Source organism: Sphaerodactylus townsendi, linkage group LG01, assembly GCF_021028975.2.
Source record: "Sphaerodactylus townsendi isolate TG3544 linkage group LG01, MPM_Stown_v2.3, whole genome shotgun sequence".
In the NCBI taxonomy this organism is placed as follows: Eukaryota; Metazoa; Chordata; class Lepidosauria; order Squamata; family Sphaerodactylidae; genus Sphaerodactylus; species Sphaerodactylus townsendi.
This window is the reverse complement of record NC_059425.1, coordinates 7410227-7538904: the sequence shown is the minus strand read 5'-3', so window position 1 is coordinate 7538904 and position 128678 is coordinate 7410227. Positions and strand designations below refer to the sequence as shown.

At 54.5% G+C, this 128678-nt stretch overlaps 2 protein-coding genes across 2 annotated transcripts in view; both read left to right on the top strand.

Annotated features, from left to right (window-relative positions):
* The first annotated feature begins 9688 nt into the window (after nucleotides 1-9688).
* On the top strand, nucleotides 9689-68157 carry CRTC2 (CREB regulated transcription coactivator 2). Its single transcript, XM_048503392.1, is given in 14 exon segments — nucleotides 9689-10342; nucleotides 38520-38627; nucleotides 41856-41933; nucleotides 43133-43252; nucleotides 45470-45499; nucleotides 48111-48193; nucleotides 50449-50498; nucleotides 50649-50761; nucleotides 50764-50884; nucleotides 52638-52643; nucleotides 55885-56317; nucleotides 60702-60968; nucleotides 64412-64625; nucleotides 67005-68157. Coding segments are annotated over 14 exon segments (2076 nt in total). The 5' UTR covers nucleotides 9689-10092; the 3' UTR covers nucleotides 67208-68157.
* Nucleotides 68158-79139: 10982 nt separating this feature from the next.
* DENND4B (DENN domain containing 4B) overlaps nucleotides 79140-128678 on the top strand; it is a 70088-nt gene continuing 20549 nt past the window's right edge. The window contains exons 1-14 of the mRNA XM_048503379.1: nucleotides 79140-79249; nucleotides 96373-96689; nucleotides 99973-100225; nucleotides 100344-100413; nucleotides 103439-103608; nucleotides 107660-107901; nucleotides 109429-109495; nucleotides 110265-110323; nucleotides 110627-110771; nucleotides 112132-112307; nucleotides 115516-115616; nucleotides 116840-117055; nucleotides 120910-121055; nucleotides 123666-123805. Coding sequence (XP_048359336.1) covers nucleotides 96394-96689; nucleotides 99973-100225; nucleotides 100344-100413; nucleotides 103439-103608; nucleotides 107660-107901; nucleotides 109429-109495; nucleotides 110265-110323; nucleotides 110627-110771; nucleotides 112132-112307; nucleotides 115516-115616; nucleotides 116840-117055; nucleotides 120910-121055; nucleotides 123666-123805 — 2081 coding nt within the window. The 5' untranslated portion in view covers nucleotides 79140-79249; nucleotides 96373-96393. The remainder of the gene's footprint in view (nucleotides 79250-96372; nucleotides 96690-99972; nucleotides 100226-100343; nucleotides 100414-103438; nucleotides 103609-107659; nucleotides 107902-109428; nucleotides 109496-110264; nucleotides 110324-110626; nucleotides 110772-112131; nucleotides 112308-115515; nucleotides 115617-116839; nucleotides 117056-120909; nucleotides 121056-123665; nucleotides 123806-128678) is intronic.

Sequence of the window (128678 nt, the reverse complement as noted above, 5' to 3'; positions counted from 1 at the left end):
GAAGAGATGGAACTTTAGAATGGCTCCTCTTACGTTTTCATGGGAGATTGGTAGTGTTGGTTGAAGGGTCACGGTGGGGAAGCTGATCTTCTTTCATGTCTAACCTGCCTTTCTCCTTGATGGGAACCCAAACCAACTTAAAATATAAAAAATGGAGGTCAAAAACCATTCATGCCTGCCTCCCGGCTTCCCGATACCACCCTCTGGGAACGCCATTTGCAAACTGGTGTATATGGCCCAATATGATAACAAGGTTGACCTTTGGTGTGGCTCAATACACACCAGTGAGATGGAGATTCAGGGCTATACCCTTTTCCACCCAAAGATCTAAGTGCGGTCAGTTGTGGTGCTGCAGAAGTGAAAATGGCGCGTTTCTGCAGGCGAAAATAGTCCCAAACGTCCATGAGCTTTAAAAGAATTATTTTCTTCAAAACCATCATTCGGTGCGCTATTAAACGTGGGAGTTTGATAAAAGAGCATTTATATTCCCTTGAACCGTTGTTGGTGAAACTTGCCTTTTTCAAATGGAAACACAACAAGGTAGGCGCTAGGACCCTCGCAGAACATTCTACTACAAGGAAGATCCAGGAAGCGGCGGCGGATGAATTCATAATTCTACTTAAATCTTTTGGTGGACAAGCGTATAGTTGGTAGGATTATTTGACATCCTGCAATTGTTGGGCTGGATTATTTGACATACTGCAATTGTTGGTCGCTGGACTGGATCTGCCATTTGCAGCTCGGATCGGTTTCTTTGCAGTGATTTTTATTTTAAGAGGTCATGATTTGAGGAGGGGGACTTGGGAAGTTATGGCTGGCGGAACTTGCTTCGTGTGAAGTGAGGGAGTTTTCGGTCCCCAGCTGAAAAAACACACAGATGTGTTGGTAGTGTGCCAAACCTGTTAACGAGATGAACTAAATAAAAAAGGCGTGTGTTCCGGCATAGATCTGGCGTGGGTTTTTTTGGTGGCTTTCCGTATCCTTCCCCCTCTTTTAACTCAAGTCACTGAATTCATGTGTGATCTCACTGTCTCATAATGGACAATGGGAAAGATCCTGCAGGGACAAAAATGACACCTTTTCAGGTACGGACAAATTGATAGGACTTTTGTTTCTTCCTCTCTCACAGTTTTTATGTCCCATTAAACTGTGGGTTCAGGCAGGGGCGTATCTGCCTAGAGCAGTGGTGGCAAATCTTTGGCACTCCAGATGTTATGGACTACAATTCCCATCAGCCCCTTCCAGCATGGCCAATTGGCCATGCTGGAAGGGGCTGATGGGAATTGTAGTCCATAACATCTGGAGTGCCAAAGGTTCGCCACCACGGGCCTAGAGACATGCGGTAACCCATGTCCCCGGGCGCAACTAATCTGGTCATGTGGGGGGCGCAAAATCTGCCCCCCACACGACCAGATATCTTCTGCTGCAAAGATGACGAGGCAGCAGTGGGCGGGGCCGAAGTAGGTCAAAGACGACGAGTCTTCGGCCTCCCTTGGCTCCACCCACATCGTAGTCAGGGCTCCACGGAGGGTGGGGCTCCGCCGTGAGCAAGGCTCCATGACCTGTAGGGGGCGCTCGTAAGAGGTTTTGTCCCCAGGCGCCATTTCCCCCCCATACGCCTCTATCAGGACTGATAGAAAGAACTGTTGCTGCATAGAAGGCACAATTAATTTGAATCTGACGAAGGGAACTTTGACTCTCCAAAGCTTATACTCCCAAAACCTTGTTGATCTCCAGCTCAATTAACTTGTGGAATTCATTGCCACACAATGAGTAATGTACACAACCTCGTTTGTGTGCAAAGTGCCGCCAAGTCACTGCTGATTTATGGCAAATCGGTAGGATTCTCAAGACAAGAAACTAATAGAGATGGTTTGTCATTGCCTTCCTTTGCATAGTTGCCCTGCCCTTCCTTGGTGGTCTCCCATCCAACTATTAACCAGGGCCGACCCTGCTTAGCTTTTTAAATTTGATGGGATCAGGCTAGTCTGGGTCATCAAGGGTGGACACCACTGTAGATGGTTTAAAATTGGGATGAGGAAATTCAGGAAGGAGGGGAAAGGCTACCATTCACTAGAATGGCTAAATGGAACCTCCCTGTCCAGAGACAGTATACCTGAGAAGACAGGTTTCTAGTAGACATCACTGCCTGCTTGGAGCGTTTTGTTGGCGGGTGAGGGAGGCATTTGAACCCATTATGTGCACAGATGTAATCTTGAAAATCCTTGTTCTGGAGCAAAGTAGGTCAGAGCAGATGCTATTTTCTATGATTCCTTTTCACCAAGTCTTCCCCCAACATGGAAACAGTTCTTCTCCAATGCAGGAAGGCTTTGAATCTCAGAAAACAGTCATTCTCCATTGGAGGATTTCTTTCTCCCTTGAAGGCATAGCAGAAGACGATCATAGGATCCAACTGAATGGGACTTCGATGCATCCCAGAGAGAATATCTCTCTGTATATGCCATATCTTAAGGGCTCGCCTTACGGAGTTTGTGTAGACAAGACACAGCTTGTGAATACTCAGTGTATGCAGTCTCTGGGATAGAACGGGGCATCATCAGCAACCCTCTCTTTAAAAGAAGAAGAAGAAGAGTTTGGATTTATACCCCACCTTTCTCTCCTGTAAGGAGACTCAAGGTGGCTTACAAGCTCCTTGCCCTTCCTTGCCCCACAACAGACACCTTGTGAAGCTAGGTGGGCTGAGAGAGTTCTCCTGAGAGAATCTGTGACTTGGCTCCAAGGTCACTCAGAAGTGAAATGCAGCAGGGAGTGCAGAAACACATCTAGTTCACCAGATAAGCCTCTGCTACTCAGGTGGAGAAGTGGGGAATCAAACCCGGTTCTCCAGATTAGAGTCCACCTGCTCTTAACCACTATACCATGCTGGCTCTAACTGCTATGATTGACAATACTCTCACAAAAAAGATGTTAGTAGACTGTATATTCCTCCGCCACAGAACTCAACATGCCAGACCTTGATTGTAGATCGCCCCACCAGGGTTATGCTGCCTACCTAGCTCTGCTCCCTTCAATCCATTTGAAAGTCTGATGGTAGTAGTTCAATAAACTATAAATGCTCTTGTCTCAAAGCACCACATTCAATAATGCCACAAAATATTGGGTTTGACAAAGCCGGCGTGTAAAAATGAATAGTAATTCTCATATTCGTTCGGGACTATGTTCTAATGCGGAAGCGTACAGTTTTCTCAACCGTTGCACCTCAAACTGACTGCGCCAACTTCTTCACCTGAGAAGAGACATAGTTATGAAATAAATCTTCAGCTCTCACCATTGGTCCTCATCCTGACCCCGAGAGTTAGTACACGGGTCCCTATATGAGCCTGTGATGTCGTTCTGGCCTTTTGGTAGCTTTGCATGCCAGATAACAAGGGGCCTGCCAACTTCTCCAGCAGGCATTCTTCCAGGCTTCCAAAGAAATAAATCTCCTCTGTAGGAGTTTCCTCCCCCAGACAAAATAAAACAAGACAAGAAAGTTCCCGGCTACAAGGTGTTACGAAAGTCCAATAGCCTTTTTTTATTCAGGAACCAAGGAAGTCTCCCTCAGGTAACTCAAGAGAGACTGGATCATAGTTTCAAGTAGCTTTTCAGACCCCTCCTCGGAGTATAGTTTTCAGCTTCGTGTTGTCCTGACTCAGTTATCTGCTCTCCCTAGCCTCCACAGCTGGTGCTTGTTATTAGCCATTGCCATTAATCACCCTCAGGTGCTTGCATATCCTAGGACAGTGATGGCTAACTCCATGGGGTAACGGGTGCCAGAGGTGGTGGGCACCCCTCCAGAGCTCCTCTGTGGGCACGCCTGCGAAACAGAGCCCCCCCCCCCCCCCCCAACATCTAGGGCTAAACCTGGGTCACTGGGCTTGGATTATTAGCATTAAACTTAAGATCTAGTTCTTGGGGAAGCAGTGTAGGTAACCTTGTTAAGCACTGTTAAACCTCCACTGATTTTCATGCGTAAGAATCCGTAAAGCTGATCCTTTACCTGGGAGTAAGCTCGGTTGCTGGTAATGGGGCTTTGGTTTCTGAGTAAACCCTCCTAGGGTCGGATTCACCCGTTCGAAGAGTTGCACGGCTGCTTCCAAAGCAAAGCTTCACCAACTACCACCAAGCTTTACTCCTGAGTAATGGCATGCCTCTGGAGCTACAACCGTTTTTTCTGTAAACTAAAACCTCAGGATTCAGGTTAAAATTGCCATGTTGGCACTTCTCGCAACAAATAAGTGGGTCTTGCTGCCATTTGGGGTACCTCCGGGTTCTCGAAAAGGTTCGGCCATCACTGTACTAGGAGATAACCTCCTTTTCTACAGGCAACGCCCCAACTGGTAGTGCTAGGGGCTGCCATGCAACTCCTACATACAATCCCCAATTTTTTAAAGTCGTGGGCACCTTTGGAGTTCTGACACATATCAGTGGGTGCAATCACAAAATGGCTGCCACAGGAGGCAGAACCAACTACAGAGTAAGGTTTAAATCCTTCTGATAGTGGCTCTTCAACATTTCAGGGAGAAGTTCTGTTTATCGGGTTGTCTGTTGCACCACAGCTACATGTAGTCCTGCCCACTTCCTAGTGGTCCACCCAAAGCCACCACATTGGGGACCACTGGTTTAGTGGAACAGATGGGTGCAAAATAAATCCTGGACCCTTCGTGTCACTTGGATGGGCATGAGTTTCCTGGGTGCTCCCTCCCACAGCACCATCTGTGGGTCCAAGCTGGTATGGCTTGGCTTTGCAGCAGCTCCTCCCTCCCCGTGTTTTATCCCAACGACCTTGTGCAGCGGGTTAGCTTCAGAGAACGTCCAACGTCAAATCTTTCTCTGAGCAGAGATCCGAACTCAGATCTCAGCACTCCAACTTCACTGTTCTCTGCACCTCTTTGGCAGAGGTGGGATCCAGCAGGTTCTCACAGGTTCCCGAGAGTAGGTTACTAATTATTTGTGTGGGCCGAGAGGGGGGTTACTAATTGGTGATTTTAAGCCAATGAAGCTTTGGCCTCCCTTTGCTATGAGTTTGGCCTCCCTCTCAGCAGTAGCGCGCAGAACTCTTGGAAGCAGTCTAGCAGGAGGTGCACTGATGCGGCGTGGCAGCCTGGCGCTCGCGTGCATTCCTGCTTCCCCTGCTCAAGGACTCTTTAGCCGCTGCTGCATTCCTTTGTCACAGCCCCGGTACCCCAGGAATGCCTCGGGCCCACGCTCGCTAGTGCCCCGCCCCCCCAATTGGCTTACGCCATTGAAGTTTGAATCCCACGACCATGGGAACCTGTTACTAAAAATTTTGGATCCCACCACTGCTCTTTGGCTCTTCTGCCCTCATGCACCCTGGATACGCGCTGTTGCAGTCAGCGGCGTGCAATTTCTCATAATTCCTCGCTCGTGCGTTCTTGGCACGTCCTGGCCCTGCGGCAGATGTCGTTCTCTCGCTGTTCCTAGCTCGGGGGCACTTCCTTGTGCAGATGTGTTATCCTCTTCACATCTGCAATCCTCCGTTTTCCAGCTTCCCTTGCATTCATCTAATCCCTTAATCCCATTTGCAAAACCTCATCTTTTAAGCCGTTTCTCATTTTTCTTTTGAAGTTCCGCCCAGGCAGCGCAAACAACCGAGGAGGTTTGGCAAGGAAGTCCTTGCTTCCTTAGGTCTGACACGAGCAGGATATCGATCTTTTCCAGGAAAAAAAAATCTGTGAAATCCACTCGCTCCACTTGTGGGTGTCTCGCCTTTGTCAATTTGGCAGACGAGTGCGCCTCTACCAAATCGAGGGCCGTAGCGCTGCACAGAAAACGGCAGATATAGTTCAACATAGAGGCGTGACTCCTCTACAAATGGCCTGTTCAACGGGTGTGCAGCAGCATAGCCATATTATATTTCTGCTGCAGAAGAGGATTTCAGGCACATCTGTTAATCCGGATTTACACCTCCAGGCCATTTACAAAGTGCACAACTTCAGGCGCTGTTTCCCAATCAGCCGGGCCGGTTTATGCAGCCGTTCCAGAGCACGGCAGCAATGGGATGCGGAATCCAGCATCTTGGAAGGAAAAAACCTCTGCTTTTATTTAAAATTAAGAGCAAGTTTCTAACCCTCAGGGCGACAGAAATATCCTGGCACGCTCTCTATTCACTATCCAGAGAGAGTGAGGGAGGGAATCCAGTGGCAACATTACTTGAATTGGTTTCCTTTAAGGGAGTTAAAGCAAGAACATTAGAACTGGATGAGGTGTCTTTAGTGGTTGCTTGGTGCACAGATCAGCAGAGTTGGATGCCCAGAGAGCAGAGTTGGAAGTCAAGAAGGCAGCGGCTCCCAGAAAGGGAGAAAGAACCCATTTCCCAGAGTGGGTCACTTGCGGTTGGCTCACATTTCTCTGTCCCCCCTCTCTCTTCCAGTGCAATTTCTCTCTTCCACTGCCTCTTGGAAGTTGGAGGTGGTGATCTTTCTTTGGTAGCACCTTCCATTACAAAGTAAGCCGGAACCTGCTTCTTGCAGTCATTTTGGAATGCCAAGGTTTGCTTAAAAGGCTCCGATCTGATCGCCGTATGGGCCAAAGACCCTATTACTGTAGCCCAGGGGTAGGGAACCTGCGGCTCTCCAGATGTTCAGGAACTACAATTCCCATCAGCCTCTGTCAGCATGGCCAATTGGCCATGCTGGTAGGGGCTGATGGGAATTGTAGTTCCTGAACATCTGGAGAGCCGCAGGTTCCCTACCCCTGCTGTAGCCGGATGGCAAATGCCCTGCCGGATCTTCAAGGAACTTAGAGGGGACTCAAGAGACATCTAGTCCGACCCCCTCCACAATGCAGGAAATTTGCAACTACCTCCCTACCCTTCTAGTGACCCCTGCTATATACCCAAAAGAAGGCAAAAGATCCTCCAGGATCTCTGGGCCTATAGGAAAAGTGCTTCCCGGCCCCAAAGTGGTGATCTGTATTTTCCTGGGCACGTAAGTAAGGGCCGTGCGAGCTGAGCGCTAACTCGTCTCTTCCTACTCACCCTCTCATGATCTGCTGAACTTTGCAGGATTTAAGTTCACAGAGGAGTAAGTTCACAGTTCACTGTGTGAAGCGGGGGGGTGGGGGTGTAGCAGGGAGGAATAATAGAGGGTATTCGCAGCCTTGTTCTCCCAACGCCTGGCAAATCCAGGAAGGTGCATTAAAGATTAAGGTGCAAATCCAGAAAGGTGCATTAAAGATTAAGCTACGTGTTTAGAAAGATTTAATACTCGTACAGGTGTTTAATGTATTGTCGAAGGCTTTCACGGCCGGAATCACTGGGGCGTTGTGGGGTTTCTGGGCTGTATGCCCGTGGTCTAGTAGCATTTTCTCCTGACGTTTCGCCTACATCTGTGGCTGGCATCTTCAAAGGATCTGATGGTTCTGTGGCTGGCATCTTCATGCCAACCACAGAGGCACTACCATCAGATCCTTTGAAGATGCCAGCCACAGATGCAGGCGAAACGTCAGGAGAAAATACAGCCCGGAAACCACCCCAATCTAATACTCATTGCAACATTCAGCTGACCAGGTACAAAATTTCAATTCCTTCCCCCCGCATTTGCCCACATCCTGGAACATCGCAGAACTCCTGCAGGGGTGGGTTTTAAATCCTTGGTCCACGTTGCAGAGTTAGGGGAGGAAGCAACCACTCAATTACACTTTCATCTCACCTTTCCGCCAAGTTGCTTAGCGATAAGAAAGGCTCTCCTTCATTTTGTCCTCCCGCCAACCCTGTGACCGGTTAGGCTAAGAGGGAATGATCGGACCAAAGTCGCCTAGTGAGTTTTATGGGTTTGAATGGGGATTTGTACCCAAGTCTCCCTGACATTCTAAGCCAGGGGTCCCCAGTACGCCACTCACAGGTACCACAGTGCCTAATGACATCTTTTGTGGTACCCAAATATTTTTTAGCAAGCAGGTGAGGCTTTTTGCCTGGCAGGGCTCCTGGTTGGCCAGTACAAGTCTGGCTGGCTATACAAATGTTGTCACAACCCAGGACAAGGATCTTCATTTGGGACAGAAGGTAAGCTGTGTGTAATCAAGAAAATATTTTCACAAGTAATATAATTCCTTTTAAAAGGAGCAGCAGTGGCGTAGGAGGTTAAGAGCTGGTGTATCTAATCTGGAGGAACCGGGTTTGATTCCCAGCTCTGCCGCCTGAGCTGTGGAGGCTTATCTGGGGAATTCAGATTAGCCTGTGCACTCCCACACATGCCAGCTGGGTGACCTTGGGCTAGTCACAGCTTCTCGGAGCTCTCTCAGCCCCACCTACCTCACAGGGTGTTTGTTGTGAGGGGGGAAGGGCAAGGAGATTGTAAGCCACTTTGAGTCTCCTGCAGGAGAGAAAGGGGGGATATAAATCCAAACTCCTCCTCCTCCTCCTCTTCTTCTTTTCTTCTTCTTCTTCAAGGCATCTTGTTGAGCAGAACCTATTAAGAGTTATGCATGGCCTTGCTCCCGGGCATTTTGTAGTCGACTCTGCCTCCTGCAGCAGCCAATTTGGAGCTGCCAATGCGTTCGGATCCCAAAGCTTCCCACAGGCTCTACTGCACACCGGCCGGGGGATTCTCAATGCGATGGATTTGTGCTGAAGAACACACTTCTCTGACATCAGTGACGTTCCATCAGCGTAGCCGTTCTTGTGCATGACAATCACACAATTCTGCCACCTCCAAAATGTTATACCCAAAACAAGCAGGAGTGTTTTTTGGCACCGTAAAGGCTAATAAAACGCTAGCCTTTTTCTTTTTCTTTTTGCTGCAAGAGAGTGACCCAGCTACCCCTTTACAATTACCATAACATCCAAAATAGATTTTCTTATGGACAGACACTGAAGATGTAGCTTTTTTTTTAGTAAGTGGCTGTTTTGAGGCGTGGCTCTCTACACATGGACAGAGGCACCCTCTCTGCCAGCATCCTTTTCCCTTCACACTTCATAATTTAAAACCAACAGTCCCCCACAAGGCCTTCTGTGTGATGAATGCAGCTTCCCAAATCTTGTGACCATCGGCCATGCTGTCCTCTATGCCTGTTTCCCTGCATTCTTCTTGATCGTGGCAACACTATGCATTATTTTTTTTAAATCGCTACCAAAAATATTTCTAAGAGGAGATCACTCTTGAGTATGTGCAGACACAGTCTCGCATTTTTTGGCTATTCAGTCATAGTGACTCTGGTAGAGTTTCAGGGCAGGAGGAATTCAGAGATGTTATCGCCTGTCTCCCTGTCGCAACCCTGGTGTTCCTTCCAAATACTTGCCGCAGTTGACCCAGAGATCAGGCCAGCCTTGCCCTACAAAAGTGTTATTACTTGTTCAACCATTATTAATCGGCTGGACATTAATAACAACTTAGCTACGCATCGTATTTTTTTCATTGGGTCCAGATTTATTATTAACAATTTCCCACTACCGTCCAATGGAAAATTACTAACAGGAGCCGCCTATGGGAAAGGCGCTCTGCACATGGTCAGAGATAAGCTTGCCCGACAAACCTCATGCAAGCATTATTAACAATACAAAATAATAGTTTTAAGCACTGTTACGTCTAATGGTAATATGTATTGGAAGGTACTTTGAGGCCGCTTTTTAATTATTAATCATGTATATTATTAATTAATAATATCGCACACAGTCCCGGGCCTAGTTCTGCTCTTTGTTGCTAAGGCTCCGGGCGGCAGGCTGCGCTTTCCATGCCCTCGGGCGCTCCCCTCCAAATTAAAGCATGCGCCACTTTCCAGCAGGGAAACTCCCAACTAGGACCTGGGGTAAGACTCAGGCGGGGCCCGGTTGCGGTGTATGGCGGGAGCGGTAGTCCTCCGACCGCCTCAGAAAACGCTCGTGTACTCTGAACGGACTACATTTCCCGGCGTCCCCTTTTCCGCCACCTCCTCTGGGGCGCGAAGCTCGCCGGGAGCGGTAGTCTCCGCTTGTTTGTTTTCGCCGCCGGGGGCCCGCGCGGCCTGGAGGTAAACAAACTCGCTTTCCCGTGGTGCTTTGCGTCCGCGCCGCGGCGAGCGAGCCGAAGGCTGCGACCCTGTCGGGGGCGGGGGACGGAACAGGGCGGGTCGAGGCGGAGGCGGCGGACCAAGATGGCGGCATCTGGCTCGGGGGCCGCGGCGGGAGCCGGGCCGAGCTCGTCTTCATCGTCCGCCGGCGGCGGTTGCGCTGCCGGGGGGCCCTCTTCCGCCGCCGCGGCCGCCGCCGCGGCCGCCTCGAACCCGCGCAAGTTCAGCGAGAAGATCGCCCTGCAGAAGCAACGGCAGGCCGAGGAGACGGCGGCTTTCGAGGAGGTGATGATGGAGCTGGGCACGACGCGGGTAAGACGGACCGGCGGACGGCGCGGGGGGAACCTTTGAGGGGAGCGCCCGTTTGGGGGGGCACATCCGGTGAAAGGACGGGTGAGGGGGCAACAACATCCGGCCGAGAGGTGGGGAGGCCGATGGAACGGAGCGGGGGTGGAGGAGCCAATGGGAGGCAGCCTTAATCGGGGGGCGCGCTGGTGATTGGCCAGGCTGCTCGAGCCCCTTGCAGGCGGGGAAGTCATGCCAGTTGGGGAGACAGGAGAGGGACACTCTGGGGAGGGGATCCTTATTGGGGTGGGGGGATACAGGTAGTTAACCCAATAGGGGACGGGGTGCAGGAGAGACCCGTCGAGGTTGCTTGTTTTGGGAAGTTGGGGGGGGGGGTCTTTTAAGGGAGAAAGGCCAGTGTGAGAATATTGGGGGGAGGGAGTTGAACACAAGACGAAATAGAGGAGTCTTGGGAAAATGGGGATCAGAAGGGGGGCAACCATAGGTTGGATGTGGTTCTTGCACTGGTATTTGGGATCGAGCTGCCAGATTCCCTCCATCCACCACCCACCCACCCCGAGCCATCAGGAGGGTTTGCGGGGTAGGGTTGCCAAATCCAGGCTGGGAAACTCCTGGAGCCTGGGGAGGACAGAAACTTAAGTGAGGTAGTGCCATATAGCGTCCTCCCTCCAAAGAAGCCATATTCTCCAGAGAAACTAGGGTTGCATGGTCTACCCTGGCTACTGACAGGGGTAGAGTTTCCAGACCCAGGTTGGGAAACTGCTAAAGATTTGAAGCTTGCGGAGGTCAGGGACCCCAGTGGGGCGCAGTGGCATATAGAGGCCATTCTCTAAAGCATACATTTTCTCTTGGTGGTGTAGTGATTAAGAGTGGGTGGATTCTAATCTGGAGAACTGGTTTGAGTCCCCACTCCTCCACTTGAGTGGCAGAGGCTTATCTGGTGAACCAGACATGTTCCCACACTCCGTCGTTCCTGCTGGGTGACCTTGGGCTGGTCACAGTTCTTCAGAACTCTCAGCCCCACCTACCTTACAAGGTGTCTGTTGTGGGGAGAGGAAGGGAAAGGAGCTTAGAATGTTAGAGTCACAGAGTTGGAAGAGACCCCAAGGGCCATCAAGTCAAACCCTCTGCAGTGAAACACATAATCAAAGCACTCCTGACAGAACCACCTTGAGTCTCCTTACAGGAGAGAAAGGTGGGATATAAACCCAAACTGTTCTTCTTCTCCCAGGAGCCTGCTCTCTGTAATTCTAGGGATCCGCTGTGATTCCAGGGAATCCCTGGGTTCTACCTGGAGGCTGGCATCCCTGATTTGGGGAATGGGTAGATGCTGCTTCATTCGGGAAAGAGATCCAAGAGAAGCCTTCTGGGATGAGCCCCTTTTGATTTCTTTATGTCCCTTTGAAAGGTGTTTGTGCTTTCTGCAACAATTGGGGGAGGTGTTCGTTTGGGAGAAGGGCTGCGGTGTGGGAAAACGTGTGCGAAAGACCTTGGGGTGAATGGCGGAGGGTCTCTCTTGAGAGGGAAGGGATCAGGGTTTGAGGAATTTGGCCTTGGGGAGCTTAGGCTTGATACGGGAGGCTCTTGGGTCTGGGACTTGGGTAATCAGCAGGCAGTTGTTTCCAGAAGAGGAGTGTTGTTGTGGGAGGTGTAAATAGATACGGTCTGATGGAAACCGAACGTTGTCTTCCGTTGCTGTCTAGCATGCCCTAGACCAGGGGTGTCAAACTCACGGCCCTCCAGATGTTCATGAACTACTATTCCCATCAGTCCCTTGGGCAGATTTCTCTCTTTCTCACAATACTAGAACCAGGGGGCATTCAGTGAAAATGCGGGGGGGGGGGGGATTAGGACTACTAAAAGGAAACACTTCTTCACACAACGTGTGATTGGTGTTTGGAATATGCTGCCACAGGAGGTGGTGATGGCCACTAACCTGGACAGCTTTAAAAGGGGCCTGGACAGATTTAAGGAGGAGAAGTCGATCTGTGGCTACCAATCTTGATCCTCCTTGATCTCAGATTGCAAATGCCTTAGCAGACCAGGTGCTCAGGAGCAGCAGCGGCAGCGGCAGGCCATTGCTTTCACATCCTGCATGTGAGCTCCCAAAGGCACCTGGTGGGCCACTGCGAGTAGCAGAGAGCTGGACTAGATGGACTCTGGTCTGATCCAGCAGGCTAGTTCTTATGAACATCTGGAGGGCCGCGAGTTTGACACCTGTGCCCTCATCTGTCTAGCCAGCGTGTGCCCTGGCTGGCAACGACTCTGCAAGGTTTCAGGTAGAGGTCTTGCAGATCACGTTCCGTTTCTTAACTGAAGATGCTGAGGACTGAATCTGGAATCTCCTGCACGCAAGGCAGGACTTTTTTTTTCAAATCTCTGAGCCACTTCTAATCTGATAATGGGCTGGTTTCTACCAAGGTGAGGTGGATGATGTAGGAGTTTTCTCTGAACACAGAGAAGGACCCAGAGGGCCTAGCAGTCTGATGAACTGGTGGCTGTGGGTGGGATGCATTAGGTGGGGGCAGATTCAGTGGGGGTTGAATCTGGCAGGGTAATTAGATTCAGGCTGGGTGTGTTAGTCGTAGAGAATTTATTTAGGTTTAGCAAGGAAAGGCTTTGTGTGGGACTTGGGCCTGATGATACATTCAGAGTATAATTATAGAGAACCAGTGTGATGCGGCGGTTAGAGTATCCTGATAGGATCTGGGAGGACCGGGTTCAAATCCCTGCTCTACCCATGGAAGCTCATCAGGTAATCACGGGCCAGCCGCCCCCTCTCAGCCTCAACTATCTCATAGGATTGTTTTAAGGGAGCCAGGAGAATGAACTGAGCCATTTTTAATCTCCGTCAGGAAGAAAAGCAGGGTATAAATGAAGTGAGTAATAACGCTGTTTGAGATGGGGATGTTCTAAGAGGACTAGATTTTTTGTGCGTGGGGGGCCGTCCAGTCACCTAATTGCCGGTACTACTTAGAACAGAGATTCATTTGAAGGAGGTGTTGGGAGAATATAAAGAGGAGGAGGAGGAGGAGGAGAAGAAGAAGAAGAGGAGGAGGAGGAGGAGGAGTTTGGATTTATACCCCACCTTTCTCTCCTGTTAAGGAGATTCAAGGTGGCTTACAAGTTCCTTTCTCTTCCTCTCCGCACAACAGACACCTTGGGAGGTAGGTAGGGCTGAGAGAATCCGGAGAGAAGTGTTATTAGCCCACAGTCACCCAGCAGGAACATAGGAGTGCAGAAACACATCTGATTCACCAGATAAGCCTCTGCCACTCAGGTGGAGGAGTGGAGAATCAAACCCAGTTCTCCAGATTAGAGTGTACCTGTTCTTAACCACTATACCACTTTGGCTCTCAAGGAGGAGTATGGAGGGGGCCGGCTTGTTTAGAGGCTGAGTGGGGCCCCTGGGAATGGCAGACAGTGGCAAGTCACCCTGTGGGAGCCTGTGCATGGATGCATCAGCCGGGCACCAGCACAGAATTGAACCTGTGACATTCTCGGAGGCCAAAGCAGAGTCGAGACCAGTCGTTCTGTGGTACTTGCTTTTGTTATGTGGTACTTGCTTTTGTTATGCCGGGCTGGTCTGGGTTACTGGAGGTCTGGTTTGACCGGGAAGCGGTGCCGCTGGTTCCACTGTTCTGCTGCTTTTTCCTTCCTTTTTCCTCAGAGCCTTCCTTGTACCTTCCTTTCTTATGTTCTTATGCCACAGGAGGTGGTGATGGCCACTAACCTAGATAGCTTTAAAAAGGGCTTGGACAGATTTATGGAGGAGAAGTCCATCTATGGCTACCAATCTTGATCCTCCTTGATCTGAGATTGCAAATGCCTTAGCAGACCAGGTGCTCAGGAGCAGGAGCAGAAGGCCATTGCTTTCACATCCTGCACATGAGCTCCCAAAGGCACCTGGTAGGCCACTGTGAGTAGCAGAGTGCTGGACTAGATGGACTCTGGTCTGATTCAGCTGGCGTGTTCTTACCTGAGCATAGGCAGGGGTTGCTCCTCTTCTTTGCCAGGGTAACTAACCTGTCTTCAAGGACCCGGCGTGGTGTAGTGGTTAAGAGCAGGTCGGCGTGGTGTAGTGGTTAAGAGCAGGTGGACTCTAATCTGGAGAACTGGTTTTGACTCCCCACTCCTCCCCCTGAGTGGCAGAGGCTTATCTGGTGAACTAGATGTGTCTCCACAACTCGTACATTCCTGCTGGGTGACCTTGGGCAAATCACAGTTCTCTCAGTACTCTCTCAGCTCACCTACCTCACAAGGTGCCTGTTGTGGGTAGAGGAAGGGAAAGGAGCTTGTCAGCCACCTTGAGTCTCCTTAACAGGAGAGAGAGGTGGGGTATAAATCCAGACTCTTCTTCTTTGATGCTCCCAATCTTCTGTTGGAGGTAATGGCCACATTCCCGGACTCTGAAAAGCGGCAGGTCAATTTGAAGGAATAATGGGGTAGGAAATATTGTTGGCATCCCCCCCTCGCCCCCTGGTTTGTTTGGAAGGTTCGGTGGGCACACCGATTAAAAGCTCTTCTTGGGTCGTAAAATGTAGGGTAAACCTCCCGCCTCGCTGGCAGATCTGGACGTGGCTGGAGCAGTCTCCCTTGGGAAGCAAGGAAAAGCCGGTTCCTCGGAGATGGGTTAAAATTAGACTGGACAGAGAGTATGGGAAAATGTCTGCCAGAAGCCTTTTCTAGTCAAGAGAGGGGTTCTGTTATTCTAGGGCAGTGGTGGCGAACCTTTGGCACTCCAGATGTTATGGACTACAATTCCCATCAGCCCCTGCCAGCATGGCCATGCTGACAGGGGGCTGATGGGAATGGTAGTCCATAACATCTGGAGTGCCAAAGGTTCACCACCACGGTTCTAGGGGATGGATTAGGTTTTGCCTCATGGGGCTGGTTAAGGCGAAGGAACGTGTAGAAGTTTCGGAAACCCGATCCAGAATGTGTGCTATATGGACCTGTGGGTCGCTGAAATGAAGCAGAGCGCCAAAACCTGCTAAAGGTACAGATCGGTTGACCAGGTGAGGCCCCAGCCCTGTCAGGCGCATCCAATCCACAGGTTTCTTATTGTCTGCCAATGAAAAGCGCTGATGATACACGTGCCTTCATTCCTGTGTCCTCGGAGAGGGCTTTGGGTCCTGCGGACGAGAGTCGTCTTGGGTTCATCACGAAGGCAGTGACAAAACACAGTTCTCACATTTTGCCAATCCTGGGTCAGTTTGGGGGTGGGGGAAAGAAGCTAAAATAAAATCTTAAGGACTGGCATCATAGAATCATAGAGTTGGAAGATGCCCCCAAAGGCCATCCAGTCCAACCCCCTGCAATGCAGGATCACACGATCAAAGCACTCCTGACAGATGGCCATCCAGCCTCTCTTTAAAAACCTCCAAAGAAGGAGACTCCACCACCGAGGCAGTGCATTCTGCTGTCGAGCCGCCCTGACTGTCAGGAAGTTTTTCCTGATGTTTAGTTGGAATCTCTCTTTCTTCCCCTTGAACCCATGACTCCTGGTCCTAGTCTCTGGAGCCGCAGAAAACAAGCTTGCTCCCTCACCAGCATGACATCCCTTCAGATATCTAAACATGGCTATCATGTCACCTCTTCACCTTCTCTTCACCAAAGAAAACATCCCCAGCTCCCTAAGTCTCATGTCTTTAAATACTCAGGTGGCAGCTGGCTTTTCCCCTCCCCAATCTTCCTGGGCAGCCACGGACGATTCTTCTGTAACATCCCACATACCTGCAGTTCTGGCTCTATGTTGCAGACCTGCTTTGGTGGTACAGGTGGGACATGTAGTGTGTTGGAATCTAAACAGGAAGGGGAAGTGGTAGACCAGTGATGGCAAACCTTTTTGAGACCGAGTGCCCAAATTGCAACCCAAACCCCACTTATTTATTGCAAAGTGCCAATCCGGCAGTTTAACCTGAATTCTAAAGTTTTTAGAATTCCTTCGCCCCACTCGCTCGAGCAGGGGCCAGCCTGCTCTAGCCTCCAGCAAGTCCCACACACACCGCTCTGTGCCTCTCTAGCATCTCTGCCTCCTCTGTACCCCCCCCCCTCGGGCAGCAGCCACCTGGAGCACAGGCACCAGGCCCGCCAGCCAAGTCCTCCCTGCTCACCACGGTGCGCGCACATCATGCTCAGTGACCCAGGCCAGCCTAGATGTGTGTGGGGTGTGTGTGTGATTTTCCGCACCCCACATGATGAACTCTGTGTGCGCGTGCCCATAGAGAGGGCTCCAAGTGCCATCACTGTGGTAGACTGTTAGAGCGGGGCAGAAGGGAACCTCCAATCCAGGCTCAGGTAGAGAGCTGCCCCTACTCTTCGTTCCAGAGACAGCGGAACATCATTTGTCATCCGGTGAGGGAATCCGTCCGTGGTTCAGTGACATCAGCAAACCACCCTCCTCTCAGCCCTATCTGCCTGGCTAGCGACCCATAGACTTCACGCTCAGGCGAGGGAGGTCAAAAGTTGTCATGCTATCCCAGGGGTCTGCAACCTGCGGCTCTCCAGAGGTTCATGGACTACAAATCCCATCAGCCCCTGCCAATTCGCCGTGCTGGCAGGGACTGATGGGAATTGTAGTCCACGGACCTCTGGAGAGCCGCAGGTTGCAGACCCCTGTGCTATCCAGACCTAGAAGCAAAGGCTGAAGAACGCGAGTTCGCCACTAAGCTAATGATGAAAATGCTTCATGTATTTTCTGCCAGAAAAGGCGGTTGGGCTCCCCACGTGGTGCAGCTGTCCTGAGCTGCAGGAGGAGCGGAGGCAGGATGTTAGGTTCGTCGAAAGCGTCTTGGATGGCTCAGGGTTTTTGGGCTGCCTTCTGAGAAACCACAGATAGTTAGAAGGAATACCAGATCAGTAAAGGGGTGCTGACTCCAGCTTCGTAAATGAGATTTGTAGAAAAGTCCACCAGATGCAGAGGTGGGATCTAGCAGGTTCTCACCAGTTCCCGAGAGGGGGTTACTAATTATTTGTGTGTGCCGAGAGGGGGTTACTAATTGGGTCCGCTTTTCCGTCGCCACGCCCTCGCCTCCCCGAGAGGCATACTGCCTTTGAACGTGAAGGTTCCATACAGCAATTGCGACTAATAATGTCACTCCCTGAACTGGGTTAATCCCTTTCAGGTACTGCAATTCATTGATTCTCAGCCTTTCATACCTTTTATCTCACCAGTCTCTATCAAAGAACCGGTGTGTTTCACCATTGCTGTGTTCAGATTTGTGAGTTGGGGCATTTTCTATAATGCGATGATGATTTAGAAATGACCTGGTGCAAAACATTTTTTGGGGGTCGTGGTGGGGTGGCTGCCCATGGGGGGGCATCCAACTCAGGTTTTGCCCAGGGCTCAGGTTTGCCTAGGTACGCCTCTGCCCCCTTTGCTGAGGGGGGGCTGGCGAGGGAACCTGTTACTAAAATTTTTGGACTGACCAGAGGTGCTATCCTGCAATGACTCAAACTCGCCACCCTGTCTGTTTTCAGATTGCTCGGCTTCTGCAAGCCATCAGCCCACGGCTGCAGGTTACCCCGCTCACTGGCCCTTCTGGGGGATGTTACTAGCCAGTGCTCAGAAAAATCAGTCCCGGCGCCTAGATGTTCTGCAACAAGAATGGAGGATGTAGTGGTTAAGAGCAGGTGCACTCTAATACGGAGAACCGGGTAGAGAGCTGCCCCATCTCTTGAGCTATGGAGGCTTATCTGGTGAACCAGATTAGCCTGTGCACTCCCAACACACGCCAGCTGAGTGACCTTGGGGTAGTCACAGTTCTTCGGAGCTCTCTCAGCCTCCTCTACCTCACAGAGTGTTTGTTGTGGAGGGAGGGAGGAAGGGAAAGGCGATTGTAAGTCCCTTTTGAGTTTCCTTACAGGAGAGAAGGGGGGTGTAAATCCAAACTCCTCTTTTTCTTCTTTCTCCCCAAAAGGGTCTTGGTGACCGGGACCCGTGTGGCGTACCAGTTAGAATGTCCAAGCTCGGATCTGGGCTCTGCTGCTGAAGGCTGCGGGTCTGAAATCCCTTTCTGGGCCAGCTCTTGTATCTCTCCTCGGTCTTGTGCAATTGCAAGATAGAGTTGCTTCACTTTTAAACAATACTCAAGGTTTCCTTTTGGCACTCGATCCTCTGCTTGCCTCCAGGGGGTTGGAAGACAGAACGTTACTCGTATTTGCCTCTCCTCTGTGCTGTGATTTTTTTTAAAAAAATATTTTTTGGGAACAGGTCTGAAGCAACTTGCCCGGGTCTCCCTATTTACCCAGCGAACAGCTGGTTAATTTTCAGCCCGCGGACGGGCTCCTGGTGTCCGGGGCTCTTGCTTTTCCAATTCCACGCCCTGAGGGGACAGGGCCCGCTCTTTGCCCCAACCAGTCCTTCCAGAAAAGTTTGTGGCTGCGCTAGATTCCCCGGGGAGATAAACAGCAGGCAGAGCTCAATCCTCCGGGCCGTAAAAGCGCTGGCTGTTCTCAGAGCGGCTGGAGGAAACTGGGCCCTGTGCAAGGAGGAGAATTAACTAGCGCTAGTAACTCTTGCAGAGTGTCTTTTTAAGGCTACGAGTGTTCAGCAGAGAAAGCTCCGGTTCAGATTACTCCGCTGCGCCAGCCTCCGTGGCAACGTGGATCGTTTTATGTTTTGTAACCTGCCTCGGGGCTCTGAGCAAAAGGCGGGCTGCGGAAACATCAGCTTGGTCAAAGGTTGGTCACCCTGTGCCAACTCCTTTGGAAAGGCAGGCGGGCGATTCTCCTTGTGCAATATATTCCTAGAAGAGAGTAGCGCTTGGGTAATTGCAACTTCCTTCCCCGGGAGTGGGGGGGTGTTAGCAGCAAATGGCATTATCCTACCGTAATGAGCGACAGTATTTATTTTATTTATTGTATTTCATTAGACTTAACCAGCCGCCCTTCCCCTTCCTGGCTCAGGGGGGGCTCGCAACATTCATTTCAAAGCGCAGCCAACTAATATTAAAACATTCTAATAATTTACTAATTACCAGTTTTCCAAGGTGGCAGGAAAAAAAATACTTGTTCCATGCTAGTCCGTAATTCTGTGGTTCAGGCTAGGGGCTGATGGGAATTGTAGTCCATGAACATCTGGAGAGCCACAGGTTGCAGACCCCTGGGCTAGCCTGACCCTAGCAGATCTTAGAAGCTAAGGAGGGTCGGGTCTGGCATGGGAAATCACCGAGAAAGTTCAGGGTTGCTCTGCTGTGGCAGGCTACGGCAAACTATCTCTGTTCCTCTCACCTGAAGAAGAAGAAGAGTTTGGATTTATGCCCCACCTTTCTCCTGTAAGGAGACTCAAGGTGGCTTACAAGCTCCTTTCCCTTCCCCTCCCCACAACAGACACCTTGTGAGGCAGGTAGGGCTGAGAGAGTCCTGAGAGAACTGTAGCTAGCCCTAGGTCACCCAGCTGGAATGTAGGTGTGCGGAAACACATTTGGTTCACCAGATAAGCCTCTGCCACTCATGTGGAGGAGTGGGAAATCAAACCCGGTTCCCCAGATTAGAATCCAACGGCTGTCAACCACTTCGCCACGCTGGCTTTAAAACCCTCCCAGGTTGCCCTAAATCGGCTGACACTTCCCCACTGTGCTTTCCACAATCAATACATCATACGAAGCAACAGTTTCTCCTTCTAGGACTGAAGTCTGGTTGGGTTCTTATAGACCAGTGATGACGAACCTTTTCGAGACCGAGTGCCCAAACTGCAACCCCAAACCCGCTTATTTATCGCAAAGTGCCAACATGGCAATTTAACCCGAATACTGAGGTGTTAGTATAGAAAAAACAGTTGGCTCCAAGGCACGCATTACTCGGGAGTAAGCTGGTAATAGTCAGTGGCTTTGCTTTGAAGCAACCGTGCAACGCTTTGAACAGGTGAATCACAGCCCTAGGAGGGTTTACTCAGAAGCAAACCCCAGCAACCAAGCTTACTTCCAGGTAAAGGATAACGCTTTCGTTCTTCCCATGAAAATCAGCAGGGTTTAACAGCGCTTTACAGGCTTACCTACACTGCTTCCTCAAAACTAGGTCTTAGGTTTAATGCTAATAATCTCCCTGAAATAATTACACTATTAGTTAACATGATCTAATCCCTCTGTGCACGCAGCTCCACAGAGAGGGCTCTGAGTGCCACCTCTGGCACCCGTGCCATAGGTTCGCCACCACTGTTATAGACCAAGAAGATTTTGGGAGGGTCTGTGTTTTCAAGAGTCAAAGCTCCTCCAGCAGATACCTTTTCAGCTCTGACACTCAAAAGCGCACACCCTGCCTAAAATCTTGTCTCTGAGGTACTACTGGGCTTGCATGTAGCTGTTCTGCTTTAGACCAACGTGGCTGCCTTCTGAAACTGGCCACAGCCAGCTGTAAATTTGCAGAGCGGTTTCTGGCTAGAATGGTGGAGGAGGAGGAGGAGGAGGAGTTTGGATTTATATCCCCCCTTTCTCTCCTGTAGGAGACTCAAAGGGGCTTACAATCTCCTAGCCCTTCCCCCCTCACAACAAACACCCTGTGAGGTGGGTGGGGCTGAGAGAGCTCCGAGAAGCTGTGACTAGCCCAAGGTCACCCAGCTGGCGTGTGTGGGAGTGTACAGGCTAATCTGAATTCCTCAGATAAGCCTCCACAACTCAGCCCCCGGGGATGGACACCGCCCAGAGCCCCCCGGGGATGGGGCGGTATAAAAAATTAAATAATAAATAAATAAATGAATGAATGAATAAAGCGGCAGAGCTGGGAATCAAACCCGGTTCCTCCAGATCAGAGTGCACCTGCTCTTAGCCACTGCTCTTAGCCACTACGCCACTGCTGCTCCAGAGTTTTGGATTTATACCCCACCTTTCTCTCCTGTAAGGAGACTCAAGGTGGCTTACGAGCTCCTTTTCCTTCCTCTCCCCTACAACAGACACCTTGTGAGGTAGGGGGGCCAAGAGAGTTTAGAGCAGGGGTGTCCAACTCTGGCGCTTCATATGTTCATGGAGTACAATTCCCATCAGCCCCCGCTGGCGTGGCCAGTATCAAATAGTGGTTTGTTCGTGCACTGAGTTGTAACGATGTCGTTCACCACCCTGCACCCGGTTCGCCCGGGTAGGGCAGGGTATAAATCTGTAATAAAATAAAAAGGTAAATAAAATACATTTGCATGTGGTTCCCGGCTTTGTACAGTTTCTTCCGCTGCTGGAGGGCTTGGGATTCTCCTGAACCACATTGTGGTGGCGAAATGCGGGAAGTCAAAGGTTGTAAGCTGGGATGGTGGTCAGATAGCCGGCTAGATAGCCGACGTGATAAGGACAAGGCGGATCAAAGGCGCGGGAGAATTTCAGAGCAGTCGAGAGCTTTTTATCGGGTACCAAGGCTGTATCGCAACCTCTCTCGCAATCCCCCTTGTCTCTCCGGCCGGTCGGGTTTCGCAAAGCCGTGCGTGTCACGGGCTGGCCGAGGTGGCGATTTTTTCTTCCTAATGGCCCTTGTTTGAATGTGACCTCTGCCTAGGACAGTGGTGGCGAACCTTTGGCACTCCAGATGTTATTATATTGTATTGTATTATTTGATTTGTATACCGCCCTCCCCCGAAGGGCTCAGGGCGGTGAACAAACATTAATAATCGTAACATCAAGCAACAAAACATCAATAAACGAAGGATCAATAAACACAACATTATAAACATAGCATTATAAACAACAAGAACATCAATAATCATAACATCATAAGCTATAAGCAACAATAATCACAGCAGCATATATAATCAACAGAGATAGACATAACAAGCATAGATGGTGACTTTCCCATTCTGTAGCCTAATGTATACCTCATCTTTCTATGCTCCAGATTCCTAGAGGAAGGATTATTCTCATCAGTTTCTTCCAGCATGGGCCACAATTGGCCATGCTGAAGGGGCTGATGGGCCCCCCCACCCCCCCCCCCCCCCCCCCCCCCCCCCCCCCCCCCCCCCCCCCCCCCCCCCCCCCCCCCCCCCCCCCCCCCCCCCCCCCACCACCCCCCCCCCCCCCACCCCCCCCCCCCCCACCCCCCCCCCCCCCCCCCCCCCCCCCCCCACCCCCCCCCCCCCCCACCCCCCACCCCCACCACCCCCCCCCCCCCCCACCCCCCCCCCCCCCCACCCCCCCCCCCCCCCACCCCCCCCCCCCCCCACCCCCCCCCCCCCCCACCCCCCCCCCCCCCCACCCCCCCCCCCCCCCACCCCCCCCCCCCCCCACCCCCCCCCCCCCCCACCCCCCCCCCCCCCCACCCCCCCCCCCCCCCACCCCCCCCCCCCCCCACCCCCCCCCCCCCCCACCCCCCCCCCCCCCCACCCCCCCCCCCCCCCACCCCCCCCCCCCCCCACCCCCCCCCCCCCCCACCCCCCCCCCCCCCCACCCCCCCCCCCCCCCACCCCCCCCCCCCCCCACCCCCCCCCCCCCCCACCCCCCCCCCCCCCCACCCCCCCCCCCCCCCACCCCCCCCCCCCCCCACCCCCCCCCCCCCCCACCCCCCCCCCCCCCCACCCCCCCCCCCCCCCACCCCCCCCCCCCCCCACCCCCCCCCCCCCCCACCCCCCCCCCCCCCCACCCCCCCCCCCCCCCACCCCCCCCCCCCCCCACCCCCCCCCCCCCCCACCCCCCCCCCCCCCCACCCCCCCCCCCCCCCACCCCCCCCCCCCCCCACCCCCCCCCCCCCCCACCCCCCCCCCCCCCCACCCCCCCCCCCCCCCACCCCCCCCCCCCCCCACCCCCCCCCCCCCCCACCCCCCCCCCCCCCCACCCCCCCCCCCCCCCACCCCCCCCCCCCCCCACCCCCCCCCCCCCCCACCCCCCCCCCCCCCCACCCCCCCCCCCCCCCACCCCCCCCCCCCCCCACCCCCCCCCCCCCCCACCCCCCCCCCCCCCCACCCCCCCCCCCCCCCACCCCCCCCCCCCCCCACCCCCCCCCCCCCCCACCCCCCCCCCCCCCCACCCCCCCCCCCCCCCACCCCCCCCCCCCCCCACCCCCCCCCCCCCCCACCCCCCCCCCCCCCCACCCCCCCCCCCCCCCACCCCCCCCCCCCCCCACCCCCCCCCCCCCCCACCCCCCCCCCCCCCCACCCCCCCCCCCCCCCACCCCCCCCCCCCCCCACCCCCCCCCCCCCCCACCCCCCCCCCCCCCCACCCCCCCCCCCCCCCACCCCCCCCCCCCCCCACCCCCCCCCCCCCCCACCCCCCCCCCCCCCCACCCCCCCCCCCCCCCACCCCCCCCCCCCCCCACCCCCCCCCCCCCCCACCCCCCCCCCCCCCCACCCCCCCCCCCCCCCACCCCCCCCCCCCCCCACCCCCCCCCCCCCCCACCCCCCCCCCCCCCCACCCCCCCCCCCCCCCACCCCCCCCCCCCCCCACCCCCCCCCCCCCCCACCCCCCCCCCCCCCCACCCCCCCCCCCCCCCACCCCCCCCCCCCCCCACCCCCCCCCCCCCCCACCCCCCCCCCCCCCCACCCCCCCCCCCCCCCACCCCCCCCCCCCCCCACCCCCCCCCCCCCCCACCCCCCCCCCCCCCCACCCCCCCCCCCCCCCACCCCCCCCCCCCCCCACCCCCCCCCCCCCCCACCCCCCCCCCCCCCCACCCCCCCCCCCCCCCACCCCCCCCCCCCCCCACCCCCCCCCCCCCCCACCCCCCCCCCCCCCCACCCCCCCCCCCCCCCACCCCCCCCCCCCCCCACCCCCCCCCCCCCCCACCCCCCCCCCCCCCCACCCCCCCCCCCCCCCACCCCCCCCCCCCCCCACCCCCCCCCCCCCCCACCCCCCCCCCCCCCCACCCCCCCCCCCCCCCACCCCCCCCCCCCCCCACCCCCCCCCCCCCCCACCCCCCCCCCCCCCCACCCCCCCCCCCCCCCACCCCCCCCCCCCCCCACCCCCCCCCCCCCCCACCCCCCCCCCCCCCCACCCCCCCCCCCCCCCACCCCCCCCCCCCCCCACCCCCCCCCCCCCCCACCCCCCCCCCCCCCCACCCCCCCCCCCCCCCACCCCCCCCCCCCCCCACCCCCCCCCCCCCCCACCCCCCCCCCCCCCCACCCCCCCCCCCCCCCACCCCCCCCCCCCCCCACCCCCCCCCCCCCCCACCCCCCCCCCCCCCCACCCCCCCCCCCCCCCACCCCCCCCCCCCCCCACCCCCCCCCCCCCCCACCCCCCCCCCCCCCCACCCCCCCCCCCCCCCACCCCCCCCCCCCCCCACCCCCCCCCCCCCCCACCCCCCCCCCCCCCCACCCCCCCCCCCCCCCACCCCCCCCCCCCCCCACCCCCCCCCCCCCCCACCCCCCCCCCCCCCCACCCCCCCCCCCCCCCACCCCCCCCCCCCCCCACCCCCCCCCCCCCCCACCCCCCCCCCCCCCCACCCCCCCCCCCCCCCACCCCCCCCCCCCCCCACCCCCCCCCCCCCCCACCCCCCCCCCCCCCCACCCCCCCCCCCCCCCACCCCCCCCCCCCCCCACCCCCCCCCCCCCCCACCCCCCCCCCCCCCCACCCCCCCCCCCCCCCACCCCCCCCCCCCCCCACCCCCCCCCCCCCCCACCCCCCCCCCCCCCCACCCCCCCCCCCCCCCACCCCCCCCCCCCCCCACCCCCCCCCCCCCCCACCCCCCCCCCCCCCCACCCCCCCCCCCCCCCACCCCCCCCCCCCCCCACCCCCCCCCCCCCCCACCCCCCCCCCCCCCCACCCCCCCCCCCCCCCACCCCCCCCCCCCCCCACCCCCCCCCCCCCCCACCCCCCCCCCCCCCCACCCCCCCCCCCCCCCACCCCCCCCCCCCCCCACCCCCCCCCCCCCCCACCCCCCCCCCCCCCCACCCCCCCCCCCCCCCACCCCCCCCCCCCCCCACCCCCCCCCCCCCCCACCCCCCCCCCCCCCCACCCCCCCCCCCCCCCACCCCCCCCCCCCCCCACCCCCCCCCCCCCCCACCCCCCCCCCCCCCCACCCCCCCCCCCCCCCACCCCCCCCCCCCCCCACCCCCCCCCCCCCCCACCCCCCCCCCCCCCCACCCCCCCCCCCCCCCACCCCCCCCCCCCCCCACCCCCCCCCCCCCCCACCCCCCCCCCCCCCCACCCCCCCCCCCCCCCACCCCCCCCCCCCCCCACCCCCCCCCCCCCCCACCCCCCCCCCCCCCCACCCCCCCCCCCCCCCACCCCCCCCCCCCCCCACCCCCCCCCCCCCCCACCCCCCCCCCCCCCCACCCCCCCCCCCCCCCACCCCCCCCCCCCCCCACCCCCCCCCCCCCCCACCCCCCCCCCCCCCCACCCCCCCCCCCCCCCACCCCCCCCCCCCCCCACCCCCCCCCCCCCCCACCCCCCCCCCCCCCCACCCCCCCCCCCCCCCACCCCCCCCCCCCCCCACCCCCCCCCCCCCCCACCCCCCCCCCCCCCCACCCCCCCCCCCCCCCACCCCCCCCCCCCCCCACCCCCCCCCCCCCCCACCCCCCCCCCCCCCCACCCCCCCCCCCCCCCACCCCCCCCCCCCCCCACCCCCCCCCCCCCCCACCCCCCCCCCCCCCCACCCCCCCCCCCCCCCACCCCCCCCCCCCCCCACCCCCCCCCCCCCCCACCCCCCCCCCCCCCCACCCCCCCCCCCCCCCACCCCCCCCCCCCCCCACCCCCCCCCCCCCCCACCCCCCCCCCCCCCCACCCCCCCCCCCCCCCACCCCCCCCCCCCCCCACCCCCCCCCCCCCCCACCCCCCCCCCCCCCCACCCCCCCCCCCCCCCACCCCCCCCCCCCCCCACCCCCCCCCCCCCCCACCCCCCCCCCCCCCCACCCCCCCCCCCCCCCACCCCCCCCCCCCCCCACCCCCCCCCCCCCCCACCCCCCCCCCCCCCCACCCCCCCCCCCCCCCACCCCCCCCCCCCCCCACCCCCCCCCCCCCCCACCCCCCCCCCCCCCCACCCCCCCCCCCCCCCACCCCCCCCCCCCCCCACCCCCCCCCCCCCCCACCCCCCCCCCCCCCCACCCCCCCCCCCCCCCACCCCCCCCCCCCCCCACCCCCCCCCCCCCCCACCCCCCCCCCCCCCCACCCCCCCCCCCCCCCACCCCCCCCCCCCCCCACCCCCCCCCCCCCCCACCCCCCCCCCCCCCCACCCCCCCCCCCCCCCACCCCCCCCCCCCCCCACCCCCCCCCCCCCCCACCCCCCCCCCCCCCCACCCCCCCCCCCCCCCACCCCCCCCCCCCCCCACCCCCCCCCCCCCCCACCCCCCCCCCCCCCCACCCCCCCCCCCCCCCACCCCCCCCCCCCCCCACCCCCCCCCCCCCCCACCCCCCCCCCCCCCCACCCCCCCCCCCCCCCACCCCCCCCCCCCCCCACCCCCCCCCCCCCCCACCCCCCCCCCCCCCCACCCCCCCCCCCCCCCACCCCCCCCCCCCCCCACCCCCCCCCCCCCCCACCCCCCCCCCCCCCCACCCCCCCCCCCCCCCACCCCCCCCCCCCCCCACCCCCCCCCCCCCCCACCCCCCCCCCCCCCCACCCCCCCCCCCCCCCACCCCCCCCCCCCCCCACCCCCCCCCCCCCCCACCCCCCCCCCCCCCCACCCCCCCCCCCCCCCACCCCCCCCCCCCCCCACCCCCCCCCCCCCCCACCCCCCCCCCCCCCCACCCCCCCCCCCCCCCACCCCCCCCCCCCCCCACCCCCCCCCCCCCCCACCCCCCCCCCCCCCCACCCCCCCCCCCCCCCACCCCCCCCCCCCCCCACCCCCCCCCCCCCCCACCCCCCCCCCCCCCCACCCCCCCCCCCCCCCACCCCCCCCCCCCCCCACCCCCCCCCCCCCCCACCCCCCCCCCCCCCCACCCCCCCCCCCCCCCACCCCCCCCCCCCCCCACCCCCCCCCCCCCCCACCCCCCCCCCCCCCCACCCCCCCCCCCCCCCACCCCCCCCCCCCCCCACCCCCCCCCCCCCCCACCCCCCCCCCCCCCCACCCCCCCCCCCCCCCACCCCCCCCCCCCCCCACCCCCCCCCCCCCCCACCCCCCCCCCCCCCCACCCCCCCCCCCCCCCACCCCCCCCCCCCCCCACCCCCCCCCCCCCCCACCCCCCCCCCCCCCCACCCCCCCCCCCCCCCACCCCCCCCCCCCCCCACCCCCCCCCCCCCCCACCCCCCCCCCCCCCCACCCCCCCCCCCCCCCACCCCCCCCCCCCCCCACCCCCCCCCCCCCCCACCCCCCCCCCCCCCCACCCCCCCCCCCCCCCACCCCCCCCCCCCCCCACCCCCCCCCCCCCCCACCCCCCCCCCCCCCCACCCCCCCCCCCCCCCACCCCCCCCCCCCCCCACCCCCCCCCCCCCCCACCCCCCCCCCCCCCCACCCCCCCCCCCCCCCACCCCCCCCCCCCCCCACCCCCCCCCCCCCCCACCCCCCCCCCCCCCCACCCCCCCCCCCCCCCACCCCCCCCCCCCCCCACCCCCCCCCCCCCCCACCCCCCCCCCCCCCCACCCCCCCCCCCCCCCACCCCCCCCCCCCCCCACCCCCCCCCCCCCCCACCCCCCCCCCCCCCCACCCCCCCCCCCCCCCACCCCCCCCCCCCCCCACCCCCCCCCCCCCCCACCCCCCCCCCCCCCCACCCCCCCCCCCCCCCACCCCCCCCCCCCCCCACCCCCCCCCCCCCCCACCCCCCCCCCCCCCCACCCCCCCCCCCCCCCACCCCCCCCCCCCCCCACCCCCCCCCCCCCCCACCCCCCCCCCCCCCCACCCCCCCCCCCCCCCACCCCCCCCCCCCCCCACCCCCCCCCCCCCCCACCCCCCCCCCCCCCCACCCCCCCCCCCCCCCACCCCCCCCCCCCCCCACCCCCCCCCCCCCCCACCCCCCCCCCCCCCCACCCCCCCCCCCCCCCACCCCCCCCCCCCCCCACCCCCCCCCCCCCCCACCCCCCCCCCCCCCCACCCCCCCCCCCCCCCACCCCCCCCCCCCCCCACCCCCCCCCCCCCCCACCCCCCCCCCCCCCCACCCCCCCCCCCCCCCACCCCCCCCCCCCCCCACCCCCCCCCCCCCCCACCCCCCCCCCCCCCCACCCCCCCCCCCCCCCACCCCCCCCCCCCCCCACCCCCCCCCCCCCCCACCCCCCCCCCCCCCCACCCCCCCCCCCCCCCACCCCCCCCCCCCCCCACCCCCCCCCCCCCCCACCCCCCCCCCCCCCCACCCCCCCCCCCCCCCACCCCCCCCCCCCCCCACCCCCCCCCCCCCCCACCCCCCCCCCCCCCCACCCCCCCCCCCCCCCACCCCCCCCCCCCCCCACCCCCCCCCCCCCCCACCCCCCCCCCCCCCCACCCCCCCCCCCCCCCACCCCCCCCCCCCCCCACCCCCCCCCCCCCCCACCCCCCCCCCCCCCCACCCCCCCCCCCCCCCACCCCCCCCCCCCCCCACCCCCCCCCCCCCCCACCCCCCCCCCCCCCCACCCCCCCCCCCCCCCACCCCCCCCCCCCCCCACCCCCCCCCCCCCCCACCCCCCCCCCCCCCCACCCCCCCCCCCCCCCACCCCCCCCCCCCCCCACCCCCCCCCCCCCCCACCCCCCCCCCCCCCCACCCCCCCCCCCCCCCACCCCCCCCCCCCCCCACCCCCCCCCCCCCCCACCCCCCCCCCCCCCCACCCCCCCCCCCCCCCACCCCCCCCCCCCCCCACCCCCCCCCCCCCCCACCCCCCCCCCCCCCCACCCCCCCCCCCCCCCACCCCCCCCCCCCCCCACCCCCCCCCCCCCCCACCCCCCCCCCCCCCCACCCCCCCCCCCCCCCACCCCCCCCCCCCCCCACCCCCCCCCCCCCCCACCCCCCCCCCCCCCCACCCCCCCCCCCCCCCACCCCCCCCCCCCCCCACCCCCCCCCCCCCCCACCCCCCCCCCCCCCCACCCCCCCCCCCCCCCACCCCCCCCCCCCCCCACCCCCCCCCCCCCCCACCCCCCCCCCCCCCCACCCCCCCCCCCCCCCACCCCCCCCCCCCCCCACCCCCCCCCCCCCCCACCCCCCCCCCCCCCCACCCCCCCCCCCCCCCACCCCCCCCCCCCCCCACCCCCCCCCCCCCCCACCCCCCCCCCCCCCCACCCCCCCCCCCCCCCACCCCCCCCCCCCCCCACCCCCCCCCCCCCCCACCCCCCCCCCCCCCCACCCCCCCCCCCCCCCACCCCCCCCCCCCCCCACCCCCCCCCCCCCCCACCCCCCCCCCCCCCCACCCCCCCCCCCCCCCACCCCCCCCCCCCCCCACCCCCCCCCCCCCCCACCCCCCCCCCCCCCCACCCCCCCCCCCCCCCACCCCCCCCCCCCCCCACCCCCCCCCCCCCCCACCCCCCCCCCCCCCCACCCCCCCCCCCCCCCACCCCCCCCCCCCCCCACCCCCCCCCCCCCCCACCCCCCCCCCCCCCCACCCCCCCCCCCCCCCACCCCCCCCCCCCCCCACCCCCCCCCCCCCCCACCCCCCCCCCCCCCCACCCCCCCCCCCCCCCACCCCCCCCCCCCCCCACCCCCCCCCCCCCCCACCCCCCCCCCCCCCCACCCCCCCCCCCCCCCACCCCCCCCCCCCCCCACCCCCCCCCCCCCCCACCCCCCCCCCCCCCCACCCCCCCCCCCCCCCACCCCCCCCCCCCCCCACCCCCCCCCCCCCCCACCCCCCCCCCCCCCCACCCCCCCCCCCCCCCACCCCCCCCCCCCCCCACCCCCCCCCCCCCCCACCCCCCCCCCCCCCCACCCCCCCCCCCCCCCACCCCCCCCCCCCCCCACCCCCCCCCCCCCCCACCCCCCCCCCCCCCCACCCCCCCCCCCCCCCACCCCCCCCCCCCCCCACCCCCCCCCCCCCCCACCCCCCCCCCCCCCCACCCCCCCCCCCCCCCACCCCCCCCCCCCCCCACCCCCCCCCCCCCCCACCCCCCCCCCCCCCCACCCCCCCCCCCCCCCACCCCCCCCCCCCCCCACCCCCCCCCCCCCCCACCCCCCCCCCCCCCCACCCCCCCCCCCCCCCACCCCCCCCCCCCCCCACCCCCCCCCCCCCCCACCCCCCCCCCCCCCCACCCCCCCCCCCCCCCACCCCCCCCCCCCCCCACCCCCCCCCCCCCCCACCCCCCCCCCCCCCCACCCCCCCCCCCCCCCACCCCCCCCCCCCCCCACCCCCCCCCCCCCCCACCCCCCCCCCCCCCCACCCCCCCCCCCCCCCACCCCCCCCCCCCCCCACCCCCCCCCCCCCCCACCCCCCCCCCCCCCCACCCCCCCCCCCCCCCACCCCCCCCCCCCCCCACCCCCCCCCCCCCCCACCCCCCCCCCCCCCCACCCCCCCCCCCCCCCACCCCCCCCCCCCCCCACCCCCCCCCCCCCCCACCCCCCCCCCCCCCCACCCCCCCCCCCCCCCACCCCCCCCCCCCCCCACCCCCCCCCCCCCCCACCCCCCCCCCCCCCCACCCCCCCCCCCCCCCACCCCCCCCCCCCCCCACCCCCCCCCCCCCCCACCCCCCCCCCCCCCCACCCCCCCCCCCCCCCACCCCCCCCCCCCCCCACCCCCCCCCCCCCCCACCCCCCCCCCCCCCCACCCCCCCCCCCCCCCACCCCCCCCCCCCCCCACCCCCCCCCCCCCCCACCCCCCCCCCCCCCCACCCCCCCCCCCCCCCACCCCCCCCCCCCCCCACCCCCCCCCCCCCCCACCCCCCCCCCCCCCCACCCCCCCCCCCCCCCACCCCCCCCCCCCCCCACCCCCCCCCCCCCCCACCCCCCCCCCCCCCCACCCCCCCCCCCCCCCACCCCCCCCCCCCCCCACCCCCCCCCCCCCCCACCCCCCCCCCCCCCCACCCCCCCCCCCCCCCACCCCCCCCCCCCCCCACCCCCCCCCCCCCCCACCCCCCCCCCCCCCCACCCCCCCCCCCCCCCACCCCCCCCCCCCCCCACCCCCCCCCCCCCCCACCCCCCCCCCCCCCCACCCCCCCCCCCCCCCACCCCCCCCCCCCCCCACCCCCCCCCCCCCCCACCCCCCCCCCCCCCCACCCCCCCCCCCCCCCACCCCCCCCCCCCCCCACCCCCCCCCCCCCCCACCCCCCCCCCCCCCCACCCCCCCCCCCCCCCACCCCCCCCCCCCCCCACCCCCCCCCCCCCCCACCCCCCCCCCCCCCCACCCCCCCCCCCCCCCACCCCCCCCCCCCCCCACCCCCCCCCCCCCCCACCCCCCCCCCCCCCCACCCCCCCCCCCCCCCACCCCCCCCCCCCCCCACCCCCCCCCCCCCCCACCCCCCCCCCCCCCCACCCCCCCCCCCCCCCACCCCCCCCCCCCCCCACCCCCCCCCCCCCCCACCCCCCCCCCCCCCCACCCCCCCCCCCCCCCACCCCCCCCCCCCCCCACCCCCCCCCCCCCCCACCCCCCCCCCCCCCCACCCCCCCCCCCCCCCACCCCCCCCCCCCCCCACCCCCCCCCCCCCCCACCCCCCCCCCCCCCCACCCCCCCCCCCCCCCACCCCCCCCCCCCCCCACCCCCCCCCCCCCCCACCCCCCCCCCCCCCCACCCCCCCCCCCCCCCACCCCCCCCCCCCCCCACCCCCCCCCCCCCCCACCCCCCCCCCCCCCCACCCCCCCCCCCCCCCACCCCCCCCCCCCCCCACCCCCCCCCCCCCCCACCCCCCCCCCCCCCCACCCCCCCCCCCCCCCACCCCCCCCCCCCCCCACCCCCCCCCCCCCCCACCCCCCCCCCCCCCCACCCCCCCCCCCCCCCACCCCCCCCCCCCCCCACCCCCCCCCCCCCCCACCCCCCCCCCCCCCCACCCCCCCCCCCCCCCACCCCCCCCCCCCCCCACCCCCCCCCCCCCCCACCCCCCCCCCCCCCCACCCCCCCCCCCCCCCACCCCCCCCCCCCCCCACCCCCCCCCCCCCCCACCCCCCCCCCCCCCCACCCCCCCCCCCCCCCACCCCCCCCCCCCCCCACCCCCCCCCCCCCCCACCCCCCCCCCCCCCCACCCCCCCCCCCCCCCACCCCCCCCCCCCCCCACCCCCCCCCCCCCCCACCCCCCCCCCCCCCCACCCCCCCCCCCCCCCACCCCCCCCCCCCCCCACCCCCCCCCCCCCCCACCCCCCCCCCCCCCCACCCCCCCCCCCCCCCACCCCCCCCCCCCCCCACCCCCCCCCCCCCCCACCCCCCCCCCCCCCCACCCCCCCCCCCCCCCACCCCCCCCCCCCCCCACCCCCCCCCCCCCCCACCCCCCCCCCCCCCCACCCCCCCCCCCCCCCACCCCCCCCCCCCCCCACCCCCCCCCCCCCCCACCCCCCCCCCCCCCCACCCCCCCCCCCCCCCACCCCCCCCCCCCCCCACCCCCCCCCCCCCCCACCCCCCCCCCCCCCCACCCCCCCCCCCCCCCACCCCCCCCCCCCCCCACCCCCCCCCCCCCCCACCCCCCCCCCCCCCCACCCCCCCCCCCCCCCACCCCCCCCCCCCCCCACCCCCCCCCCCCCCCACCCCCCCCCCCCCCCACCCCCCCCCCCCCCCACCCCCCCCCCCCCCCACCCCCCCCCCCCCCCACCCCCCCCCCCCCCCACCCCCCCCCCCCCCCACCCCCCCCCCCCCCCACCCCCCCCCCCCCCCACCCCCCCCCCCCCCCACCCCCCCCCCCCCCCACCCCCCCCCCCCCCCACCCCCCCCCCCCCCCACCCCCCCCCCCCCCCACCCCCCCCCCCCCCCACCCCCCCCCCCCCCCACCCCCCCCCCCCCCCACCCCCCCCCCCCCCCACCCCCCCCCCCCCCCACCCCCCCCCCCCCCCACCCCCCCCCCCCCCCACCCCCCCCCCCCCCCACCCCCCCCCCCCCCCACCCCCCCCCCCCCCCACCCCCCCCCCCCCCCACCCCCCCCCCCCCCCACCCCCCCCCCCCCCCACCCCCCCCCCCCCCCACCCCCCCCCCCCCCCACCCCCCCCCCCCCCCACCCCCCCCCCCCCCCACCCCCCCCCCCCCCCACCCCCCCCCCCCCCCACCCCCCCCCCCCCCCACCCCCCCCCCCCCCCACCCCCCCCCCCCCCCACCCCCCCCCCCCCCCACCCCCCCCCCCCCCCACCCCCCCCCCCCCCCACCCCCCCCCCCCCCCACCCCCCCCCCCCCCCACCCCCCCCCCCCCCCACCCCCCCCCCCCCCCACCCCCCCCCCCCCCCACCCCCCCCCCCCCCCACCCCCCCCCCCCCCCACCCCCCCCCCCCCCCACCCCCCCCCCCCCCCACCCCCCCCCCCCCCCACCCCCCCCCCCCCCCACCCCCCCCCCCCCCCACCCCCCCCCCCCCCCACCCCCCCCCCCCCCCACCCCCCCCCCCCCCCACCCCCCCCCCCCCCCACCCCCCCCCCCCCCCACCCCCCCCCCCCCCCACCCCCCCCCCCCCCCACCCCCCCCCCCCCCCACCCCCCCCCCCCCCCACCCCCCCCCCCCCCCACCCCCCCCCCCCCCCACCCCCCCCCCCCCCCACCCCCCCCCCCCCCCACCCCCCCCCCCCCCCACCCCCCCCCCCCCCCACCCCCCCCCCCCCCCACCCCCCCCCCCCCCCACCCCCCCCCCCCCCCACCCCCCCCCCCCCCCACCCCCCCCCCCCCCCACCCCCCCCCCCCCCCACCCCCCCCCCCCCCCACCCCCCCCCCCCCCCACCCCCCCCCCCCCCCACCCCCCCCCCCCCCCACCCCCCCCCCCCCCCACCCCCCCCCCCCCCCACCCCCCCCCCCCCCCACCCCCCCCCCCCCCCACCCCCCCCCCCCCCCACCCCCCCCCCCCCCCACCCCCCCCCCCCCCCACCCCCCCCCCCCCCCACCCCCCCCCCCCCCCACCCCCCCCCCCCCCCACCCCCCCCCCCCCCCACCCCCCCCCCCCCCCACCCCCCCCCCCCCCCACCCCCCCCCCCCCCCACCCCCCCCCCCCCCCACCCCCCCCCCCCCCCACCCCCCCCCCCCCCCACCCCCCCCCCCCCCCACCCCCCCCCCCCCCCACCCCCCCCCCCCCCCACCCCCCCCCCCCCCCACCCCCCCCCCCCCCCACCCCCCCCCCCCCCCACCCCCCCCCCCCCCCACCCCCCCCCCCCCCCACCCCCCCCCCCCCCCACCCCCCCCCCCCCCCACCCCCCCCCCCCCCCACCCCCCCCCCCCCCCACCCCCCCCCCCCCCCACCCCCCCCCCCCCCCACCCCCCCCCCCCCCCACCCCCCCCCCCCCCCACCCCCCCCCCCCCCCACCCCCCCCCCCCCCCACCCCCCCCCCCCCCCACCCCCCCCCCCCCCCACCCCCCCCCCCCCCCACCCCCCCCCCCCCCCACCCCCCCCCCCCCCCACCCCCCCCCCCCCCCACCCCCCCCCCCCCCCACCCCCCCCCCCCCCCACCCCCCCCCCCCCCCACCCCCCCCCCCCCCCACCCCCCCCCCCCCCCACCCCCCCCCCCCCCCACCCCCCCCCCCCCCCACCCCCCCCCCCCCCCACCCCCCCCCCCCCCCACCCCCCCCCCCCCCCACCCCCCCCCCCCCCCACCCCCCCCCCCCCCCACCCCCCCCCCCCCCCACCCCCCCCCCCCCCCACCCCCCCCCCCCCCCACCCCCCCCCCCCCCCACCCCCCCCCCCCCCCACCCCCCCCCCCCCCCACCCCCCCCCCCCCCCACCCCCCCCCCCCCCCACCCCCCCCCCCCCCCACCCCCCCCCCCCCCCACCCCCCCCCCCCCCCACCCCCCCCCCCCCCCACCCCCCCCCCCCCCCACCCCCCCCCCCCCCCACCCCCCCCCCCCCCCACCCCCCCCCCCCCCCACCCCCCCCCCCCCCCACCCCCCCCCCCCCCCACCCCCCCCCCCCCCCACCCCCCCCCCCCCCCACCCCCCCCCCCCCCCACCCCCCCCCCCCCCCACCCCCCCCCCCCCCCACCCCCCCCCCCCCCCACCCCCCCCCCCCCCCACCCCCCCCCCCCCCCACCCCCCCCCCCCCCCACCCCCCCCCCCCCCCACCCCCCCCCCCCCCCACCCCCCCCCCCCCCCACCCCCCCCCCCCCCCACCCCCCCCCCCCCCCACCCCCCCCCCCCCCCACCCCCCCCCCCCCCCACCCCCCCCCCCCCCCACCCCCCCCCCCCCCCACCCCCCCCCCCCCCCACCCCCCCCCCCCCCCACCCCCCCCCCCCCCCACCCCCCCCCCCCCCCACCCCCCCCCCCCCCCACCCCCCCCCCCCCCCACCCCCCCCCCCCCCCACCCCCCCCCCCCCCCACCCCCCCCCCCCCCCACCCCCCCCCCCCCCCACCCCCCCCCCCCCCCACCCCCCCCCCCCCCCACCCCCCCCCCCCCCCACCCCCCCCCCCCCCCACCCCCCCCCCCCCCCACCCCCCCCCCCCCCCACCCCCCCCCCCCCCCACCCCCCCCCCCCCCCACCCCCCCCCCCCCCCACCCCCCCCCCCCCCCACCCCCCCCCCCCCCCACCCCCCCCCCCCCCCACCCCCCCCCCCCCCCACCCCCCCCCCCCCCCACCCCCCCCCCCCCCCACCCCCCCCCCCCCCCACCCCCCCCCCCCCCCACCCCCCCCCCCCCCCACCCCCCCCCCCCCCCACCCCCCCCCCCCCCCACCCCCCCCCCCCCCCACCCCCCCCCCCCCCCACCCCCCCCCCCCCCCACCCCCCCCCCCCCCCACCCCCCCCCCCCCCCACCCCCCCCCCCCCCCACCCCCCCCCCCCCCCACCCCCCCCCCCCCCCACCCCCCCCCCCCCCCACCCCCCCCCCCCCCCACCCCCCCCCCCCCCCACCCCCCCCCCCCCCCACCCCCCCCCCCCCCCACCCCCCCCCCCCCCCACCCCCCCCCCCCCCCACCCCCCCCCCCCCCCACCCCCCCCCCCCCCCACCCCCCCCCCCCCCCACCCCCCCCCCCCCCCACCCCCCCCCCCCCCCACCCCCCCCCCCCCCCACCCCCCCCCCCCCCCACCCCCCCCCCCCCCCACCCCCCCCCCCCCCCACCCCCCCCCCCCCCCACCCCCCCCCCCCCCCACCCCCCCCCCCCCCCACCCCCCCCCCCCCCCACCCCCCCCCCCCCCCACCCCCCCCCCCCCCCACCCCCCCCCCCCCCCACCCCCCCCCCCCCCCACCCCCCCCCCCCCCCACCCCCCCCCCCCCCCACCCCCCCCCCCCCCCACCCCCCCCCCCCCCCACCCCCCCCCCCCCCCACCCCCCCCCCCCCCCACCCCCCCCCCCCCCCACCCCCCCCCCCCCCCACCCCCCCCCCCCCCCACCCCCCCCCCCCCCCACCCCCCCCCCCCCCCACCCCCCCCCCCCCCCACCCCCCCCCCCCCCCACCCCCCCCCCCCCCCACCCCCCCCCCCCCCCACCCCCCCCCCCCCCCACCCCCCCCCCCCCCCACCCCCCCCCCCCCCCACCCCCCCCCCCCCCCACCCCCCCCCCCCCCCACCCCCCCCCCCCCCCACCCCCCCCCCCCCCCACCCCCCCCCCCCCCCACCCCCCCCCCCCCCCACCCCCCCCCCCCCCCACCCCCCCCCCCCCCCACCCCCCCCCCCCCCCACCCCCCCCCCCCCCCACCCCCCCCCCCCCCCACCCCCCCCCCCCCCCACCCCCCCCCCCCCCCACCCCCCCCCCCCCCCCCCCCCCCCCCCCCCCACCCCCCCCCCCCCCCTCCCCCCCCCCCCCCCACCCCCCACCCCCCCCACCCCCCCCCCCCCCCACCCCCCGCCCCCCCCACCCCCGCCCCCCCAAAACCCCCCCCCCCCCCCCCCCCCCCCCCCCCCAACCCCCCCCCCCCCCCCCCCCCCCCCCCCACCCCCCCCCCCCCTCCCCCACCCCCCCCCCACCCCTTCCCCCCCCCCCCCACCCCCCCCCCCCCCCACCCCCCCCCCCCCCCCCCCCCCCCCCCCTCCATCCCCCCCCCCCCCCCCCCCTTCCCCTTCCCCCCTCCCCCTTCCCGGCCCACCCCCCCTCCCCCCCCCCCTCCCCCCCCCCCACCCCCCCCCCCCCCCAACATCAGCCCCTTCCAACATGGCCAATTGGCCATGCTGGAAGGGGCTGATGGGAATTGTAGTCCATAACATCTGGAGTGCCAAAGGTTCGTCACCACTGAGATAGATTGTCCTTTTATTGCTAGTTCTTCCACTGAGCCTTTCCCTTAGGAAGGGAAGTAGCCTTATATCAATTCAGACCGTGGGTCTGTCAAGGTCAGACCTGTCAGTCATTCTCCATAGTCTTTCACGGCACCTCCTACCTGCTCCTTGTGGGGATGGAACCCAGGACCTCCTGTATGCCAAGCGCAAGCTCTGCTACTGAGCTATAGCTCCTTGTCTCCGGGCGAATGTTCAGGCATTCTTGCCCAATTGCATGCAGACCTGTTGGGACCGCTCAGGGGCAGAGCGTCTTCTTCCCAGCGTTGTGTAGTGGTTAAGAGCAGGTGCACTCTAACCTGGAGAACCAGGTTTGAGTCCCTGCTCTGCCACTTGAGCTGTGAAGGCTTATCTGGTGAACCAGATTAGCTTGTGCACTCCAGCACATGCCAGCTGGGTGACCTTGGGCTAGTCCCAGTTCTTCAGAGCTCTCTCAGCCCCACCTACCTCACAAGGTGTCTGTTGTGGGGAGAGGAAGGGAAAGGAGCTTGTAAGCCACCTTGAGTCTCTTTGCAGGAGAGAAAGGTGGGGTATAAATCCTCCTCTTCTTCTTCCTTCTGAACGTCCCCTCCCCTCCTGTGTCTTTTGTTAATGCCTCTCTGATCACTGGTATTGAGAAAGACCCAAGGCGTTGGTGAGCTACTGCAGTCCAGGGACTGTGATAGTGTGTTACGTGGGGTCAAGCTTAAAGTTCCAGGAGGGGTTGTAGGTCAATGGGAAGAAGAAGGAGGAGGAAGAGGAGGAGGAGGAGTGGATGGATGGATTTATTACACCCCCCTTTCTCTGCTTTAAGGAGACTTAAGGATGCTTACAAACTCCTTCACCAGATAAGCCTCCACAGCTCAAGTGGCAAAGCAGGGAATCAAACCCGGTTCTCCTGGTTAGAGTACACCTGCTCTTAACCACTATGCCACTGCTGCTCCTAGGTCCCCAGTTCAGTCCGTGGCGTCTCCTGTAAAAGGTGGTCAGATGGCTGGTTGTGGGGGAAGGAGGTCCTTTTGCGCGAGTCCCCGAGAGGCTCTGCCCGACTCAGCCCACAGCATTCAACCGGAGGGAGCGGCGGTCTGAGCGTGGCAACGCGGCCTGTATTTTAAACCCAAATCAAAATCCTGCCCCAAATCCTGCTGAGTTCTTTGGTCTGTGTAAATTCCCCGAAATTCTTGCTTTTGGACAGTCACGGGGAAGCACACGGGGCAGGGCGAGCGTGTTAAACCACCGTGCCCTCCGCCCTCAATCGCCCACAACCTCTGGTTTCTGATACTTCCTCAGGGGTTCCTGGGCGGTTTCGAGCTTGATCTTGCAGTCCTGAGGACTAGAAACTTGATTTAAAACAAAAACAAAAACCCTCCAAACTTGTATTCTGTGACCAACATGACGCTAGCAGTTTAGAAGAACTGTGGGTGAGGGCCAACTTTCCCCCTGGTCCACAATCCCATATCTCAGCAGGGTCACCGGGGCTCACAAAGGCAGCGTGAGCCTGGTTTCCTGGTAACTATCCCTTCCCATCGTCCACCAGATCCACCTTCCCATTAGTGGCCTGGCCTCGGCTTCCAGGAATCTCAGCCACAGGAATCAAAGGCAGCCTTCCCCAGCACACGGTGTCCTGAGGTAGACTGTCTCTGGACATGCAGGCTCCATTCAGCTGTCCCCGATAGATCTGTCTCTGCTTCCTGGAATCTCAGCCACAGGAATCAAAGGCAGCCTTCCCCAGCACACGGTGTCCTGAGGTAGACTGTCTCTGGACATGCAGGCTCCATTCAGCTGTCCCCGATAGATCTGTTCTGCTCCACGCACGTATCGGAACCCTTTTTTGAAGCTGTCTCAGGCGTTTTGTGCGTGTGTGTGTGTGTCTGCGCATTTCCAGGAATCAAAGCGCAGACACGCATCTGGCTTATCCCCCTGCTCCCAAGGGAAAGAGGAAAGCGGTTCTCTCCCTCCTCCCGATCCACACTTGTTCCAGCTGCAGCTGGGAGCGCAGGAAGGCCTGGGCATCGCAATCCATTCCCCCCCCCCCCTCGGATTTTGAGACAGGCCGTTGTCGAAGCACAGAGTCCTCTGCCTGGGCGCCCGCTTTCCCCTTGGCACAGCTTTTCTCTCCCGCCCTCCCGTTTGCACGCAAGACCCTGTTTCTGGACAGCCAGCCAGCCAGCCGTTGCCCCCTCCCCCCCCCCCCCAATCTACGCTTGCTTCAACTGGCCAGGGGAATGAAAGCTCGGCTCTTTAGTGTGTCGTGGGCGAATGTGGCACGCAACTCCGCCGGGATCCTTCAACAATGTCCCCCTTGTTGCTCCCTGGGGAATGCGGGCGGGCCGATCTCCCCCGCCTTTCATCCTTCCACCCGGGTCCCCAGAGGCTTTGTTGAACTGTTGGGGGGGGGGGGGGCTTGAGGGGGGGGAAGAGGCTGGCAAGGCCGGGTGTTAGACGCAAGCATTTGTGCTGTCCACACCCAGCCGGCCGAACAGGCTCTCCCTTATCCCGTCTCTGGGTGTTTTGTTAATTTGGCACGGCTTCCTGTCTTTAGCATCCTCCTTCGTCTCCCCGATTGGGAATTTGGAAGGCTCGGAGCCTGGAGTGGGGACGAGATGGGGCGGAAGGAGATTGCGACAGGCCGGGCTGTACCCACCCGCTAAGAATAGGTCTCTTTCAGAGGTGGATTCTCTCCCTACATCCCTGCAGGGTTAGGGCGGGATATAAATCCAATAAAATAAAATAAATAAAACAAATATAGCAGCAGAAGGAGAATGGGCTGAGTGTGTTGTTAGAAGAAGAAGAGGAGGAGTTTGGATTTATATCCTGCCTTTCTCTCCTGTGAGGAAACACAAAGACAGCTTGCAAAGTGGCGTAGGAGGTTAAGAGCTCACGTATCTAATCTGGAGGAACCGGGTTTGATTCCCAGCTCTGCCGCCTGAGCTGTGGAGGCTCATCTGGGGAATTCAGATTAGCCTGTGCACTCTCACACACGCCAGCTGGGTGACCTTGGGCGAGTCACAGCTTCTCGGAGCTCTCTCGGCCCCACCCACCTCACAGGGTGTTTGTTGTGAGGGGGGAAGGGCAAGGAGATTGTCAGCCCCTTTGAGTTTCCTGCAGGAGAGAAAGGGGGGATATAAATCCAAACTCCTCTTGTTCTTCCTCTTCTTCTTCTTCTTCTTCTTCTTCTTCAAACTCTTTTCCCTCCCTCTCCCCACCACAGACACCTTGTGAGGTAGGCGAGGCTGGAAGAGCTCCAAAGAACTGTGACTAGCCCAAGGTCACCCAGCAGGAATGTAGGAGCAGGGAAGCAAATCCAGTTCACCAGAGAAGAGCCTGCCGCTCACGTAAAGCAGTGGGGAATCAAACCCGGTTCTCCAGATTAGAGTCCACGGCTCTTAACCGCAACACTGCTCTTAAACACAACACTACATGCTGGCGTCCTCTCCTTGTGATGACAATCAGCTAAGCTCCAAGGATGCAAGAGAGGAACGCGGGATCCTCAAATGGGCATGGGGACCACCCGTTCATCCATTGGGCAGGCAAATGCTGTTTTGAATGAGAGCCCGGATGGTGTGGTGGTTAAAAGCAAGTGGGCTCTAATCTGGAGAACTGGGTTTGTGTCCCCACTCCTCCACAGGAGTGGCAGTCTCTTATCTGGTAAGCTGGGTTTTGTTTCCCAGCTCCTCCGCGAGAAGCCTGCTGGGGTGACCTTGGGCCTGTCGCAGTTCTCTCAGAACTCTCTCACCCCCACCTGCCTCACAAAGTGTCTGTTGCGGGGAGAGGAAGGGAAAGGGATTGTAAACTGTTTTGAGCCTTCTTAAAGGGTACACAACAAAACCAGCTCTTCTTCTTCTCCTCCTCCTATGTAATACATTCTTGGCAAAGGAGCAGCAGTGGCGTAGGAGGTTAAGAGCTCGTGTATCTAATCTGGAGGAACCGGGTTTGATTCCCCGCTCTGCCGCCTGAGCTGTGGAGGCTTCTCTGGGGAATTCAGATTAGCCTGTGCACTCCCACACACACCAGCTGGGTGACCTTGGGCTAGTCACAGCTTCTCGGAGCTCTCTCAGCCCCACCTACCTCACAGGGTGTTTGCTGTGAGGGGGGAAGGGCAAGGAGATTGTAAGCCCCTTTGAGTCTCCTACAGGAGAGAAAGGGGGGATATAAATCCAAACTCTTCTTCTTCTTCAAATAAAATGAAAGGAGGAAATCACCCTACCAGGGGCATAGAGGGAGGCTCCAGGCTGTCTTAGCTGTTTCCTTGCAGGGTACTTTTTTAAAAAAAATAACAAAATTACTTATGTGGGGAGGTTTTAAACATGCAATTCCTCACGGGACCTCTCGTTCACACGCTTTAGGAGAATTGGGGGGTGGGTAGGCCAGTGTGGTGATAGAAATCGGCACGGCCATTCCAGACTGCAGGCAAAGATCGCATTTCAGGGTTGCTGTCCTGAAAATGAAACCCCTGCAAACAGAAAGTTAGCACAGCGGGAAGGCGCTCGGGGAACCTTCCTGCCTTGCGGGCTTGTGTTTCTATTTGCAGGGAGGGGGTTTTTTGCGCAAGAGAGTTCAGAACTAAAACCCGCCACCTGCTGGCTGTTCTGCCTCCGTTTGCACGCTGGTCAGTCTCTTTTTTCACGCCGTTTGTGAACCAGCCGTTGCATGCCTGTAGGAGAGGAAAGACTTTGCTGTGGGGAGGCCACGGGGAGTAAGGACCCTTTACTGCTGAAGTGGAGCTGCAGGTTGAGTTAACAGTTTTGAGGGAAACCCTTCACTCCTCCAAGTCTGTGCTGTTATGAAGAGTTTGGCCCCAAATCCTTAGAAAGGGTGCCGGGAAGGCACTACAAACATATGTGGGTTTGTTTCTATGAATGTTAAGGGTAGGGCAGTGGGGAAGCGTGTAAACATTCCCACGCTTACGCCAAACTATAGTTCCCCCGGCTTACTGGTCTGCCTTGCAAATTTGGGTTGGGTTCTTAGAAATTCCAGAATGCACAGCAAATGTATAAGGCAGGGGTGTCCATCTCTGGCGCAAAATGCCTCGTGGACCACTGGGAAGTACCTCCTTCAGCCTCTGAAGGCACATGCCCACCTGTTCATGACAATTCCCTTCAGCCCCTGCTGGCATGGCCAGATGTTCATGGACCACAATTCCCTTCAGCCCCTGCTGGCATGGCCAGATGTTCATGGACTACAATTCCCATCAGCCCCCGCTGGCATGGCCAGATGTTCATGGACTACAATTCCCATCAGCCCCTGCTGGCATGGCCAGATGTTCATGGACTACAATTCCCATCAGCCCCCGCTGGCATGGCCCATTTGCCATGCCAGCAGGGGCTGATGAGAATTGCAGTCCATGAACATCTGAAGCGCCAGAGTTGGACGCCCCTGGTGTAAGGCTTAGCGAACCTAGGAGGGGCATCCTATTTCATTTGGGGTGGGCGAAAAACCTAGAAGCGTGCCGGTTTTCCCTTGACCCTTACCAAAGCCCACAGACCAACTGGGCCGGGATGGCTGAGAGACAGAAGGTAGCAGAAACAGAACTGGGCACGAGAGCGTGAAAGATGGACAAGCCCCGCCCATTTTGGAAACCGGTGCTTTGGTCTGCGTCGAGACCGAGTTAAGGGGGGAGGGAGGTGCGGAACTCGCAAGCGCATCTGCATTTGCTGGGCGGGAGGTTTCCGGTGTCGCACCCTCGTGTCGGGAATTCCGCAGCCATTTTTCTTGTCGCTGCGGCTACCTGGCAGCTCGTAGCTCGTGCCAGACCGGTGGGTTTTGCTCGACTATTGGCTTAAAAACCATAACGATAATAACGGTGGGTTTCCTTTGCCACCAGAACAAATTCCGACTCTGCCCTGCACACGAGCGTGATGAACCCCAACCCACAAGATGGGTACCTGGGCCCCTCCCAGGGCATCCCCCCTCCGAACCGCAAGACTGGTGAGCTGCCTCCCTTTTGACTTCTTTATCATGTGTTCCCTGGGGAAGGAGGAGAGGACTTGAAGTAAATGGGGCGGGCAGTGGCGTATCAACCAGAGGGACATGGGGGGGGATTGATTGACCCCTGGTGCCACCCATTAGATCACATGGGGGCTGCCCCTTGGCTCAGCCCCGCCAGGCTGCTCCTTCAGCCGGCGGAGGAGGGCTGCGGCAGTCCCGGACACCCTGGTGTGGCTGGAGCCACCAGAATGCCTAAGGCTGCTGCTGCCCCCGTCACCCTCCTCCGCCAGCTGAGATAAGTGGGGTGGCGGGGGCGCACTGAGCAGGTGTTGCCCCGGGCGCCTTTCCCCCCCCCCGTACGCCTCTGGGGGAGGGGCTTAGTGGAGGGAGGTTAGCAGAGTTTGGCGCAAGGTTAGGATTAGGGATTCCAAAATGGGTGTCCAGATCTCGCCGTTCCTTCCTTGCATTGGACGGGTCTTCTAGGTCCCAAGACTTTGAGTGTTGAGAAACGACTCCCATCAAAGTCAACTTACGTTTTTCTTCCTGTCGGTTTTCCAGGTCCTTCCTGGCCACTGGCAGGAGATGGGGGGTGAGGAGCGTAGGGATGCCAGATCCGGGTTGGGATATTCCTGGAGATTTAGGGATGGATCCTGGAGAGGACAGGGGGATCAGTGGGGTACTAAAAGGCCATAGAGTCCACCCTCCAAAGCAGCCATTTTCTCAAGGGGAACTCGGCTTTGCAGCTTGGAGATGAATTGTAATTCTGGTCCCACCTTGAGGCTCGCACGCCTACTACCTTGGTGCGTTCTGAGGTATTTGTAGCTTCCTGAGAGAAGGGGCCAGAATTTCTGTGTCCAATATTTTCATGGCTCATTGAACATATCTTCCCTACTGATTTAGACTGCTGTACTGGTTCACTCTCCCTGGGAAACTTTAGTTGTCCTGATGGGTGGGGGTGTGACGATTGGAGGAGGGGGCTGTGATTGGAGGACCCTTTCCCCTCCTACCCCTTCCCCCTCCCTCCCCTCCTCCCCAGCTGGCCACAACCAGATGACAGCCCCCTCCCTACCCCTCTCTCCCCCTCCTTCCTCCAGGGTGGGTGGGCATTAGTCAGATAACGGTCCTCTTCCCTCCCTGTCCCCCCAGGGAGGGCCTGACCAGATGCTGGGGCCCCTCCCCCTGTTCTCTGGGGTGAGTGGGCCACAACCACCTTCCTCCACCCTAACCCCTCCCCCCAGGTGGGTGGTCCATGACCAGAACGTAAGAACATAAGAACATAAGAACAAGCCAGCTGGATCAGACCAGAGTTCATCTAGTCCAGCTCTCTGCTAGTGGCCCACCAGGTGCCTTTGGGAGCTCACATGCAGGATGTGAAAGCAATGGCCTTCTGCTGCTGCTGCTCCCGATCACCTTGTCTTTTAAGGCACTTGCAATCTCAGATCAAAGGGGATCAAGATTGGTAGCCATAAATCAACTTCTCCTCCATAAATCTGTCCAAGCCCCTTTTAAAGCTATCCAGGTGAGTGGTTATTACTACCTCCTGTGGCAGCATATTCCAAACACCAATCACACGTTGCGTGAAGAAGTGTTTCCTTTTATTAGTCCTAATTCTACCCCCCAGCATTTTCAATGGATGCCCCCTGGTTCTAGTATTGTGAGAAAGAGAGAGAAAATTTCTCTCTGTCCACATTTTCTACCCCATGCATAATTGTATAGACTTCAATCATATCCCCCCTCAGACGCCTCCTCTCCAAACTAAAGAGTCCCAAACGCTGCAGCCTCTCCTCATAAGGAAGGTGCTCCAGTCCCTCAATCATCCTTGTTGCCCTTCTCTGCACTTTTTCTATCTCTTCAATACCCTGACAGGCCCCCTGCCCCTCCCCCTCCTCCCCATGGTGGGTGATCCATGACCACATGATGGGCCCCCTCGTCCCCAGGGTGGATGGTCCATGACTAGATGACGAGATGATGCCCCACCCCCACCCCCTCAGATGTGAGTCCACCCTCCAAAGACCTCGCTCCAGTTTTTCACATCTTAAATCTACCTCACAGGGTTGTTGCGAGAACGAGACGGTGGAGAAGAACCGAAAAGCCCCCCCGCCCTGAATTTCTTAGGGCAAAAAAAATGATAAAGCTTGTGTGAAGGGAGGAGAAGACATTTAAGTGACAGCATTTTAGTCTTTACCCCTCACAATGTTCCTTCCTCCCTGTTTTCAGGTTACCTGGACGGGGACGTTGATAGCAAAGGTAAGCCTTTCCTCCTTCACCCTCTTCTGGCTTTTGGGTGCCACCCTTTGCCTTCCCTGTCGGAGCTGCCTTGCCTTGGTTTGAAACATTCACAGTGCTGAAGGCAGGCTTCATCTAAGGGACGAGGCAGGACGGAGGAAGCTCTGGATGCAAATCTCGCTAGCTGCCCGCTGTCAGTCTTGGACCCCACCGACTGCAATTTGGAAGTGGTTGGGGGAGGCAACTAAGATAATAATTGAGTGGAAAAAGGGAAGGGGCTCGAGTCTGAATCTTTTGCAAACATAAACTATTTATTGTTCGGATTTAAATTATTTACGTTGCTCATTGTACTGTTTGTAGGCTGTATTATTTATAGATTGTGTTGATTATTGTATTATGTGTTGATTGTATATGTTATATGTTGACTAATTGTAAGCCTCCCTGACTAATATGTTAACAATATGTTAATTGTAAGCCTTTGGCTGGGGTAGAGCGGAATATTAAAGTGTTTTATGTATTATTTTAGGCTTAATGCTACTGTCAATCACCCTAACCCTGAGCCCTTTGGGGGTAGGGCGGGGTATAAATATAAAAATAAATAAAATAAATGAAAACAATATGCAGGAGAGCTTCCAGAAGCGCTTCACGGAAAGTGCTAAACATCTGTTGTTACCCAAAACAGCAGCTTGAGCCATTAGCAAGACTGGGGCGGGCCCAGAGGTGGGATCCAGCAGGTTCTCACCAGTTCCCGAGAGTGGGTTACTAATTATCTGTGTGTGCCGAGAGGGGGTTACTAATTGGGTCTGCTTTTCCGTTAGAAATTCCATTAGGTCCAAAAATCATAAAGTCCTGCTGTTTCCTATGTGGCTGGTTAGCGAAGGTAGAAAACGGGATAATTCTCCCTGTTGGCCTGTTTTAAAAACATGTTTTAGAAATATGGTAAAGTTCCTTGTTTAAGGAAAGTATCCTTCATTTGATTTCTAGAAACAAAATTAAGTATTTGAAAGTATGAAGTATTTGACAGGCAGTCAATTAGAGGAGAAGTAGTTGTTTCTGTTGACAGTAGACGATAGGACTTGCTACATTGAGTTTAAATTATGGGCAGAAAGATACCAGCTGGAAATTAGGAACTTTTTTTTTACAGTAAGAGTTTTTGACAGTAACAGAGAAATGATTAATGCCCCGCCCCCGGAATGCCCGGCCACGCCCCCGTCGTGCCCCGCCGAGCCCCATTGGTGCTACGCCACTGTTTGAATCCCACCATCATGGGAACCTGTTACTAAAATTTTTGGATCCCACCACTGGGCGGGCCCCAGATACATTTCCCACGTTCTTCCCAGGAGTGGTACGCTCTCTTCCAAAGCTCTAAAAAACCATCTAGAAGAGCCGGTTCTCCCCTTGCCGCCAAGCCGCAAACACTGCGAGAGACCGAGCTCACATTCCCCCGCTTGAGGTCTGGCAAGCCTCGGGGACGGAGTCCTTGAAATTAAAATATCTTCATTCTTCCTTGCTCTGGCTAACTCTGCCTTATCTTAGCAGAAGAATCTGGTTGGGACTATAGCCCCCACCAGGCCCTTTTGTCCCTCTGTTTTGCTTCTGTAGCATTTGAGGAGGCTAGAGCATGCTGGGATATGTAGTTTCCACAATGCGACAAACCGTTCAACGTATGTGTTTGACTAGAAAAAAATCAGCGTGTTGCACGTCAGACCGCATTAATACAATTTAATGAATATCATACAAATAAGCAATATTAACTCTCAGTTTGCATGACACAGTAATATATATATATATCAATGGGTATCAACTCAACCAATAATAAACTGCAGAGTCTCACAGTTCTGTCGGGTTGTCACTCTGCTCTGGCACTAATGGAAAGTACAGTCCCAAACCTCATAAGAGTCCTGTAAGTAACACCATAATTGTGGCGTAGGAGGTTAAGAGCTCGTGTATCTAATCTGGAGGAACCGGGTTTGATTCCCAGCTCTGCCACCTGGGGAATTCAGATTAGCCTGTACACTCCCACACACACCAGCTGGGTGACCTTGGGCTAGTCACAGCTTCTCAGAGCTCTCTCAGCCCCACCTACCTCACAGGGTGTTTGTTGTGAGGGGGGGAAGGGCAAGGAGATTGAAAGCCCCTTTGAGTCTCCTACAGGAGAGAAAGGGGGAATATAAATCCAAACTCTTCTTCTTATTATTCTTCTTATTCTTCCTTTTGCCTTGCAGACTCCCGCCGCCAAAGATCAAAAACACAGCAACAGAACGGGCTCGCATAACCTCCGTTTTCACAACTTCATCAGTGTGACGTCCTCTTTACCAGTGTAATTTCCTTTTTGCTGTGTAATGGATTGTATTGATACAATAGTCACAACATATCCATCCCCAAACTCAATATTCCAATCATGGACGTATCATGAAAACGGAGGTTCTGCGAGCCCGTTCTGTTGCTGTGTTTTTGATCTTTGACGGCGGGAATCTGCAAGGCAAACACAATTATGGTGTTACTTACAGGACTCTTATGAGGTTCGGGACTGTACTTTCCACATGTAGTTTCCACCCGGCACGCGGCCTCCTTTGGGTTGTCTCCCTCGCCTCTGCTGCTGACGGGTTGTCTTGTCTCCCCCGCTTCCCAGTGTTTCTTTTCCAAGTGCCTTCCATTAAAGAGAGCCTCCCAGATGACGGCAAGCAGCTGTTGAAACCCTGGGATACCAAAAAGGTGAGTAGAAGGCGGGGCTGGCGTTATTGAAGGGGGGCTCCTTAGATCAGGAAAACTGACTCCACCATTCAAAATGGTGCACAATAGTTACAGCAAAGATAGGGGAACTGGGTTATGACAGTGACTCCTTCAATATGCTAACCTTTGCTGAAACTTTTGACCTCATTAAAGAGAGGCTGTTAGCAATGGACTATCAACAACTACAGAGCTTGGCAAATAAATCCTGTTCGCCAACAAATATGTCAGTTCCTTTCACGCAGGGATACCCAGCCTATTATATTACAGCGCTCACAAATCCCATACACAGGAGAGCCTATATGCTGGCTAGATTTAACATCATGCCATCTCTGCTACATAGAGGAAGACTTGAAGGTCTTCCAAGCGATAAGAGGTTCTGTCCCTGTAGCATAGGACAGCTGGATTCCATCCCACACATTCTCCTGAACTGCTTATTATACCAAGAACTCCAATCCAGCCTGTTATCCCAAGCTATAGACCCTATGATTGATCATACTGAATCAGATAAAGTAGTTATGCTTTCAAATTGTCAGGATTTTCATTGTTGCCTTATAGTGGCAAAGTTTTTGTCAGAAGTTTGTAAACTGAATGTATGACAAACGCGAAAGTTTTTTACTATTCACTTTTTAACTGGAACTGTAATTTTATACTATCGTGTATATGCCAATAAAGGCTTATTGAAATTGAAATTGAGATCAGGAAAACTGTATTGCTGGAGGCAGCGGCATCCCTCTCTGGACGGAGTTATTCCCACAGGGTGTGTTTTCCCCTGCCTGCAGTGAGGAAACGAGAAACGGGGGTGGCTTATTTAATTTTGATGTCCTTCTTTCACAAAACAAAAAAATGGAACAAGATGAGGGGAAAACCTCAAAACCCAGTAACTAACGAGAACGGGGAAACGGATATGTAAAGTGGAAACAAAAACATAACGATGCTGATGTCGTATATGTAAAATAGAAATGTATCTGTGAAGTGAAAACAAAAATATAAAAAGATATCGTATCGTGTGTTTAATTTATATACTGCCCTCCCCCGAGAGGCTCAGGGTGGTGTACAACAAGAATAACAGTATCAGCAGTCGCAGCATAAACATCAGTTAGGCGTAGTCAATCAACAACACATGAAATAAGCACAACATTATGAATAGCAAGACATCAGGGAAAAAATGTCAATAATATAATCAGCAATTAGCAATAATCATAACATTACATTACGTGTTATAAAAACATAAGCATACTATCATGAAATGGAAAACATCAATAAAACATAGCACATTAGCGTATAATGTAACAATGTGAACAACAAGGCAGCAACAATCACAACAATACACACAGCAAAGCAGGAGCAGCAGTGGCGTAGGAGGTTAAGAGCTTGCGTATCTAATCTGGAGGAACCGGGTTTGATTCCCAGCTCTGCCGCTTGAGCTGTGGAGGCTTATCTGGGGAATTCAGATTAGCCTGTGCACTCCCACACACGCCAGCTGGGTGACCTTGGGCTAGTCACAGCTTCTCGGAGCTCTCTCAGCCCCACCTACCTCACAGGGTGTTTGTTGTGAGGGGGGAAGGGCAAGGAGATTGTAAGGCGGTTTGAGTCTCCTACAGGAGAGAAAGGTGTGATAAAAATCTAAACTCCTCTTCTTCTTCTTCTTCTTCTTCTTCTTCTTCTTCTTCTTCTTCTTCTTCTTCTTCTTCTTCTTCTTCTTCTTCTTCTTCTTCTTCTTCTTCTTCTTCTTCTTCTTCTTCTTCTTCTTCTTCTTCTTCTTCTTCTTCTTCTTCAAAGAATATCAGTAGATGATGCATACCTGCATAATAATACCATCATTTAACAAAGAGATCAATCCTAACCTAACAAAACGGCCTAGTGGGAACTACACGTCCCAGGAGACCTTACGAGCCCTAGGGAAGTGTACTTCCCACCAGACCGTTTTTAGCCTGAAGGGAACAGGCTGCTTTTTCAAGTTGAACTAAGGTAAGGGGGGGAGATGGAGGGGGCAGGGCGCAGTGGAGGAGGGACACACAGAGTGCGCACCAGGCGCAATCTGGCCCAGCTCTGAGCCCATCTGTACCAGGAAATGTAGGGTGACTTATTCTTGGGTGTGTCTCGTAGCCTCCAGCAACCCTCGGACCAGTGCTGGCTGTGCTTCCTAGCCTCGCCAGCTACGGCGAGCTGTGACCTGGGCTTCGTACCCCTCCTGCTTGGCACTTGTTTTTAACAAATCTATTTTCTCTCTTCCGCAGCTCTCCTCATCGTCCGCCCGTCCAAGATCCTGCGAGGTTCCTGGGATCCAGTAAGTTGAGGTCGAAGGCACCAGCCTGGTGTAGTGGTTAAGAGCAGGTGGACTCTAATCCAGCAAACAGGGCTTGATTCCCCACTCCTCCATGTGAGCAGCGCACTGTTAATCGGTGAACCTTCTCTGAGTCGCCTCTCTATCTTGCAGTATCTTCCCGTCCCCGGACCAGCCTGCCAATCTGCCTCTGATCCCCACGGCCCTTAACACAGGGGGCTCCCTCCCGGACCTCACCAACCTGCACTTTCCGTCCCCGCCCACTTCTGGACGGGATCAGCGACTCTCAACCTGAGCGGCGGGAGCAGCACCGGCAACCTGGCCAGCACCATGACGCACCTGGGCATCAGCAGCAGTATGGGGCTCGGACATGGCTACCTTACTCTTCCGCCGGGTGAGCCTCGCCTGGGGCTGGCTGAAGCCCAGCCTGGGGAAGGCACAGGCCAACGTGGGGCTGAAGGACACAGCTGCATAGAACAGTAAAAGAGCAAGGCCCGCCCTCTAGGTGCCAGAGGCCCTGTCTGATTGGTGCTGGGATTCGCCATTGGGGAGGGAGGTGTTACGGATTGACCATTTGCCGCTGAGCTTTGTGGGTAGTAAGTTGGACACCTGATCCCAGTGCCTCCTCTGTGATCTTAAGGGTATTCTTGGGTTCCCGTGCAGTCAGTCCTTATCAGGAATAGGACAAGGTTTAAGACTTCTGTTTTGAGAGGGAGGAGCTACCTGGGTCCAAACTTCCCTTTCTACGTAAATTGAGTTCTTGTCACGCCTGCATTCCAGAAACCATGAGAAAAGAGCGACCCAACAATGACAAAAAAGCGACAACAGGTTATGAGCCCCTTGGGGATGGGGTGGTATACAACAGGTTATGAGCCCCTTAGGGATGGGGTGGCATACAAATCTTAAACAATAAATAAATAAATAAAATCTGCTCATCTATCAGGCAAACACATGCCATGAATGCCGGAGAGGGTTTGGTTTTTTTTTAAGGGGGTGGGGGTCATACACAAATGGTGATAGAGGCCAAAGGCCACACCAGAAGATAGCGGAGCAAAGAGCTGTCAAGTCACAGCCAACTTGTGGTGACTCCCACAGAATTTTCAAGGCCAGAGAGGCACAGAGGTGCTTCCAGCAATCCTGGACTTCTTCGGCGGTCTCCCATCCAAGGGCTAATCAGGACTGACCCTGCTTAGATCTGATGAGACTGGGCTAACCTGGGTCATCAGGGTCTAGGCACCCCAGAGGATGCTCCCAAAGTCTCCCAAATGAGAGAAAACACAGTCTAGACCCCCAGCGGTGGCCCCACTGTTGTTCTATTTTGTCCTGTCTGAAAAACTCTCTCTCATCCCATTGATCACCTGCTGGGCATCTCCTGCTAGTTGATGTGCTGCTTAGATTATTATTTTAAAGAACCGATCAACTGTAGTAGTAGTATAGTTTGTTGTAAGCCACAGGCCCTCACAGAGAGCCAGCGTAGCATAGTGGTTAAGAGCAGGTGGATTCTAATCTGGAGAACCGGGTTTGATTCCCCACTCCTCCACCTGAGTGGCGGAGGCTTATCTGGTGAACCAGATCTGTTTCCCCACGCCTGCATTCCTGCTGGGGGACCTTGGGCTAGTCACAGTTCTTCTGAACTCTCTCAGCCCCACCTGCCTCACAAGGTGTCTGTTGTGGGGAGAGGAAGGGAAAGGAGCTTGTAAGCCACCTTCGGGTCTCTTTACAGGAGGTGGAATATAAATTTAAAAAACAGTAACACAAAATACCGCAAAGCCATGCAATCCCCTACATACCCTGGCACAATAGCTCTATCAGCATACCACTGTAAAATAGTAACATTCAAACATCACAGGTTACATTTACAATTTAACTTTAAAATTTTGGCCCACAACTAGTTTCCTCAGAGTGGTTGCTAAGAAAATAAAAGCATCCTCAAAAGGGGCCTTGGGAAAAACGTCAGCCAATAAAAATCACAACTTCTACATTCAGATAAAATTTGGTTCAGATGTTTATCTCCAATAACATCATATAGGGGGCACCGTAAGACATAGTGGGCGCTAAATCTTCTGGCTGGCCAAGACCACAGGGGCAAAGATGCCGACCTCCTAGAACAGGGTGTCCAACCCCAAACTGCCATGCCAGCAGGGGCTGATGTGAATTGTAGTCCATGAACATCTGAAGCGCCAGAGTTGGACACCCCTGCCCTAGAAGCTTCTGGTATCTACCATGGAGCTATTCAGTGAGAAAGAATTGAAAGCGAAGGCTGAGTTGATCAGCTGAAAACACGGCCCTAATTGGGAATCGGTCTTTGAATTGAAACAATAATAATTTTGAAAACCACAGGGAGAAAGCGTTTGGAGAGGGGTTTTGCCCTTCCTGTGACACCGAAAGGAATTTCTCTTCCAAAGGAGGAAGCCGCGGCCCTTCTGGGCACACAATGATACAGGGGCCCTGCTGAGTTGTTTTGCTTGGCGTTGGGGGCCAATTCTCCACCTGGGGGGCTGTGGTGAGCCCCCTACGAGCTTAACAACACCATGGGAACTCAGCTTTTTACCAGCACATCTGGCTGAGGACGATCTTCAATCTCCTCCTGGCTTTTTGTTTGCCTCACAGGCAAATATGGCAGGTTTTGTTGAGCTGTTCCGCCACTAAGGTGTCCTATCCCTGGCCTAAAACCATTCTAGGCGAAATAATACCCTCCACTACACCTCTTTTCTCTCCCTTGTAGGGAATGTCTTCTACAGCAGTGGCGTAGGAGGTTAAGAGGAGGGAGCAGCAGTGGCATAGGAGGTTAAGAGCAGGTGCACTCTGATCTGGAGGAACCAGGTTTGATTCCCAGCTCTGCCGCTTGAGCTGTGGAGGCGCTTATCGGGAATTAGATTAGCCTGGCACTCCCACACACGCTGGGTGAGGGACCTTGGGCTAGTCACAGCTTCTCGGATGCCTATCAGCGCCACCTACCTCACAAGGAGTTTGCTGTGAAGGGGGAAGGGCAAGGAGATTGTAAGCCCCTTTGAGTCTCCTACAGGAGAGAAAGGGGGGATATAAATCCAAACTCTTCTTCTTCTTCTACAGTACAGGGCCTGCCGGTCCTGTATCCTTTAAAATTGTCGACAACTTTAAAATGGGAGTTGTGTTTCCAGGTTATGGTTGGGGATGCTCCTGATGCCAGATTGTGGCTGGCATCTTCAGAGGATCAGATCCTCTGAAGATGTTACAGATGCAGAGAATGCTGCTAGAACACGGCCATACAGCCCGGAAACCACACAGCACCCCAGTGATTCCGGCTGTGAAAGCCTTCAACAATACAACTCCAAAACCAATTTTTTTGTGGGGAGTTTGATCTGATGATATCTCCCGTGCTAGCGAAACAGATACGAATCTCAGCTTTTTTTTTTCCGTTTCCCAAAAACGTATCTCTTTTTTTAAAGAAGACAAAATTGTGAAGGTTTTGTAAGAACAAGGGTTTTTTTGTGTTGAAATAGCCGTGACTGAATTCGTTTTTATCCCACAGCGCACTTGAGGGGGCATCCCATTGGTCTGAGACAAGGTAAAAAGATGAAACGCGGTACGGTCAGTGATTCACAGAGCAAAACGCAGCCCGAGCAGGGCAAGATTGCAGTGCTGCTAGGCAAGGATTAAATAAAATCGAACAGCTCTACGCTTGGCAGAAGAATACGGCTCGGGTGCCAAGGGAATATTTGGGGAGAGGCTGTTCCACTGGTGGGGCACCGCTACTGAGAAAGCCGTGGGTTAGTTCCCATGGATCTGTTCTCTGTGTCCGCCCAATGTCTCTCCTTTTCCTCTTAGTGCAGTGGTTCCAACTTATTTGGCTCAATCACTCTTCCAGAAAAAAAAAATATTACTTAGCCCCCCCTGGAAATTAAGTTTTTTTAAAATTTTAATAGCAATTAAACAGAAAGATATATGTATTAATGTTTCTACCCAAATGCACCTTGTGTCCATCACTCACCCCTGGATCGCTGCAGCACCCACCAGGGGGCGGTGGCGCCCACTTTGGGAACCACTGGTTTAGTGCAACCTCCGTCTTCAGGTGTGTGACGCACCTCTTTGGTTCTACTGGGAAAGCCCTGCCGTGGGTGGGTCCCAATCCAACCGTCTGGCCCACAGGTTGCTGCCCGCCAATCTGTGTGGGGCATCTGCCGAAGACCCCTTACTATAAAACGAGCTGTAGAACAGTTGATAAACACAAAATCTGTCTGGCTGTACAATATGCCTAACTTTTAATAATTAAAAAAAAAAATCTATATCAAAAAACCAAATTCCAACAATAAAGAAAATTACACCACATGGTTAATGTAATACAAACAAGGGGATCCCAAAATGCGCACTCGGAACTTAAGTCTCGGTATATCGTTCTAATCTGGAGGGACTGGGTTTAATTCCCCCGCTCGTCCACTTGAGCTGTGGAGGCTTATCTGGGGAGTTCAGATTGGCCTGTGCGCTCCCACACCCGCCAGCTGGGTGACCTTGGGCTAGTCACAGTTCCTTTGAGCTCTCTCAGCCCCACCTACCTCACAAGGTGTTTATTGTGAAGTGGGAAGAGGAAGGAGACTATAAGCCTCTTGGAGTCTCCTACAGCAGAGAAAGGGGGGATATAAATCCAAACTCTTCTTCCTCTCTTCTATAAGGTGAAGCAAGCCTTTATTGGCATAGACAGCAGTACAACAATAATAAAAACAGATTAAAAAGCATATACAATACAGGATATACATGTTAGATCTAAGGGAATCTACTGGCGCTTAGTAATTTCCAGAGAAAGTTCACTATCAAACAGAGAGAAGGATCAGGGTTGTCCAACAAGTAGTGTAAATCTAATTAAATCGGGAGATCGGTAAATGTGGAAGGAGTGAGATTCACTTGGATCTGATTTCCTTGAATCTGAGACAGTGAAGTAATTGGTGGGCCAGAGATTCAACTGAGCCATCGTTACATGGCTCTTCTATAAGTGATATCCCTTGAGGGAAAATCAAAAAATAGCAGTAGGAAGGAGTCCCATTTTCAGATGTAATGCCTCTTCAGGCGATAAGCCACAATCAAACATCAGTTAATCCAAAAGCAGCTAGTGGTCGTTCACTGAAGTCATTGGGGATCCCAGCCTTTCGCGGTTTCTCGATTTTTTCAGGAGGACGCTTCACTCGGGAGAGCCTCCTTACCTGCTCGCCATGTGGGCCCACAAAGGTGGATCTTTCCATTCCATGTTTTACGCCCCACTTCCATTGTTTCCCCCCAGGCCGAGCCCCTCCGGCCGCTCTGGCGGGAAAGGCGACACCCGGGGGAAGGAGCATCCTGTGTCCAGGGGCGATGGCAGCCCGTGCGAGCGCGCCCACACGTGTGTTGTTTTTCACCTTTTCTTTTTGTCCCCACAGGCTGCTCACCAATGCAGAGCTCCCTCAGCAACTCCTGCATCCAGTCTGCCAGCAACCCCTTCTTGCCTGCAGGGGTTCAGTAACCCCTCGCCAAGCCCTCTCCCCAGCAGCTCTTCCTCCTCCATCCTCCTCCATGAGCAACCAATCCTCCCTCCTCCCTCAGCACCTCCCTCGCCTCCTCCCTCCTCAGCAACCCTCCCTCCCACCTCCCCTGAGCAGCCACACGCCTCTCGCAACCCCGGGCCAGTCCAGGCAGCCCGCTCGGCAGCCCTCCTCCTCCCGGGCTTCCTCCCCACTCTCGGGCTCCTACACTCCCCCCTAACTTCCGGCAGGGTCCGGGCCTTCAGCCCTCACCTCCCAATGGGTGGAGACTCGAGAAGGCAGCACCCAAAACAGTTTTCGCCAACTATGCCACCCACATTGTCCTCCATCACACTGCACGCATAAGTCAAGCAGATCGGGGTCTGCTCTCGGCTCCCCTTCTGCCGCCGTCTCTTTCGTAGGCTTCTTTCTTTCTTTCCTCGCTGTGTCTTGCTACCATGTCATCATCTCCCACTTGAGAGGGGAATCCCCACCCCCCCTTGCCACCTGGTTGTGTTTCTTTGGAGTGAGGCTGAGCTGCAACAGTTTCCTTTTCCAATGAGCTGTTGTGGCTGCAGTTTTGGGATTTTACCATCGCATAGGCTGATATCGTGTATCACAGAGAGAAGCGCTGTTCACTTTCACTGGACAGTGTGTAACAGACTTCCTCTGCATACACCTCGAAGATGCCAGCCACAGATGCAGGCAAAACGTTAGGAACCCGATCCTCCAGACCACGGCCACACACCCTGGAAAACCCACAACAACCAGTTGAGTTCGACCGTGAAAGCCTTCGACAATACATTAGCCTTTCCAAATGTTCCCCTTTCTTTCTTTCTTTCTTTCTTTCTTTCTTTCTTTCTTTCTTTCTTTCTTTCTTTCTTTCTTTCTTTTCTTTCTTTCTTTTCTATCTATCTATCTATCTATCTATATCTATCTATCTATCTATCTATCTATCTATCTATCTATCTATCTATCTATCTATCTATCTATCTATCTATCTATCTATCTATCTATCTATCTATCTATCTATCTATCTATCTATCTATCTATCTATCTATCTAATCAGATTTCTTAATCGCCCCTCCCAAATTGGCTCGGGCCGATTCGCAGTGGGAATAAATGCAACAAAAACTGAGTCGAAGGTGACAACCCATTATTGAAAATCGATGAACAGTGACTTAAGTCCACTTACTAAAATTTAAATAATTCAGTTAAATTGAAATCTAGTCAAAATTCCTGAATGCGGGAGAACAGCTTTGTTTTGTTTCAGGCCGCTGCTGAAGCCTCTTCCGTCTTGCGGCAGAGCGAAGGGCCGTCCGGTGGACAGTGGGAGGGTGACGGTCGTTCATTTCAGCGCACTCTAGAGCTCCTCACTGGCCTCTAATGCTATACTCTGTCTCAGAAAAAGGTGTCAGTATGGTCATTTGGAGATGCGTCGGTCGAGAAAATCGTACGCTTCCACCGTCCCAAACGAATATGAGAATTATGATTCGCTTGCCTTTGTCAAAGCCGTTATTTTGTGCATTATTGTCGTAGAAAGCTGTGTCATTAAACAGAATGCCAAAATGTATTTTAACTTTCAAAACAGGGCTAGGTAAGCACTAGGATCCAGGTGGCGCATACTAAGAACATAAGAACAAGCCAGCTGGATCAGACCAGAGTCCACCTAGTCCAGCTCTCTGCTACTCGCAGTGGCCCACCAGGTGCCTTTGGGAGCTCACATGCAGGATGTGAAAGCAATGGCCTTCTGCTGCTGCTGCTCCTGAGCACCTGGTCTGCTAAGGCATTTGCAATCTCAGATCTAAGAGGATCAAGGTTGGTAGCCGTAAATCGACTTCTCCATAAATCTGTCCAAGCCCCTTTTAAAGCTATCCAGGTGAGTGGCCATCACCACCTCCTGTGGCAGCATATTCCAAACACCAATCACACGTTGTGTGAAGAAGTGTTTCCTTTTATTAGTCCTAATTCTTCCCCCCAGCGTTTTCAATGAATGCCCCCTGGTTCTAGTATTGTGAGATACTAGAACAAAGAAGGTCCCGCCTATTGAGTTCTGTGGTGGAGGAATATACAACCCTACCAGCGTCTTTTTCTGAGACAGACTGTAGTTAAATAACCGCTGAATGGTTCGTTAACAGTGTTCCGGGGTGGGGTGGGGTGAGGTGGGGTGGAGGACAGCCGCATATAGCAGTGGAACAAGAGCCTTCAGGAACTGGCAGGGTTATTGGAGTGGATCCATTCTGCTGACGGCAAATCGTTCCCCTGGCGCAAGGCACCTTCGCATCACGCCAGAAGCTCAAAATCAAGGGAAACGTCTTTGCATAGGGACAGCTGCCACCATTAGCAAAATGGTTCCGTGGAATCCAACCCCGTTATGCCCCACCTCAGCCCCCAATTTGGGCCCCTTCCACTCATGCAGAATAATGCACTTTCAACGCGCTTCGCAGCTGCGCGGAATAGCAAAATCCACTTTCAAACAACTGTGAAAGTGGATTGAAAGTGCATTATTCTGCACGTGCGGGAGGGGCCCTACTTTACGAATCAGTTCCTGTTGTTCCTGTAGCTGCTTGCTGCCAGAGCGAATTAGGAACCGTTTCATTAAATGCGGAGTGGGTTCGAGAGACGAACGCTGTCCACTTCCTGAAGCTTTTCCTGGCCTTCTCATTTCCGCAGGATTCTGAATAAGCAACAGGAGACCCCCCCATTGATATACCCCAGTGGGAAGAACTCCCCAGCCCCAGTCTGAGGACTTCCGATCTCCAAAACTTGGTTCGGGAACATATTTCAGGCTTGGCCCCATTTCTCTCCTTTGCCCACCTTTCTTGTTGGTTTCCTCCCCCACTTCCTGGTTTTTGGATGGTGGTGGTTGCCGGGTGTGAATTTTGCCAGTCTGTGGTCATCTCTCAAATCGTGGAGTCCTTTCTGGTCCTAATTTCACATCTAGGTTTATACGCAAAGTGAAACCAGGGAGGCCGAGGTGGGGAGACGATAACACACCTTCAGGCTGTGCTTTTTAGGATGGACACGGTTGTGCCGGATCTGGACCAAATGCCATCCTTGGTCACTTAATAATGGAGTTATTTCTTTTATTGCAAGCAAAGGACATCAAAGAGCCAGCCTGGTGCCGTGGTTAAGAGCAGGAGCACTCTAATCTAGAGAACCGGGTTTGATTCCCCCCTGTGCCACTTGAGCTGTGGAGGCTTATCTGGAGAACCAGATTAGCTTGTGCACTCCCAACACATGCCAGCTGGGTGACCTTGGGCTAGTCACAGTTCTTCGTAGCTCTCTCAGCCCCACCCACCTCACAGGGTGTTTGTGGAAGGAGGGGAAGGGCAAGGAGATTGTAAGCCCCTTTGAGTCTCCTTACTGGAGAGAAAGCAGGGATATAAATCCAAACTCTTTTTCATTTTCTTGAGAGAGGCCTCAGGGTATAAACCTAAAAAACCTAAAAATATGAGGGACCAGAAAGCTCTGGATGGTCCCAGCTCACCATGTCAATTCTCACCTTCTCTGCACAGTAGCACACTTCATTTTTTGACCCTGGTGTAGTAGGTTAACCCCCAGCAGATTTGGATTCCCGTTGGGCGTCTGCGGGATTCACACCCCCTTGCCTCCCCCACTAAGCCGCTTTCTCGGGGATGATAAACGAGTCAAGGATGAAATATTTTTTGTCCCAGCAGTGTCCACTAGGTGGGGCTTTGGGCCTCTCTATCACAGGCCCTGCTTAGTGCTATACCCTGTCTCAGGTAAAGATGTTAGTACGGTCAGTTGAGGTGCAGCGGCTGAGAAAATTGCACGCTTCCGCATTAGTCCCAAGCCAATATGAGACTTATTCTTCATTTGTGTGCGCTGCCTTTGCTAAAAGAGCATTTAAGCCAAAATGTATTTTTACTTTCAGCCTGTCAAACGGACAGGGGTGAGCAGCCACCAGGATTCATTTTGCCCGCTGCCTTGGTCAAAACCATTATTGTGTGCATTGTTGTACATGGCACTTTGATACAAGAGCATTGATACAAGATGGTACTTCGATACAGGAGCACTGAACGACTATCATAAAACTTTCAAACAGATTGGAGCAGGGGTAGGGAACCTTTAACACTCAAAGAGCCATTTGGACCCGTTTTCCACGGGAAAAGAAAACACTTGGAGCCGCAAATAATTTTTGACATTTAAAATAAAGCTAACACTATATATATAGGGGGTTTTTTAACCTTTTACTCCGCTCATTCTGAGAAGCACATGGATGCGCCCGCCCTGCTGCCTGCAGGGCGGGCAAGGATGAAGCCGGCGGCTCGGCCTTGCCAGCCGCCGAGAAAGCACCCGCCCCGCTCCAACGGGGCGGGCGAGAGGGGAAGCCCGCGGCGCGGCGCGGCCGACCGTGGGCAGTTGGTGCGCCCGCCCTGCTGCCTGCAGGGCAGGCAAGGATGGGGCCGGTGGCTCGGCTCGTGGAGCCACAGTGCAAGGGCAGAAGAGCCGCATGCGGCTCTCGAGCCACAGGTTCCCTACCCCTGGATTGGAGGGAGCAGGGCTAGGTAGGTAGGCACTAGGACCCAGGCAGAGCATTTTCCAACAAAGAAAGTCTGGCACGTTGAGTTCTGTGGCGGAGGGATATACAATCCACTAACATCTTTTTGTGAGACAGAGTATAGCTGGAGTTTGGAGGTGGGGGGAGGGAAGCGTGCGAAGGTCTCCTCCTGGCCCAGTCCTCAGCCTTTCTAACCTGCCGCGCTTTCTCTCTCAGGGGGTGCCGTTGGACACCAGCAAGCTGCCCGCCGACCAGCGGCTCCCGCCGTACCCTTACAGCCAGCCCGGCATGGTTCTCCAGCAGAGCCAGAAGGCCCTCCAGCCCCAGCAAGCACAGAGCACGGCGGTTTCGCAAGCGGGGCGGCAGCTGCCGTCCTCCCTGCCCCTGCAGTCGCAGTGCTCGTACCCCTCGCATTACCAGTCCGGTTCGGTGCTGCAGCACCAGCTCAACCAGCCGCTGGGTGACTTCGGCCTGGGCAGCGTAAGTCTCGCTTTTGGGGAGAGGACGAGGAGACAAATGATGTGAAATTTATTTATTCATTCATTCATTCTTTAGACTTTTACACAACATGTAAACATAGTACGATCATTGCTTCCATTGGCTTCCAGTGGAGTTCCGGATCGTCTTCAAGGTGTTGGTGTTAACCTTTAAGGCCTTACGCGGCCTGGGACCATCATATCTTCGAGACCGCATCACCCCATATGTCCCTGCACGGCCTCTCCGCTCAACGGAGGCCAACTTACTGGTGGTCCCCGGCCCCTCGATGATACGGCTGGCCTCCACACGGGCCAGGACCTTCACGGCCCTGGCCCCAGCCTGGTGGAATGCTCTTCCAACAGCTGTCCGGGCCCTGCGGGATCTTACTGAATTCCACAGGGCCTGTAGGACAGAATTGTTCCACCGGGCCTTTGGAGGAACCAGCCGTTGATGGTGCCCCCCCTGGCCTCTTACATCTGTGCCTTCTGCCATCTTGGGGTTTATCATTCCTCCCTCCTGAAAGAGGATTTAAGAATGGAGCTTCCGGACGCCACTTCTGCTTATGGTAACTTTTTATTACGTTTAGTTTTATCTGTATCGCTGCTTTTAATGGTTTTAGTTGTTTTATTCTATATATACTGGTCTGTTGTACACCACCCAGAGCCCTTCGGGGATGGGGCGGTATAGAAATCAAAAGAATCAATCAATCAATCAATCAATCATAAGATGGCTAAAACCTTTAAAAGCAGCGATAGAAGCAATAAGAGCTGAGTATAATAGATATAATAAATACAAGTATAAATATAAGTGGCGTCCGCCAGCTCCATTTTCAAAGTCCTCTCCCCAAGAGGGAGGGACGGCGAGTCCCATTAGGTGACAAACGGCCCAGATGTAAGGGGCCAAAAAGGGGGGGGCACCATCAGCGGCCGGTTCCTCCGAAGGCCCGGCGGAACAGCTCCGTCTTACAGGCCCTGCGGAACTCACCAAGGTCCCGCAGGGCCCGGACAGCTGGAGGGAGAGTGTTCCACCAGGCCGGGGCCAGAGCCGTAAAGGCCCTGGCCCCGTGTGGAGGCCAGCCGCATCATTGAGGGGCCGGGAACCACCAGTAGATTGGCCTCAACTGATCGAAGAGGCCGTACAGGGACATACGGGGTGATGCGGTCTCGAAGATACGATGGTCCCAGGCCGCGTAAGGCCTTAAAGGTCAACACCAGCACCTTGAAGATGATCCGGAACTCTACTGGGAGCCAGTAGAAAGGCCTCCACCTGAGACCGAGGAGTTTCCCTGCCAGTCTGGACAGGCAGTTCTGACTTGGATGCACTGGTGATCTCGCCCAGTATAAGGCAGGGCGCGTTAAGTGGCAAAAAGTGTGGTTTCCGTGCCCTACGAGGAGCGGCTTGGGGAGCTGGGTATGTTTAGTCCGGAGAGGAGAAGATTAAGGGGTGACACGACAGCCATGAAATGCACAGATACAGGATGGATGACACCTGGCTCGACAACAGTACGCGCGAAAGGGATCTGGGAGTCTTAGTAGACCACAAACTGAACGTGAGTCAGCAGTGTGATGCGGCGGCCAAGAAAGCCAAGGCAGTTCTGGGTTGCATCAGTAACAAATACAGTGTCCGGATTGAGGGAAGTAGTTGTACCACTCTATTCTGCATTGGTCAGACACCTGGAATCCTGCAGCCAGATCTGGGCACCATAATTCAAGAAGGATATTGACAAGCTGGAATGAGTCCTGAGGAGGGCGACCAAAATGGTCAGAGGTCTAGATTCCATGCCCTAGGACAGTGATAGCGAACCTTTTTGAGACCGAGTGCCCAAATTGCAACCCAAAACCCACTTATTTATCACAAAGTGCCAACACGGCAATTTAACCTGAATACTGAGGTTTTAGTTTAGGGAAAACGGTTGGCTCCGAGGCGTGCATTACTCAGGAGTAAGCTTGGTGGTAGACGGTGGCTTTGCTTTGAAGCAACCGTTCAACTCTTCCAACGGGTGAATCATGATTCTAGGAGAGTTTACTCCATTGCCAGCAACCGAGCTTACTCCCAGGTAAAGGATTGTGCTTTAGTTCTTCGCATGAAAATCAGTGGGATTTAACAGCACTTAACAGGGTTACCTATTCTGCTTCCCCAAACTAAGTCTTAGTTTTAATGCTAATAATCGAGCCCAGTGGCCCAGGCCAGCCAAGATGTGTGTGTGGAGGGTGGGGGGCGACTCTGTTTTTGCGTGCCCACAGAGAGGGCTCCGAGTGCCACCTCTGGCACCCGTGCCATAGGTTCGCCACCACCGCCCTAGGAGGAGCGACTCAGGGAATTGGACATGTTTAGTTTGGAGAAGAGAAGGTCAAGGGGTGACCTGACAGCCAAGTTTCAATGTGCGAAGGGATGTCATGTTGAAGAAGGAGCAAGCTTGTTTTCTGCCATTCCAGAGACTAGGACACTTGAATGGCTTTGCTTATTTTATTTCTTGTTAAAAGCAAAAAATAAAAAACAGCAAGCCACTAAATCTCCCCTTTATTTAATACAGGGGTGTCCGACTCTGGCTCATGAGAATTGTAGTCCGTTAGCGATTGATTCAAGGTGCAGGGAAAGAGATTCTACCTGAACATTACACGGGAGGTTGGGGGAGCTTTGAATTGCAGGGCTGGATTGTCTTTTGTAGTTGTGGGTATTTATTTATTAATTTATTATTAAATTTACACCCCACCCAATCTCCAGCCAAATTCAGGCTCTGGGCAGCTTACAGTCAGAGGTTAAAACCAATGCAGCATCGACTACAATCTCAGTTAAACTGCTACCGTGTAAATAGCACTCTAAAACAGTTCTGCGTTGATTCTTAAGTACTAATTCAAACGTAGGTGGTTTCCAGTTAATAAATCCCGAGCCTAAAAGGAGCGAGTAGTGATGAAGGATCAGGCAAAGGAGCTTTTCTTACTGTCATTCTGGATCATTCGGGCTTACTCCTTTCGCTGGAAAAGCTCCTTAGGGGAATTCCTGTCTTAACTGAGACATACGGACCCCCCCTCTCCGCTGGCAAGATTTTCCTTACGCTCCTGGCACCTGAATGCCAAAGGACCTTGGGGTGCAAACAGTATGGGTCTCTCTGTGTGTGTGTCTTTCCTACCCATCCCCCTTCTTCCCGCCCCTCCCACTGGTGGAGTGGGGGGAGGGCTGGGAAGAAGAAAGAAATTTGGGAGGTTTTTAATGAGGGTTATTGCGGACATTGTTTTACTGATCGCTGCGTTTTAAACTGTTTTAATGTATTTAAGGGTTATTGCATATGCGATTTATGTTGTTCACTGCCCAGAGCCCTTTGGAGGTAGGGCGGTATAAAAAACCCAATAATAAATAAATAAATAAATAAATAAATTAAATAAATAGTTGTGATCGTCAGTGCCAAAAGCACCCAGCCACTCAATCTTTCTGTCCTTCCCCCACAGTTCGATCAATACGGCATGGTGGAGAACATGCCGGGGGGCTACGGATTCAACAACAGCGCCTTCCCGGAAGACCTGGGTGCCTTAAACTACCCTATGGGGGACAACATGGGGCTGTCAGGGGGCGGCGGCGGCGCACACGACCCCCATCTGCTCAACCGCCAGAACCTGAGCCACTGCAGCCGCCACGGCCCCATTCCCAACATTATCTTCACAGGTACTTGGGGCTGGGGGTCAAAGGAAGGGAGGGCTGGGCTTCTGCTGGGTGTCGATTTTGGGGCAGGAGGTCAAGTGTTGAATGGTTTTGCTTATTTTATTTCTTGTTAAAAGCAAAAAATAAAAACAGCAAGCCACTAAATCTCCCCTTTATTTAATACAGGGGTGTCCGACTCTGGCTCATGAGAATTGTAGTCCATTAGCCTCTGGAGGTTGATGGGAATTATAGTCCATGACCCCTCAGGCTGATGGGAATTGTAGTCCATGGACCTCTGGAGGCTGATGGGAATCGTAGTCCATGGACCCAGGGGCTGATGGGAATTGTAGTCCATGGACCTCTGGAGGCTGATGGGAATTGTAGTCCATGAACCTCTGGAGGCTGATGAGAATTGTAATCCATTAGCCTCTGGAGGCTGATGGGAATTATAGTCCATGACCCCTGAGGCTGATGGGAATTGTAGTCCATGAACCTCTGGAGGCTGATGAGAATTGTAATCCATTAGCCTCTGGAGGCTGATGGGAATTATAGTCCATGACCCCTCAGGCTGATGGGAATTGTAGTCCATGAACCTCTGAAGGCTGATGGGAATCGTAGTCCATGAACCCAGGAGCTGGTGGGAATTGTAGTCCATGAACCTCTGGAAGACCAGAGTTGGACACCCCTGCCTTAAAAGATGCCTGCCAATTCATCCCCCTTCAAAAACGCAGGCGAACTGTCAGGCCTTACCTCATCTCCTGACATCTTGCCCTCCCCCCACCTCTTCAGGGAGCCCCTTTCACAGTGCCAGAGCCATGGCAGAAAAGCATTTGTGACCCGTGCCGGGTAGCCGACTCCACCTGAATTTTAAAAACTGGGCTTTAAAGAACCTCAGCCAGCTAGTGTCCCATTTATTTCAGCATCCTGTTTCGCAGAGCGGCCAACCAGTTGCCCTGGAGAGGCAGGGAACAAGAGAAAAATAAGGCCAAGGTGGATGGTGCGAGAAAAGGGAAAACGTGTATTTTATCACTCAGCTAAAAACTCCCTGCACGATTGGATTCTTTAGGGAAATCTGTTACCGAAAGACGAACACATTCCCCCAAATAAGCCCGCTGGTGAAACGCATAGGGGAATTTTTAGCTGTTTAATAAAATAGACATTTTTCCTTTGCCGTCAGCATTATTTTTTTTCCCCTTGGTGACTAGTGGGCCTCTTTTGTTTTCTCTGAAGCCAACCAACAGGGCATACCGGCCACGATCTTTCCTGAACGTTGTCAACTGGCGCTGGTACCGTGTTTCCCCGAATATAAGACAGTGTCTTACATTAATTTTTGCTCCCAAAGATGTGCTATGTCTTATTTTCAAGGGATGTCTTATTTTTCTGTGTTCTGTTCGTCAGGCATGTTTCCAAACAAAAACTTTGCTACGTCTTACTTTTGGGGGATGCCTTCTATTTCGCACTCATCACAACCTCTACTACGTCTTATTTTCTGGGGATGTCTTATATTCGGGGAAACAGGGTATTGAGCCATTTGTGAGAGCTGGATGCAGAGAGTCCCTTTCTCGTCCGCAACTCTGTCATTTCCCCTTCCGAGCCATTTGTGCTCGTGTCCATTGCTGTGTCCACCGGGCAGAGCTCTGCAGTTTTCGTTACTGTGGAACTCATTGCCACTTCATAAAGGAGGTACTGTGTTCTTGGAGTACTGTGTTCAGTTCTGGTCGCCACATCTCAAAAAGGATGTCGAAGAGATAGAAAAAGTGCAGAGAAGGGCAACGAGGATAATTGAGGGACTGGAGCACCTTCCTTATGAGGAGAGGCTGCAGCGTTTGAAACTCTTCAGTTTGGAGAGGAGACATCTGAGGGGGGATAGGATTGAAGTCTATAAAATTATGCATGGGGTAGAAAATGTTGACCGAGATAAATTTTTCTCTCTTTCTCACAATACTAGAACCAGGGGGCATTCATGGAAAATGCTGGGGGGAAGAATTAGGACTAATAAAAGGAAACACTTCTTCACGCAACGTGTGATTGGTGTTTGGAATATGCTGCCACAGGAGGTGGTGATGGCCACTCACCTGGATAGCTTTAAAAGGAGCTTGGACAGATTTATGGAGGAGTAGTCGATCTATGGCTCCCAATCTTGATCCTCCTTGATCTGAGATTGCAAATGCCTTAGCAGACCAGGTGCTCGGGAGCAGCAGCAGCAGAAGGCCATTGCTTTCACATCCTGCATGTGAGCTCCCAAAGGCACCTGGTGGGCCACTGTGAGTAGCAGAATGCTGGACTAGATGGACTCTGGTCTGATCCAGCAGGCTAGTTCTTATGTTCTTAATGCAAGCAAGATCGACTGCTGCCCTTTTAGCACGCCAGGTTGACCGCTATCCTTTTCTCTGTCTCATCCAGAGGAATCCCCACCAGGCATCTCCAAGGAGATAGCCAACGTTCTGGCCGGCATGCCTGGTTTTGAAGTGGACTCCTCCCTGGGCTTGGACGAGGACCTGAAGATCGAGCCGCTGACATTGGACGGACTGAACATGCTGAACGACCCGTACACCCTTCTGACCGACCCGGCGGTTGAGGACTCCTTCCGCACTGACCGGCTTTAGTGGGGGGGAGGGGAGGAGGACACTTCCGAGAACGCCCGGCAAGGGCAGGCCGTCACAAGCCACAGAGAAACAAAAGGCCGGTCCCCGCTGCCGATGCTCCGGGCGTCGGTCGGGCAGGACATTTGGGGGAGCGGGCAGAGACTGTGCGCGCCTCCTCCCGTCACGGCGCCCTTTCTTAGAGATTATCTGTGGCTTCTAGCTCACGACGACTTGCTCCGGAATCAGGTTCCGCAAAGATCTCTTCTGCAGCACTGGATAGCAGAGGACCCGAGTGGCTGGGGAGATCGGTCCTGGAGCCCAAGAGGCTGCTGGGAAGGTTGCAAACGATGGCCTCGCAGTCCTGAGCAAGGGAGAAATTCTGGCAGTTAAAACCCTCCAAATTGTGCATTTTGGGTTGGGGGGACGGACAGACTGAGTCGAAGAGTAGCATTCTTGCCCCCCCCCCCCCCCCTGCACCAAGGGATATTTGTGTGTGTGTGTGAACCCGAGGCCAGTGTCTGCCCCCAGTCCTCACCAGTTCCAGCCATTTCTTTGCCCCCGGGTGTGCGCGTTACGTACACCTACACAACTAACTAACAACCTTTCGTCCTGAGTCGAGGGGAGGGGCGGCAGTCTTTGGGGAGGGGGGGGGGATTTCTTTTGCAAATTACGTTTTTTAAAATTCTGTACATAACTCTTCTATTCTGTCTCGCCTCTAATCCCCCCCCCTCCAGCTGCCATGTACAGGGGAGGGAAGTAGAGGGGGGGGCGTGTCTTGTAAAGCACTTGCAACTTTGCGTTCTTATTGTCCGGTGTCTGTACTTGAGTTGAGGGGGGGCCAGGGGAGGGCGGGGGCTGTGGGACGTGGCAGTTACCCCCCACACCCTCCTCCTCTCCCCCCGCTACGAATGAGAAATACCAGAGTGATTTTATTATTTTTTTTTAATATATTATATGTTAATTATAAGAAGCTTCTGCCTGTGTGTGTGCTTCATTGGGGTGAGCTGGGGGGGTGGGATTCTTTCTAACTGGGGGTTAGGACCAAAGTAATTGCACCAATGTGTACTTATACTCACAAAATGAGTAATATTTAAACCAATCATAAATCGGAATACGATTGTATCTTTGTTTTCCCGGTAACAGCTCAACATATTGTCAGTATGGTTCAGCAGGTAAGGGGCTTGGACAGATTGATGGGGGAGTAGTCGATCTATGGCTACCAATCTTGATCCTCTTTGATCTGAGATGGCAAAGGCCTTAGCAGACCAGGTGATCGGGAGCAGCAGCCGCAGAAGGCCATTGCTCTCACCTCCTGCACGTGAGCTCCCAAAGGCACCTGGTGGGCCACTGCGAGTAGCAGCGAGCTGGACTAGAGGGACTCCGGTCTGATCCAGCCGGCTTGTTCTTATGTTCTTATGTTCTTGTAGGGCGTTTGGCTATCAAACCGCTGGATTCGGTTTTTATTTCGGTGATGCTTTTTCAAGCTGTTCTGTAAAGTACCAAATCAAGTATCAACAGGGGTGTTGTGTGGTTTCCAGGCTGTATGGCCGTGTTCTAGTAGCATTTTCTCCTACACGGCCATACAGCCTGGAAACCACACAACACCCCAGTGATTCCGGCCGTGAAAGCCTTCGACAAGTATCAACATATGCTCAAATCAATAGATCCCATTTGTTTTTACAGTTTTCAAAATAAAAGCCCAGTCCCTTATATACTTACATAATTCATGTAAAGTTTTTCTTTCTCCTCTAGGAGTAAACCTATATTCCTAAGGTTACTTATTATTGTTGGTTTAAATATTATTCATTGTGTGACTATTAGTACTCATTGGTGTAATTACTTTGGTCTTTACCTGTTGTACACCTGCCTTGATAGCGGGGGGTTAGGTCAAAAGTGGGGCTGGTTCACATTCAGTTTCCAGCGGCTGGGCTCCAAGGAGCTGATCTATAAGGCCGGAAGGCACCAGACCTCCCCTAGATAGCCGGTCCCAGAATTTGGTACTTCTCAGAAGTGGATTTGTTGCAAACATGGAAGTTCCTCTAACAGCCCTCAAAAGATCCAACCTTTTTTCCCCCCAATCAGCTTCTAAAGTCTTCTAAGATAGCGGCCTGAGCTAGCAGCTACAATGACCAAACTAGGGATCTCGTTCTTTGGTCATATTCTGACAAGAGTCATTGGAAAAGACAGTAATTCTAAGAGAGATTGAAAACAGCAGGGAAAGAAAGAGAAGAGTTTGGATTTCTACCCCACCTTTCTCTCCTGTAAGGAGACTCAAGGTGGCTCACAAGCTCCTTTCCCTTCCTCTCCCCACAACAGACATCTTGTGAGGTAGGTTGGGCTGAGAGAGTCCTGAGAGAACTGTGACTAGCCCACGGTCACCCAGCAGGAATGTAGGAGTGCGGAAACACATCTGGTTCACTAGATAAGAGCCCATCGCTCATGTGGAGGAGTAGGGAATCAAACCTGGTTCTCCGGATTAGATTCCACCTGCTCTTCACCATTACAAAAGCAGCAGTGGTGTAGTGGTTAAGAGCAGGAGAACTCTAATCTGGAGAACCGGGTTTGGTTCCCCGCTGTGTTGGGAATCAAACCCAGTTCTCCAGATTAGAATCCACCTGCTCTTAACCACTCCACCACGCTGGCTCTCAGGAGGAGGAACTTGGGACGGGTGGTTCAGCTAATGGCCATGCTGTCCCTCAACACCGTGGTTGGCCAAACAAATTCATGTGCTCCATCCCTCAGTGCGCTTCAATCTTCACATGCAGATGCACAATTAATTCTAGGCCCTCTGGACATAAGGGGGGGAAGTTCATACGGGGTCCCTCTCGCAGTGCTCTGAATGAGTCATGGAAACCCGGGAAGCTGCCTTCTGCTGACTGAGAGCGTCAAAAGCTGGTATTGTTTGCTCCAACGGGGCGAGGCCATCCAGGGTCACACGCTGAGGTCTTTCATAACGCCTGCTGCCTGGTCCTTTTAACTGGAAATGCCAAGGATTGAACCCGGAGCCTTCTGAACGCCAAGTGGGTGCTTTGCTGCTCAGCCACAGCCCCTCCTCAAAGAGAACGCATGCATGAAGCTGCCTTAAGTTGAATCAGACTATTGGTCCACCAAGGTCGGTATTGTCTACTCAGACTGGCAGCTGCTCTCCAGAGTCCCAGCTACAGGTCTTTCACATCACCTATTGGAAGGGAGCAGCAGTGGCGTAGGAGGTTAAGAGCTCGTGTATCTAATCTGGAGGAACCGGGTTTGATTCCCAGCTCTGCCGCCTGAGTTGTGGAGGCTCATCTGGGGAATTCAGATTAGCCTGTACACTCCCACACACGCCAGCTGGGTGATCTTGGGCAAGTCACAGCTTCTCGGAGCTCTCTCAGCCCCACCTACCTCACAGGGTGTTTGTTGTGAGGGGGGAAGGGCAAGGAGATTGTAAGCCCCTTTGAGTCTCCTACAGGAGAGAAAGGGGGGATATAAATCCAAACTCCTCCTACTCTTCTTCTTCTTCTATTGCTAACGTGGTGTAGTGGTTAAGAGCAGGTGGGTTCTAATCTGGAGAACGGGTTTGATTCCCCTACTCCTCCACCTGAGTGGCTTTATCTGGTGAACCAGATGTGCTTCTGCACTCCTACATGCCAGCTGGGTGACCTTGGGCTAATCACAGTTCTTCGGAGTTCTCTCATCCATACCCACCTCACATGGTGTTTGTTGTGGGAGGGGGGAAGGGAGTTTGTAAGCCCCTTTGAGTCTCCTTACAGGAGAGAAAGGGGGGATATAAATCAAAACTCTTCTTCTTTTAACTGGAGATGCCGGGGATTGAACTTCTGCATACTAAACAGAGGCTCGACTACTGAGCCCCAGCCCAGACCCCCAAACATACGTGAACTGGAGAGTTTTGAAGAAGAATTTGGATTTATACCCTGTTTTTCTCAATCATCAGGAATCTTCAGGTGGCTTCCAAACTCCTTTCACCACAACAGACATCTTGTGAGGCAGGTGGGATTGAGAGAGCTTGGAGCGAACTGTGACTATCCTGAGGTTACCCAGCAGGCTTCATGTGGAGGAGTGGAGACACAAATCCAGATCACCAGATCTGAGTCTGCTGCTCATGTGGAGGAGTGGGGAATCGAACCTGGTTCTCCAGATTAGGGTCCACCACTCTTGACTGCCTGTTTTTTATACTGAGAAGAGTTAAGGGGGAAGTTTGTTTGGTATTTCATGGGTCACACGGCAGCCATTTTGGGTAACAAACCTGGATTTGCGAACAGGCTTGGAGCCTGCTCCAGCTCACAGGTACAGAACCGGAGCCAGAGGATCATGTAGTTAAGGACGTAAGAAAAACTGTGCTAAATCAGACCAAAGTCCATCAGGCCCAGCAATCTGTCCACACAGTGGCCAGCCAGGTGCTTGTTGGAAGCCTGTGAACAAGATGGCGACGGCAGCATTCTCTTGTTTCTCACTTCTGCAGGAGTATCGTATACCCTGCAGCTGTGGAGAGGTCTACATCGGCACCACAAAATGCAGCATTCAGACTCACATTAAGGAGCACGAAAGACACTGTCGGCTTAACCATCCTGAAAAATCTGCAGTTGCAGAACATGTGTTAAACAAAACTGGACATAATGTTTTATTTGAGAACACTGAAATTCTGGGCAATTCAGAAGGTTACTATGTCAGACTGCACAGGGAGGCTATTGAAATTCACAAACATCAAGACAACTTCAACAAGAAAGAAGAGACTCTGAAAATTAGCAAAGCTTGGCTTCCAGTACTTAAAAAATGGACTGATAACCTCACCCACAATACAATGCACTCAAGCACACCTATGCATAGCAAGTTCCACCCAAACACTTACTGATTGGTTCCCCACCCTGGGACATGGACAATATACCCCACTAAACTTTCCCTTCTCACTCGACACAGTGTGAAACAGACTTTTCTCTGTGATACACCTCTGAAGATGCCAGCCACAGATGCAGGCGAAACGTTAGGAACAAGATCTACCAGACCACGGCCACACAGCCTGGAAAACCCACCACAGCCAATTCTCTTGTTTGTTTCCACAGCATCCAATATAGTAGGCAAGCCCTTCTAATACTGGAGAGAATAGGTATGCCTCACGTCTCCATTTTGCCTAGTAGCCACGGATAACCCTGTCCTCCGTGAACATGTCCATTCCCCTCTTAAAGTCTTCCATGCCGGCAGCCATCCCCACATCCTGTGGCAGGGAGTTCCACGGTTTAACCACGTGTGAAGAAATACTTTTGTTTCTTTTGGTACCCCGACCCTTCAGCCAATGATCCCGTGGTCTAGGATTATGGGAGAGGGAGAAAAGTTTCCCGTCAGTCCTCTCCACACCCGACACAATTGTGTACTGAAAGATGCCAAGAAATCTAGCTAAGCGGTGACAGGGTTGTCTGGTAAGGGGGGGTCAAAGGAGGGGCTAGCTACCCACCTCTGGCCCTCAATTCTATTTCATGACTGAATTGCTACAGCAGGGTTCTCCAACCCTTCTGAGCTGGTGGGCACCACTGGAATTCTGGCTCAGCGTGGCAGGCCCAGCCACAAAATGGACACCTCAGGAGGCGGAGCCAGGCACAAAATGGTTGCCATAGCTTATTTCGGTCAGTGGTCGGAGCTGCTGCCAAACCAAACATTTTAAAAATCTACCCCGTCAATCAAAATCCCAATGGCCAATCAAAAACCTTGCTGGCAAAAGCTCCATCTGGCACCGTCCATTTGTTGGGCATTGGGAAAGGTGTTGGCAGGATTCATGATGCCAGAGGGCACTGTATTAAGGAATCCTGTGCTAGAGTCTTGGAAAAGCAGTTTCCACTGCAGCCCAGGGGAACGCAGGTAGGAATATTGCAGGTTTCACAGAACACTTCCTAATTTCAGACATTTATGTGTGGATGTGCCTTACTCTAGAACAGGGGTCTGCAACCTGCGGCTCTCCAGATGTTCGTGGACTACAAATCCTATTAGCCCCTGCCAGCATGGCCAATTGGCCATGCTGGCAGAGGCTGATGGGATTTGTAGTCCATGAACATCTGGAGAGCCGCAGGTTGCAGACCCCTGCTCTAGAACCAATGCAATACCAGATGCTGAATTAGCTCTTTAACAAGGGAACATTCATATCAACATAAACAGAGACCCAAGCGGGGAATCGTTTTTCACGGAACTTACCTTTCATATGCGAACAAAGAGACAGTTTTGGCTTATAGGGCTGAAGTCTCCGGAGCGAATTGCTGCGCGAAAGAAGGTTGCCAACTGAAGCATCCGCCTCAAACCGCTATTAAAGCGCAGCTGCATGGGCCAGTGCAAAAGCTGGCAACCCCAGACAGGTGCCAATCCACTAAAGTGGTCTTCCAGTAACTCTTGTTTTAATTACAATATATACAACGGGGGTGTGCCAAACTATTAGAAGCAAGAACGCTGAAGCCAGCATGCTTCTTTAGTTTGGAGAGGAGACGTCTGAGGGGGGATAGGATTGAAGTCTATAAAATTATTCATGGGGTAGAAAATGTTGACAGAGAGAAATTTTTCTCTCTTTCTCACAATACTAGAACCAGGGGGCATTCATTGAAAATGCTGGGGGGAAGAATTAGGACTAATAAAAGGAAACACTTCTTCACACAATGTGTGATTGGTGTTTGGAATATGCTGCCACAGGAGGGGGTGATGGCCGCTAACCTGGATAGCTTTAAAAAGGGCTTGGATAGTTTTATGGAGGAGAAGTCGATCTATGGCTACCCATCTTGATCCTCCTTGATCTGAGGTTGCAAAGGCCTTAGCAGACCAGGTGCTCGGGAGCAGCAGCAGCAGAAGGCCCTTGCTTTCACATCCTGCAGGTGAGCTCCCAAAGGCACCTGGTGGGCCACTGCGAGTAGCAGAGTGCTGGACTAGATGGACTCTGGTCTGATCCAGCAGGCTGGTTCTTATGTTCTTATGCGGAAAGTGGCCATTTATCTCTTCCACGAGCAGAAGGAAATCAATTTATCTCACCTGATTTTCCAAGTCTGGTCTTGCTGCCAGGAAGATGCCACCACCAAAAAGGCCCCGCCAACCCTCCCGCTTATTTCGGGATAGGAGACTTATAGCCCCTTATCCACTTTTCAAAGTACAAAGGCGTTGTTGTGCCACTCTGCAGACTCGAAAGGTCTAATTTGTTTTGACTGAAAGGTAATTATCGGCATTTCCAACTCAGTCTGGAATCAGGCAGGAAGTCATTCTGAGTTTCTTGGCCTCTAGTCAGTAGCATATAAGGTGCTTCTCCTGTTTAGAGGTTACTGATCCGTAGATAAGAGGTGCCGTTTAGAAGCAAACATTAATTAAATCTTCCCTCTGACATGGTCAGCAATTATCTTTGCAGACGACCACTTTTGAAAGGTAAGCTGAGGAGGAGGGTGAATGCATCAAACGCAAAGGTTGCAAAGACTGGGGAACGCATTGTCTACTTGGGGACTGCACACAGTATGACTACAGAATAATAATACAGACCCCTTCTGCATTGCTGGGATTAGGGGAGTGGTGCTCCCCACGATCTGGAAATCTGTGTAAAAAATTTTTGGCCCCTCAGACGTCTCCTCTCCAAACTGAAGAGTCCCAAACGTCTCCTCATAAGGAAGGTGCTCCAATCCTTCAATCACCCTCGTTGCCCTTCATTTTCCTGGGCCTGCTGACTTTTGCAAGTCATCTGGGCTAAACTCCCCCCCAAATTCCCATTTAATTTTTTTACACCAATTTTTTACATATAAAAACCACAGCAGGAAAAGTCAAGATGGGGAAAGGATAGCCACACTATGCATGACTTTGCTTTTTAATTGAGGAGTTATTTCAGAAAAAAGGTGAATCTTGTAATGAAATGCAAATATTAACTCTGTTAACAAAAGCCAATACAGAGGGCCGCTAGACGAGAGATGCTTTTGTTCTAAATTGAAATGGAATTAGGAATAGGGAATTAGGAATTATAATTAGGAAAGGAGTTGATAATAAAACTGCAAGAATTGTCATGCCCTTATATAAAGCCGTGGTGCGACCGCACTTGGAGTCCTGTGTCCAGTTCTGGTCGCCACATCTCAAAAAGGATATCGAAGAGATAGGAAAAGTGCAGAGAAGGGCAACGAGGATGATTGAAGGATTGGAGCACCTTCCTTATGAGGAGAGGCTGCAGCGTTTGGGACTCTTTAGTTTGGAGAGGAGGCGGCTGAGGGGGGATATGATTGAAGTCTATAAAATTATGCATGGGGTAGAAAATGCTGACAGAGAGAAATTTTTTCTTTCTCACAATACTTCCAGGAACCAGGGGGCATTCATTGAAAAATGCTGGGGGGAAGAATTAGGACTAATAAAAGGAAACACTTCTTCACACAATGTGTGATTGGTGTTTGGAATATGCTGCCACAGGAGGGGGTGATGGCCGCTAACCTGGATAGCTTTAAAAAGGGCTTGGATAGTTTTATGGAGAAGTCAATCTATGGCTACCAATCTTGATCCTCCTTGATCTGAGATTGCAAATGCCTTAACAGACCAGGTGCTCGGGAGCAGCAGCAGCAGGCGGCCATTGCTTTCACATCCTGCATGTGAGCTCCCAAAGGCACCTGGTGGGCCACTGCGAGTAGCAGAGTGCTGGACTGGATGGACTCTGGTCTGATCCAGCAGGCTAGTTCTTTCTTATGGAAAGCAGTTTTACTCCTCTGAAGGATCAGTTAGGCAGTCACTGCCCCTCTGAGGAGTTCACCTTCATTGTTTCTGCATGAGTCACAGTACTGGGCACACCTTCCAATTGGCAAAAGACAAACGTGGAGCAGGGACTCATGCAGAGCTGCAACAGGTGATCTCCTTTGAGGGAAGATACTTTTGGTATTTCTGCAGTGGGTGTGGCCGAAGGAGCCAACGTCACTCAATGTGTTTGTAATCTTATTACTAAGACTACACAAACATCAACTGGTAAACTGGACAAGAACAACTTATCAGGGACTCATGCAGAGCTGCAACAGGCGATCTCCTTTGAGGGAAGATACTTTTGGCATTTCTGCAGTGGGTGTGACCGAAGGAGCCAACGCCATTCAATGCGTTTGTAATCTTATTACTAAGAATACACTAACATTAACTGGTAAACTGGATAAGAACAACTTTAATAGTTAATCTTATTAGGCAGCTTAACTGATTTTAATTGCAATCTTATTGTGCACATTTAATTAAATTAATAACTCCGCTAAAATATCGCTCATTAAGGAAGCCAAACCCACGCGAAGGTGGATTGACCCGTCCCACGACATCTCGTCTACGCATTTGGCGGGCAGAGCCATGTCCGCTATAAGATGTTTGGGAGATTCATAGGGTCACTACAGGTCCGAAGCAACGTGACAGCAGTTAACGCACAAATAGCAGGTTGCCAACCTCCTGGCGGGGCCTGGGGATCTCCTGGAATTACAACTGGTCCCCCAACCTTTTAAACCCTGGGGACATCTCTGGAATTCTGACACAATGGCGGGAGCAGCCGCAAGATGGCTGCTGCAAGAGGTGGAGCCAGCCACAAAATGGCGGCCACTGCTGACCTGCAGACACAAAGGGAAGAAAGATCCTCGTACTGACGTGACAACTGCTTCCAAATAACATTTTTTTTCAAATCTGCACAATCAAATCCTCAAGAGGCCAAGCAGAAATCTTACTGGGCAAAAGCTCCAGATGGTCCTGCCAAGCGTGGTGGACTCTAAACTGGAGAACCGGGTTTGATTCCCCACTCCTCCACATAAGCGGCAGACTCTTATCTGTGGAAACTGGATTTGCTTCCCCACTCCTGCACATGAAGCCTGCTGGGTGACCTTGGGCCAGTCCTAGTTCTCTCCCGACTCTCTCAGCCTCATCTGCCTCAAAAGGGGTCTGTTGTGAGCAGAGGAAGGGAAGGAGTTTGTAAGCTGCTTTGAGACTGCTGGTTGAGAAAAGCGGGATGTAAATCCAAACTCCTCTTCCTCTTCTCAAAACATTTGCCCTCCGTGGACGCCATGTTGGGAACGGCTGCTCCAGACTACAGACCACAATTTCCCTAGAGAAGAGAGAAGCTTTGGAAGGCGGCCTCTTGGGCATTATCCTGGCATTACCACTTCCAGGTTGGGAAATACTGGAGACTTTGGGAGTGCTGCCTGAGGTGGGTTTGGAGAGGTTAAAGAGCATTAGGGCATAATGCCAAAGTCCACCTTCCAAAGTGGCCATATTTTGCAGGAAGATTGATCTCCGTCACCAGGAGATCAATTTTAATCTCAGGAGATTTCCAGATAGAAGTTAGTAACCTTACATCATTACCAACCTCCAAGTGGCACCTGGCAATCAACTGCTATTATAATTAATCTCCAGATGACCAAAATTATACCCCAGTGGTGGCGAACCTATGGCAGGTGGCATCCTCAAAACCCCTTCAAGCTCTGTGGGCACGTGCAAAACCAGCAAGTGTCCCCGAACACAAAGTTTTGGCTGGCCTGGGCTACTGGGCTCAATTATTAGCATTAAGCCTAAGATCCTAGTTTTGGGAAGCAGTGTAGGCGAAAACCCTGTTAAGGAAGCTGTTCAGCCCACTGATTTTCATCGCGAGAACTAAAAAAGCGTGATCCTTTACCTGGGAGTAGCTATCTGATTTGCTGGCAATGGGGCTTCTGCTTCACAGGTAAACCCTCTAGGGTGATTCACCTGTTCAAAGCATTTACTACGGTTGCTTCAAGCAGAGGGTCTTCAAACTATGGCCTCGGATGTTCATAGTACTACAATTCCAGAGCCCTACCCACTTGGCCATGCTGGCAGGGCTGATGGGAGTGTAGTCCATGAACATTTGGAAATTATGAACTGAACCTAGTTAAAAACAAAGCCACTGACTATCACGCAACGTGTGATTGATCTCCCAAGTATGCAGCCTCAGGAGGCAACCATTTTTCCTAAACTAAAACCTCAGTATTCAGGTTAAATGGCCGTGTTGGCACTTTGTGATAAATAAGTGGGGTTTGGGTTGCAGTTTTACAGGTACTTTCCGGTCTCGAAAGGTTAAGCCATCACCGTTATACTCCTTGATCTGAGGTCGCGCACATCCCTGAAAAACCCACCTTCTTCAAAGCCCACTGCCAAAACCAGCAGGTATTTCCGAACACAAAGCTGTAGCAGCTGCCCCCTTCAGGTGGGGAAATACCTGGAGATTTGGGGGTGGAGCTTGGGGAACGCAGGGTTGAGGAAGGGCTACAATGAAGAAGAAGAGAGAGTTTGGAATTATACCCTGCCTTTCTGTCCTGTATGGAGTCTCAATGCAGTTTACAAACTCCTTTCCCGTCCTCTCCCCACATCAGACCCCTTCTGAGGCAGGTGGTGGGGCGGAGAGAGTTGGCAGAGAACTGGGACTGGCCCAAGGTCACCCAGCAGGCTTCATGTGGAGGAGCGGGGGCACAAATCCAGTCCACCAGATCAGAGTCCGCTGCTCCTATGGAAGAGTGGAGAATCAAGCCTGGTTCTCCAGATTAGAGTCCATCTACTCTCAACCACACCGCTCAGCATCTCATGGAGGATAATGCCCTAAAATCCCCCTTCCAAAGTGGCCATTTTCTCTAGAGGAACTGGTTGCTATCACCTGGAGACTACTATATAGTTGCAACAGAGGGATATTTCCAGCCACCACGGGGAACTCGGCCAGCCCTACAGAGCAGGCAACGCACAGTAACTCATTCAGCCCCCTCCCCAAACCTCCAGGAATCCCCCAACCCTGGGCGCGTCTGCAATTTGGGCGCCATTTTCTGCGCGCGCGCAAGAGGAACGCAAACCCCTCCTCTGCAACGCCGAAGCGTTCAGTGGCGCTCGAAGGCTTGCTCGCTTGGACCTGGGCGGGTCGGCGCGGGCGGGTCGGGGTCGGGGGCGGGGGGGGGGAGCGGTTGAAGCCACGGCGGGTCCTCCCAACCAGCAGGGGGCGCCGGAGGAGCCTCCTGGGAGGGGGGGGGGGCGGAGTGGAGCCGAGCAAGGGAGCTGAGCCCGGGCGGCCCAGGCTATGGCGTGGTCTGGTGGCTAGCAGGAGCGCGGGCGGGGGCGCAGGCTGCACAGGTACCTGGGCGCGGGGGGGGGGGAGGGAGGGGGGTTTGGGGGGAGGGGTTGCCAACACCAGGTTGGCCTCACATTCACCCCCCCCCCGTCCCACTTACCTGAGGCACTAATTCCCAATTTCCCTAAGCACTCACCTGGCATCTCTGCACCTCCCTCTCTTTCCCAGCAGAGGAATGCCTTGCAACGTCCCTCTCCCCCCCCCCCCGCCCCCGGTCCTTTTGCAGTCTTTTCTTTTGCAATCTTCTCTTTTCCGCCCCCCCCCCCCAGCTGAGCAGACTTCATTGCCTCCCCACCCAACCCCCCCCCCTCCCACCTTCCCTCCCATCCCAGGTCGTTGCGAAAGGGACCCTGCGAGCGCGTGACATCTCTCTCCTGGCCCCATTTCAGGGGGTGGGGTGGGCATCTCCAGGGCTCTGGATAGGGACATTCATGCCCCTCCCCGCCCCACAAACACTCCCCGTCCTGCAGTTTTGGCCGGACCCTTTTAAAATTGTCCTCCCCTCCTTTCACTTTTTCTTCTCCATCACCCTGTTACCCCAACCCCCCCCCCTAAAGTTTTTAGGGGACTGGACCCTCTTCCTCTCCTCCCTCCTTGTCATCTGTATGGTTTCAAGGGGCCTTCCCAATATGCTTTTGTAAAGGTATTGCCCCCCTGAGTGTCTAGGGCCCCTCGGCTTCTTTTCCTGAACCCCCCCCCCCCGTTCCTGTAAGGCCCCCATTCCTTATTCTGCTTTTCCTCATCAAAATCTGGATTCCCCCACTGACTCCCTCCACGTGTCTTTCGGGAAGGAATATTGATTTCCACCTTCCTCAGACCTGTTGTTCCTGAAGATGCTCCAGGTGTTGACCAGGTATGAGGAGAGCCCTTTCTTTAGGGGACCCTCACCCATGGGAAACCCTCCACCCCAATGCAACCTGTTTCCACTCGGCCTACCCTCTCAGTTCCCCTATTGATGTCTTTTTCCCCCCTTGAGGCATGGTCCATACACCCCTGTGGTGTTTGCTTCACATGTTAAGGGGCAGCTTCTTCCTCCTGGTCTTCCTCCCTCCCCCCTTGAAATTTCTGACTGAGGTGTTGAGTGTTGATCCCTATCAACCCCAACCCCCCCATTCTTGCAAAGGTACTATCTCCCCCATCTGTTCATTCCCAGTTTCTTTATTACACCCCCCCCCCATCTTTAATGGGTTTCTTATCTGGTTCTTCTTTGGAATACGTTCCCAGTCAACAAAGCTTGGCCTTTTTAGTCTGCCCTCCCCTCCCCACCCCCCACCCCCCTGTAATTCTCAAAATCGTTTTGGTGCGTGCAAAACCGGTCACTCCAACCATTCTGGTGGCTATTGCAGTGTGGGGGAGCGGAAGATGATTATTGATTATTTTAAATGCTGCTGAGAGGTGTATTTGGCTTGCGGAACTCCCTGCCACAAGGGTGGTGGCCGCTGGCTTGGTGGTGGGGGAAAGCGCCTGCGAGTTGCACTGACTTACGGTGGCCCCGTGAGGTTTGCAAGGCTAGAGACGAACAGATGTGCCGTAGTTTGCTTCCAAGATATGACCGGATCAAGCTAGCCTGATCAGGGTATTCTGGACTGTTCGGTTGGAACGTTAAAATATGATCCTTACCCTCCACGCCGACCCTGCTCAGCATCTAAGATCTAACAGAATTGGGCTGTCCCAGGCTATGCAGGGCTTAAATGGATTTTAAAAGAAGATTGGACATATTTATAGGACAGTGGTGGCGAACCTATGGCATGGGTGCCAGAGGTGGCACTCAGAGCCCTCTCTGTGGGCGCGTGCAAACAGAGTCTCCCCCCCCCCCCCACATCTAGGCTGGCCTGGGCCGCTGGGCTCGATTATTAGCATTAAACCTAAGATCTAGTTTTGGGGAAGCAGTGTAGGCAACCCTGTTAAGCGCTGTTAAACCCCACTGATTTTCATGCGAAGGACTAAAGCGTGATCCTTTACCTGGGAGTAATCTCAGTTGCTGGCAATGGGGCTTGCTTCTGAGTAAACCCTGAGTAAACCCTCCTAGGGTCGTGATTCACCCGTTGTAAGAGTTGCACGGTTGCTTCAAAGCCGCAGAGAAAGCAAAGCCACCGACTACCACCAAGCTTACTCCTGAGTAACGCACGCCTTGGAGCCAACTGTTTTTTCTAAACGAAAACCTCAGTATTCAGGTTAAATTGCCGTGTTGGCACTTTGCGATAAATAAGTGGGTTTTGGGTTGCAGTTTGGGCACTCGGTCTCGAAAAGGTTCGCCAACACTGTTATAGGATGTCTATCAGTGGCTACTAACCATGACTGCTAACTGGGACCTCTGGGCTCGGGGTAGAATGCCTGTGATTGTCAGATGCTGGGGGGTAAATGGGTGGGTAAAGGGTGTTCAGGGGTTTCTGCTTGTGGGCTTCTCTGTGGCATCTGATTGGCCCCAGGATTCTGGACCAGATGGACGCTCGGTCTGATCTGGCACAGCTTCTTATTTAGATGGGCTGCTAGATAGAACCTCCATGTTCACCTCTGAGTCACCGATATTACGCAGCACACAGCAGGGGACACTTGTTTGCCTTTCGGACGTTTGTTATGGACTTCCACTGGAAATGTTAACCCTGCAGACTGGACGCTGGGCTAAATCTGTGACCTGTCGGACTGTCCTGTTGGGGCTTCCAGGTAGTGGATGCGTACCAGCAGGCCGAGGCTCTGCCCTGGATCCCGGGCCCCGAATTGCCCCCCGGCTGTTCTGTGGCTTGGCAGGAGAGACCAGACAGGTTAGGTGTGCCGATGTGGGCGTATGGGTGTAACCGCCTTGTGCTTGGCTACGAGGCATGGGTTAGCATCCTATAAGCGGCTGCGATGGCTACTTTCCGGTTTCTCCCCACCCTCCCCATTTTTTAATCGCTCTGCAATTCTTGCAAACTCTAGAACATCCCCGGCTACACCCATTCACTTCCCGATGCCCTCCGAGGTTCTGAATGAGGAACTGCTGTGCCCCGAGGAACTTCCTCTCTTTCTTTGGGACTACTAGTATATACTTCTCTTAAGAACATAAGAACATAAGAACAAGCCACCTGGATCAGACCAGAGTCCATCTAGTCCAGCTCTCTGCTACTTGCAGTGGCCCACCCGGTTCCTTTGGGAGCTCACGTGCAGGATGTGAAAGCAATGGCCTTCTGTTGCTGCTGCTCCCGAGCACCTGGTCTGTTAAGGCATTTGCAATCTCAGATCAAGGAGGATCAAGATTGGTAGCCATAGATCGACTTCTCCTCCATAAATCTGTCCAAGCCCTTTTTAAAGCTATCCAGGTGAGTGGCCATCACCACCTCCTGTGGCAGCATCTTCCAAACACCAATCACGCGTTGCGTGAAGAAGTGTTTCCTTTTATTAGTCCTAATTCTTCCCCCCAGCATTTTCAATGAATGCCCCCTGGTTCTAGTATTGTGAGAAAGAGAGAGAAAAAAATGTCTCTGTGTCAACATTTTTCTACCCCATGCATAATTTTATAGACTTCAATCATATCCCCCCCCTCAGCCGTCTCCTCTCCAAACTAAAGAGTCCCAAACGCTGCAGCCTCTCCTCATAAGGGAGGTGCTCCAGTCCTTCAATCATCCTTGTTGCCCTTCTCTGCACTTTTTCTCTTCCAAAACTCTGTCCCTCCTCCTATTTCTTTTCCCCTAATATCCACCCCACCCAGCTCTGAATTGCCATATAACTTTCACTTTTAGATATCTGGTGTTTTATTGGTTTTCTCTCCCTGTCCAGAAAGTGGCCGGGGCGGAGGGGGGATACTTCCTTCTCTCTGCTAGTGGGAATTTCCCCTCTTTGCTCATTCTTGCTTTCTCTGCGGCCTTTCGCTTGGGCCATTCTTGGCACTTGGAGAGGAACTGGAAACGTGCACGTTCCTTTCTCCACCTGGGTGGGAACCTTTGGCTTGTGACTACCGAGTCCGGGTATCGGCTTCATCCAGCTCTGCCTGTCCCCTGCACTTGAGTGTCTAAATGCTGTTGTATTTAGGTACTGCTGAGGGCCAGGAAATAGTTCACGTCCTGAAGTTTCCGTTTCCAACTGAGTTGAGCTCAGGGGTTTCTCCTGTACAATCATAACAACTGGGCTGGATCAGCGTTTATCTAGTCTGGGGTGTTGTGTGGTTTCCTGGCTGTATGGCCGTGTTCCAGTAGCATTTTCTCCTGATGTTTCACCTGCATCTGTGGCTGGCTGCCAGCCACAGATGCAGGCTAAAGCCCAGCTATCAGGAGAAAAATACTACTGAAATTACAACGCCATACTTCCAGAGAGGAACCACTCAACTCTTCAGTAATCCTTGAGCCGTGAAAGCATTCAGATGCAATACATTTCCTAGGTCCATTGCAGTCAGTCATATGTATCAGTTCGGCCTATCCCCCTAGAAACCGGTATCCTGAGATATACTGCCTCTGAATGTGTAGGTTCTGTTGGGCCAGCATGCATAACATATCCTCCGCAAATTTGTCCCCTTTCAAACCTCTTTGCGTTGGCAGCCGCCCTGTGGCGGTGAGTTCCATAGGTTAATTGTGTGACAGTGTCCTTCCGTCCTGACTTTATTGTCCATCAGTTTCACGGGGTTCTAATATTTTCTTTTTTAAGAGAGCAGGAGAAAAATTGCTTTATAATTTGTGAACCTTGCGGTACAGGCCGAGATGGGCGTGCATTACAGGCGTCAGGTGCTGTTGTGGTTAGGAAGTAACAGGTGCGGATCTTGGCCGGGGACCTTTGTAACCACATGTGCTCTTCTGTATCCGTAGCTGCAGGGTTGTGGCTCATATGTGCGCATATCCTGTGTTCGTTTGCGGCATGCAAGTCAATTGTCTGCTCTTTCTTGCGTGGTAAATAATTCCTGGCTCACTTTTATTATCCTTGTTGTTTTCGGCACCAGTCGCCATCTGTGCCATAAACAAAAAGCAAGGTCTCTGCCTCAGGGCACTTACAGTTTAGACAGAGAAGAGGGAGAAATAACATGGAGGGGGAGAAACCAGGAGTAGAAGGATGTGGAAATGCTGTTGCAAGCAAATAAGTTTCAGTTAAGAACACCAGCAAGATAATACTAAATATCCCTTTGGACCAGTATCCTGTCTCCTACAGTGGTCAGCTGGGTGTCTCCAAGAAGCAAGGGATTTAATTCTGGAACGCAAGATACTTCCTCCTTCCCCTCTTGGGGCAGAAAACTCCTTTTGCCAGTGGAGGGGGTGAACACCACAGTTAGCAGACTGAATTTGCAGGATCCAACCCAAGGGTAAGGAGACAAGCAGCCCTTTCTCGCCATTCTCTTCCCCTCCCCGTGTAGCGATTCATATTCAAAGATACATTGCCTCTGAACATGGAGGATTTCTTTTTTTACTGTGGGTCACAGTTGCGCAATTTCAGTTGGGGACGAGCGCTGTGAGATAGCCTGTTGTTGTTTTTCCAGAGGGTATACTGGCTACCCCACACTTCCCCTTTTCTAGAGAGGATAGAATTAAGCACAGTTCAAGATCGACCCAGCTGTCCCCTTGAGGTGCTAGTCTTCTTCATTCGGGGACTCCTGTCTCTGCATTCCCAAAGATGACTTCACCCCCATGTGATTTGAAGTGGTACGCTCCAAGGAAGACTGTATGCATCTGTGCAGCTCAGTGCTTGGTGTGTTTAAATCCCCTTTCCCAGGAGGACTGGACAGAAAACGGGAAGTGACATTATGAGGCTGGGGAGAAGGGCAGACAGCTGGTGTTCCTGGACACTTACCCAGAACTCCCTGGGTGTTTTCTCCCTCGTCGTGCAAAATGCAGCGTAACTTCGAAGCACTTGTTTTTTGGTGTGCCCATCGACGGCCTTTTTTTTGCGCTCTCCCCGTGCTCTGCTGCTGCAAAGGGAATTTCCACACCGGGTCTCGAAATTTACTTTCAGTTTAGCTGGAGAAATGAACGGGCTGCTTGTGTGTGCAGAGCAAGACGCTTTTGTGCGTGTGGCCGGTCCTGTCTCCGCCGTCTTGGAGCGGTTCCAGGACCAGAGGAGCGTGCCGCCACCACTGGTGATGTCAGGATCGTGATAACCTCTGTTTGGGTTCCTTATTGTGCAAACAGGCTTCCTCCCAACGCATCCACGTTGCCTTTTTCGTGGACGGCGGAGGCGCCAGCTGCCTGCCAAAGGCGTTACCTGGCAATTTCTGGGCCGGGAATTTAAATCGAGGCACTTGCTATTCCTGCGGCAGAGAGATGCCAGTGAGAGTCATGTGGGCCCTGGGCTTAAAATAGAACAGCGGCTGACGGCAGGGTGGGAAAAGGACAGGCCGGCGGGGCCCGCGTTCGAGGGCATGCGGAAGGGCAAAACAGCCTGTGGCAGTGACCTGTCGGTGGGTCCTGCGGACGAACGGCCATCTGCTGTGCGTGGTTGATTGTCTTTATGAGAGTGGAGGCCGCAAGGGTGTGGGGCCGCTCTCTCTCCCCCACCCTTCCTTTAAAACTTCAGCACCCTTGAGAACTGGAGACTTAAGGTGCTCGTGTGTTTGTGTGCTGGGTTCAAGTTTCTCACAGAGCCACCAACCCCACTGGGTGTTCTAAAGCCAGTTTTACCCCCCCGTCCTACCTTGCAGGGGTGTTCTGAGCGTGGAATCGGGAGCAGGGGAATGCTGCATGGGATAAAAATGTCGCTATTGTCAACGTGAACGGTCTGGATTCCCATTCTCCACCCTTTCCCAATCTACACAGGGCTTCCCAGCTCTTCGTTTTGACAGACGGTAGAGAGACAGTAGAAAAAGGGCAGGCAGCAAACGTATGTAAAGTATTATTTCAGGTGAGTGTGGTCGGAGGGGCAAGACCTGTCCAACAGTCCCCCAAGTCTCCCTGGGCTGGCATTCAACTTAACAGAAAAGAAGGGCTTTGCAAAGAGTGGTTGTTGTGGGTTTTCCAGGCTGTTTGGCCATGATCTTGTTCCTAACGTTTCGCCTGCATCTGTGGTCAGCATCTTCAGAAGTGTATCACAGAGAGAAGTCTGTTAACACACTGTTAACGCAACAACCAGTTGAATCTGGCCATGAAAGCCTCCGACGGTACTTTGCAGAGAATATTGATCAATTTCATGCCTGTTGCTGCAGCAGTGACGTAGTGGTTAAGAGCAGGTGCACTCTAATCCACTTCTTCACGCAACATGTGATTGGTGTTTGGAATATGCTGCCACAGGAGGTGGGATGGCCACTAACCTGGATAGCTTTAAAAGGGGCTTGGACAGATTTATGGAGGAGAAGTCGATCTATGGCTACCAATCTTGATCCTCCTTGGATCTCCAGATTGTAAATGCTCTTAGCAGATCCAGGTGCTCAGGAGCAGCAGCAGCAGAAGGCCATTGCTTTCACCTCCTGCATGTGAGAAGCAAAGGCACCCTGGTGGGCCACTGCGAGTAGCAGAGAGCTGGACTAGATGGACTCTGGTCTGATCCAGCTGGCTTGTTCTTATGTTCTTATGTTCTTAATCTGGAGGAACTGGGTTTGATTCCTTGCTCTGCTGCTTGAGCTGTGAAGGCTTATCTGGGGAATTCAGATTAGCCTGGGCACTCCCACACACGCCAGCTGGGTGACCTTGGGCTAGTCACAGCTTTTCGGAGCTCTCTCAGCCCCACCCACCTCACAGGGTGTTTGTTGTGGTGGGGAAGGGAAAGGAGTTTGTAAACCCCTTTGAGTCTCCTTACAGGAGAGAAAGGGGGGATATAAATCCAAACTCTTCTTCTTCTTCTCATATGCGGGAAAGTGGCGTGGACTTCCCCAGTTCAGATGACAGGAACAGAACTATGTGGGCCTTGTATTTTTTAAAATCCCCTTCAAATAATATTCATTCCCTTTCCTTCTGCTGTGCTAATTTCCTATTTGTGGGGAGTTGGTTTTGTAAATGTGAAGGAATATTCGGAGCTGCGGTCTGTGCTGGATTTATTTTATTTTATTGTTATATTTTCCTAAACCTAGCCCTCCCGAAGATCAGGAGACGGGGAAGGGACGGGGAAGGAAAGAAGTTTCTAGCAACTACTTGAGTTTGCTGCCAACACCGAAAGTGCCTTATATTAAAAATCCCCTTCAAATCATATTAATCCCTTTTATCTCTGCTGTGCTAATTTTTTTATTTGCGTGGAGTTTTTTGTAATGTGAAGGAACGGTCCACAGTTGTGACATCAGAGAGACAGAAACAAGGGAAGTATCCTTCAAATAATATTCATTCCCTTTCAGCTGCTGTGCTAATTTCCTATTTGTGGGGAGTTGGTTTGTAAATGTGAAGGAATATTCAGAGCTGCGGTCTGTGCTGGATTTATTTTATTTTATTGTTATATTTCTAAACCGCCCTCCCCCGAAGGGCTCAGGGACGGGAAGGGACGGGAAGAAGGAAAGAGTTTCTTGGCTTGCGGGATTTGCTGCCACCGAGTGCCTTATATTAAAAATCCCCTTCAAATCATATTAATCCCTTTTATCTCTGCTGTGCTAATTTTTTTATTTGTGTGGAGTTTTTTGTAATGTGAAGGAACGATCCACAGTTGTGACATCAGAGAGACAGAAACAAGGAAGTATTTTTTGACCTGTGGGATTTCCTGCCTTATATTAAAGTTCTCCTTCAAATAATATTCGTTCCCTTTCTGTTTGCTGTGCTGGTTTTTTTACTTGCAGGGAGTTCTCTGTTTTTATTTATAATGGGAATGGCCCTTCAGAGCTGGGAATCCCCTCCCTTTGGTCAGGGGGAATGGAAAGAAGGACATATTTCTCATTTTGTGGAACTTTGTGTTGTGGGGTGCGGTGTTGGCCCGTGGCTCGGCTGGCTTTCAAAGAGGGTTCACTGAGAACAGGTTCATCAATTACTCTTAGCTTCGGAACAGCAGTGGCGTAGGCGGTTAAGAGCTCGTGTATCTAATCTAGAGGAGCCGGGTTTGATTCCCAGCTCTGCCGCCCAAGCTGTGGAGGCTTATCTGGGGAGTTCAGATTAGCCTGTACACTCCCACACACGCCAGCTGGGTGACCTTGGGCTAGTCACAGCTTCTCGGAGCTCTCTCAGCCCCACCTACCTGACAGGGTGTTTGTTGTGAGGGGGGAAGGGCAAGGAGATTGGGAAGCCTTTAGCAGGAGTCTCCTTGGTACAGGAGAGAAAGGGGGGATATAAATCCAAAACTCTTCTTCTCTTCTTCTTCTTAAGTAGATGGAACCTCCATGCTCAGGCGTAGTGTACCATTCAATACCAATTGCAGTGGGGAATAACAGAGGAGGGCTTGCCTTGGGAGTGAAGAAGAAGAATTGTTTTTATATCCTGCTTTTCTCTTCTGGAAGAAGTCTCAAAGTGACTTCAAATTGCCTTCCCTTCCTCTCCCAAACAAAAGGCACCTTGTGAGCTGGGTGGGGCTGAGAGATTTTTTAGAGAACTGTAGTTGAATCATAAGAGTCGGAAGAGACCCCCAAGGGCCATCCAGTCCAACCCCCTGCCATGCAGGAACACACAATCAAAGCACTCCTGACAATTGGCCAAGGTCAGCCAGCAAACTTCGTGTGGAGCACAGGTGTCAAACTCGCGGCCCTCCAGATGTTATGGACTACAGTTCCCATCATCCCCTGCCAGCATGATGCTGGCGGGGGATGATGGGAACTGTAGTCCATAACATCTGGAGGGCCGCGAGTTTGACACCTATGGTGTGGAGGAACGGAGAAACAACATTTCACCAGATAGGAAGCCACCATTCTTAACCGCTGCACCATGCTGGCTCTCACCACTGTGACACCCAGCCGTGGAGTGAGACATGATGCTGGACTAGGTGGGGATCTGGTCTGTTGAGATCCTCCAGAATCAGGTCAAGGCCTCTTTTGAGTTCTTCCCCGTCACTGCTGCATAATTCCAGTGAAGGTAGTCGCTTGGGCGAGTTGTGAGTCTCCTGTAGGTAACCAGCCAAGGAGGCTGGTTGTTGGGAGCTCCATGGTCCTTTGTTTTTGTTTGGGTTACAAGCAGCAACATTAGGCTGTTAAGAGCGTGTGGACAGTTGGCTAGTAATGATTTTTGCATGCCCATTACTCTGGAGGAGTTGGGAGGCTTTGTTAAGAGGTCTAAGTGCAACCATTGTGCAGCTGGGCTATAAATCCTCAAGTCCCTGGTTTGAGCCTCGCCTATGTTGTCCTCTCCATCAGTGGTCTAATCTGGAGAACTGGGTTTGATTCCCCACTCTGCCACTTGAGCTGTGGGGGCTGATCCGGTGAACCAGATTTGCTTGTACACTCCAACACATTCCAGCTGGGTGACCTTCGGCTAGTCACAGTTCTTCGGAGCTCTCTCAGCCCCACCCACCTCGTAGCATGTTTGTTATGGGGAGGTGGGAAGGGCAAGGAGACTGTAAGCCCCTTTGAGTCTCCTGATAGGAGAGAAAGGTGGGATATTAATCCAAACTTCTCCTCCTCCTCTTCTTCATCTCTTCCTCCTCCTCCTCCCGTAAGGCTGGAGAGCTGCTTCCAGTCTGAGTAGGAAATACTGACCTTCTCGACTGAAGGCCTGACTCAGTACAAAGCCACTTTGGGCGTTCACGTATTAAGCGTTCAGTATTTTATTGGATCTCCATAAATGTAAAATGTGGAGTCTGGCACCGGCATGATTTCCTCCCTCTCCGATTTGGGGTGGGGTCTTGCATCATGCTGTGTGCGCGCTAAACCCCCTCCCCAAGCACACACCTGTCATTCTCTGCATCCGTCTATCCCTGTCTCATTAGCTACGTAACCATAGCAACCTTGCATCCCAGGTTTGGCATCTTCTATAACCTTTTCCTCTCTGGTTATGCAGCAGTATAGCACAAACACACCCTTGCGGTGCTCTCGGCCGGGGACGGAGTGTGGTTAGAGTGCTAGACTGTGACCCGGGCTCGAATCCCCAGTCTGCCATGGAAGCTTGCTGGGCGACCCACGCTCCGCCTAGTGTGGTTGTGAGGATAGAATGGAGGGGAGGACACCAGTATTAAGCTGCTTTGAGTCCCTGTTGAGGGAAAAGGGAGCGTATGAAGTAAATAGGTAAATGGAGTAAATGAACAGACACATTCTTGGCAAGGAACTAGGGTGCATGGTGTGTGTTTGTATGGTTGTGGGGATAGTTCTCGTTGAGGCAGTAAAACTGGGCTGAACCCCTTCAGGCTTCAGGCATAAACAGGCCAAATGAAACTGCACCCTTCCCAAGGGCTTCTAGCAGTGTGGTGTAGTGGCTACTGCAAACCTGCATTAAACTGAACCAAAATGGTCAAAGGTCTGGAATCCATGCCCTACGAGGAGAGACTTAGGGAGCTGGGGATGTTTAGTCTGAAGAAGAGATGGTTAAGAGGTGACATGATAGTCATGTTTAGATATTTAAAGGGATGTCATGTTGGTGAGGGAGCAAGCTTGTTTTCTGCTGCTGCAGAGACTAGGACCGGGAGTGATGGGTTCAATGTGAAGGGAAAGAGATTCCACCTAAACATCAGGAAGAACTTCCTGACTGTCAGGGCTGTTTGACAGTGGAATGCACTGCCTCGGAGGGTGGTGGAGTCTACTACTTTGGAGGTTTTTAAAGAGAGGCTGGATGGCCACCTGACAGGAGTGCTTTGATTGTGTGTTCCTGCATGGCAGGTGGATTGGACTTGATGGCCCTTGGGGTCTCTTCCAACTCTATGATTCTACGTAATTGGTTCATCAAAGTTGCTGTTAGAGGTGGGCAGAATTTTTGGGGGTGAAATTCAGATTCAGGTTCAATTTGGCCTGAATCTGAATTTATCCCCCTCCTCACCCCCCCCCCCCGACTTACCTAGATCCCAACATTGGTTCCCACAGATTAGGGAGCTGCCCTCGAGCCTCATGTGGGCCCTGAGTGGGTGGCAGCAAAGGAGGTCTGTGCCGGCCTCAAGGACCAGCAGGTATGTAAGTGAGGTGGGAGGGAGAGGGGGAGACGGGGATTGGCGAGGAGTCTCCCCCAGCCTTCTTAAACTAAAATGGCAGCAGACAGAAACAGTAGCCCAAATCCGGCCAAAAATATTCGACATGGATCAGGGGTCTTTGTTTTTGGCTTCTTTTACTTTGCCACCATTTTTTTCCAAGAGGGAAAATCCTGGGAAAAATACCGATAAGGCAATAGTGTATAAATTACAATAGAAATTCCGTGTTTCTCCGAAAATAAGACAGCGTCTTATATTAATTTTTGCTCCCAAAGATGCGCTATGTCTTATTTTCAGGGGATGTCTTATTTTTCCGCTCCACAGCTGCATGCTCTGGTGTTCTGTTCGACGGGCACAAAAACTTTGCTACATCTTACTTTCGGGGGATGTTTTACATTTAGCACTTCAGCAAAACCTCTACTACGTAGGAGCAGCAGTGGCGTAAGAGGTTAAGAGCTCGTGTATCTAATCTGGAGGAACCGGGTTTGATCCTCTGCTCTGCCGCCTGAGCTGTGGAGGCTTATCTGGGGAAATCAGATTAGCCTGTGCACTCCCACACACGCCAGCTGGGTGACCTTGGGCTAGTCACAGCTTCTCGGAGCTCTCTCAGCCCCACCTACCTCACAGGGTGTTTGTTGTGAGGGGGGAAGGGCAAGGAGATTCTAAGCCCCTTTGAGTCTCCTGCAGGAGAGAAAGGAGGGATATAAATCCAAACTCTTCTTCTTCTTCTTCTTCTTCTTCTTCTTCTTCTTCTTCTTCTTCTTCTTCTTCTTCTTCTTCTTCTTCTTCTTCTTCTTCTTCTTCTTCTTCTCCTCCTCCTCTATGTCTTATTCTCAGGGGATGTCTTATTTTTGGAGAAACAGGGTAGCAATAAAATCCTAAAAACATCCTAAAAACACCAATACAATATTAATACAATATAACAACTACTGAAAAGAGACAAGATGGTGACTTAAAATCACAAATAACCCCTGGGAGGCCAATAAGGATAGATGTCAGCCGGGCTGGCCTCCAGGAAAATCCTAACGGAATAGGGTCTTACAGGCCCTGCGGAAACCATTCAAGTCTCTCAGGGCCCTGATCTCATGTGAGAGCATAGTCCACCAGGTAGGGGCCAGGACAGAGTAGGCCCTGACCCTGGTCGAGGCCAGCCGGATATTTTGAGGGCCAGGGATTACCAGTAGGTTCTCCTCTGTGGAGCGGAGGGACCTGATTGGGCAATATGGGGAAAGGCTGTCCCTTAGATACTTTGAAGAAGAACAAGAGTTTGGATTTATATCCCCCCTTTCTCTCCTGCAGGAGACTCAAAGGGGTTTACAATCTCCTTGCCCTTCCGCCCTCACAACAAACACCCTGTGAGGTAGGTGGGGCTGAGAGCTCCGAAAAGCTGTGACTAGCCCAAGGTCACCCAGCTGGCGTGTGTGGGAGTGCCCAGGCTAATCTGAATTCCCCAGATAAGCCTCCACAGCTCAGGCGGCAGAGCTGGGAATCAAACCCGGCTCCTCCAGATTAGACACACAAGCTCTTAACCTCCTACGCCACTGCAGACGTTTCTGGGACTGAATTTGGGATCTTCCCATACAAAGTATGTCATCTGCCCCCGCAGGTCCTTTCCATCGCCACGCGAGTGGAACCGGTTGGCATCTTGCGAGCTGCAGGCAAGGAAAGCTACAGGAAGGGATGGCACCGCTCTAGAGACCCAAAGCAGACAGTGTGACACACGCAATTTATTATTCCAGGCTGCCATTCAACGTGGCCACTGGCCCAGCAACCCTTGGGAAAGCAGCAGTGTAGCATTTCAGAAGGTGTACTCATTTCAAGCTGCATGTGGAAATGGCTGAGGCAGGAAGTGGCTGAGGTTTCTCCTCTTCTCGTCCTTATTTTGAACCATGTCTCGTCTTTGACACTGCTCAGGCGTTGCATGGTCGTGATGAACGTGCCTCTGAGTCCACATTGTGGGTGCCGTCACCGCCCCCCCTTTGAAAATTAGCGCAGAGGTCATCTCGAGGATTCTGGGGCAAACGTCGGCCATTTTTCTCGGTCTTAAAACTCTGAGCCATTTGTTTTGGCCCTTCCCTTCCCACCCTCTGCAAAGGTCGCTTTCTGTGGGTTCTGCGATCTCAGCAAGAACGTGATTCCTGCCCTGGCTGGCGCTTCCTTCCCCTTTTCGATCCAGAGCCCTGACAGCCCACTGCGGTTAGATCTTTCCTTGCCAAGAATCGAGCTACCTTTTCTCTGTTGAGAAGGGCCCGTGTCCTAACCGTCTCTGCCGCTGTGTCGTGATTCGGAAGCGCCAGCACTTGTTAGAGGTGCGTAACATTTCACTCGCTGGCAATGCGTGCTACTAGTACGCCTACTTGCGTTTGCTGGGCTAGCCCAGGAACGATGGTGTGGTGGGGCGGACGAGCTGGAATGAATTATTTTCCTTAGGTGAGTAACCGGCCGCAAAGCCAAGCTAGTTTGAAGCCAAGTTACCCAATAAAATGATAGCCTTTTGTTTTTTAACTTACAGATTTGCTTATTTTAAAATTTACGTTATTTATTGTCTACATTTATCCCTCAGGCTCAATGTGGATTGTTGTTATTATTACTACTATGATTTATTCTCCGGCCTTTACAATGGTCTCACATTGCACAGTTTGAGTCAATAGAATCAACAGGATAGACAACAAAGTGGGATTTGGGTTGTAGAATAAACCAGAACTCTAGTTTGGTGAAGAGAAGTGTCATGGTAGCCATGTTTAGATATCTGAAGGGATGTCACGTTGGTGAGGGAGCAAGCTTGTTTTCTTCTGCTCCAGAGACTAGGACCAGGAATCATGGATTCAAGGTGAAGGAAAAGAGATTCCACTGAAACATCAGGAAAAACTTCCTGACAGTCAGGGCTGTTTGACAGTGGAATGCACAACCTCGGACTGTGGTGGAGTCTCCTTCTTTGGAGGTTTTTAAACAGAGGCTGGATGAACATATGTCAGGAGTGCTTTGATTGGGTGTTCCTGCATTGCAGGGGGTTGGACTTGATGGCCCTTCGGGTCTCTTCCCACTCTATGACTCTGTGATTCTAAAAAACAGCTGAAGCAAATCATAACTCCTACCATGACATGTTAAATGATGCAAAATTTCATACTAGGATCCAAAATGATGGCAACTTTGCACAGCAGTATAGACCACAGACTAATAAATTTGTCCCAGTTGCTTTGTGAATCATTTTGTGTAGGGCTTCCCTGTTGCCTGTGTTCTGCCAGGGAGGGTGGTGGTGGTTCCCAGTCTGGCTATCCCCAGGCACACCCATGAACACCCGAAGTGACCTTTTACTGAGTCAGACCCATGGTCCATAAAAGTCAGCCTGGTCTACTCAGGCTGGTGGTATCTCTCCAAGGACGCAGACAATGTTCTTTCACATTACTGCCTTCACCACAGCGTGGTGTAGTGGTTAAGAGCAGTTGGATTCTAATCTGGAGAACCGGGTTTGATTCCCCACTCCTCCACCTGAGTGGCAGAGGCTGATCTGGTGGACCAGGTGTGTTTCTGGACTCCTACATTCCTGCTGTGTGACCTTGGGCTAGTCCACGTTACGCCTGACCACACTCCATTTCTGCTTTGCTTCTGAGTGGGAGTGGGCAGGTTTTGCCCCAAAGAAGGTAGAATTCTGCTATTTTTGCCAAAACATAGAGGGTTTGCGCATGTATTCTTAGAGCATCGGCAGATCTTGCGAGTCTGGGGGAGAGGAAAACGGCTTTGCTGTGCAGGCCCTGGCTCAGGTGCATAGGAGCTCCTCAGCCGTTAAAGGGGGTAGGCCGAGAAGATTCCTCCATCCTTCCCTTGATGCAGGCGAGGAAGTTATTGGGAGACATCCGCTGCAAAGGCTTCCCAGAATCATGTGTTGAGTCCAGCATTGTATTTCCAACATTGCCTGGCATTGGCCAATGGGCCAGTCCTGTTCAAGGCAGCAGCCGTTCCCAGTTGCCTTAGAAACTTAGTGCTGGGAAGGATCCTCTAGGGTCATCTTGTCCAGTCCCCTGCACAACGCAGGAAATTCACAATTACCTCCCCTGCCCATTCCCTCAGTGACCCCTGCTCTACGCCCAGCAGAAAACTCCCAAGATCCGCGGCCAATCTGGCCTGGAGGAAAATTCCTTCCCGACCCCAAAGTGCAATCGGCATTACTCTGGGCATGTAAGAAAGGGCTGTGAGAACCGAGCTCTGTGTCTCCAGCCCTCTCCCGGTCAGTTCGCAGACTCAGCCTTGCCATTAGATGGTCACGCAGCCTCTGCTTAAAAACCCCCACTGAAGGAGAGCCCAGCACCTCTCGAGGAAACCTGTTCCACTGAGGAACCGTTCTAACCAAACAGGAAGCTTCCCCAGCGTGACGTAGTGGTGAAGAGCAGGTGGATTCTAGTCTGGAGAACTGGGTTTGATTCCCTACTCCTCCACCTGAGTGGCAGAGGCTTATCTGGTGAACCAGATGTGTTTCCGCACTTGTACATTCCTTCTGGGTGACCTTGGGCTAGTCACAGTCCTCTCAGAACTCTCTCAGCCCCACCTACCCCACAAGGTGTCTGTTATGGAGAGAGGAAGGGAACAGAGCTTGTAAACCACCTTGAATCTCCTGACTGGAGAGAAAGGTGGGGTATAAATCCAAACTCCTCCTCCTCCTCCTCTTCTTCTTCTTCTACTCTCCTCCTCCTCCTCCTCTTCTTCTTCTTCTACTCCTCTCCTCCTCCTCCTCCTCCTCCTCCTCCTCCTCTTCTTCTTCTTCTTCTTCTACTCCTCTCCTCCTCCACCTCCTCCTCCTCTTCTTCTTCTACTCCCCTCCTCCTCCTCCTCCTCCTCTTCTTCTTCTACTCCTCCTCCTCCTCCTCCTCCTCCTATCTGATCTTTTTAACTGGAGATACCAGGGATCGAACCTGGGAGAGGCCAAGCAGATCCTGTACCACTGAGCCGTACACCCTGTAACGGGGTGGTATCTTGAGGTCTGCAGTTTCCTGCACGATCACGTGGTCTGAAGGGATACCTGTCGCGATGAACGGGTGCTATTGGCTGCTGCAAGTTCCGTCTGTATGACAACGTGTTGCCTCCACCACCGCAAATGTTCCACCTGGATTTTCCGTGGCTGTCACCACCCTGGGACCTTGAGATTGTGATAGGAGGAAAGGGTATTGCCTCCCTCATGCCCGTCCAGTGCCTCTGCGTCTCTTGTGACCGCCTCGTTTTCCCTCTTCCCTAGATGCCGTGAACTGCCGCCAGGATGGAGGAGCGGGTGCCGCAGCTGGTGGACTATTTCGTGGTGGCCGGCCTGACGGACACCTCCAAGCCGCTCGAGGATGAAAGCCAGCCGCCACGGCTGGCCCGCCCCAGCGAGCCCATCACCGACGTGGCGGTCATTATCCGCTCTCAGGGCGAGGAGGTGCCCCACGGATTCACGTGCATCGAGCGCACGACGACGGGGAACCCCGTGGAGCTCAACGCGGGACTGCTCAACAACCCCCAGATGTACATCTGCTATAAACGGGGGCGGGACAAACCCCCCATTGTCGAGTTGGGGTAAGTTCCCACAGGGAAAGGGGGACAGGCGGGCCGTTGTTCTGGTGGCTGCTTTCCGAACCACCGTGTGATACGTTGCAGCAGGCATCCCCCACCTTTCGGAGCCTTTGGAATTTTGAACCGGTAGTGAGTGCCACCCCAAAATGGCTTCCTTAGTAAGCGGGGCCAAACATAATACCTCTCTACTCACTTTGCGAAAGAGAGGGGGAGAAAGACAGGGACTCTTTAGTTTGGAGAGGAGGCATCTGAGGGGGGATATGATTGAAGTCTATAAAATTATGAATGGGGTAGAAAATGTTGACAGAGAGAAATTTTTCTCTCTTTCTCACAATACTAGAACCAGGGGGCATTCATTGAAAATGCTGGGGGGGAAGAATTAGGACTAATAAAAGGAAACACTTCTTCACGCAACGTGTGATTGGTGTTTGGAATATGCTGCCACAGGAGGTGGTGGTGATGGCCACTAACCTGGATAGCTTTAAAAGAGGCTTGGACAGATTTATGGAGGAGAAGCCTATCTATGGCTACCAATCTTGATCCTCCTTGATCTGAGATTGCAAATGCCTTAGCAGACCAGGTGCTCGGGAGCAGCAGCAGCAGAAGGCCATTGCCTTCACATCCTGCACGTGAGCTCCCAAAGGCACCTGGTGGGCCACTGTAAGTAGCAGAGGGCTGGACTGGATGGACTCTGGTCTGATCCAGCTGGCTTGTTCTTATGTTCTTATGTTCTTACAGGGGTATAAAAGGAAGAAAAACCAGAAGGGGAAATGGAACCGAAAGCCCAGTTCCTTAACAGTCCACCAGTTACTCTAGTGCACAGGTGTCAAACTTGCGGCCCTCTTGATGTTATGGACTACAGTTCCCATCATCCCCTGCCAGCATCATGCTGGGAACTGTAGTCCATAATATTTGGAGGGCCACAAGTTTGACACCTATGCTCTAGTGGCTGGATTTGCTATTGTGTGTACATGCGTTCTGTCAAGCCACAGATGATTTATGATGACCCCATAGGGCAGGGGTGTCCAACTCTGGCGTCCCAGATGTTCATGGACTACGATTCCCATCAGCCTCTGCTGGCATGGCCAATTGGGGCTGATGGGAATTGTAGCCCATGGACATCTGAAACACCAGAATTGAACACCTCTGCCATAGGGTTTCCAAGGCAGGAGACATTTTTACCTGCCTTTAAATGGACAGAGAGTTCCGAGAGAACTGTGTTTGGCCCAGGATCACCCAACAGGCTTCTCGTGGAGGAGCGGGGAATCGAACCTTCAGATTAGAGTTCACCAATCTTTACTACTGCGCCATGTTTGCTGTTGAAGCTGTGGAAAACCTTATTATTTGAACAAAGGAAACCAATAACAAGGTCTGCCATATTGGCTCTGCTCACTCTTTGAATAGCTTTGTGGGCACCTGGGCAAGTGCATTAGAGCATTGCTTGTGAGCCAGCGTGGTGTGGTGGTTAAGAGCAGGTGGATTCCAATCTGGAGAACCGGGTTTGATTCCCCACTCCTTCATCTGAGTGGCGGAGGCTTATCTGGGGAACCAGACGTGTTTCCGCACTCCTGCGTTCCTGCTGGATAACCTTGGGTCAGTCCCAGTTCTCTCAGAACTCTCTCAGCCCCACCTGCCCCACAAGGTGTCTGTTGTGGGGAGAGGAAAGGAAAAGGAGTTTTTAGGCCACCTTGAGTCACCTTGCAGGAGAGAAAGGTGCGATGTAAATCCAAACTCTTCTTCTTCTTCTCCTTAACATATGCAGCTGCCTTAACCTGAACCAACCTGTTGATCCATCTGTCCCAGAGCATTGTCTACTCCAGTGGTCCTCAACCTGTGGGTCGGGACCCCTTTGGGGGTCGGACGACCCTTTCACAGGGGTCGCCTAAGACTCTCTGCATCGGTGTTCTCCATCTGTAAAATGGATAAATGTTAGGGTTGGGGGTCACCACAACATGAGGAACTGTATGAAAGGGTCGCGGCATTAGGAAGGTTGAGAACCACTGCCTAAGACTCTCTGCATCAGTGTTCTCCATCTGTAAAATGGATAAATGTTAGGGTTGGGGGTCACCACAATATGAGGAACTGTATTAAAGGGTCGCGGCATTAGGAAGGTTGAGAACCACTGGTCTACTCTGACTGGCAGCCGCTCTCTAAGTGCTCTGCCGATGATCCTCCTCCTGCTCCTTCATCTTTGAACTGGAGGTGCCCGAGATTGAACCCTGGACTTTCTGCTTGCAAATTGCATGCTTTGTCACTGAGCTACTGAAAATTATGTTGGGGAACCCTGCATTTAGAGATTCTTTAAAGATTCTTGCTTTACAAAACACACTTGCATCTTGGAAGTGAAGGCTCAGATCCTTGCTCTGCTACGGGGTCTTGCTGGGTAACTCTGGGTCAGTCACACACCCTCACCCTAGCCTACTCTGTAGGGTTGTCGTGAGGCTAAAATGGAAAAGGAGTAAATAAAGTAAATTATTCTAACTTCCACTAAATTTTTCCAACTTGCCAGCCGGATTGATTGAACACAGCAGGACATCTTTCAATCTTCAGGGGGGAGGGGAAGGAAGGAAGGAAGGAAGGAAGGAAGGAAGGAAGGAAGGAAGGAAGGAAGGAAGGAAGGAAGGAAGGAAGGAAGAAGGGAAGGAGGGAAGGAGGGAAGGAGGGAGGGAGGAGGAGGGAGGAGGAGGAGGAGGAAGGAAGGAAGGAAGGAAGGAAGGAAGGAAGGAAGGAAGGAAGGAAGGAAGGAAGGAAGGATGGAAGCAGCAAAGGCTGAAGGAAGGAAGGATGGGTGGAAGGGGAAGGATGGATGGATGGAAGAAGAATATGCGTGATGACGATGATGGATGGATGGATGGATGGATGGATGGATGGATGGATGGATGGATGGATGGATGGATGGATGGATGGAAAAGGTGGGAACGATGAAGTTACTTTATCAAGTTACCTATCATCTCAGCATTTTTTAAAAAGTGTTAATTGGTTAAATTTTATATTAAGATTTATATTTTAATGTTTATTGTATGTTTAAAATATGTTGTAACCCACCCAGAGCCCTTCGGGATAAGGCGGGATATAAATCCAACAAAATAAATAAATACATTTGGGTGTTGTTTTTTTTATTACAAGTTTCTAGTCCTGAGTATAGACTTTGTCCTGTGCAATTACATCCTCAGCCTTGTTTGATGGGAACCCGAAACTTTAGTTCCTGAATCCCAAAAGGGATGAGTCCCGCCTCCCTCCCTTCAACCTTTATTCTAATATCTTTGCTCTGGTTACTGTTCTCTAGAGTCCACTATGACGGGAAGGACCGCCCCAAACCAGGCTACAAAATCATTGACACGACTCCGTACAGCCGCTCTGCCAACCTGACATCTGGAGGCCCTGGGCACCAGCGTACCTTCCTGACCTACCGGCGAGCCAGCGAGGGTCAGGGCTACAGCACCTTGGGTGTCACCGATATCTGTCTTATCATGCCAAGCAAAGGGGAGAGCACGCCACATACATTTTGTCGTGTGGACCGGAACCTCAACAGCGGCATGGTGGGTACTGGGGCAGGAGATTGGGGCCTGGGTAGGAAATTGGGGCCCGGGTAGGGGAACCATTGTGAGCAGCCTGCTTGATTCCTTCTCACCTTTCCATGCTCTTTTCTTCCCGCAGTGGGGCCCAGCGCTCTTTCTCTGCTACAAGAAGGCGTTGGCCAAAGGGAACACCCTGGTCTATGAAGCAGGTAGGTGGCAGCTCACAGAGGATATGTGGCACTCCCTCAAGATCTTGACCATCTCAGGAATATTGTTTCTTAGTAGCTTGCTTGGTTGCTGAGAGTGGAAACCGTTTAGATCAATTGAAAGATATTGCTGGTTGATCCATCAACAATTTTTTACCTGTTTTGAAACTGTTTTCCATCCATCGAGATTCGAAGCCGGTAGCAGCTTAGAGATCAATGAAATTTTCACAGTGTAATGTTTCAAGAGTCAAAGTAGAGCTTATATCCCAAAAATCTCGTTGTAAGGTGCTGCCGGACTTGCAGTTCTACCACAAACCAACATGACTGCCCACTGAAACTATTTTGAACACACATGCATGTGAAACAATAGATGGCCAGTGCCATGGTACAAGAAGTAGTGAGAAGAAAATGTCCTATTGGTAGTCAGTATGGCACATTTTATATTTTTATATATGTCAGGACTGCAACTCCCAACATGCACTTGATCCCGCCTTTTCCCAAAAAGTTCAGGAAAACAAACTGAAAAGCTACATTCCACCGGAGCTTCTTCCTCGAGTCCCTTGCGAGATTGGCAGAATATAAATGTAAAGTACAAACAAACAAACAAACAAACAACCTGTTGGTTAGACTCACAGCAAATAAATCACCTTACTCCCCCAATGAGGACTCAGGATTATTTACATCCTGTCAGCATCCTCCATTTTATCCTTATAAGAAGTTGTTGTGAGGATAAAATGGAGGACGCTGACAGGATGTAAATAATCTTGAGTCCTCATTGGGGGAGAAAGGTGATGTATAAATGAGGTGACTAAATCAATAATAAGGAAGTTGTATGAGAAGAACATTTTCCCTTGGGCGCTTGGCACTGAAAGAGGAAGTAGCCTTTTTAAAAATGCTATTCAAAAGAGCCATTCTTTCATTTGTATGGAGCAGAGGTTGGATGCCTTTTCAAAACTGGCATCGCATTCCTACCTATAAGGATAAAAGAATTGATGATGCCTCTTCTCAAATGGTGTTAATAATGCATTCCCTCCAGAATGTGGAAGAAACAGAATGCCTCTTCAGTGAGGAAACCTGATTGTCACGTAGGGGCACCTCACAAACATTCATCTGTTGTATTTTTCTCATGTGAATGAAATGAGAACAGTTATTTATTTGCTTATTTACAAAATTTATAACCAGGACACCTGGTTGTCAGGTAGAGGTACCTCACAAATACTCTACCTCACAGGGTGTTTGTTGTGAGGGGGGAAGGGCAAGGAGATTGTAAGCCCCTTTGAGTCTCCTGCAGGAGAGAAAGGGGGGATATAAATCCAACCTCTCCTGCTCCTGCTCCTGCTCCTGCTCCTGCTCCTCTTCTTCCTCTTCCTCTTCCTCTTCCTCTTCCTCTTCCTCTTCCTCTTCCTCTTCCTCTTCCTCTTCTTCTTCTTCTTCTTCTTCTTCTTCTTCTTCTTCTTCTTCTTCTTCTTCTTCTTCTTCTAGGAGCAATACTACTTCTTCTAGGAGCAGCAGTGGCATAGGAGGTTAAGAGCTCGTGTATCTAATCTGGAGGAACCGGGTTTGATTCCCAGCTCTGCCGCCTGAGCTGTGGAGGCTTATCTGGGGAATTCAGATTAGCCTGTACACTCCCACACACGCCAGCTGGGTGACCTTGGGCTAGTCACAGCTTCTCGGAGCTCTCTCAGCCCCACTCACCTCACAGGGTGTTTGTTGTGAGGGGGGAAGGGCAAGGAGATTGTAAGCCCCTTTGAGTCTCCTGCAGGAGAGAAAAGGGGGATATGAATCCAAATTCCTCCTCCTCCTTTTAAAAAAAGAACTGTCGTATTTTATTCATATATGAATAAAATGAGAACAGTTATTTATTTACTTATTTACAACCTTTGTAACCTGCCTTCTGCCCATTGAAGGCCCCGAGGGCCAAGGTGGCTAACCAAAAAACAGCATTTAAAAATGTAACATAAAACCGATTGAAACCAAACCTAGGATACATATATCAAACACAGAGGTGTCAATTTAAAACGTAAGTCCAAAAGGAGGGAGTGAGGAGGTCTTCCCCTGGTGGCGGAAGAAAGCAGAAAACATTGATGAAACCTGATTTGATCAATGGGCCAAGATTCATTTTAATAGTGTGACTCCTTCATTCTTATTTTTGTAAAGGCCACATCACATCAAGTAGCTTTTTCAAAAAAGGCCCTACATCTCATAAAAATCAGTACATCTCTTTTTGAAGTTACAGAATAAAAAGCATTATCACAATTAAACCATATAGTGATGTGGTGGTTAGAGTATTGAGCTACGGTCAGGGAGACCTGGGTTCAAATTCTCCCTCATCCATCAAACTCACTTTGTTTAATTTATGTCAAACTGGGTTTGGATCTCACAGATCCCTTCTGCGAACAACAGCTTTTCCCTCTCTGTTTGAGCCTCTTGCTTTGATGAAAGGCGTCTTGGAACTGTTCCATTAGTAGAGAAGGATCCATTGGATCCATCCTAGAGATTTGATTGGCTGTCCAGATTTTTTAACATTGTCACCGCAGCACAAGGATCTTTGCTGTGTTTGAAGGAACAGCCATTTTGTGCATGGTTCCTACCAGGCAGGGTCAGAATTCCAAAGGTGACCGTGCGTCAGTGTGGTGTAGTGGTTAAGAGCAGGTGCACTCTAATCTGGACAACCAGGTTTGATTCCCCGCTCTGCCAGTTGAGCTGTGGAGGCTTATCTGGTGAACCAGATTGTTCTTGTGCGTTCCGACACACGCCAGCTGGGTGACCTTGGGCTAGTCACAGTTCTTCGGAGCTCTCTCAGTCCCACCCACCTCACAGGGTGTTTGTTGTGAGGGGGTGAAGGGCAAGGAGATTGTAAGCCCCTTTGAGTCTCCTTACAGGAGAGAAAGGGGGGATATAAATCCAAACTCTTCTTCTGAAAGCGTCTGGGGACCTCTGCTGTCGAAGAAAGGTGGGACAAAATTTATAGATAACCATGGACCCCATCTTGATGTGACTTGGGGCCGTTTTTCTCATTCCTCCTCAGGTCTCCTTAGCCGCTACCCTGAGGAGGACGCCGAGAGCTTTCCGCTGCCCGAATCCGTGCCTGTCTTTTGCTTGCCCATGGGGGCCACCATAGAGAGCTGGCCGGCAGACACCAAATACCAGCTTCCCGTCTTCTCTACCTTCGTGCTGACCGGGGCCTCAGGAGACAAGGTAGCATGAGATGGGTGGGAGGCTGGTCTGGAAAAGGCAGGCTACCATGAGGAGCCCATGCAGTGTAGTGGTTAAAATGCCAGACAAGGATCTGGGGAACTCGAGTTCGAATCCCTGCTCTGCTGTGGAAGCTCGCTGGGTGAGGTTGGGCACACTTCACACACACTCGGCCCGTCCTACCCCACAGGGTTCTTGTGAGAATAAAATGGAAGAGAATAGGAGAAAAGTTGAAACCACTGGGGAGAATGGGGAGCTGTATCATTCACTAATGATACAAATAAAGAGGCAGTAAAATGGCTGTCTAGGTGAGAATGGCGGCCTGTCTGTGAGGTAAATAAAATAAGCCTGGGTGCCAGCGGCATTACATCTCCGAGGGGAACGGACGGCAGGGGCGCAGTTCCCTCTTGGCAGGATGTTTATCTGGCATTGTGGGTGGAGACGGCAGATAAGCAACCTGACAGACAAGCGTAATAATAACTAAGTGCTTCCTTATTACCTTATGATCCTTGCGGGCCCGTGGCTCAGTGACAGAGCATCTGCTTAGCGTGCAGATGGTCCCCGGTTCAATCCCAGGTATCTGCAGTTTAAAGCAATAGGCAATGTGAAACGCCTCCGGTCTGATACTGTGGAAAGCCAGGCTGACTTGATAGACCAACAGGCTGGATCAGTATAAGGCTGCTTCATACGCGCTGGTTACGGGGAGGGGCTTTGAGTTAGGGGCGGAGCATCTCCTCGGCATTCCGAAGTCCCCCGGTTCTACCCCGGACATCTCCACTTAAAAAGGTCAGGCAGAAGATGATATGAAAGGCCTCTTCCTGATACTCTGGAGAGCTGATGTAGTCTACAGGTGTTTCGGGATGAGGCCGTGGCTCAGTGCTAGAGCATCTGCTTGGCGTGCGGAAGGACGCTGGTTCAATCCCCTGAAACTCCAGCTAAAAGGGCCGCATAGTAGGTGACGCAGAACGCCTCCGTCTGTGAGTCTGGAAAGCTGCCACACGGCTGACTGGACAATACTGACTTTGACCAAAGGTCTGATTCGCTATTGCGCAGCTTCAGGGGTTCACTTTATGAATTATCATAAGCAGCTAGGTGTTTGCCTTCCCTGGCGTTGTGTGCGGAGCCCTGCCCTCTTGTCCTTATGTGTACAGTGTGCTAAACCCTGCTATCCGACCCCTAAATGTATGACCCCCCAGGTGTATGACTCCTGACCCCTGCATGTTTGCCTTTAAGTGAACAACATATTGAGTGCTACATCCTTGTTACTAAGTGCCCGTGCCTATCTGCCTTGGATCCCTACCCTCCCTGATTAGGTGTACGGTGTTCTGACTCCTATGCTTGTCCCTTGGCATATGACCCCCCGACCCCTACTTTCTTGCCTCCTGCTCATTTCTAGTGTCTTGTCCCTAGGTGGAGAGCACTCTGACCATTACTCTCTTTTCCCTTGGTGTATGGCACAGTGACCCCTACTCACTTGTCCCTGGGTGTATGACCAGTGGTGGGATCCAAACATTTTAGTAACAGGTTCCCATGGTGGTGGGATTCAAACTGTGGCGTAGTGCCAATGGGGCTGGGCGGGGCACAACAGGCCGTGGCCAGGCATTCCGGGGGCGGGGCATTTCTGGGCGGGGCTGTGGCAAGGACGCAGCCGCTGCGCCGGTCCTTGGGCAGGAAACGAATGCGCGCAGGCTGCCACGCATGCCAGTGCACCTGCTAGACTTCTTCAAGTTCTGCGTGCTACTGCTGAGAGGAGGGGCGTAACTAAGGCAAAAATCACGTGGCAAAATCACCCATTAGTAACCTCCTCTCGGCACACACAAATAATTAGTAGCCTACTCTCGGGAACCTGTGAGAACCTGCTGGATCCCACCTCTGTGTATGACCCACTGATCCCTACTCTCTTGTTTCTTGGTATGTGGCACGCTGAGCCTTGCTCTCTTGTCCCGAGGTGTGTGGCGTGCCGACCCCTACCTGCTTTACCTAGGTGTACGACCCGCTCATCTCTACACTCTTGTCCCCAGCTGTATGGCATGATGACCTCTACTGTCTTGTCCCTAGGTATAGAGCACACTGCTCCCTGATCTCTTATCTCCAGCTGTATGATCTGCTGACCCTTACTTTATTGTCTCTAGGTTTATGACCCTCTTATCCCTGCTTTGTTGTGCAACCCTCTGACCCCTCCTCTCTCGTCCTTAGGTGTATGGCATGCTGACCACTACTTGTTTGTCCTAGGTCAGTGATGGCGAACCTTTTTGAGACCGAGTGCCCAAATTGCAACCCAAAACCCACTTATTTATCGCAAAGTGCCAACCCGGCAATTTAACCTGAATGCTGAGGTTTTAGTTTAGAAAAAACCGGTTGGCTCCCTCTTCCTCCGCCCCACCCGCTCGAGCAGGGGCCAGTCTGCTCAAGCCTCCAGCAAGTCCCGTGCGTACAGCTCTGTGCCTCTCTAACATCTCTGCCTCCTCTGCACCCCCCCTCGGCAGCAGCCACCTGGAGCATAGGCACCAGGCCCGCCAGCTGAGTCCTTCCTGCTCACTGGGGTGCGTGCACATTGTGTTCAGTGGCCCAGGCCAACTTGGTGTGTGTTGGTGTGTGTGGGGGGGGAGTGATTTTCCACCCCCCACATGACGGACTCTGTGTGCGTGTGCCCACAGAGAGGGCTCCGAGCGCCACCTCTGGCACCCGTGCCATAGGTTCGCCATCACTGTCCTAGGTCTTTGGCACGCTGACCATGACTGTCTTGCCATTAAGTGTACAGCACAACGACTCTTATTCTCTTGCCCCCCTGTGTATGATCACCTGACTCCTATTTTGTCCTTAGGTGCACGACCTGCTAATCCCTAGTGTTGTGACCCTAGGTGTACCACCGTTAGGCAGAGGCGTAGCTTCAAGGGGGCGGGGCGGGGGCGGACATTGGTGTGGCAGGGGCGGAGGACACACTCGTGCACCGGGCGCTTTCCCCCCTTGCTCCATCCCTGCTGTTAGGTCTTGGACCAGGAATCAATAAACAGACTCTGGATACAGAATCAGTAGTTAAGAACAGTTTTTTCCCAAATAAGAACAGTTTTTTCCCGAATGCCATCACTCTGTTAAACAAAAAATTCCCTCGATAATGTTAAACTATTTATTATATACTTATTATATAATTACTGCACTACTTTTTTCATCATTCCTATTACCCATCTCCTCCCACTTATGACTGTATGACTATAGCCTGTGCTGACATTTTATTTTATTTTATTTTATGATTTTACATTTTATGTTTTCATTACTACTGATTGTTTCCTGATTGCTTACTAGACCTATATGACAATCATTAAGTGCTGTACCTTATGATTCTTGACAAATGTATTTTTCTTTTATGTACACTGAGAGCATATGCACCGGAGACAAATTCCTTGTGTGTCCAATCACACTTGGCCAATAAAGATTCTATTCTATTCTATTCTATTCTATTCTATTCTAGTTTTTGTTGAGTTGGCAACAAGCTCCCTAAGTTCAGGAAGCCGGGTCTGCTGGGACTGGCATCTACATCCATTTTATCCCCATTTGCCTTCCTCTATATCCCCCCTTCCTTTTCCCCAGAGAATGTGTGAAGGTAGAGTGTGAACAAGTGTGTTTCTCTCTGTGATACACCTCTGAAGATGCCAGCCACAGATGCAGGCGAAACGTTAGGAACAAGATCTACCAGACCACGGCCACACAGCCCGGAAATCCCACCACAACCAGTTGAATCCAGCCGTGAAAGCCTTCGACAAAACATCCTACTTGCTTGTTCCTTGATCAGGGGTGGGCAATTATTTTTTCCATGGGGCCACATAAGAAACAGAAAATATTGTGGAGGGCCGGGCCAAAAGGCAGGGGGGCGAGGTGCTTTTGAAAGGCCCCATGGCAACCAGCTTCTGAGGGGCTTTGAAAGGCGCCTCCCTCCCCAGCACGGCAGGGGGGCCAGTCAGGGACATCCGGCGGGCCGAATGTGGCCCGCGGGCCGTATAATGCCCAGGTCTGTCCTAGACGGACAATCTGCTGACTCCGGCCTTCTTGTCCCCAGGTGTATGGTGCCGCCATCCAGTTCTACGAGTCCTTCCCGAGGGAGTGCCTCTCAGAACGGCAGTGCCTGTGGCTGAATCTACTTACCGTGGTCGACCGGCGACCCATCACCAGCAAGACTGTGCAAACCCGGAAGAGCATCTGCGTCTTGTCTCACTGGCCTTTCTTCGACGTCTTCTGCAAGTTTCTCACTTTCCTCTACCGCTACAGTATCTCGGGGCCCCACGTGCTTCCGCTTGAGGCGTAAGTTGCCATGGGGTGAGAAGGTGGCCTCCCAGTCCTTTCCCAGACCCTCCGTTCCACCTGCGTCTGCCTACAACTGGGCTATGCAGTGAGGTAGAAATGCAGCGAGGTAGAAAAGTGGCAGAAGAGATAATCAAATCTGACTTTAGATGGGGGTGTGTGGGTCATATTTTTATTCTCCCGCCTAATCACACAGAATTCTGTGACCTGGATGGCCAGGGCAACCCTGATCTGGCCATATCTTGGGAGCTAAGCCAAGTCAGCCCTGGGTGGGAAACCACCGAGGAAGTCCAGGGTTGCTGTTGCAGGGTTGCAGGTAAATAGCAAACCACCTTTGCACATCTAAAACATGATGGGGTAACCTCTCATCATTGTTTCCTTGTAAGAATCCCTCTGAAGCTAAAGTCTGCTAATGAGGCCCAGATGAAAATACCATCTTAAAAGTGCTGGTCAGGTGGGTTTGAAAGTATCACAGGGCCATTGCCCCATAATAAGAACATAAGAAAGAACTGGTTGGATCAGACCAGAGTCCATCTAGTTCAGCACTCTGCTACTCACAGTGGCCCACCAGGTGCCTTTGGGAGCTCACGTGCAGGAGGTGAAAGCAATGGCCTGCTGCTGCTGCTGCTCCTAAGCACCTGGTCTGTTAAGGCATTTGCAACCTCAGATCAAGGAGGATCAAGATTGGTAACCATAGATCGACTTCTCCTCCATAGATCTGTCCAAGTCCCTTTTAAAGCTATCCAGGTTAGCGGCCATCACCACCTCCTGTGGCAGCATATTCCAAACACCAATAACACGTTTGTTTCCTTTTATTAGTCCTAATTCTTCCCCCCAGCATTTTCAATGAATCCCCCCTGGTTCTAGTATTGTGAAGAAGTGTTTCCTTTTATTAGTCCTAATTCTTCCCCCCAGCATTTTCATTGCATGCCCCCTGGTTCTAGTATTGTGAGAAAGAGAGAAAAATTTCTCTCCGTCAACATTTTCTACCCCATGCATAACTTTATAGACTTCAATCCTATCCCCCCTCAGACGTCTCCTCTCCAAACTAAAGAGTCCCAAACTCTGCAGCCTCTCCTCATAAGGAAGGTGCTCCAATCCCTCAATCATCCTCGTTGCCCTTCTCTGCTTCGATATCCTTTTTGAATGTTGGATCATGCTCTGATTCACTGCAACTTTTCTTCCACCTGTCTAACAAAAGTTGAGGTTCTTCTCAACCTGTTGGTTTTGTCTGTGTGTTTTTTTTTTAATAGTACAGGGTATTATAGAGAAATTTTGGGTATTGAAAAGCTGTGTTTTAAAAAATCCGTAATAAACGGTTGCGATTGTGTGTTGCTGACTTTTCAGTCATCCCCTTTGGGGAATCTCATCTGCTGGTTTGGGTGGAGAAAATAACAGGACTGATACTTGTCACTGAAATATAGTAATTAAAGGTGGGATTTCAGGGGGGTAGTTAGAATTTTTGTTCTTAGTCCTTTTGCCTGGAGTTGTTTCTTCCTGGTGACTTTTACACTGTTTACTTTTTAGACACGTCTCCCACTTCATGCATAACGTCCCCTTCCCATCTCCACAGAGGCCCCGGATCCTAGTTCAGGTACGGCCAAGGGGGTGACCCCAAATATTGCCTGGCTGTGATAGGCTGAAATGGAGAGGGTTGTTCTTCCAGGTGCAAGCGTCAGCAAATATTCTCGTCCACTCTCAACTCAGAGAACTGTTGTCCTGTAATGGCTTAAATAGCTTGGAATGCAGGATATGTCTGTTGGGTGTGTGTTGGAACGGACACTGGCCAATATATGCCTTTTTTTTAATGGGGCCTGTCTTTTGAACTGAACATGGGTTGGATGACCTGTGCCTTTGGCTCCACCCACTTGTATGCCAGCTGAGCTGAAGTCTTAGGGCTTTTTAACCCCTGCTTGCCTGTTGCGAATGACTGTGTGGCCTTCTGTGTTACCGTTTCCCAGTACCTGAGGCTCATTCCGCACATGCAGAATAATGCACTTTCAAACTGCTTTCAGTGCTCTTTGAAGCTGTGCGGAATGGCAAAATCCACTTGCAAACAGTTGTGAAAGTGGTTTGAAAACGCATTATTTTGCGTGTGCGGAAGGGGCCAGACAGTGAAAAGCTGTGGTTGCATATCAAAAAGAAGGCTCAGCCAAAGACTATATCAGTGGAAATGGTCTGTGGCATCGGAGACTTCGATGGGCCAGATAGCAACCGCCAAGGGTTGGATTTGCACCAGTATGATTGCTCTGCATTCCCCAGTCTTGCAACAAGGAGCCCTTTGCTGCTGTTATGGAGCCCTTTTTTCCAGGACTCTAACCCACAAAGTCGAGGCTGATTGTGTTCTCTCTCTATCCCACCAGATGTCTTCTTATGACAACTTGCTGTTATGCCAGCCTGTTTCTTCGCCACTGCCACTGAGGTAGGAAGAACAGCGGGGGGACAACGGAGGGGTGGGAGGGTCAGTGTTCGTGCCCAGGGGCCTAAGCAAAGGGCTCCTGGGATGCATCCATCCGGCAGCATCCTGCTGTAATGGGGGTGAAGATCTAAACCAGGGGTCTTCAAACTATGGCCCTCCAGATGTTCATGGACTGCAATTCCCATCAGCCCCTGCCAGCATGGCCAAGTGGTAGGGCTCACGGGAATTGTAGTCTATGAACATCTGGAGGGCCATAGTTTGAAGACCCCTGATCTAAACCATCCTCCGTTCCTCCTTCCTTTGCAGTGGAGCCAGCTTCCTGACCCTGCTACAGACACTGGGCCCCGAAAACGCCGTCGCCCTCCTCGTGGCGGTCCTCACCGAGCAGAAGTTACTCATCCATTCCCTGCGGCCAGACGTTTTGACTAGTGTCGGAGAAGCCCTGGTCTCTGTGAGTATTGTTTTCATACTAGGGCAGTGGTGGCGAACCTATGGCACGGGTGCCAGAGGTGGCACTCGGAGCCCTCTCTGTGGGCACGAGCAAATAGAGTCCCCCCCCCACACACACACACACACTGACATCTAGGCTGGCTTGGTCCACTGGGCTTGATTATTAGCTAATTGATTATTAGCATTATTAGCATTAAACCTAAGACCTAGTTTTGGGGAAGCAGTGTAGTTAACCCTGTTAAGCGCTGTTAAGCCCCACTGATTTTCATGCGAAGAACTAAAGCGCGATCCTTCACCTGGCAATAAGCTCAGTTGCTGGCGATGGGGCTTGCTTCTGAATAAACCCTCCTAGGGTCGTGATTCACCCGTTGGAAGAGTTGCACAGTTGCTTCAAAGCAAAGCCACCGACTACCACCAAGCTTACTCCCGAGTAACGCGTGCCTCGGAGCCAACCGTTTTCCCTAAACTAAAACCTCAGTATTCCGGTTAAATTGCTGTGTTGGCCCTTTGCGATAAATCAGTGGGGGTTGGGTTGCAGTTTGGGCACTCGGCCTTGAAAAGGTTTGCCATCACTATACTAGGGGCTCCGCTCACCAGCCCCATAGTTCTCTTGTGATATTTAGCTTAAAATATTGGATGAGCCGTTCCGTTTCCGGCACAGCAAGTCCCACGACCATACCGAGGACCAATACTCCTGGCTTTGTTTTCTGATGAGTTCCACCCGCCACAGACGAACAGCCAGAGTCAGCGTGCTGTAGTGGTGAAGAGTAGATGGATTCTAATCTGGAGAACCGGGTTTCATTCCCCACTCCACCACCTGAGTGGCAGAGGCTTATCTGGTGGACCAGATGTGTTTCCGCACTCGTACATTCCTGCTGGGTGACCTTGGGCTAGTCACAGTTCTCTCAGGACTCTTTCAGCCCCACCTACCTCACAAGGTGTTTGTTGTGGGGAGAGGAAGGGAAAAGGATCTTGTAAGCCACCTTCAGTCTCCTTACAGGAGAAAAAGGTGGGATATAAATCTATACTCTTCCTCCTCTTCCTCCTCTTCCTCCTCCTCCTCCTCCTCCTCCTCTTCTTCTTCTTCTTCTTCTTCTTCTTCTTCTTCTTCTTCTTCTTCTTCTTCTTCTTCTTTTTTGTCGTCGCTGTTTAGGGGGAAACCCAGCATGTCGGGGAGGATGCTAGAGTGAAATGCCTGATGAGCTGGTTATCTACATGCAGAGAAAATTTTATTTCATAGCTCTTTTGAAACTCACAAATAGCAGCTCGTGATCGACAGATCCACCCTGGTATTCTGACACAGTCACTTCCTTCCTGGCTGAATGCCAACCCTGAATCTCCTCTCTTGTGTGTTCTTGCAGATAATTTTCCCCCTGCGCTGGCAATGCCCGTATATCCCACTGTGCCCGCTCACCCTGGCCGATGTGCTGTGCGCCCCAGTGCCCTTCATTGTGGGCCTCCACTCCAGCTACTTTGACCTCTATGACCCGCCTCACGATGTCATCTGCGTCGATCTGGACACCAACACCATTTTCCAGTGAGTCTTCCCTGCAGGGCGGGCCCAGGGTTCAGCTTCCTGGACCCCTCTTTCCACTTGGGTAGCCTGTTCCTCGCTGATTCCTTTCCATATTTGGTGGGGGCTGTAATACCAAATTGATTCCAGGCTAGTGGTAGGACTCTTATATCTCCAGATGTTATAATTACATTATTATCAGGATTCCCTGCCAGCATGGTCAATTGGCCATGCTGGCAGGGGCTGATGGGAATTGTAGTCCATAACATCTGGAGTGCCAAAGGTTCGCCACCATGGACCTAGGCGTTGCATGCTTAACAATCAGTTGTTATGTTGCGCCCCCCCCCGCCCCCCCCAAATAGCTGCTGCCACTCTGGATACTGGTTGGGCAGAGATGTTGGGCATGGACCACAGGGGCTGATGGAAATTGTAGTCTATGAACATCTGAATCGCCACAGTTGGACACATCTGGTCTACTCTGACTGGCAGCTGCTATCCAGAGATTCCCACTGAAGTCTTTCCCATTACCTATACTCCGGGGAACTTTTAACTGGAGATGCCGGGGATTGAACTTGGAAATCGATGATCAGTTGTGTAAAACGGTTGTGGATCTCCCTTCTGGCCATGCCTACGTTGGGTCTATGGGTACAAGTCCTAGGAGCAGCAGTGGCATAGGAGGTTAAGAGCTTGTGTATCTAATCTGGAGGAACCGGGTTTGATTCCCCGCTCTGCTGCCTGAGCTGTGGAGGTTTATCTGGGGAATTCTGATTAGCCTGGGCACTCCCACACATGCCAGCTGGGTGACCTTGGGCTAGTCACAGCTTCTCGGAGCTCTCTCAGCCCCACCTACCTCACAGGGTGTTTGTTGTGAGGGGGGAAGGGCAAGGAGAGTGTCAGCCCCTTTGAGTCTCCTGCAGGAGAGAAAGGGGGGGATATAAATTCAAACTCTTCTTCTTCTTCTCTAGGTGTTTTTTTTTTAATTATTGATTTTGGATTTATTTCCCATTCCCGGGGCTTGGGGCTTGGTGGGGCTCACGGCTTTCAGTAAATAACCTATCAATACATACAAGAACAAAGTTAGAAAATCTTAAAGTACCATCCATAAAACAGTATTCTGTTTCAGCCATTAGAACATGGCGGGAAGGGAGGAAAGTTGCCATTGAGCTTGCTTTTATATATCTGAACTGTTTTTATGCCTGTTTTATTGTTCGCCATCTTGAGCCCTGCTGAGGAGGGCGGGAGATAAATGGAAAAATAAAATAAATAAAAATTAAATTAAAATGTGATCATTTTGGCACCTGACGACTAACATCCCAAACTGCTGTTAAAAATAGATGGCGCTGCTAAGAAGGAAACAGCCTGGCACGGTGTAGTCGTTAAGAGTAGATGGACTCTAATTTGGAGGACCGGGTTCGATTCCCCACTCCTGCATATGAGCGGCAGTCTCTGATTCGGTGAACTGGATTTGTTTCAGCGCTCCTCCACATGAAGTCTACTGGGTGATCTTGGCCTAGTCACAGTTTGTTCAGGACTCTCTCAGCCTCACCTACCTCACAAGGTGTCTGTTGTGAGGAGAGGAAGGGAAAGGGTTTGTAGGCTGCTTTGAGTCTCTTTACAGGAGAGAAAGGCAGGGTGTAAATCCAGATTTTTCTTCTTGAGCATCCTCAACAGGAGGAGGAGGAGGAGTTTGGATTTATATCCCCCCTTTCTCTCCTCCAGGAGACTCAAAGGGGCTTACAATCTCCTTTCCCTTCCCCCCTCACAACAAGCACCCAGTGAGGTGGGTGGGGCTGAGACAGCTCCGAGAAGATGTGTCTAGCCCCAGGTCACCCAGCTGGCGTGTGTGGGAGTGCACAGGCTAATCTGAATTTCCCAGATAAGCCTCCACAGCTCAAGCGGCAGAGCGGAGAATCAAACCCGGTTCCTCCAGATCAGAGTGCACCTGCTCTTAGCCACTGCTCTTAGCCACTACGCCACTGCTGCTCCCTGCTGGAACAACTCTGTCTTACAGGCCTTATGGAATCCAGAAAGATTCTTCAGGGCCTGGATGACACGTGGCAGAGAGATCCACCAGGCAGGGGCCAGTATCAAAAAAAAAAAAAAACCTCTTTGCCTTCTCTATTGGGAGGGACAGTTGAGCCGGCTCTGTGGCCTTGGTGCTAAACGGCAGACCCACGTGGATGCAAGGGACCAAAGGCATTCTTTTGGGGGGTCATATGGGAATATACTGCCACAGGAGGTGGTGGTGGCCACTAACCTGGATAGCTTTAAAAGGGGCTTGGACAGATTTATGGGAGTGAGAAGCTCGATTTACTATGGCTACCTAATCTTTCATGAAGATCCCTTCTTGATCTGAGATTGCAAAATGTCCTTTAACACAGACCAGGTGATCGGGAGCAACAGCCGCAGAAGGCCATTGCGTTCACATCCTACATGTGAGCTCCCAAAGGCACCTGGTGGGCCACTGCGAGTAGCAGAGAGCTGGACTAGATGGACTTTGGTCTGATCCAGCTGGCTTGTTCTTATGTTCTTATGTTCTTATGAATAGGTGGCCCTGTAGCTACGAAGGTCCCAGACTCTTTAGGGCTTTCAGCACCAGCGTGGTGTAGTGGTTAAGAGCAGGTGGATTCTAAACTGGAGAACTGGTTTTGATTCCACACTCCTCCACCTGAATGGCAGAGGCTTATCTGGTGAACCAGATGTGTTCCCCCACTCCTACGTTCCTGCTGGGTGACCTTGGACTAGTCACAGTTCTCTCAGGACTCTCTCAGCCCCACCGGCCTCACAAGGTGTCTGTTGTGTGGAGAGGAAGGGAAGGAGCTTGTCAGCCACCTTGAGTCTCCTTACAAGAGAAGAAGGAGGGATATAAATCTAAACCTTCTTCTTGATTTTCCTGGGAGTGAGCCCTGTTGAATACAGTGGTAAATAGGTGTTGGATCAGGGCACAAGTCCTCGCTTCTTGGACCACCACCCCCACCCCCCGTATGAACCTCTAGCGGGGCTCGCCATCCATATTCAGTTTAGAGCCGTGGTGGCGAACCTTTGGCACTCCAGATGTTATGGACTACAATTCCCATCAGCCCCTTCCAACATGGCCAAAGGTTCGCCACCACTGGTTTAGAGGATTTGCCAAGCACCTTTGCAGGTTGGGGGGGGGGGGCAGGTTGAGGTGTGTGGGCCGGGTGTTTTAGCAGGAGGCACTAACTGTACGGGCAGCTTTCTCCTCGCACAGGAGTGAAGAACGGAAGCTGCTGTCCCCGAGGTCCCTGCCCCGGAAACCCTGCAAGGTGTTGTTGGCTTCGCTGCACTCCCAGTTCCAGCAGCTGGATGAAAGTGAGTAAAAGGGGTGGGGGAGAACTGGGAGCAGGGGGGGAGGGGATCAGGTTTTAATGCTGCAGAATTTACTGGCTGTGAAATTTGGACTCTCTGGACGCCCGTACATCAAAAAGGACTTTGCAGAGCTGGGGAAAGTATGGCCAAGAGCCAGAGGCGTATCTAGGGAAAATGTAGCCCGGTGCAAAATCGATTTCGAATACCTTTAATGGCATATGAATAGTTTAACATCAACATGGCAAGATAACAACAGCCTTTACAACTTCTGACGAGTTAAAATAACACCATTTAAAAATTTAGCCACCGTTTCCAATGGCTGGTAGTTGTGGCTGTTTAAAAGATATATAACCTTCTGTTTATCTGTAATGCCTTCACTTCCATGCAGGAAGGGGATTATGTGCTTCTTCCTACCTATCTCGTAAAAAGGACAATCCAACAGCATATGAGATACTGTTTCCACAGAACCCATGCCACACGGGCATTTCCTTTCTTTATGTGGGATTCCAAGGTGGCGTCCAAGGCTAAAGGAGGAAGGCTAAAGGAGGAAGGCAGGGCATTACACCTAGCTAAGCCCAGTGCAAAATCTTAGTTTTCTGTCTCCCTGCACCCCTTCCGCTGGCCCCCTTCCGCTGGCCCCTTTCGCTGGCCCTTCCGCCGGCCTCTACATCTGGGCCTATAACATCTATCTAGACCTACCGTTCTCCCTGGGGGTGGAAGAATTTAATATTAGGCACCGGGCGCCACCTACACCTATGCCTATATTTATTTTACATTTAAATGCTAATGTTTAGCTAGTTTTCGCTGCTTTTATAAGTTTTAGCCTATTTATGATGTTTTAAAATTGTATTTATTATCTGCTGTACACCGCCCAGAGCCCCTCGGGGATGGGGCGGTCTAGAAGCCCAAAGTATAAATAAAATAAAAATAAATAAAATATGAGCGACCACCCTCCTACACCACGACCAAACAAATTTTTTTTGCACCAGGTCTTGATGTTGGTGTATGGACCCAGGGGGAAGGAGAAGGGGTGTGGGGGATGATTTTCCACCGCCCATGTGACTGATTGGCCACAGCCCGGGGACCAGAAGTTCTGTAGTGCAGCCTGTGGCATTGCCCCTATGCCCCCAACTGACTGGCAACCCTTGTCCCATGGGACACAACAGCCGGCTGTTGGCGGGGCGTCTCGCTGTCTAAATCATCCCTTCCTTCTTTCTCTCTTTAAGTGTACAATCGACCGGTAGAGGAAGCATCTCTGGAATTTCTACTGACCGATTACGATGTCATTTACGGCCGCCGCAAGCAGCTGGAACTTGACATCCAGGCTGCTTTCCTACGGTTCATGGCCTGCTCACTGAAGGGCTACCGCACCTACCTCCGGCCCATCACCCAAGCACCCTCTGAGAAGACCCGTGACTCCAGCAATCTCTTCTACCTCCAGGGTATGGCAAGCTGTTCTTCTAGCTGAGGGGGTAGTTCTGTGGGCGTAGCTCAGGGGTCTGCAACCTGTGGCTCTCCAGATGTTCATGGACTACAAATCCCATCAGCCCTTGCCAGCATGGTCAATTGGCCATGCTGGCAGGGGCTGATGGGCATTGCAGTCCATGAACATCTGGAGAGCCGCAGGTTGCAGACCCCTGGCGTAGCTTCTTCGAGCCAGTGTGAGGGTGCTACCATTCACCTGTAGGGGGCAGTCTTGAATTTCTGTACTTTTTTTTGAATGATCGTTTTAGAAGAAGAGGAGGAGTTTAAATTTATATCCCCCCCTTTCTCTCCTGTAAAGAGACTCAAAGGGGCTTACAATCTCCTTTCCATTCCCCCCTCACAACAAACACCCTGTGAAATGGGTGGGGCTGAGAGAGCTCCAAAGAACTGTGACTAGCCCAAGGTCACCCAGCTGGCATGTGTTCAAGTTCACAAGCTAAACTGGTTCACCAGATAAGCCTCCACAGCTCAAGTGGCAGAGCAGGGAATCAACCCCGTTCTCCAGATTGGAGTGCACCTGCTCTTAACCACTACACCACGCTGGCTCATTTTAGCCAGATGCCTGTGTGCTGTGGCTCAGTTATAAAACATCGGCAAAAGGTTCCCGGTTAAACCAGCAGCATCTCCAGTTAAAAAGGATCCGGCAAAGGAAGTTTTTTACATCACTTGCTACCTGGACCCCCTTTTTAACTGCCAGGATCGCTGTCAGAAATATCAAGAGACTTAAGGTGACAGGCCAGGCGAAACAAACACAGGATGCTGGGGAGTAAATCCTCACTGTCCCAGAGTAATAAGCCTGCCCCAGCCCCTTTACTCAACCCTCTATGGGACAGTTCCGAGTTTTAATCAACAAGTCTGCCCTGCAAGGTGGGACACTTTCAAGTTTTGTTCCAAAAGCAAGCATTCTGGTAGATGTAGCCAGTGAAGTACTAGATTTTGATTGAAGTCTCAAAGCCCACAGAACACCACAGCATATAATTAATAAGGTTTATTCAGAGAAGCACGCAGGAATATATAAATATCACAGCAAGGAGGAAATAATAAAATTTAAATAGCTAACTTACAATAGTAGCTGGTGTGGGTTTTCTGGACCGCGCAGCTGGGGTCTAGTATTTTTGACTCTTAACGTTTTGCCTGCATCTATGGGTGGCCACGGAAGAAACACATCTCACCATGACATGCCACTGAAGGTGGAGGAAGGAAAGGAAGAATGAGGGCAAGACTAAAACAAGAAACAAGGAACAAGGTTGGCCAAACCCCCCAAAACTTGCCACACAACAGGAATTGCACAAGGAAGTGTTAATACCAACAATGACTAAAGTGCATATATGCGATATTCACAAAATAATATAATTGTACAAGTTCAAAGGAGCAGCAAAGTTCGAAGCAGCAGCAGCAGCAGCAAAACGCCTGCGCGCTGAAGTGCGTTTTCGCTGATCTTCTTCAGTGCATGTGCGTCCTCTTCAGTGCATATGTATAGTATTAGTACTTATTTCCATCATTCAAAAATTGCTATATGCTACCCCCTCTGCTAGTCTCCAAATGGTGTCTCAAGATTTTCTCCCCTGAAGAGAAAATCGTTTTGCTGCTGCTTCTTCGAACCTTGCTGCTCCTTTGAACTTGTGCAATTTGGCGGCAGGTTGCTGTTTCTTGAACCGGTGCCACTTGGCGGTGTGGTGAGTGGACCGCGACTCCACCAGATTCCGCCTTTTTTCCCATTTTGTCCATGTTTTCCATTGGACTGTGAATGAAATATTTAATAGAATTACGGTTGAGAGGACCTTATGGACTCGTGGAATTGTTCTTGATTATGTTGTTTTGTGAATATTGCATATATGCACTTTAGTCATTGTTGGTATTAACACTTCCTTGTGCGTGCCACTGAAGGTGCCAGCTGTAGATGCGGGCTAAATGCTGGGAGCTAAAACTACTGAACGGCACAGCCACGCAACGTGGAAAACCCGCCACAGCCAGCTGATTCTGGCTGTGGAAGCTTTCGACAATACAGGCTTGGGAATGTTCAACCCGGAAAAGGGGGGGTTTGAGGGGGCTCTCCTGAAGTATTTGAAAGACTGCTACATAAAAGGAAGCAGGGGGTTGTTCTGAGGGCAGAAGACAGGGCTCGCAATAATGGGTTTAAAATATGAGAAGAAAGGGACTGGTTGGATATTAGGAAACATTTTTTAACAGTAAGAGCAGTTCAGCAGTGGAATCAGCTGCCTAGGGAGGAGGTGAGCTCCCCCCGCTCTGTCAATCTTCAAGCAGCAGCTGGAGGAACTCTAGCCAGGGATCCAACTCTATGGTTCTATCGTAGAGTTCCAATTCTACGCTTCCAAAGCCAATTTCTCAACAATGGCCGACGTCTCCAAATGGAATTCCGTGTCGTATGAAGCATCTTAGAAATCAGGGGGCCTTGATAGCCAGCATTCCCTGATGTGGGCATAGCTAGGGACCCCTTCAATGGCTTTCTCCATTTAAAATATGAGTAGAAAGGGACTGGTTGGATATTAGGAAACATTTTTTAACAGTAAGAGCAGTTCAGCAGTGGAATCAGCTGCCTAGGGAGGAGGTGAGCTCCCCCCGCTCTGTCAATCTTCAAGCAGCAGCTGGAGGAACTCTAGCCAGGGATCCAACTCTATGGTTCTATCATAGAGTTCCAATTCTACGCTTCCGAAGCCAATTGCTCAACAATGGCCAACATCTCCAAATGGAATTCCATGTCGTATGGCAGTGGTGGCGAACCTTTGGCACTCCAGATGTTATGGACTACAATTCCCATGAGCCCCTGCCAGTATGGTCAATTGGCCATGCTGGCAGGGGCTGATGGGAATTGTAGTCCATAAAATCTGGAGTGCCAAAGGTTCACCACCACGGACGTATGGGATGCATCGTAGAAATCAGAGGGCCCTGATAGCCACCATTCCCTGATGTGGACATAGCTAGGGACCCCTTCAATGGCTTTCTCCATTTAAAATATGAGTAGAAAGGGACTGGTTGGATATTAGGAAACATTTTTTAACAGTAAGAGCAGTTCAGCAGTGGAATCAGCTGCCTAGGGAGGAGGTGAGCTCCCCCCGCTCTGTCAATCTTCAAGCAGCAGCTGGAGGAACTCTAGTCAGGGATCCAACTCTATGGTTCTATCATAGAGTTCCAATTCTACGCTTCCGAAGCCAATTGCTCAACAATGGCCAACATCTCCAAATGGAATTCCATATTGTATGGCAGTGGTGGTGAACCTTTGGCACTCCAGAGGTTATGGACTACAATTCCCATGAGCCCCTGCCAGTATGGTCAATTGGCCATGCTGGCAGGGGCTGATGGGAATTGTAGTCCATAAAATCTGGAGTGCCAAAGGTTTACCACCACGGACGTATGGGATGCATCGTAGAAATCAGAGGGCCCTGATAGCCACCATTCCCTGATGTGGACATAGCTAGGGACCCCTTCAATGGCTTTCTCCATTTAAAATATGAGTAGAAAGGGACTGGTTGGATATTAGGAAACATTTTTTAACAGTAAGAGCAGTTCAGCAGTGGAATCAGCTGCCTAGGGAGGAGGTGAGCTCCCCCCGCTTTGTCAATCTTCAAGCAGCAGCTGGAGGAACTCTAGCCAGGGATCCAACTCTATGGTTCTATCATAGAGTTCCAATTCTATGCTTCCGAAGCCAATTTCTCAACAATGGCCGACGTCTCCAAATGGAATTCCGTGTCGTATGAAGCATCTTAGAAATCAGGGGGCCTTGATAGCCAGCATTCCCTGATGTGGGCATAGCTAGGGACCCCTTCAATGGCTTTCTCCCTGTCCTGTACAGGCTTCCTGAAATCGAGAGACCGGGCCTACCACAAGTTCTACGGACAGCTCTTGCGCACCCAGCTCTTTACGCAGTTCATCGAGGAATGCTCGTTTGTCAGTGACCGGCATACCTCCCTGGAGTTCTTTGACTCGTGTGTTGAGAAGGTAACTGGGAAAGGGATCTTGGGAAGAAGGCTGTGCGAGGGTGGACTCTTTAGTTTAGAGAGGAGACATCTGAGGGGGGATATGATTGAAGTCTATAAAATTATCCATGGGGTAGAAAATGTTGACAGTGAGAAATTTTTCTCTCTTTCTCACAATACTAGAACCAGGGGCGTTCACTGAAAATGCTGGGGGAAAGAATTAGGACTAATAAAAGGAAACACTTCTTCACGCAACGTGTGATTGGTGTTTGGAATATGCTGCCACAGGAGGTGGTGATGGCCACTAACCTGGATAGCTTTAAAAGGGGCTTGGACAGATTTATGTGAGGAGAAGTCGATTTATGGCTACCAATCTTGATCCTCCTTGATCTCAGATTGCAAATGCCTTAACAGTCCAGGTGCTCGGGAGCAACAGCCGCAGAAGGCCATTGCTTTCACATCCTGCACGTGAGCTCCCAATGGCACCTGGTGGGCCATTGCGAGTAGCAGAGAGCTGGACTAGATGGACTCTGGCTGATCCAGCTGGCATGTTCTTATGTTCTTCTTAAGGGATGTCATGTTGGTGAGGGAGCAAATTTGTTTTCTGCGGCTTCAGAGACTAGAACTGAAAGTAATGGGTTCAAGGTGCAGGAAAAGAGATTCCACCTAAACATCGGGAAAAACTTCCTGACTGTCAGGGCTGTTCGACAGTGGAATGCACTGCCTCGGAGTGTGGTGGAGTCTCCTTCTTTGGAGCTTTTTAAACAGAGGCTGGATGACTGGAGTGCTTTGATTGCGTCTTCCTGCATTGCAGGGGGTCGGACTTGATGGCCCTTGGGGTCTCTACCAACTCTATAATTCTGTGATTCTGTACCCCATCCCAATAACGTTTCCCCCCCAAAATGTGTTTTGTATATTTGTGTTGTAAGCCCCCCGCTGAGCCCTGCTTAGTCAGGGAACAGGCCGGCTAAAAATCAAATAAAATTAAAATAAAGCATTTTTCCCCACTAAAACATTAGAATACATGCAATACTGATCAAACCTGAATTTTTTTTTGTTTCTCGCACAAATTTATTTATTAGATTTAGTAATCGCCTCTCCCATGTCTGACTCTGGGCGATGTACAATCAAAAGTGCAATGCATAAAAAACCGTTTTGACACGGACCCCTAATTTAAAAGATGAAACAGTACCCAATCAATAAAATAAAATAACCCACACAGTCCATAAGATCAGAAATTATTGAACCGGACTACTCTAAAAGCATGAAACCGAGCGGAGAAGTAAAACCCACCTATGGCTGAGGAAACACATAGCCCCAGGAGAGACGGGTCGTCAAAGATCAGCCTCAACGGAATGCCTGGCGGAACAACTCTGTTTTGCAGGCCCTGCGGAACTCCATGAAGTCCCACAGTGCCCTTATCTCTTCTAGGAGACTGTTCCATCAGGAAGGGGCCGAGGGCGAAGAGGCCCTGGCCCGTGTTGAGGCCAAATGGACCTCCCGTGGGCCTGGGATAATTAGAAGTCCCTTGGCTCCTGTTCTTTATATCATCTATCTATCTATCTATCTATCTATCTATCTATCTATCTATCTATCTATCTATCTATCTATCTATCTATCTATCTATCTATCTATCTATCTATCATCTATCATCTATCATCTATCTATCTATCTATCTATCTATCTATCTATCTATCTATCTATCTATCTATCTATCTATCTATCTATCTATCTATCTATCTATCTATCTATCTATCTATCTATCTATTCAGTAATCACTACTGCACAGAGGATTATCGGCTGCCCTCTCCCCTCCTTAGAAGAACTCTATAATTCCCGAAGCCTAAAGAAAGCCCAAAATATTCTGAGAGACCCGTCTCATCCAGCACACTCTCTTTTTGAACTGTTACCATCTGGCAGATGATACAGGTCTATAAAAACTAGGACAAAGAGGCTTAGAGACAGCTTCTACTCTAGAACTGTGGCTATGCTGAACTCCGCGGCTTTGTGTTGATGTGTTTGGGGCTGTGTAGGGATGGGTGGAGGAAGGGGAAAGTGAGGATGGGGTATGAGTCTGAAATTGTGTGCATCGAGGAATGCTGCTGTAAATTTCGTTGTGCGTGCACAATGACAATAAAATGCTTATGCTTATGCTTATATATGTATATCTATCTATCTATCTATCTATCTATCTATCTATCTATCTATCTATCTATCTATCTATCTATCTATCTATCTATCTATCTATCTATCATATATATATATGATATATATATATATATATATATATATATATATATATATATATATATATATGATATATATATATATATATATATATATAGAGAGAGAGAGAGAGAGAGAGAGAGAGAGAGAGAGAGAGAGAGATGCATCTTAGCTAGCATATTGAAGTGTAGTGTTTGGCATATTTATGAAATGTAAAAAACTTTAGTACTCCACAAGCTAAATTACAGTATACCCAGAATCCTTGGCTGCTGTGAGTGTCACCCCCTGCAGACTGGTCTATGTCAGAGAATTGCAGCTGCTTCCTCCTTAAACGTCCTGTGTGTGCTGTGGCTCCCTGGTCTTTCCCCTTAATTTCCACGTGGTATCCTCGCATTCTCCCCTTCAGGTACAGGTGGATCTGGAAAAGCCGGAAGAGTCCCCCCTGATGGAACTGGATGACACCCATGGCAGCGAACACACAGTGTTTATCATGCCCCCCGAGGAGCCGACGGCGCCCGATGGGTCGGAGTTGCCCCCACGCTATCAGTGAGTTCTGTCGGATCCCATCTGACGTTTCTAACTTCCTGTTCAATCAATCAACCAATCAGTCAGTTTTAGTACGGTCAGAGACCAGAAATTGTTAAACACAGAGTATAGAAATCACAATACACAATTTCCAAATAAAATGTTTGGGAACGTTATTTAAAAACTACAAACATTTTACAGATGCGAAAATGTTAAAACCATAAAATCCCGATCGGATCTCAAAACTGAAAACTCAAATGATGTTTACAACCAAAATAAAAAATAATAATAATCTAAATGCCCTGCCACTAATTTGTGTTAAAATTGCCCTATTTGTATCTACGACTTTTAACAACGTAAGCGCTGACAATCGCCACCACTCTTGTGATATTAGGTTTATCATCTTCTAGAAGACTTTTTATACAATTCTCCTCTGAACCAGCTAAGATTGCTATTGGGAGAGAGCTAAACATCTTTGCCCTCATCTCCTTATGCACGGGGCAACGTAGAAATATGTGTGACAGGGTCTCTATTTCCGCCGTCTCACATGCACAAAACCAATTGACAAAGGCGTATCAAGGGGGGAAAAACCCCGATACACTGGTGTGTCCTCCGCCCCTGCCCCTGCCACGTCCACCCCGCCCCAGAATGCCCCTGCCCTGGAATGTCCCGCCATGTCCCAGAACCCAAGGGTGTGCGCCCAGTGCGTCCCCCCCTGTCCCTTTGGAGCTACACCTCTGCCTATTGAGCAGCAGTGGCGTAGGAGATTAAGAGCTCATGTATCTAATCTGGAGGAACCGGGTTTGATTCCCAGCTCTGCCGCCTGAGCTGTGGAGGCTCATCTGGGGGATTCAGATTAGCCTGTGCACTCCCACACACGCCAGCTGGGTGACCTTGGGCTAGTCACAGCTCTTCTGAGCTCTCTCAGCCCCACCCACCTCACAGGGTGTTTGTTGTGAGAGGGGAAGGGCAAGGAGATTGTAAGCCCCTTTGAGTCTCCTGCAGGAGAGAAAGGGGGGATATAAATCCAAACTCTTCTTCTTCTTCTTCTACAGTAGTTTCTTATGTCTACCATCTACCCTGTTTCCCCGAATATAAGACATCCCCTGAAAATAAGACGTAGTAGAGGTTTTGCTGAAGTGCAAAATATAAGGCATTCCCCCCAAAGTAAAACGTAGCAAAGTTTTTGTTTGGAAGCATCCCCGACGAACAGAACACAGAAAAATAGACATTCCCTGAAAATAAGGCATAGCGCATCTTTGGGAGCAAAAATTAATATAAGACACTGTCTTATTTTCGGGGAAACACGGTAACATTGCAGATGGAAAAGCATCACATCTGGCAAGTGCAAAAGCTCTCCTAAGTGACTGAATATCCAGATCATAAAGATAAGGAGATTGACTCGAGATGTATTTATGTGATGACTTAAGATTGAAGTTCCTGTTAAAAGGGCACCAAATCTTTATTAGCAGAACAGTAATGAGGGGCCGGTTTCCCTGAAACACAGAGTGTCAAAATACCCGCTGTGGCTTCCTGCGCTGTAGCGTACAGCCGTGGGGAAGCTTTGGGACCGTGCTGTCTTATTGAGGAAAAGCCTGTTTTAGTAACGTATGTGTAACGTGCCATTGAGTCACAACCAATTTGCAGCGAGCCCATTGGGATTTCAAAGCGAGAGACTGGCAGGGGGGTTTCCTGTTGCGTTCCTCTGCATAATAAAGCTGGTATTCCTTAGCGGTCCCTTTTAGTCATTTGAAGGTCTGTCACTTAGAGGAGGACAGGGAGCTATTCCTGTTGGCGGAAGAGGATAGGACTCTCAATAGCCTGGTGAGCCAGCATGGCACAGTGATTAAGAGCAGCTTGGTGTAGTGGTTAAGAGCAGGTGGATTCTAATCTGGAGAACCAGGTTTGATTCCTCACTCCTCCATATGAGTGACGGAGGCTTATCTGGTGAACCAGACGTGCTTCGTTACTCCTACATTCCTGCTGGGTGACCTTGGAACAGTCACCGTTCTCTCAGGACTCTCTCAACTCCACCTACCTCACCAGGTGTCTGTTGTGGGGAGAGGAAGAGAAAGGAGCTTGTAAGCCACCTTGAGTCTCCTTGCAGGAGGGAAAGATGTAGTTAATAATGGTGGATTCTAATCTAGAGAACCAGGTTTGATTCCCATTCCTCCACGTGAAGCTACTGGATGACCTTGGGCCAGCCATAGTTCTATATGAAGAAAAATTACACAGCCTGACTAAAAAAAACAGCAATAAAGCCATAAACTTTAATAGAAATGTTTTGTCAAAGGCTTTCACAGCCGGATTCAACTGGTTCTGGTGCGTTTTCCGGGCTGTGTGGCCGTGGTCTGGTGGATCTTGTTCCTAATGTTTCGCCGGCATCTGTGTGTAACAGACTTCCCTCTGTGATACACGTCTGAAGATGCCAGCCACAAATGCAGGCGAAACGTTAGGAACAAGATCCACCAGACCACGGCCGCACAACCCAGAAAGCCCACCGGAACCAGTTTAACAGAAATGATCAAAAGCACATGAACCAACAGACAAGAAAGGGATCCCAAAATATGCACAAAAGATAACGAGTCTCTGTGTAAATAATATTCCCTCAGTGAAATCCTTGTAATTCAGTTGTAAGCATCTAGCAGTCATCCAGTAATCAAATGAAATGAAATGAATGCTTGTCCTTCATCAAAACATTGGAATATCCAAATAGTCGGCTGCTTGTTGCTCTGATGAAAGAGGCTTGAAGTACTCCAGTTGCCAGATCTCACCTGGATACCTGAGCCCTTGAGGGGGGGGGGTGTTTAAAAATGTAATAAATAAATAAAGAGATAAAGTGGCCATGCATAAGCATGAATAAATATCAAAAGTTGGAAGTACTCTAGTTGCCAGATGTTAGCTCAGGGTCGAACGACCCTTTCACAGGGGTCGCCTAAGACTCTCTGCATCAGTGTTCTCCATCTGTAAAATGGATAAATGTTAGAGTTGGGAGTCACCACAACATTAGGAACTGTATTAAAGAGTCGCGGCATTAGGAAGATTGAGGACCACTAGCTGGATGCCCCATCAGGAGATAAGCTGGCCACATGTAAACATCAAATAGATATCAGAATCCGGGTAAGTTAAACACTTTCGACTTTAGTCCTTTTCAGCCACAACAATTATATACAGAAGGTATCAAGGCATCTAGGCCAAAAGTACCGTATATACTTGTGTATAAGTCGACCCGCATATATGTCGAGGCACCTAATTTTACCACAAAAAACTGGGAAAACTTATTAACTCACGTATAAGTCGAGGGTGGGAAATGCAGCAGCTACTGGTAAATTTCAAAAATAAAAATAGATAACAATAAAATTACATTAATTGAGGCTTCAGTAGGTTAAATGTTTTTGAATATTTCTTTCAAAGAAAAACAGTAAACTAGCTCTGTAAGTGGAAAAGAGGGTCAACAGAAACAATATGGTCTCAACAATAACTTTAAAAGTACAAAAACCTTAGTTCAACCAGCAACCAAGCTAAAACACAAGAGTTAAAATAGTTCAAAACTGGATTTTTGGTCAGGGGAGGAATGTTTATGTTAGCACTACCAATATTTCAGAGTATCTTTAGGAAACCCTCCTGATGATACCACCCAGGTTTGGTGAAGTTTGGTTCAGGGGGTCCAAAGTTATGGACACTCAAAATGTAGCCCATCTACTATTAGCTCCCATTGGAAACAATGGGGGATGGGGCACCCCCTTTGGGAATCCATAACTTTGGACCCCCTAAGCCAAACATCAGCAAACCTGGATGGTATCAGCAAGAGATTATCCTGATGATACTGTCTAGGTTTGGTGAAGTTTGGTCCAAGGGTTCCAAAGTTATGGACCCTCAAAATGTAGCCCCATCTACTATTAGGTCCCATTGGAAACAATGGGGGATGGGGCACCCCCTTTTGGGGTCCATAACTTTGCACCCCCTGAATCAAACGTTACCAAACTTGGCTGGTATCATCAGGAGTGTCACCTGATGATATCCAGAAATTTTGGTGCTGCTAGCCTAAAAACTGCACCCCCTGGAGGCCGACAAAGTAAAAACCCTAAAAAAATTTAAATACAGCTGACTCGTGTATAAGTCGAGGGGGGCTTTTTCAGCACAAAAAATGTGCTGAAAAACTCGACTTATACACGAGTATATATGGTATAACTTCAGAAGACGAAGCATCAAAATTCTCAAACCAAATGCATCAAAGCATCATTTCTATTAAAGTTTATTACTGCTGTTCTTTTGAGCCAGGCAGAGTAATTTTTCTTTATACATCCACACTGTTTCTGGACAGACATAGTTCTCTCAGGACTCTCTCAGCCCCACCTACCTTACAACGTGTCTGTTGCGGGGAGAGGAAGGGAAAGGAGTTTGTAAGCCCCCTTGAGACTCCTTATGGTTGAAAAACGTGGGGTATAAATCCAAACTCTTCTTCAATGATGGAATTAAATGAGGGGAATCCATCCTATATCTGTGCATTTCATTCTTCCTAACTGTAAACTCTTACATTTATTTCTGTTGAGATTTATTTTGTTAGTTTAGTCCCAGCTCTCTGATCTGTCCAGATCATTTTGAATCCTGCCTCTGTCCTCCAGGGTATTAGCTACCCCCCCCCCCATGTGATGTCATTTGCAAATTCGATTAGCACGCCCTCTATTCCATCATCCAAGTCATTGATAAAAGATTGAATAGCGCTGGGCCCAGGACAGAACTCTGTGGCACCCCACTAGTCACCTGTCTCCAGGTTAAAGAGGAGCCACTGGTGAGCACCCATTGGGTTTGGTCCGTCTGGTTTCTTGAATCTGGTTTATTTATTTACATGATTTATGCTTCAGCTTTCATCATTTGCACTCAAAGCAGATTA